This window comes from Myripristis murdjan, chromosome 5 (genome assembly GCF_902150065.1).
Source record: "Myripristis murdjan chromosome 5, fMyrMur1.1, whole genome shotgun sequence".
NCBI classification, from domain to species: Eukaryota; Metazoa; Chordata; class Actinopteri; order Holocentriformes; family Holocentridae; genus Myripristis; species Myripristis murdjan.
In genome coordinates this window covers 30,782,969-30,917,750 of record NC_043984.1, presented here as the reverse complement: position 1 = coordinate 30,917,750, position 134,782 = coordinate 30,782,969, and the positions used below count along the sequence as shown (strand labels likewise).

Below are 134,782 nucleotides of genomic sequence, written 5' to 3'. Positions count from 1 at the left end.
AAAAGGTACATGTGAGCTGCAGGAGGTGTTCTTGTATAAGCTTGGCCCCACCATTAGCCCCTCGTTGGCCGGCTACGGGGTCGCACATGATAAACAACCGGAGCTGACCGTCAGTTTTCAGAGGGAGGTAAACGTTCGTTTCACATTTCACATTTACTCTATAATTTCCGTCTTGTTAGGCATTGTCAGGTACCGTCAGTTTCACCGGTTTGGCCTGGTTCTGCACTGAGAGCCACCGCTTTTAATAAATGGGCTGTATTTAGTTGTTTGGTACACTGCATAATGTTCTTTAAGTCCTTTCTTTTTGTGTGTGTGTGTGTGCATAAATCAACCATGTGTTAAAGGGCAAAAGCACACTGTCTTCATTTGAAATTAAAAACACGGCAGGAGCCCCGTTATGAGGTATTTAAAATTTGAAAAATGCCATCTTCCTCTCCCAAAAAACTTCCACTTGACTTGTCAGCGAGTTTGAGGCAATGGTTTCAGTCAAACAATGACATTTTTAAGTATTACATAACAGGATGTGACCAGCCAGATGTTGGCAGGGCTGCCTGTTCTGCTCTACTCTCGAGATGAAGATGCAACAATCAGTTGCGTTTCACTTCCATGAAAATCCTCATATGCTCTGTTTTTTTTTTTTGTTTTTTTTTTGGTCTAGTTATGCACACACACACACACACACACACACACACACACACAGCCGCAATGTGGAGAGTGCTCCATCCAGCTGTTAGATGGAACCCAGCAATCCTTTCCGAATTTACAAAGGTGGAGGAGGGACTCTTTCCTGGAGAGAAAATAATGGACTTTCTGATGCCATACTGGGAAAAGCACTTTGGAAGAGAAAGGTCACGGTGAATATAGCCAATAGCTTAGATTTTTAAGTGGCTGCAGGAGCCTCAGCGAGAGCAGCACTCTGCCGCTAATCCATCAGTGCCATTCGCAGGTGGCACATTGCTATTACCAGAGCCGGGGTGGTGTCAGCCTTTAGTGAACCCCACAGGCTAGGCGAGCCGGGGCCGAGCTGGAGGTGGCCCCCGGACCACTGACAGGCCAGGGTCAGGACCCGGCCGGCCCAGATAGAGTGATCTGCACGCAGGGCCACAGTGGACATAAATGTTGGATGAGCTTCGGCTCATTGAAATGCATAAAAGATGGAGGATCCCAGGTGGTGGCCGTGTCCCCGACTGCCCAGCCCACTGTCCAGTCATTATTGACTGAGCCATGGGGTCACCACTGGAGCTGGAACCGGGCCAATTATATCACCCGACAGTGATTAAACAGCACTCACGATGCAGCAGCGCCTCTGGCTATAATAAGAGCCCACTTATTATGGTGACATTTATTCTTCGTTATGGCAGTTTAAATCCATTACAATTCCACCCGACCATGTATTGTGCGCAATAAAGTGAAATTATAGTTCTCTCCAACCGAAACATTATGGCTTACATCCACGATATTACAGACATAAAATGCGTGCCCCAACCTCCATATTAAAGGTGAGAGCGCCGCTTACATTATGGTACCTACACAATCAAGAAGCAAAGCATATTGTAACATATTGATATGAGCAAAGTGCCACCGTAAAGAAGAAGACACGGGCAAACGCGCGGCAAAAACCCTGTTCCACTGGGAGGAAGAAAAAGAACCCGAATCGAATTGCAGGTGGAAATAAGAAACTGCGACGCTGAAATATTCATGACGTCTAATTACAATCCTGGCACGGTGTCAGAGAACAAGTAATGCTAAAGCACTACCTCCAGCAGAGCCTATGGTATCATCTCTGTGTTCAGACTCTTCAAAGTGAGGGAAATTCAAAGAAAAGGTGGAGGAAGCAAAAAAAAGACACGCTGACAACTCTGAAGGTTATAGAGAGAGCAAGACAAGAACTTTTTCCCGAACGCTCTATCACCGAACCTGCTGTCGACATCACTCAAGAGACAAGCAGCAAAGGTAAATAAGCCTTTTTTTTTTCCTTTTTTTTTTTTACGTAACACAGAACAAGCATAATTAGGATGAAAAGAATTCCTTGCATACGACAGACAAAGCGTGGAATTGCTGGGGAATGTGCGTACGAGTTGGTGCAGCTGCAGCGCGGTGACACCGAATCAATTGAACACAGATGATGCAAAACTTCAGCGACTGGCATCCCGGCACGGGGCATGAGAGAGCACGGCAGTCGAGTTTCCCAGTGAGCGTGAGATGATTTGGAGTGCCTGGCCCGGCCAATAAAAGCTCTAATAATATCTCGGTGCTGTGGTGAAGTCTTTCCTTGCATAACCTCCCAGCCCCCCCCCTCTTCCACATTACACGCTGTTCCAGTCCAGCTGACCACCAGTGAATCAGACCCAAACTCTTACTCACCAACAGTGGAATGAGCCATCCGTCTAGCCCCGCCACCTCTTCTTCCCCCCCCTCTCGCCTTCTTTCTTCTCCTCTCTGCTGTTATGTTTGCCTCCTGCAAGAGATCACTGTTGTGCTGAAGAGCCCCCCTGTGCCTCAGGTGTGCTGCGGCAGAGCAGGCGAGCAGAAGGCTCCTCCTGAGATAATTCCTACCGCCCTTTACCCTGCTACAGACAAGAGGGAGGTGCTGTCAGAGAGCAGGCTCACGCAGCAGCTGACTGACTGCTCTGCTCTGTTTACAGCTCCAGCTCCAGCCCCGCTGTAGACGCCACACACACACACACACACACACACACACACACACCGGCCAGGCCCTTTAATTCAGCTCCCGACGGGCACAGTGAACAGAGATGACTTTACCTTTCAAAAATGGAGCCTTGTTCGAAGGCCAGGTCAGTCCCGCAGAGCCCGGCCCTGCCTCACAACATGGAAGGTATCACAGAGCCGATCTGGGTGTGACGCACCAGAGATCCGCGAACTAAACAGACACACCGCCGGCTCTGATCTGCTGTGTTTTGCTCGCTTGCCAGGAAGCCGTGCGTGTCTGGGATAGTCGTCAAGGGTCCGCGGCGGGACACCAGACAATTTGTTGCCGAGTTCAGCACAGATACTGTACTTCCTCTCGTCCTCTGGGGAACCGAAGAGGCAGCCGGCGGCACAGGATGCAGACGAGCGGACAAACAGACACGCAGGTCACCTCGGCCGGCGGTCCCAACTCCAGTCTGGCTATCGGAGTTAAATTAATAATACCCTGTGCTCCGTAAGCTCGCAGCTGAAATGGCCAGATCAGGTTCCCTGGCTTCTCCTGTTCCACTGGCAAACCTTTTTAAAGGGCCTGCATGCTTTAGATGGCAGCCTTTGAAAAGCAGAGTTTCCTAGTTCAAACTCAGGCGTGCCGGCCTCTGCTGAGAAGCCAGGCCCTTTAAAGGGAATTTATTACAAAACAGTTCCACTGAAAAGCAGGTTAAAAACTCCCGACAAAAAGGGGATTGGGTAGAGACACAAATGCTCTCTCTCTCTCTCTCTCTCACACACACACACACACACACACACACAGAGCCGGTATGCAGACAGACATTAGCTGAGAGAAAAACCAGAGAAGCCAGGTCAGAGGAGAACATGAGTAAAGGAGCGCTCCATGTGAAAAGACTTGAATTATGGAGGTATGACTCCTGTCCTCAGGAATGTCCTGCCCGCTGGAGTGTGCAGGCCGACTATGCTCCTCTCTCTCTCTCTCGCTCGCTCGGTGAAGAGCACTATCAAAGGGTCAATCTGTCACTCTCAACAAAAACACTGTAAAAGGGCCCGAGGTGTGTAAAGCAGACAGAGTACAGCAGCCTGGCGTCCTCTCCCCTGCTGTAGGAGCACTTCACAAATGAGAGGGCGCAAATAACCACAGTCTGCACGGGGCTGAATTACTGTTATGTGCTGTTACTGCAGCCCAGAGACACACAGCAAGTAAGCAGCGGGGGAAAAACGCTAACACTGCAAATACGCTCGAGCTTGACTAACATCATTTAAACTAGCCACAATTTAAATTTGTCTCACATTTTGCTGCAGACTCTTCAGCATTAACACGTAAGCCCCATGTACATATGAGAGTGATTGCACGGTAATGTTCAGCAGACCAGACAGAGGGGGACTCCAAGCCAAGAGGAAAAAACCATGTAACTGTGGCATTCATGAGAAATGAATAGAGACGGAAAATGTCTGATGGCCAAGTTACACAAGATGGTGTGCGTGCGTGGTACCAGACGGGGGATCAGAAACTCAATAAAATGACTCGACTCGGTGAGAGAGAGAGAGAGAGAGGAACATTGCTCTCTATTAAAACACAAACTTGAAGGCTGTGGCGGGCCAACCCAGAGAGGCTGGAATTACAGACCGTAGGAGTTTATGACTGGTGATTGGCTACTGCTGACTAAGGCTGCTCTAGCCACACCGGCCACTAATTTTAGCCTTGCCGGAGCGAAATCACCACGAGGAACCATTAATGCTTTAACCCCTCTCCTGCAGCATCTCTCGCGGCGCGTTTCAACGGGCAAACTAAACAACAACATAACAACAACTGACAACCATCGGAGGGTGTGCGTATCACATTAATAATTTTTTTACGAAGGTGCAGACAGAGCGCGCTGCCATCAATACCATGCTGGAATATCAAGTGTTCATCGTGAATAAATAAATCATCGTCTTCTCCTGTAACTTTTTTCTCCTCTATGAATGAGGATGCACTGTTTATCAGCGTTGGTTATAAAAAAAAAAAAAAAAAAAAAACTCTAGAAGCTTAACCCTATAAAGCCTGAATTATGAAAGAATTGGCAGAAAATTCCAATTTTTTGAAATTGAACCCTTCATTTAGTCCAATAACAATATATATATATATATATATATATATATATATATATATATATATATATAAAAATCAAAAAATATGTTATTACACGGCCTTTCTGGTGTATGATATATGATATGTACTTGAAGTGCCAATGGTAAGGTCCAGGGTGACCAGGGGAAGTGTTCAAAGGTATACAACAGTATTTTCATCAAGTATTGATTAAACAGAAAACGAAAAACAGAATTGAAAATGTGGATCATATATGATGCAAATGGCTTTATAGGGTTAAAACATTTTCCCACAGCAAGATCAGAATCAGTTTTGAGACCAGTAAATGAAAACATCATGTTGCAACCTAACAAGTTTGATCCATTTTTCATATGCTGCGCTCCAAATGATGTGCAGTGTGGCTGTCAAAACAGATTAAAGTGAATGACAAGGACTTTTAGGAAGTCCAAAAAAAAAATAATACACTGTTTTATTAAGAGAATTAACTGGAAGAAGAAAAAAAAAGTAATTGTGAGAGCAAAACAAAAAGCCTCTTGTTTCAGCCTAACTACTTCTGCAGGTTTTCCCCGTGATGCTGTGCTCCAGATGTAGATCTACGGTACAGGTGTTCAAATATATAAAAGAGTGAGTGAGCTTTCCCCCAGTGCAGGGACCAGTATAAGCCTGATGGCTTTCCCAGCCGCTCTGTAACAGGATCCCCCTACCTTATCGTCCGCACTGAAATGCAGTACTTCCACATTAGATTCCACATGGCCCTGACATCACCGGGCTGGAGACGGGAGACTTCAAATTGTAAAAGTTCTTTGGGGAGACACCGAGGGGTAAAAAGGACACCAGTGTTTTGATCAACTCGGGGCTGAGAGCAGTCCGCATGACAGACGAGCAGCAGTCCCCTCTACCAGCATCCACCCATGCCACTCCTTCTCTCTCTCTTCACTTTACCACAAAACATGGAGGCTACTACTCTTTTTTTTTTTTTTTTTGGCTCCAGAGGAAAAATGACTAATTCTCCCTGCTAGGGGTTGGCTTACTTCAGTCACTGCCCCTTGTGAGCTCCTTCACTCCCTCCAAGTCTCTTCCTCAGCCGCAGCAAACTGCTCCTGTCTGAGGAGAGCAGAGTCCAGCCTTATCCAGCATTACCAAGTAAGGCCAGCTGCTAAGTGGACTGCACAAGGAGAGAAATCTCTCCTCGCTTCACGCCTGTAATGCAAGCACATGGTCGCATTCCACCGACCCGCTGCAGCCCCTTTTCCTCAGCAGCCTATCGCTTACCGCGGCCGCACAATGCCTCCTAAATCATCTGTTTGGCTCTGTCTGAGCTGTCTGGGAGCTGAGGGCTCTTTGGTCTCACTGCCCCCGTTCTGTGCCGTAGTTCAAAGTGTCAGGTCTCATCTTGAAACAGGCTGTGGTGGTGGGTGGGGGGGTGGGGGCCGTGTAACATAATGGAATTTAAACAGTAAATAGTTTCAATCTCATGGTTAGGCCTTAGGAGCATAAAACACACCAAGTGGCTGCCGCTGTCAGATCCACGCAGTGAGATCATAACCAAGCCTGTGCGATGAGGGGCGCACGGCATAGCCTGCCACCAGAATGAAACATAAAAAGTAAAACAAGGATAACGCCAAACACCCTCGCAGAATCAAGCGCGAGAGAAAACAGAAAACTCAGCGAGAAGTGATGAGAAGTCAGTGAGATACTAAGTGACTTAGGGTTAAGTGAGACGAGGCAAAGCAGGGGAAGGAAAATACATAAAACATCGCCGTTGGCTTGAATATGATATTCTGCTGGGCAGCTGAAGCCTTGAACTTTCGGGCGAAAACTTCACACAGTATTATTGTACTACTCTACTGAGATCCTTTAATGTTTTCACCACATAGCTGTGCGCTGCAGAGAAACGCAGGGCCAGAGGGGAAATTCACAAATCCACAACCGAGCGATGTGGTGAGGAGAAGGAAAAAGGTGCGGTGGGAGTGGCTCATCAGCGGACACGCCCCGCTGCCTTTAAGGCATCGCTTATCAGCTGTTCCAAAACAAAGTCAGTCATAGGCAGCGAATTAAAACCATTTCACTGAGCTGGCACGGTGGAAAGAAAAGTTAAAGTTCAGCGCTGACTTTGGAGCCATGAAATATGTGATGTGTGCGCAAAAGATGCTCCGGCCGATAAAGCAGGCCGGGGCGAGGTGCTGGCTTTGAACAGCTGCACAGCCTGGAGATCCTCTGTCATAGCCCAGTGAGCACTGTGCCAAGGTAAAGCAGCTTAGCATGAAAGGAGCAACGGAGCTCCGCGCTGTGGTGAAGGAAGCACGATAGCCTGGAGGTTGTGGACGGTCAGCGTGGGAGTCTGTGGAGTGGATTAGAGCTTTGTTCCCCGTCTGATGGCAGCAGATCCCCGGCAGGCGCCACAGCTGTCCTCCGGGACGACAGGCTCAGCGGCCGCCCCCCCCCGGTCGTGGCCCACCAGCGCCGCACACATCACACAGCCACGTTCATCACGATGGCTAAAGGCCAAGGACTAGCGGTGATGTCCCTCTGTCTCCTGAAATAAATCACTGCTGTGCAGCCTACGATGCAGTGATGGAGGCAGTGAAGCTGCTCGTGCGGAACACTTGATATCTCCAGTAGCTGATTGGCAGAAAATGAATTAATTATAGTGTCACTGAACATAATCAACTGATCATTTTAGTAGTTTATCAAGTAGAAATAGCAAACATTTCCTTTGTGGAGCTTCACAAACGCTGAGATTTGCTTGTTTTTTCTCCTTTCATATCATTATAAAATGAATACCATTTCTTTTTTTGGCTGCTGGTCATACAAATTAAGTAACTTAAAACCTCACTTCCTCATTAAAACAGCTGGTATCACACTGAGTACTTGTGAGGGGTATGTGTCATTATTTTTGACATTTGATAGATGAGACGATTCATTGATCCATTGAGCTTAACCCTTTATAGGGCAAGTGACTATTTTTGGTAATTTCAGAAATTTTACATATCAGGCCCATCCCCTGTCTCAGTTAGTTCAATAATCATTTGGTCTTCACCCAGCCAATCAGCAAAGATCGCTCTACATCCCAGGTCACATGATTGTGGCATTTGACCAATCTCAATGGCTTTTATTTTCTATTACAAAATGAAAATTTTAGAAAAATTTTATAGAAGTAATAAAGTCCTGTCATGTTCTCTAATAACAGTCTAGGGTTGTTTTTTTTTTTTTAATTTCAAAGTATTTCAATGAGTGCCCTATAAAGGGTTAATTGGCAGTGAAAATAATTTGTTTGTTGGAGCCCTAGAAGCCAGCATGGCCGCCAGTCCGCCTCCGACTAAAGAATGAAAAGACGCCGTGTATCTCTAATATGTGGCAGAAAGTGTTTGCAGTGATCTGTATTCATACAACGGAGCACTTCCTTATGCTTTCATCACGGCGTCCATTATTTTTGTTCCATGCCCACAGGATGAATTACTTTATGCCTGTATCAATATTATTTGCCGTGCTGGGCAGATAAATGCTAACCATAATCAAGACTAGCTTTTTTTTTTTTTTTCCATCACAGATATCCTTTCATGGATGTAATTCCATTCAGTTTTTTAGACATATTTTGTGGTAGTTTCAGTTGCATGGAAAAAAAAAAAACTTTAAAAGTGCTCTCACAACTATAAGTAATCGTTGTTGTTGGACATGTTCAAAGCAAATGTTCATAACAAGCTTCGGCTTCATGCAAAAGATACCTACTGCTGACGTGTAGTAATGCAAATCCATACAGCGTTCATGTGAGACGTTCGCCTTTGTTATTTTAGACGTTTAAGAATAGCAAAGTATTTGCTCTCTCTGTTGGCCTCTGTGGTTTTCCTCTGAGCAGCTGCCAACAGAGCCCATGACCCCCTCCCCATCTCTCTCTCTCTCTCTCTCTCTCTGCAGTCAGGAAAGCCACAGTGGTTTATCTGGTATTATTAAAAAAAAAGTTCAATATTGAGGCTTCAAAAAATTGGACCTCCTCTTTCAGAAATGTTCCCCTCTCGTTCTTCCTACAATACTCCAATCACAGTGAGTGAACAAGATCTGATGGAATACAGCGGACATAATTAATACCAAACACAAACTGATCAATAAAGGGAGCACCACTCCATGTGTGTCTCCAAGTGCACAAAACACTGATTTACAGTGACGGCAGGCCTGGGTTGCAACGTCATGCTTGTACACACTCAAACAGCAGATCAATTTGACAGGGGCTTCAGACTTTGATGTTTCCATTTCACGCCGCGAAGAAAACCAGAGAGTGTGGCTGATATCAAACTGACCGCTACAAGGCATGTCTGCCACTCGGTGGTGGAGAGTGGGCTGGCAGACCGAGCACCCTGCAGCGCTTAGCATGAATGAGACTGCTGGCAAACTATGACAGAGCGCAGTGTCAGTGCATGCTTGGGAGACCAACAGATTCACAGGCCTGTGCTTGGTTTGGCCCATAAATGAATGCAATTAGCACCCTATTAAATATGCCACAGTCTTTTTAACACAACATTTCACACAAAACAATTTGCTACACTGAGCTACCGCTTTCTTCTGCGTCCCGTTATGAAGAGTGGCCTTCTCTGGTGATGAAAGACCAAATTAAGGCCATCCCCATTATTTGGGTGAGTGAGTCTGAATCCCGAAAGCCTCTCTGTGGGATTTATCTCAAATTCATCTGGACTTGTAAGGGGGTTGGAGCTAGCTCCGCTGGGACAGCTCTGAGGAATACCAAGGACCTACTTCATGCCTTCAGAAAGCCTATTGTTATCCTGCATTTTGTTCTCAGCAGAGACTGGATCCCCCGCTCCACAATAAGCGTGAAATATAAAGGGCAAAGACCCTGCCTGTTAACTTCTGATAGAAACACTTTAATCAAATGGGCCCTTGAGAGAAAAGGGGCATAGTCCCTTGCTGAGCCGGAGAATAGAAATGTATAAAGGAGCCAGTTTTATTTGCAATCACTCTGTCAGCGTTAACAATGGCACATGGTGCGGCTCGGGTCACATCTACATGGGAAAAGTAAATGGAGGAAGAAATGTGGAGCTGAATAGAGTGATTGGGTATGAATTCTTGAGGTCCAGAGACATGGAGATTGTAAGGGGGGGGGGTATTCTTCAGAGATGAAGAACTACTGTGTTTGGACAGCTTCATGTGAGTCAGTGACCCGGACTGGTACAAGGCCTGGTGCACCATCAATGAGCCTCTCATCGCGCTGCCTCAATGCCAGCGCTACACACAGTCGTAAGTTCTCTTCACGCTCCCTCAGACAACAGCCATTACTGTCATCTCCGGCTTTTAACACTCAGGTATATCCGTTAACAGACAAATGGTGCAATCTGACAGACTACAGATGGAGTCAGTGCCCTACAAATAGAGGGAGGAGGGGCGATGGAGGTGAAGCTAAAAGAAGCAATTAAAATGTCTGTGTAAAGAAGCAGGAAAAAAAAATTGTGACTTTGGGAAAGCAAGAGTTCAAGTGAACGAATGTGAACTCAGCAGAAAACGTCTAACATGATCATCAAATAGCATGAAAACACTTATGCACAAATAACCGTGACAGTAATTGCCATGATCTGAGCAATCACTTGAATTAAGGCGCACGGCCCCCGTCACTGACTCGCCTTTGTTCACAGCATTACACTGACATAACAAAGAACTGCAGCTGTTTTCGGTTCACTTTCTGGCTCCCAAAAACCACAGCCAATGAATTATTCACAGTTATGCAATACTCCAAAACAACACAAGAGGTTGGATCGCCCTCGGTTTCACGAGAAGGGCCTTCACCGTGCAATCACCGACTGGCGTTTAAATGGGAGCACACAGGCGTTTACACGTGGAGAGGAGAGGCGTTTTTTGTCTTCTCCCCCCCCCCAGAGAAATGGCTGCACGGCGTGGAAGGAGGGGATGGGTGGACTCATGAATAAATATGGCCTTGAGGTGTTTGACAATTCAGAGATGCTCCCTTGCCATCAGATATTCCAGTTTTTGATTACCATTCTCTGAACCAGACCAAGAGTTTTCTCACTTCAGCTGACCCCCGGGGCACCTTTCTCATTACACCGGGAAAATGGGACTGTACAGAGGCTCGGCAAAAACTGCTAATTTTAGCTCTCAAGTGGAGTGCATCGCTGGTTTTGGTGGCATTCATTTTAAAGCCCATTTGAATGACTGAGCAGAAAAATCTTGAGTCAGTGTAATAGAGGTCTTTCAGGTGATGCAACACAGCCTCTGATGGACATATTGGACGTCCTTAGCTCTTAAGCGATATTGACTGTTGCCCAAGGACTTTGGAAACATGCAATTTGGTTGTCTGAGCAGATGCGAGTAGACATGATTAAGTCCTGTGAAAACTGGGAATTTCACGACTACATTCAATCAATTTTAATTTAGATTGTTGTTAACTAGCAGCTAACCACTGTCTTGTTGTAAACACGCCGGATTTGCACACTTGCTATACGCATTAGAAGCAAAATGTCAGTGTTATTAGTGGCTTGTAATTGCACGATTAAAAATAACATTGTTCCCAAAGCCCTTTTCAAACTGGAAAACCCTCAACATAAAGGAATAATAATGTCCATACAACTGGTATTTTCACCAAAAAAAAAAAAAAAAAAAAACGAACAAAAAAACAAAACATAATCTGATAGTATGCGTTCATTAAATAGCATTAAATGGCACAAGTGTCTTTGATGAGGGGCCTGTGGAAGCAGCTTGTCCTTAAAAAAAAATAAAATAAAAGAAGAAGAATATTTACTGAACATTTTCTATCAGATGAAGCATTTTATTAAATATACCAGAGGTTTGGACATTATTGTTCTTGTTTTGTTAATGGACCATAGGATTGAAGGAAGCTTTTTCAATTAGGAAGAAAAAATACACTGATGGAATATAGGACCTTGGGAATATAGATACACTGGTGTTGTCAGATTATCACATCTGAGATTATTAGATTATTAACACAGCTGAGGATTCATTGTTAAGGTTGACTTAGCTGACTCTTCTGAAGCAACAACTTGAGTTGGAGTAGAGACTAAAGGGATAAAGACATGGTAGTTTACTGTGTCATAGTAGCCTACATTTGGAAACAAACTTATTTTAATTTTATTTAACTTTACTATACTGGAACCGACTTGCACCCACACCACAAAAACATCCAAAGTGTCTTTAGTTTTCTATTTAGGTTTTTTTATGTGGACAGGCATGATCGCTGAGATGTGCAAAGCCTCTATGAACACACAAAAACACAAGGCAGTCACACTATCAAATCACAAGAGCTGAGGATAGATAGTGGACGCCTAATAGACAGGACAACACTGATAGGGGTAGTGGACTATTGAGCACACGTGTCACCTCATGCTGCTGAGCTAATAGCTCTAAACTGGGACCACACACACAATAGAGCGAGTGGAGAATGCTGTGGTGGAGCTTGTCAGGGGCAAACCAAAACAATAGTGCTACCATTCAGACTAGTTGACCTGGCTGACACGTGGGCCTCGTGCACCATTTCAGCACCTCTTCACAACCAGGATTTAAAAAAAGGGGGCCAGTGTGGGTCTTGCTACAGGCCTGGGCTGGGATGTGGTGGCCATCTATTACCGACGTCCGGTGAAAACATGTCACTTTGAGACATGGGAGAGCAGAAGAAGTCTATTCACAGCGAGCACTGAATGCCTTTGTTTGTCAAACTCCCACAGAGATGCCACAAAGCAAGTCTTTGAGGTGACTGTAACAATGCATTACTCTAACAATGCATCAGTTTTGACAGGGTGGTCACTATGTGTATTTTCTGTAGGTTAGAAAAAAGAGGAAATAGTAAGACACAATAGAAAGTACCACAACCCATCACTAATAAACACACCATATAGACCTTACCTTTTATAGAAACCATGCAAAGGCTGCAGACAGAGGAACTGCCAGTAATCCAAACAAAAAGCTTTGAACTTCAGCATTTTGTCTGCCAGACGCAAAGGCTTAGAAAATGAAGAAAAATATCATTGCTTATGGTGTCCTTGGTAGAATAATGTTTGTTTAAAAAAGAGAATGCTTTGCATTTACGAGAACAAAGGCAAATCCAGCACCTTAGCAGCTCAGTTTAAGCTGCATGGCAGCATCACTGACACCCCACATGGTACAGTCCCATCTCAGCACCTGCCTGTCTGAATCTGGGCCACATGGAGGGGGCTGAACCCACATCCCTCTCCTCCTTTTGTTGTTGTTGAGCTGTCCTGTTTCCAGCCCTGCAGGCTCTACACAACTCCCAATCCAGTATGTCCAGGTGTCCTCTCTGTTACAAGGCATCAGATCCCGGCGCCTTGATGGAGATGTCAGGCACCGGACACCATGGCGTCTCCTGGAGTGAGTAGGTGAGAGAGAAAGGGTTGCAGGGACCTGATTTCGTCCCAACCCAACCCCCACAGATTTCGGCGTGCCGCTCTGCCTCTCCAAACTCACTCTATCACAGGTCTCAGTCAGTCAATAGAATAGGAGGACCCTGTCTCCATCATCACTGCTCCTCAGAGTTGAGTTACAGCTGCTCCTATTGTCTAATCGGCCACACTGACAAGGTCTGACTCTACTGCGCCTCGCTGGGCCAACAAAGCACACAAAGGCCTCCCTCGGTGGCCGTATCAATTAGGCTTTATCAGATGCTGCACAGCCTCTGCCAGCCTGGGCTGCACAGAGAGGAGCTAATCAGCAGCAGCACATGGTGCACAGAAGGGCAAAGCCGGCACCCGAGGGGGGTCGGCCTCACACATACACACACATATCGCCTGGGCTGGTTGCTATGGAAACCCTAAATGCAGCGGAAAAAAATAAATAAATGAGACAATTTCAAAAAAATCACTGATGGACCTTTGCTGTGACTCTTGTTGATTGGTTATGAGACACAGAGAGTCTGAATTTTTGCTGAATATTATTCAGCCTGAATGCAAACACTATCCTGCGACTCGATTCGATTGTCCTCCTCATATTTCCATCACTTGATGAAGTCAGATCCTGATGAGAATGGCTCAATGGAAAAGCACACACCCCAGCATCAACAATTTATCGCGCTACTCATAATGCAACATACAGTAGTACAGGCTTGTACAGATGTTATTAATGAATTAGTAATGATTAGAAGTGCGTAGGTCATCAATAGTTCATAGTACATACAAACGTTCCCCAAAATACAGCATAATCCAGTGGAAAAAAATAAATAAACATAGAACAATGATTCAGGGTTGGGCGTTTTTTTTTTTTTTTTTGGCTTGCTGTCAGCACTGTGTATCCCAAGAATGTCTGTGTGTGCAGAATAGTTAAAATCCCAGACCCTGACAAAGGCTCGCTGAGCTGAAATGCATCGGTCAGTTTTAATGCAAAATAAAGGCTTTCAACTTTTGCTTTCACCACAAAGCACCTCGGCCCTTTCTCTGCTTAGTATCAGCGCTGGATGGGCAGCGCGGTCCTCTCCCACGATCCGGCACAGACACATCCTGCCACTGTCAATAATATCCTGGGCCTCGCTGCCCATGTTGATCCAGAGGCTGGCTGTGGTACCAGCACGGCTGCAGCTTCCAGCACTGGCTCCATCAGCCCAACGTGCCGTGAAGCGGGGCGGGAAGGGCGGGGGCTGGGGACTGCATGAACCGATACAGCAGATATTCATCCTGACGTGCATCTTTGAAGTGAGAACAGACAGCATTTTGTAAAAGGCTGTGAGTCATGAAAACAGCCGAGTAAAGCGTACAGTATTGAAAAGCATGCTGTCGGGTGATGTTGTCGGCAAAAATACAGAGTCATTGCTCATGTGTTCCGTCTTATATGGCTGAGCCGGTTAATTGAAGGCTTGCGCTAATGAATTCAAAGCAATATAGTGTTAAAGTAATTAAAATTTCCCCTCAGTCAACTGCATATTTGACTTCAATTAAATAGGTGTCTACCTCTAGTGAATATGTGGCGCATAGCTTGAGTGCATGTTAGGAGCTCCTTTTTTAATACAGATTCACTCGTCTAGCGATTTAATGTTGTCAACACAGAATAGGGAATCATGCCCTCAACTTTGTTGCATTGTGCACTGTGAAGTGAAGTGTGCAGTGATGGTGCAGTAAAATCCTTTCAGTTTTATTTGTTTAGTGCCACATGAGGTGGGATTATGCACTAGGCCACACATGATCCTCTTGCCTTTTTAAGGACCCCTGTAAACACTTTCCTTTGTCTAGCTGACAATATGAGGGGGGCGTCCTATTCAGGGGGGGGGGCAGGCAGCAGACGGTGCAGCCAAATGGGAAACCATTCATCATGCAGCTCTCTGGAGTCCAAGGTCTGCCATCTTATTCCAGGCAGAATGAGACGTTGTCCCTGCCTGATCACCTATTTACCCAGGATACACCTCTATGGGATGCATAGATGAAAAGATGAATAGTCGGTAATGAATAGCGTTAGACAAAGAAGATCCTCATGTCAAGGTCTTTCATTAGTTGCTGAGGCGTGCTATTGTTTGAGCACAATTAAAAGGAACTTTTCATCATGAGAAATCATGGGTACGCTGGGAAATGTCCATTTTGCAGAGCTGACAGACAAGATGATGACAGATGATGATAATTTTTAAATTTTACACATATTATCTTACACCAGACAAATCATGACAAGCTATGCTGACGAGACAAGATGCCATTTTATAACTATTGGCTAACAGAGGATCAGTGGGGGAATTGCTGTGCTGGCTGCACCAGGTGCAGCTCTACATGTACCCAGCTGTGGGCTGCAGCTAAATGAGCTGGAGGGAAGCTTTATGGTAATAACTGCAGAATCCATTTGGCACCTGGGGAAGGACAAGCCCTTTACCCCGGCTGAGTTTTGTTTTAATTCGCAGGACTTTAACTGGCGGAGGCCCGGGGATCAAAACATCCCACTGTAACCTGCAGCAGGTCAGCGACTAACACTCAAGCTTAGGAAAGTACTACTTTTCCTGGAGAACATTAGGACTGCAGCTAGCCGTATAAATCTCGAGCTCTAATGACGTTACACAATATTAATACGTAATTCAGTGGGTGTAGCATCATGCTAAGACTGCCAGGGTTTTAATTCTGTTTGTAGTTCAGTGGTTTGATAACTGCCCCAGCTTTCAAGGGAAAAAAATAAATCATTTTCGGCGAGTCAACTGTCAAAACTCAGCAGTTAGACAGATATTCTTTTGGCTTCAATAAAATGATATAAAATATACTAACGGAAGCAGAATACGTTCACCTATTATCTTAAATTATGCATTTCCTTCTCATTTCCGTTCCTTCTCAAACACAAATGAGTGTAATTTTAAAGACGGAAGGAAGAGAACAGGCCTGTAGCTGTTAACAAATTGCCTAGATTTGAGTAAATTAAAGGGTAAAAACAAAGCACACTCAGATAAATTATATGACCACACTTTAAACTGAATGGGATACAGTCGCAAATATAGTAACTTTAACAAATAGATCTGATTATGGTTGGAAATGCAAAAGCATGTTAAAGCCGTACCTGACATATCCTATTATGGAGAGGATAATGTTTCAACCAATCAGAAATATTGTCATAGTGAACATACAGTAAATGAAGTCAAAGAAATTTTAATTGAATTTCAAACAGAACTTAAGCCAGTAAAGAGGCCTGTTTCCCACAACCATGTGATTAGTTTGAGTGCTGAACTAACACTGCAAAGGTTGAGGGTTCAATTCCCGATGCAATTCAATATGTAGAACAATGCACTACTGCGAGGAGTCACCATAATCCAAAAATATGCCCTCATGGTTCTGCAATATGCTTGGGATATACTTGTCCACAAAATGGCATGCATGTACTAAGTGGAAACTTGAGCCATGGTATTTCATTACAAGTTGCAGAACTGGGAAACATCCGACTCTGTATATATACTTATACGTGAGGCAAATTCCCCAGTCTTTACGTAAGTCGAGACAGGCAATGATGCGCAACCACACGAGGCCCAGAGAGAACCTAAACAATAAGGAGAAAATGGAATCAGTCAGCAATAGTTTAGTCAAACCTCAGCCGAGCCGCCGGCACGGTCGTTAGGGTGTACCTGATACGCAATTTGAGAGATTTCACCCAGAGACCACAATTGAAAAGATGTCAATATAAGACAGCAGCTCCTTTTAAGGGAGAGGCAAAGACTCACAGTGTGGCAAACTGCTAGAATTATAGAGGCGCTCCCTTTGCTTTGAAATTGATTAAACAATTTTCAGACTTTTTGCAGTGCATGTCTGTTGTTAGTCACAATGGATTTATTTCTTCTTTTATCAAGAGAAATAACCATCTGCCTCTAACTTTTAGGCAGTTATGAACGCAATCTGATCTAGGGAACAAAAAAGCTCAAATGTTAAGAGAGTGAAAATCAAACTTTGGGGGTCTATACATCTCTGACATGACACAGAAAGCCTGCACGAGGCTGTTCCTCTCATACACACTACCCGAGTGGGAATCAGCAGGTTTATGCAGGGCACACTGACTTCCATGTAAGGCCCTCTTGGAAAATATGTTTCATTACCATTACAGCCGGAAATTTTTATTTAAAAAAAAAAAAAAAAACGCTGGTTTGTTTTTCACAGGGAAAAACCAGCTGAGACAACAAACCTCGCCCAACAGCCACAACGTTGTGCTGATTCAGTTGGCAGAACAGATCCCATTACCTTGTTTATCCTCATGGTAATTTACAATTTCACCATGTGACCTACATTTCCTGAACAGATTAAGTCTTCGCCAGGCATCTGAAAACACTGAAGGAACTCTGACGGCTGGTGGTGATGACTGCGCCGGGGTTCACGGGGCACCAGAGATCGGCACGCTGCACGATTCAGACACAGGCTTGATGCCTTGCTCCCTCTGGATCGCAGACAAGGCTGTAGAGACCAACAGGCATCAATGAGAAACAGTGGGAGCGAGCGAGACACATTGCCACCATTATCTGAGGGCGCCACCTTGCCATGACCTGCTCTATCGCTCTCCTCCGGGTTCGCTAAAGCCCTCGCTCTCCCGCATCATATAGTGTTTCCCGTCAGATAGGCGTGTGCTCACCCCTCACCCGCTGTGCCCGGACACTGTGTTAATTCTCCGCGTTTAAAATAAGGCCCTCTGCCCACGGAGACGGCAGCGAGTGATAAACAGGCAGTGCTGGCGTTATCATCATCTCTTCAGTCCAAGCCCAGGAAACCAATAAAGATGTCCCGTAGCGTCCCTGCTCTGCGCTAACAGCCCCCACGAGCCTGCCGCCACCCGGGGGATCACCGTCCGTGTAATTGCAGCTATTGTGGGGCCACGAAGGGCCAGCTGAGGTCCAGGCTGGCGTGATGAGTGGAAAAGAGGAGGAGGCCCTGTACTGTACTGTATGTCCTGGCTCGGCTCACGTTGTTTGATGGCTATCTGACGCCTGAGCCTCAGCCAAGCTCAGGCTCCTCCAGAGTCGTCTTATTGCCCAGAACATCAAGTTCTCTTATCCAAAAAGCTCTCTGACTGAAGGGCGAAGCTCAGTCAGAAGCTCCAGGCTATACTTCTATTTTAATAGCTCTCTCTCTCTCTCTCTCTCTCAGCCTGTCTGGACACTCCAAGGCCACGGAGGAGCTGTCAGATACAGAAGGAGGAAACTGTCTCCGAGGTGCACGAAGCATGCCTTGACATCCAAGAGATGGAAAATTTTGTCATTAACCAAAAAAGAAAGCACATAAATTTTCGTCGTATGACACCGCGGCAAAATAAAAGAGACGATTTCAGCCAAGCATGACGGCTTTGGGAACTGTTTTGAAATGATACCATGGAGAGATTTAGATTCACATGAAAAAAAAAAAAAAAAAAATGCAAGGATGTCTTTGAGCTTTCATGTTGTGACTAATTTTACACGTTGGTGCAGGCGGAGAACATCTACTCAGGATCAAAATGTTTGCAGGAAGTAAAAAAAAAAAAAAAAAAAAGATCCACATGAAGGACAAGAGGCACTTGAGCTGCTAATGTCTGCCCATAATCGCCATGATGAATTAAACATGACCAGTTATGCTAATGAGGCCATGAATGAATCTAATTGATGTATTACTTTTCAAATATTTCTGTCAGGTGATATCATCATGAAGTCTATGTTTCAAAGCATTGAGGAGTTATTGCAGTCAAGATAAACATCTGTTTTCTTTATTAATATGAAAATAAATGTAAGTAACGTGCAGCAAAATCTAAAAAGATCATTTAGTCTATAGGTGGAAATTGTGGAATATGAACTTTTTAATCCTGTATTGCTCTTATTGTCTTTATTGTCCAAATTGGGACATAAAAATGCATTTTTCTTCCATATAGGAGAGGAGGATAAAGCAAATTAGATTATTTAAGCTGGTATAGAGATATAGGGATAAGAAAAGCAACTCACATTAAACACATATTCCACAAAGATGATCAACTGAGACGATATCTCTAAAACATCTGTTTTGCTCCAATAATCACGATTTGCCTCTTTTCCCATCCACCATCGCCGACAGTGGATTTTTATTTTATTTTATTCCATTTTATTTATTTATTTATTTTTGCCTTTGTTTGTTTTGTCGGAGCGAAATCGACTCTCTCCGTTAAACGCCTCTCCTCTTTAAGCTCCACCAAACTCCCATTTCTCTCACATCTTTAACATTGCTCACCTACAGACAGCTCCTCAGAGATCCATTTGAGCAAAACAAATTTTCCGCCGAGATGCTCTCACACCCGTCTATCTGTCTCCCAATGAAATAATATTTAGATATAGTTCAGTGAGCCCTGTGTTTATGGAGCTGAAATTTGTCAGACATCTTCAAAGCTCATGGTGAAGTTTCCATCCCAGACCACTCTGTCTGGCTTATTATTTTGCCACAAACAGAAACCATATACAGAATGCCGCACCATGAACTGCACTTATTAAGGAATGAAAGAGAAAGTGGCGCTTTGGTAATGATGGAGACTCAAATAAATTTCAGAGATTGTCTTATCATTTATTTTTCAAAAACCTGGTTCCAAATGAGAACCGGTTCTAAATTATGAAAACCAGAAGTATTGGCAAGGTCTGATGTTATCGCTTTTGTTATGAGTGCTAAAGAAATTGGAATTTATGTTATTATTATGACTTTTTAAAGAATTTAAAACAATGCTGAACAACACAGTCATGCTTCTCTGGTTCTCTTTCTCTCCCTCTGTCTCGCCAGCGCCGCCTATCTGTGTGCAAGGGGAGGGGCGCTGTTCCCTCTCTCACACACACACACATACACACACACACACTCTCACACTCTCACACACCCCCACATCAGCGCCTGCACTCAGCAGAGTTCATGCAGGCCATAGCTAACACATGAAAGCTGACCATTTAGATCATCACTCAGCTGATTATTGGCCAAAAGGGCAGATCAAATGCTTTCATTTGGATGTTTTTTTTTTGTTTGTTTTTGTTTTTTTTGTAGATGGACAGGCTGAGGCATTAGAGAAGTGCTAGGGCACATTTCTGCTCAGCAATTTGCTCATTCTGTTTAAAGTGCACTGTTTATTTAAATGTTTATTTTATTCATAATTTTACAGTTGTTGCTGCTGCTATTTCTCTCTCTCTCTCTCTCTCTTTCTCTCTCTGTACAGATAAATCTTTATTCTTATGTAGATATTAGATTATAAAAAATAAAAAAGAGTGTGACAGCAGGAAAAAGTTTTTCTTTTTATTGTGTTATTAATTTAGTTTTCATTTTTTCTTTTTTTCAAAAAAAAAAAAAAAGAACCAATAAGAGTATCAATAAAGTACTGAACCGATAAGCAGTATCAATAAGAGTAGCAGTGTCAATAATAATAATGCTACCCATCCCTGGATCCAGCTTTAATCTGCTCTGATGAGCACAGCAGCAAAGCCTTAGAGCTGTGCTCCCTCTAGTGGATTCCTGCCCTCAAGACGCACATGGACGAGTAAACACTTGGAGGGAGGCGCGGTCACACTCCTCAGCGTGCCTCACATGAGGTGAGACCGACGTGTGAAATACCAGCGATAACCACCGTCTCACAGCGTTTGGCAAGAATGCCCTTCGAGCCAGGGTGGAGCGACGAAACACATTTACTGCGTTTTAAATCTCATCCATCACAGAGTGCAGAGCACTTTTAATTGGAGGCAATTTGCTGTGAACTGGCAGTCAGCGAACAAGAGGAGAGTCATCTGGCTTCTCTTGCTCTTTTGCTACAATAACTCATTTTTAATCACCAACTTTTAACTGTTATAACCTTTAACAACCACGATAATCATCTTTAGTAATACAGAACATATAGTCCCAAAGTGTTTTAAAGAGCAGAATAAAATACATTTACAATGCACATAGAAGAGAATAAGATACTACTACTACCACCATTACTACTACTGCTACTAGTAGTACCAATAATAAAACAATAGCAACAACAACAACAACAACAATAATAATAATAATAATAATAAAGGATAAAACAGAATCAATGTCTAGAAGAGAGGGAAAAAAACAACATTAGGATAAGGCCTTGGCAAAAACAAAAGAAAACAAAGCTAAATAAATAAATAAATAAATAAAAGTTCTACTTCAGCAGATTTTCTTATGACAGTAATTCTAAGTAACCACACTTCCAGTTGAGCAAGATATTTTGGTTCCTTCTCTATCCCTGCCCATAATGTAATTTACAGATAAATATCATCATTTAATGGATCTGTTTTGGTTGCAGTGGAAATTCAAAGCTAACCAAACCCCAGACACAAGTCCATCTGCTCAGCTTGCCGTCATATTATCGCAGCGCAGGTTACGCCGTGGCTGCACTGTCAGCAACCAGGAGAGACCCAAGACAAACCAGTAAATGTCGTCTGCGGCTGAGGCAGCTAAAGAGTATATTTTCGCTGTGTTTTCATTCCCCTAGGCAGGTAGGACGGGAGCCTCTTGGTCTGATCTCCGCTTTGAAGTACTTTTGAGTGGCAAGTGAATCAGGCAACAGCACAAACAAGATGAAAGGTTGAGCAAAATGTCAGCGGAGCCACGCTGTTTGAGCTCTCATCTGTTGACTGCGACTGGACCCAAAGCAGCCTTTCAAGACACAGTGCTTCAAAACAAATAGAAAATATCATATCCTGTGTCAGGTCAGGCTGTGCGGCGCACAGAGGCAGACGACAGAGAAACGCACCGGGTGGAAAATAAGCTAAGCGGCGGAAAACAGGGCAGGGTTAATCACATTTAAGACCTAGGCTGGGAAAAGTGGCATACAGGTACACAGGGAAACCAAGGACCTTATTTATCTTCATCACATTGTTGCATTATCAATCATCTCTGAGTTGCTATCATCATAGAATCGAGGCCGGAGAAAAGTGCAGATGTAGGTAGCTGCATGTAGTGTACTTTCTGTGTGACGCCCTGAGTCATCCAGGCCATGTCCTGCAGGCATAAAGCACGGCCTGACACAGCTGAGACCTTCAAGCCCCACAGAGCAAAAAAAAAAAAAAAAACAGACCTTGTTTCATGCAATGGAGTGACCGTCACACCGCTTACAGATTAGTGCGCCTTACAAAAAAACAAAACAAAAAAAAAAACAACAAAAAAAGATGTCCTTCATTTGATCCAAATGTCCTTATATGTTATATTTGTCATGATATCACTATATTTTGTCATCATTTATTTACATCATCAGAAGATACACAGAAAATACAGCTAATTTCAATTTGTGTACATACATGTGTACATAGATTTCTGATTCCGTAATTGTTTATGTGTACATCTTCCTTCCCTGTTGTACAGTCAGAGGCGTGTGCAGTGTGGTTGTTCCACTGCATACACTGTTTTGTATGCAGTGCCAGTTTCTGGATCTGACCAGCAGAAAATTACCCTACAGCTACTCAGCAGCAGTAAGGCAGCACTTTTCTAGATTCCTCCACACAGCCAAGGATTTGAGGATTTGATAGCGAACCAAGTTCCTGTGCCAAAAACACGCGAGTGCAGAAGTGCGATTCTAATTTTTTTATGCTGACAAAAATCAATTTATTTTCCCAAGATTTTTGAGTGTGAAAATCTAATTTGGATCTGTGTGAATCTCGAGGGCATCCCGGTGGCTCCGCAGGCAGCCACACGCCGCGCTCCTGTAACGCTGGAAGTCATCTGCTGTTCCTTTAACTCCCCAATGCAAACCATCTAATCAACTGCAATCACTAACGACTGCAATCATGAATGAGTCTCCATAGACTGCATCACTCCTGAAGTCAAAGATACACAGTGTCATGCATTTAATGTGCCCAAAGTTTGCCACACACTTTAGAGAACCATGTCTACAAAGGGTATATAGTTCACGTTTATGTTCATCTTTTCCCAAAGGAGAAGTCACACCTTACAACTCTTTTTTCCTACATGTTATCCAGCCACTGGTCTCCATTGATTCCACCACGATATGAAAATGAACTTTCTTCACACCTGTTTTCCATCACCGTAATAAAGTCCTCCATGTTAGTTTTCCTAAAAGCAGCAGCACTGTTGTGTTGTGATGACTTGAAACCGGTGTGGAGTGAAACGGTTGCTCCGCAGGAAAAAAGTCCCTGGGGAAATGTTTGCTTTCCAATTGCCAATTATCAGTTCCCTGGTTTATGAATGGTGACTACTATTATAGCCGCATAAGCAAAACAGGGTGTTTCAAAGAAAATTTCAAATTCTAATCACGGTAAAAAAAAAAAAAAAAAAAAAAAAAGGAGAAATTATAGTAAAAAAAAAAACTGCCAAATAGCAGCAATTAAAGACCACAAAATCCAAACTAGTATATCACCGTAGTAGATACATTAATGGGAGTATTTTAAGTATTTTATTATTATTATTATTTTTTTTTTATTATTTATTTATTTATTTATTTATTATTTTTATTTTTATTTTTTTTTAACAACCAAACTTTCAAAATCACTGTTACAGCCACTGGATATGATATAAACCAGAGTATGAACGCACTGTGGAGTTAGGAACACAGTCCAAATTAAACCCATTTTTTTACATTAGGGTTAGTGTACCTTTGTGTACCTTTGCCTTGCTTGTTGTGATTTGATGTAATAACCAGTAGGTATCTGATCTCCACCAAACTGATCTCCAAAAAATGAGAAGCATCCAATGGTGGGGGCCAAGGTTTGCCTATTTGCCTATAATTTAGCTTCACTGGGCGAAGTAAATATAAGCAGCAAGGGGGCAGTCTGCGGCTATACCAGCAAAGATGTGCCCATGTATTTAAGGTAAATCATGCTACACAGGGATGGGGATCAGTGGCTTTTCATAGAAGTGCAGAGTGATGATGCTTTATCATGCCACCTGTCACAGAAACCAGAAACCAGGCGGCGTGCTCTGTGTATGACAGCCGACTGCAAAACACAAAAAAACGCCCACCCCATTATCCCCCTCATGCAAATAGAGCCAGCAAATGACAGTTTCAGCCGATTGCAGTGCCAGCCATGTCAGCAGTGATGGTGTTCATGAGATGTGTGCTGTACAGGTAATGCTAGTTGTTGTTTTTTTGGGGGGGGTAGTGCAGGGCTCGCTGCCTTAATTTGCCTCCATGCAGATTTAAGGGAAGCCGAGGCTGTTTTCCTGTGCCTTTGATCTCCGATACTGTCAGTTGCACTCCACAGTGCTGCCATGAAAGAGATTTTACAATTAGATCAATTCAACACAAACAGTGGTGGCAGGAGAGCGAACGACTTATACGAGGTTACTCTTAATTAGCTGGAGTGGCTGTAGTTTTATGTGCCATCTGACAATTTCCATCTGTGCTCACTAGTGCCTGTTAAAAACAGCCATGCCCCTGTGTGCAGCAGTGCTCCTATATCACCGTGGCCAGCGATGGCAGCTCTTTGGCGCGCTGAAAACACTGAGGATTTTTTTTTTTTTTTTTTTTTTTTTTTTTTTTGAGGCTAAAACTACGGAGGGCTGATTAGAGCTGCATTTAGCTCCACTAAAAGCTCAACACTGAAGATAAAACCAAGATAACATAAGCATTTTAGACTGGATCATCATTTTGTGCATGATCCCGTCATTTCCTAGAGAGAGTTGAAATTAATCCACAAAAGCTGGTTGCAGACACTCCCATCGTCACCTTTCAAAATGTAAAACACAATCACAGGTGATGTGCACCATCCAACCAAATGAGCAACACATTAAACTTTAACAATTAAGGCTCCTTAAATATTTTAGTGGTGCATTCATTACAGGTGAGCAGGCTTCACTGGATATATCTACTTTGGTGGTAATGTACAACAGTGGACTCCAGTCCATCAATTTACACAACACATTAGCGCACTTCCAGCTCAACTCCGTTTGTTCATTTGATATTGCCCTCATGAAGAATGAAATGTGTGCTCTTATTTGAATATCTGCACACACAGTTGAGACAGACAGTAAGATAAATGAGACTGCCTATATCAGCCGCAGCCCCACAATGCAACATCTGACAGCATAGCGTCTAAATAATTAACAGCCACTTGAATTAAATTGTTAAGCACTTCTCTGTAGAGTCCTTGCACATTCATTACTTAATCATTTACTTTGGAAACATGCTGTCATAATATCACTGTTTGCCTCCGATGGAGCCCAAGGAAAAATGTGGTCTGAGCTGAGCATGTGGAAAAAAAATTACGCCACACACACCACACAAATTTGCCCACCAAATATTTTGAATCACAACTTACAACTTAATTACAACGTGGCATCAGCAGTTAGATCAGCCATGCGCAACTGTGATTTATCATGACAGGCAGGTGAACCACATGAAATGAAAGCCGAGCATGAGTAAAGTGGGTGAGTAAAGGGGGACTGTGAACATGACTGCTTCCATGCAGTTTACACCGTGAGTCACACAGTCAACAAGTAACCAGAGGTCCATTCATTCCTCAAAGGGATGCACCAGACACTCAACAAGCTTCGCAGCCAAGAAAAGTTAACAACGACTGGACTTTTCACAGTCATCGATCATCACCAGCAGGGGCGAAAATCCCATTTCATTACTGGGGGGGACAATAAACAGCAAAATTTCAGAGAGTAATTGTTGGGGGGGACATGAAAAAATTGCTGTCTGGCACAACTGTACCTCCCTCTTTCTCTCTTACACTCCTTACGCTCCAGTGTTGAGCCCTCAGTATGTTCATATGTTTTAAATAATGGTATTAAAAGCAATAATTCTCTAACCAAATTTCTTTGCTCACTGTTCTATTTCCACGACAGTCCGTCAAAGTAGCTTTACAAGCACTAGAAACTCAAAATAAGCTCTAAAACTATAGAGGAAATACCTTGAATAATCCAACTACATCAAACTATTCTTCAAAAAAACATATTTATTGTAGTGTCAACAAAAAACAAAGCAAGATATGGCATCAAATAGTGACATACAGTATATGTTTGAGCTGTACACTGTCCCTTTGAGATCAAATAAGAAAATGACATACAACTATGCCACAAAATAATGCAACTTAAAATCCAAAAAAAAAAAAAAAAAATCTATCTAGAGACAAACTCAAAATGGGGTGGGGGGTCATAAATTTTTAACACTTAAAAACACACTATTTTACATTTATAATTAGCACCGCTTGCATTGTGCTTTCATTGAATATTACTATATTATTCAAAATTATTTATTAGTGTTAACAATGTTTTTTTCTGGGGGGGACAACTTTATGGATGATGGGGTCTTGTCCCTCCCGACCCCACCGGGATTTCCGTCCAGCAAACAATTTTTTCAGGCTTTCCTTATTACCCTATCAGTGCATTTTTTTTTTTTTTTCATGGACAATAGTTCCACCTGGCAAGCGCAAAACCGACAAGAAGTTAGCTATTCAGAGCTTGCTATCGCTGTAAAACTTTTACAGGAATAAACATCTCAAAAGTGATGCTTGGAGAGCGGCTGCGTTCATCATCAGGGGCAATGGCAAGCTCTGAGGCAATTATCCCAGTTTTTTCCCTCTTATTAATTTTATTGGCACAGCTGCTGGTAGTTTCCTCAATCTTTCTTCTTATTCCCAATTAATTTTATGTTTAAGGATTTGCTAACCAGCGATGTTAACTCATCAAAACGATACAACATTATGAAAGGCGATACCAAAGCAGCAAAATAATACATGATTTGCTGTTCGGCAGGCAGCAGGCAGATATAGTCAGAGCCTCGTCCACAACTGGTCAGAATGGAGCGATCCACTGACCAAGCTGCTCACAAATGTGAATTCATGGTAACACACGGCTACTGTATGCATTGACCTGGCTCTGACCTGCCATGTAACACCATGTCATCTTCTAAGTCTCTTGTAAGTAGATAGAGCTCGCAACCCCCCACCCACCCACACAACCACCCACCCTGACCCGAGCGGCACAGCTGTTTCTGTTCCCTCCCTGGAGGGCCAGTGCGTATTCCCTGCTGAACCACTTCATGGCCGAGTGCCACTGCACATTTCAATCACATCTGCTGGGTGCCCTCCCTCCTCTCCAAGCTTGCTTATTCATGACCGCATCCAACCAGACAGGAAAATACTACAAACAAACCAAACAAGCACTCATCGCGGCACTGGGTCATGTCGCCTCTGCTGCTCGGCGGACCACGTGACGGGTATGATTAGTCAGGGTGCTTTAGGAAATTCTACGTCCCCGAACACTCCCACCAGCGACCTTGAGCTTGGGTCACATGATCTGCCATTCCTGCCCATCCCAGGGCTCTAAACAAGCCCTGGCTTCCCTGCTGCACCGTGACCGGCGGGGGGGGAAGGGGGGTTGGTGGTATTATGAAAACCCTGCTTAACACAGGCAAGCCCTCTGCGAACAGATGGAGACTCTTTCTCTCTTATGCAACGCAGCACTACTGAGGCAGAAAATATGACTTTTATGTGACTCATTTGGTGTCAGATGAAATATAGAGCCTAATGACAATCCTCGGCCTGGTGGAGGGGATATGAAGACAGATGAGTAGTGGAAGTAAAATGAGAGGTCAACCTAGCCCCCTAACCCCTCCACAAAAAAAAAAAAAAAAAAAAGGAGGTAATATCTTTCTAGGGCCGTCTAGTCAAACAGCGGGTGAATGGCGGAGTAAGGAACACTGAATTGAGCAGCACAACACACTGACGGCAAATTATGTGGATCAGGCTTACACATCCCGCCTAAGCTGGGTGGTTAAAAACAGTTTGATGCATGAAACCCCATTAAAAATGAATTCTCATTTAATTAAGTTGCGTCCGTTTTGAATGTGTGAATTACGCCAGATTTGTTTAGCAGATTCCTCATTAAAATTGATCACCTCCATCAATATTTGCAGGCCCAGTGAAGAAAACTGCAGGAAATCCACGGTCAGATCAAGCAAAAGGTAGTTTACGACCGGGTGCGCTGAAGGTAATCCAGCGTTTTGCAACAATTTCATCAGAGATAAGATGATTTTACTTGAGCAAACAAGCGTGATGTAAAGTATGATTATCCCTGTATGTATTCTCTAAAAGAAAATTACGTGCTGTGAAATGTGCTGCCAAATTCATAGAGATTTTGCGTTTTTTTTTTTTTTTTTGTACTGCATATCCCCTTCCCTGGACCCTGTAATTACAGCTGCCAAGAATCAATTTGACTTGTGTTTGTGTGTGTTAAGGGGAGAACAGCGGGAAAGTGGCAATGTGTATGCAGCCAGCAATCCTCACTGCTGTGAGGGGCTAAAATTGGAGGCTCCAAATTGACCCAAGCAGCGAGATTAAACAGGCTGAGAGAAGAGGACACACCGTTGAAAGGCTGTGAATAATAATAACACTCTAGGAAGGAAAGGGGGAGAAAAAAAAAGCCAGCCTTCTTCAGACCCTTTCTAAAAATAGCTCTGCTGGTGTGACATCATCAGCACCACGCAAATGCCGTTCACCGTTACTTCAGTCGGTGTAGCAGAAAAGTCTATGTGGAGTCAGTTTCAGAATACAGCGGGTTGTTTAGGCTGCACCGACACGAACGGGAGCACAGGTGAACAAAAACTTCAAGAGATGGAGAATAATATCCACATTAATCAAGTGGGGAAAAAAAAAAATACTTCAAACAGCAATACATTTTCCACCTTTTCCCCGACTTTAAAATCATTATAATCTATGAAGAGAAATGAGAAATTAAAATAGATGGTGAAATATAAATTGCATGCATTGCATTCCACAAATAAGCAAAGCAACCCATTCCCTTCACCCATATTTTCTGCATCCACTGGCAGTGTTCTCCTCTCCTCTTACAGTAAGTTGTTACCAGCAAAGCATGAATTCCTCGACTGTTCCTCGACTGCCAGCCCAAGCCCGTCCCCCCAGAAGCCCATAGCATGCAATATTTACACAAGTACTCACAAGTGACGGTGGCATCTGTGAGTCATGGCAGAGCTGGGAATCTCTCTCTCTGGTCTGGGGAGCAGGAGAGCAGAAAGCTGAGGCACACTGACAAGCATGCAGTCAAGCTCCCTCGGTCACCCACCTACTCACACACACACACACACACACACAGACACACACACACACACACACACACACTCAGACTTGGCATGCTGCTCATTCAAGCTTGGTCACAGCAGTATAGTAGGGATGATGGCTCACGTACAGCAGTCTCCTGATGTAACCGGCGGCGCACATCTCATTAGCAGCAGCCAAAGCACACACTCCTGCACTCTCCAGGATTTAACCCACGTAATCTATAGCCATCTACATTGCCTGTATCCAGCCATTTATATTAAAGCTACTTGATTTTATCTATATGGCCTACATCAATGCTGGCGTAAACAAAAACAACCCTGTTATTTTAAAGGGTTAAAAGGTATGTGCAGTAAACTTTTGCTTGTTTGTTTCAATGATTTTTTTTTTCTTTTCTGAGTAGACCAATATAAATTAGAGCACATTTCGAAACTGGTCATTTAACATTTTTGAGTCAGTGGCAAAAGATTTAAACTCTTCGGTATGTTTTATGTATCAAATTCTTATTAAAAGTTTAGGTTTAGTGAAAAGATGCAATTATGCTCCTGTAGGAGGATGCTCTCAGTGCCTTTTACGGCTGCAAAAACAAATGAAAGTCATTTCAGTATTTGACTCTGACTCAGTGTTTTCATGGCATTTGTCATCATCTAGTTCAAACCAGTGGTGCATAGATATATAAATAAATAAACATTACAATTGAACTGAAACTTCATCCAAATAACATATAGAGTTTAAAATAATTTAGATGTTTCTGTTATGATAAAGTCCAAACAAATAGCCTTTCTTCACTGAGAAAAAAGACTGGTTGTATGTTTTACAACTCATACTGTATGTTATTTGTACAAAGAAGTTGTGTTTCTGCAATCAGGCAAGGTAAATGTAATCCACAGCGAGGTCTTTGTGTTGCTTAAACATTTCAGTAATCTGAAAATGATGCACAAAATCTGTTCGTGAATCTTTGACTTTGTTTTACAGTGTTCTCTGTCAAAGTGCCACGCCTGCCTTCAGCACCTCTGACTGTGTTTTCTGCCCACGCATGTTTGTGTACTTGCTTGGTGGCGAGGGTGCCGGCCGAGTGAGGATTATCTCTTCGCAACATAGTACGTGACTGCTCACTGTAGTACTGTCCTGAGGAGCAGAGAGGGGATTGGTCCGGTGGTCGCCATGGAAACCACAGGCTGTGTTGAGGGCAGGTCCACAGAGGTGAAGGCGACAGGGAATCAAATCATTTCTGTTCGTCTCATCCACAGCTGATGAACCCGCTGCAAACTAATGGACTACTGTACACATATAATGGGCAGGTAGTCAGCCTTAATTGCATTTGGAGAGCCATTTACGACGGCTGCATATGAGCCGTCCTGGCAAACACACCAATTGAGTTTTAGTGAGTGGAGGGAGAATGCATTGCCACATGAGGATACCATGTGTGTACATATGCAAGTGGGAAACTGTTTTTTTTTTTTTTTTTTTTTTTCAATTCAATTAATAATTTCATAACTGAAATGCAATTAAAATGCGGCAGCTACATATGGGAACAGTGATTTGAGCAAGAGTTGATTAAAAGAAATTTATATGGACAGCACACTGACTACAGAGATTCAGCTCAGCTCCTGCACAGTGACAACCAATCGTTTTATTTACTGATGTTTAACTGGGATCATTTACACAACAAATTCCATTAGTTGCCTACACAATACAGCAGCATTAACCTCAGCAAAAAAAAAGAAACTGGCCGGCAGCCCCATAAAGTATTTTTATAAAGTGGTTAATGTGACTCGGTGTCTATTAATGGACTTGTCTCAGGAGAAAGCTCTTGTCACTTGTAAAAGGGACTATCAAAGAGCAATTCAGTCGAACAACACTGCAGCACATGTCAGCAAGAGGGTCTATCATCTCCCAGGTTCACAGTGAGACGCCCATTTCTCTCTCAAGTTAGAGTGTTAAAGCCAAAGGATGCTCAAATGCAGAGGGCTAAAACTGTGTAGGCTGCAACAAGATTTATGTCCTCATCAGGAGGGAGAAGGGAGGGTGGAGCCAGCCATGCTTTTGTGTTATAACAGGGTGGGGTGGGGTTGCTAAACAACAAAATAAAGCCCCGCACCATCACTCAGCAGATAACATGACTGCTGAATATGCTTTGCATGTATCACAGCGCCAGCGCACTCGGCTGCACATTCCTCACAGGAATATCTACTGTGCAGAAATGTCAGAACCTCATTGACATGACAAGAGGCGAGGCGGAAGTGTTGGAACATCAATCACGGGCGGGACCTTTACGGCGGTCGCCATGACGATGTGATGGGCGAAAGCGAAGGTTCTCCGAGAGCCTCTTGACAATCAGCACGGGTCTGCTTAGATATGAACTCGCAATCCAGGAGAACATCACCTCTGAGCTGCAGCTTCATCCATTACACATCACATCTGGTCTTTGCACAGAGGTGGGAATAGTATTTAAAACCTTAGAAGTAGACATATCATGAAGGAAAAATACACAATTGAAAATATAAGAACTGCATTCGAGTATTACCAGTAAAATGTACTTAAGTATGAAAAGTAGTCATTGTGAAGAATGGTTTCCTTCACAGATTTAACACATGCAGAAAACTCACCCCTAGAGGGCAGCGCAGCAGAGGCTCTCTGCCTTACATGATTTAGTATTGAGTTACCCTTTAAAAAGTGCACTATGCAAAAGTGCAGAGGGTTGATTTAAAGGAAGACCGTCTAGACTCTGCTGACAAAAAACGTGGAATAAGCACATCATTTATCAACGAGCTGGGCCACTGATCAGAACCACGTAGACTCAACCACTGAATCACATGTTTACAATTTGTCAGTCTGAGTCTAAACATCCTCACTTCAGTCAATCCTCACCAATTTTGCATAGTGCACCTTTCAGTCATTGATGGATATGTAATGAATATGTAATATATGATTGATATGAAGTATGACTGATTAATATGTAAGAAGTATTTTAATTCTGTAGTTCTAAGCGGGGGATCTCATGGTGTTGCCGGGCCAGTCAGGGTTCCGGGTCCTGGGTCTGCAGGGGCATCTTAACTAGATGCCCGAACCACCTCAGCTGATTCCTTTCAATAAGCAGGGGCAGCAGCTCCACTCCACGCTCCTCGAAGATGTTTGAGCTCCTCACCCTTATTTCTGTATATAAAACCCTACTTTGCAAAGTAACTGTAACTGTCAAATACCCAAATGTACAATATTTCCATCTGAAATGTAGTGAAGTAAAACAGTAAAGTCTCACAGGACAGAGATACTCAAAATTGCAGTTAAGTACAGTACTTGAGTAAAGGTACTTAGTTACTTTTCACCTCTGTTTTTGCAAATGGAGTCGATCCAGAGAGTAGATGCCATTAGTAGCTGCTCACAGCCGGAGTCGGTGACGGAGAAAACGTACATGAGGCGAATTTGTCAGTTTGATGAATAGAGCTGGATCACGCTCTGCATGTACCCGTTGCATGCTGTACGTCTGATTTGCTAAACTCCTCCCTGAACAGCAGGAGATGAGTAAAATCCATGGGGGTCTCCAACTCCATCCTACAAGCCCCATGCACCTTTCCAAGCGCACAGACTGGAGCAACAGTAACGGCTAAGATGCGTCATTAGGAAACAGAGGGCCAGTCTCCGGGGAATTGGACTGGATTTAGAAGCTCCGGCCTGATGTGTAGGTTTCTACATCTTTCGGTCGTCTGCCACTGATAACACGAGCCTGGGGTCGACAGCGCTGAAGCGATCATCATCAATTTAGCCGGCGTGGCCTTGTTGGAAGGCCTGCAGCCCATTTTAACACAGCCTTGCCTCCCTAACAACAACTGCTAAGATCGAACTGAGAAGAAGAGTGCAGAGAGAGAGAGAGAGAGAGAGAGAGAGAGAGAGAGAGAGAGAAATCTGTGCTTCCTATGGAAATGCGCCTCAACCAACAGTACAAAACAAACCCAAGGATATTGCTGTGATCTTGAGCAAATATTTGTGGTGTGAAATAACAGAACTTTAATTCAAAGAGAGAGAACATTATCAGACAGCATACGTCTGGCGGCGAGAGTTGTCTCTCTCCCTCTGCCTCTCGCTGAGAGCTTTCCTCACCACTCCTAATCCTTGAGCAGAATGAGCCTAATGGTTCATTATATAACAGGCTTAAGGGGAAGAGGACTTTTATGATGAGCAGTGCTGGACATGTCTGCTGGGATAATGTTGATATGGTTTCCTTCCGGTCTGTTGGTAGAATAAATCACACAGCACTATGAGGTATTGACAGTAGGTATGGCCTACATCCATACATAATGACACTGTGTGCAGCTGAAAGATTGTGTTATCAGTTATGTCCTTACAGTGCCAGATTAAAAATAAAAACAAGAGCACAAAAAAAAAAAAAACAAAAAAACAAAAAAACGCTGGACATGCTCCTGAAAGCTGCCAAAAGAGGATCAGCTTGGTTATTTTCCTCTATTTCAGATCAGGTTAACCTCTTACAGCACATGGTATGTTTGAGCCCCGGGACATTAAGGCATGCTTCACTCTCCTCTGCCGCAGAAGAAAGGATAGAAGGTGGCGTTTGAGGGGTGTGTGCGGGGATTGCTATAGGTGGATGGAGGTTGTAGGGAGTCAGGGCAGCTGCAGCGTCAACTATCCACAAGCATTAGCACCCAGACATGCAGGCTTTTCCCTATCAGAGGGAACGCCTGGGGCTCAAAACAACAACAGTACATCACTCCAGTTGCCAAAGACATGAACTGGGATGCGGATATGAAGTAGCAGTTCAAAGACCGGGACGTACAGTACATGATACAGCAGGTAACTGAGTGTGCGTTATCTGCAACGCAAGTCATTTCGCAGATTGTCTCAAGTACTCAACGTGCTCTTTGATTTTGCTAATCACTTTTTTGCAGGAGCGACAGGAGTGAGCGAACAGCACTAATGTATGTGTGCATGTGTGTGTGTGCGTGTGTGTGTGTGTGTGTGTGAGAGAGAATAGAAGAAAAGTTGGACATAGCTCTGTGGTCATTGTCTCCCTCCTCCGGCTGTGCTGCCTCACATGTGCAGCAAAGCCTGAACAAACCGCCTCCAGCCACAGTCAGTTGGCATTAAAGCTGCACCACGCAGCTTAAAAACACTCCCATCTTATCTGCCTAAATCACAAAGAGGGCTACAGTAGAGTGGAGCACACCATCTGCACTAATTCACACACTGTGGGCATATTTGGGGGCATATTTGCCCAAGTGAAATGCCGGCGTCGAAAAAGCTTCTCTTGCAAATATGAAATTGTCTCCTCAATAGCAACTCTGCACAGGGAAAGGTCCCCAGCAATGCACTTGTTCACTAACGGCACCACATATAAAGAAGATGATTCGTTTACCGACATCATCTCACAGGATTTGCCCTCAAAATTAAGTTACAGTTACTGTACCTCTTGCTGCCATTTGAAGTCAGTGGCGTGCAAAATTGCCTAGTTCAGCTTTAAAAGAATAGCTCACTCAAATGCAAAACAGGTACTTTCTGTGTGATTTAGCGGGGTTTCCAATCAAACAATAGGCCTGGATGGGTATTGCAGTGTGAAGCTCAAGCCGTCACAAATTGACAGTGGCATAGATACCTGACAAAACTCTTTGCCCCCAAGAATTGTGGATTATGTTTGTTATCTGTGTTTCTGGACAGAGCTGTTACTGTTCAGTATTTCACAAGTAATTTTTTGACAGTTTGTACTCCATAAAACAAAAACCTGTCCATGTTGCTGGTATTAGGGTGCTGGGGTTGGAACCGTCTCGCCCAATCACATAGAAAGAATATGGATGAATGAAGTGCACTAGAGGAATCTATCTGCAGGAATCTATTTGTACTTTGGGTGAACTCTGGGTGAACTATTCCTTTAAAATTAATTGTATCACCACTGCTGTTCATGCAAAGTAGCACTTGTATCATTAGTTTCATGAAACCTCCCGGTCAGAACAGGATTTTGCTCTAAGCCTGTCATTACAGCAGCGGATCTATTTCCATGTCGATGTCCACATGAACCAAGTAGCGAGGCAAGACAGCGTTTAGTATCTTACCATTAATGAGAGGAGCACCAACTTCTCCTCTGATCTGTTAGTGAAAATGGCTACATGGTTTCAGTAATGCTATGACTAACCCTGCTTACTGTAAACCATGCAGTGACACTTTGAGACTTGTGTGTCACTGGGTTTGGACGGGGAGGGGTTCAGGTTTTAGAACCAGAACCAGAAAATCTCCGAGTTTTGACCAACAGAGGGCAGTGTGTTTTCATTGAACGAAGGTATGTCTCACATGTCCCACTGGAGCACCACTTCAGAGCAAAAGGGCAGTGTCAACACATTGTTAATCTAAAATGTACTTTCATCATGGTCCACATTAGGCCAAAGACACACCTGAATAATTCATATTCATTTACCATGCATGGAGACGGCTCTGGGTACAGTCGAGTACTGAAAACTGGCGTGCCCGCCTCCCAACTTGCCCTATATACGTCTTTAACTCGGTCTAAACCTCTGGTGCGTTTTCTCTCAGACGGCTGCTTGACCTTTGGGCCTTTTGTTCGACAGCTGGACTGTGTAGGAAGAGGGACTGGACATGGGACTACAGTTTTGTTGCCAAGAGCAGAGCAGTCTCAAGCTCATGAAATAATTCTTCTGTTCCTTCATCAACTGTAACACACTGGTCCAGTTATTGGGAAGAAAAAAAAAAAAATTCAATATCACATTGAAATATGCTACTTCATTTCCAGCCCATTGCTCTGTGCCATTCAGTTTGAAATATGCAGAAAGTCTTGGTACGGTGGAGCTCTATTTATTATTGCTGGAACTTCAAGCAATATCAATTTAGGTATAACCTGATCTTTTTTTTTTCATTATGTCGCGACAATCAAATTTAAACCTCAAAGAAAGACTTACGGCCATATGGGAAGCTTCACCATATATTTTAAATCAAATTATAGTATATTGCCTGAGAATGGGTATTTCTGAAACAAAAAACAAACATCTAAACTAAGGGTATGCACACAGTGGAGAGGCATTTATTTAAAAAATACCTGTTGGATATAGGAAAGTTATCCAGATAGGCGAGACACACTGCAAAAAAACATCATAAAAAGTAATTTAATCTCACAGTTGTTACAATTGTTTTTTTTTTTTTTTTTTAAATCAAGTTCAAAAATAATAAATAAAAAATCTGCCAGTGGCATGAGACAATCTCACTTGTTTCCAAAATTTTTCTTGATTTTCTTGATCCGGGTGGGTCTGCCTTATTCTGCTTTATTTATACTTGTTCACAGAAGAAAAAAAAAAAGTCCTGAAACAAGCGAAACGGCATCAGAAACAAGTGGGATTATCTCCTCCCACTGGCAGGGATTTTTTTTTTTTTCCACTTGCTTTAAGAGAAACAAGATCATAAGATTTTTCTGTAACAGTTTCATTGAGGAACAGAAACACACAACTGAAGCTGCTGGTTTCCATGTTGAACAAGGTCTCTGCTTGGAAAGAGGCTGCTTTATAGGCTACTCACATGGCGAATCTGGAAGGGGGGGTCAGTAGTGTTGGCTATTCCAAGCTGCTAATTACAAGAACGCAGCATAAATGCAAATTACTCCCCGAGACACACTCCAAAATGCAAGGCGATTAATGCCTTTGCCAGTTTATTAAATTATCAGTGCTAGTGGGGATGTAAATCTTCGGCGAGTAGGGGGGAGACTGCATCAACAAGAGCAGTAACACATGACAGGATGATGGGTTACACTTCCTAATAAGATTAAAAATAAAGGCTACCTGAAACCAAAACGCACCGTGCTAAACGTCTCACTTCTCATTAAGGTTACAACGTGGAAATTATTGTACAATGTAAAATGTGACGGGTGTATCTCTGGGATTTATCTAAGCCAATACATCTCTCTGTGCCCAGTTTCCTCCACATGAAAGGAAGTGGGGAGGGGTTTTTTGTGTGTGTGCTGCTGGGTTTTCCCCCCATTACACACGCGCTTACCCGGGGAAAATGACACACTGTCTTCTGCCACAGAGAGATCATCCCCTCTCTGACCTATTTATAGCTGGGATAGTAATATTTTACAGCTTGTGTCGTGCATTACAACAGAAGCCCTGGTGAGCACATGCATTCAACATTGCACACCAAGTGCAGGTTTCAGCCAGCAGGGGGGAGGACGTGCCAGATTTACTGCCTGACACAACAATGCAATCACATGGAGTCACTGTGCTGAAACCAGGGTTGATATGATCCAAAAGGCTGTGCACACACATGGTATACAGGCCTATATCTGCCTTGTATATTATTTTATCTGACGTATCAAGCAATCGTCTACATATGATCTTTAAATATTTTAATATGAGACAACATACAGCACAGGGGCACGATTTTATAGTTTTGAAAAATTAATGCAGGAGAGACTGTTAAAGAACTCATTTTGCCATGTGTTACTGTAAGCTAATAATAGAGGGTCTCACACAGTGTCTCATTACAAAGCCCAACACTCAACACGATCTGCACACAGCTGTGCGCACATCTTGTGAACATCAAGTGCTGTGAACGGTGCCAGAAGTCTCAAACTCAAAAGTGAGGCGCTCGCAAACCTCACCGCTCACTTTTTGACTGAATGATTTTCCACCCAACTCTCAATTTTTCATGCATTTCTTGGAGAAAAAAAAAAAAACGGTGCCAAGTCTGATGTTACTTCAATCGCAGTTAATCAAAAATGGCCTTTGATAGTTAGGAGCAGCGGCTGTGGCGTCTTTGTGACGCTCTCCTCCCCGTCTCCGTCAGAGCAGAGCAGGAAGCTGCTCCTCTCGGCCTGTCAAGCCACTGCCGTCACCCTCGCTATGTACACACCAGCCCCACATCCTATTAATGTCATGTCACAGCCAGACAACAATGTAATGATGATTAAAATGACCCTAATCGAAATAGCAAATGGCGGCCATTATCATTACAGTTAATTATCTCCCATTCCACCGCACACAAATTGTGACAGGGAGCTGTCGCAGGCAAATGAACAAAGAGAAGAGCAATAACCTGGGTCAAAAGAATGGCGGCTCTGAACCTGCAGGGGGGGAAATGTGAATATTTCCTTCTCATTTTGACAGCGGGGGTCGACAGCGATATAGTGCTGATCCCACTCCACATCAGCACCTCGGCGCTCCTTTGATGTCTTGACGCCTTGACATTTGCAGCCGCAATGAGATTTGATTATTAAAGATTCTGCACAATGAAAACAACCTTATCAGACATTCGGATTAAGGGGGGAACGATATTCTCGATGGAAGCCGGCTTTGCAGGAGAGAGAGACATCCATTACGGGTGTGACACAGCAGACAAGCAATGTGTGCGTACCCATGTTTAGAGGGATCGGCTGAGATGATTGTATGGCTTCAAATTGAATAACAATTGAACAATTCCCGAGGTCAACAGCAAGAACAACTTAATCTAGACGGGGCCTAATCCAATTTGGCCTTCACTCTCCCTCCTCCTCTGGCACATGCGGAGCATTGGTGAGGAATGGGAATCATCATCGCTCGGATGGTAAACCAGTCAAACCATCAATCTGGCGTCGGACGGCACTCCGGAAAACACAGAGGGCCGATGTGGGGGAACAAAGGCCCACATTGTCTTCTGCCTTGCTGTGATCCACTGATGGAGCTGACTTCACCCATGCACAAGCCTTACTCAGACAGACCCCTGAAGCATGGTAAACAAGATGTGACACTACAATATGCTAAAAATACCAGTATCACCGCTTGCACCACCGGCGATCCAGTCCACTTGCCACTGCAAGACACGAATCCACCTGCAAGGGTACATCACAACACGAGCACACACACCTGGAGGCTGTCACTGAGCCATTCATACTAACTCATGAGCCTTTAAAGTATATTATTATGTATTATGTATTAACATGTCAGTTATTTTAGCCTTTTAGTCTTTTGCTTTTTTTGTTTTTCTGTCTGTTGATGGACTTTGAATTGATATTTTCTTTGTTCAGCCATGGCAGCCATCCCTGCTCATGCTAACTACCCACTTCTCCTATTTATTCCAAGCAAACCGAAACGTTAAACACTTGCGTGCACCGGAGGATTTTCCCCATGAAAGACTTTGCTGACAATAGCAAATGTAAATGTAAACGAACTGGGTTGAATCACTATTTTGATATATCAATCTGCTATAAAGAGCAGTAAACAAATTTTTATTTATATGCTAATGTTATGGATTATTACATTAAATGGAAGTAAGCCTAAGGGGCATTACGTATAGTATTTACCATGCAACAATGATGTACCTTCATAAGTATGTATGCTACTCCCCATCTTTCTGCCTTCATTCCACAAACATGAGGTTAGAGATTTTTTCTGAAATGAATTTATGAACGTACAGTAAGCACTTTGCCTATAAATGAGATGAGTGAAACAGGAGAAAAAGCCTCAGTTTCTTTGTCGTCAACACTACCTGCAGCCAAAAACCACGAGTGCAAAACTCATGTCTTTAGTGCCTTTAAAACATCGCTGTGATCACAGCATGATCACGTAACACAGAGAGCTGAGGAGGGAGACAGGATGGATTTTTCTGATTAAAAAAGACAATCTGTATTTAAAAAAAAAAAAAAAAAAAAAAAAAAAAATCTTGTGGCTCATTCCACAGAGGATGAATCTTTACTCAAGCAAAAAGAGGTCACATGCATAACATTTTGGTTACTGTAGTTCAAAACAAGCGGTTCGGAAGTGGGCTAATGAATGCAGAACGTAGGGAGCGGTTTTTCTCTTCTCAGTCCAGAGCTTTACTACAGATGTCAGAGCGCTGCTTGGAGTGAACCAAACACAAAATCATTTTGGCTAAACCTTCTCCTGTTGACAGTTGCTCTGGCAAACAGAAATATTCCCATAGATTTATTTTAACTGCTGACTCACAATAAGAGAAATCCCCTGGCAAACAAGAACATAAACCGAAAAAAATACACAGCCTTCAATTCCTGCCTCAGCTGTGAATGTGAATCCCATTTTCCCACACTTAATTTCTGTTTTTGGTGCAAAACTATGCCCAATCATTAAGATGTTATTTTTTATTTTTCTATTTCTGCAGGTTTAATCAACAGCTGTGCAGCCAGGAGTCTTTCTCATCATGTATACCATGGATATTCGACCTGGACGATGATACCAACCTGACATTTGCCTGTTATTCCAAGCTTCCTATTCACTGTAATCACTAGCGCTGCTGAAAAGGTAATAACAAATACACTGAGATACATCTAACTGCAAATTTTTTTTCTGAGACATAACAGCAGATAGTTAATAACATAGCAATCAGCACCGTGTGTAACCCATTTTGACTGAGGGACTGACTAGAAAATATCTCTATTTTCTGGGTTAAATGGCTAAAAATCATAGAAAAGAAACTTTATATCTCAAGTTGAGCTGTTCATATCCATAAGAAATGACTGCACTGAGATGGTCAGAGGTGGAAAAAGTACCAAAAGTACCAAGTTCCTACTCAGGGGGAAGTATATCTACATGTTGAACTTTTATTTAAGTAGAGGACAAACTAGATTTTTTTTTTTAACTCCAAAAAAATAAAATAAATAAGTAATATGAAGACAAATTACACTTCTCCTCTTTGCTGACTGACCATTCACTGCAAATGGCTCCTGTATTTGGCCCATTTATGGACAGCCTATAAAGACCTGCACTTTCAAATGGATGTGATTTAAAATGTACCAAAGTACAATAATTCAGCCATAATGCAAAAAAGTACAAACAATGTTTACAAAAAAAATACTTAAAAAGCTACAATTGCACAAAAATATCACCAAGAGTAACTGTAATTTGTGACTTCCACCTCATGATATTGCCATATGTGTTGTATGGCAGCACCCGGCCTTAATATTCACGGCTGTGTGAGGCGGTGGGTGCAGCAGCCCAGTCTGTGCTAACAGGCTTTGGAGCACAGCGGCTTGTCACGGCGCTCAGATGTATTTTTACACAAGCCTCCCATAGGTCCAATACCTGCAAAAAGTTGAATGATGAAGATGGATCTTGTGCCTTTCTCTTATTTTTACACTTGCACATGCACACACTTGCATGCACAAACACACACTTTACCTTTCCCCGCAGCAGCTTGTAGGAGAGCCACTGACTGTGTGTGTGTGTGTGTGTGTGTGTGTTTTATGTCTAGAGGCCGAGATGTACAAGCCTTTTTTGACATTGTGCCAGGATGATGATAATACTGTCGCACACACACGCAGACACATACACACACACACATATATCTATCTATCTTTCTATATATATATATATATCTACAGAAAATACACACATACACCCTGACCTCCTCAGCCTCGCGGCCCTGGCATTTCTGTCCACTGGACGCTTTGTGCTTCTTTTGTCCATTTGAAGAGAAAGGTCGATCCCAGCCTGGCACATCACAAACCTCCCTTACAATTTACTATTGCCATGTCTGGCAAAATTTTAACACCGGCCTTCACCCTCTTAGACTTGAGGATAAGTGGAAATCCAAGACAGGATAACTCCTGTATTCGGCTTGGATGGATATTGAATTAGAGTGAAATAACAATCCAATTTTTAAGTACTGACAACAAATGGATCTGCTTTATGCACTCTCTGCACAAAGTGACACAATACACTATAAATCTACCGTGCAGGGAGCTCACTACATCCCCTCGTACAGTACATTAAAGCAGGGCACTTGGCAGCCAGCGTGGTGGTGGGGAAACAAAATAAGGCAGATATGCATAGCACGCCGCAGCACTTTCAGCAGCAGCAGCAGCAGCAGCAGCAGCAGCACAGCAGCAGGGCGGACCTGATAACTTCCCTCCTCAGTTTAAATAGATTGCCTTGTTTGTGAAGAGTTTAAGTGATAAGTGAACATGCAGCTCGGGCAAACCAGCGTTCAAGCCGCCGGCAAGACTTTCCTGACTGAACTGAACTCGATAACCTCACGAGTGACACCCCCCCACCAATTTCTAAATGTGGACCTACTTCAGCCTTGCACTGCATTTGTTGATAATACACTCGTCGCCTCATAAGAACGTAACTTCTCATTCACTGGACTTGGATTCAATTTGCATACAAAGTCAATAGGATGAGTACACATGGCTGGGCTGCGACTAAAGGGGAAAGAAGAATAGTACCTGAATGATGGTGGAGGAGATTTGTCAAAACAAGAGGAAGCAAAGGAGGAAATGATGTGAATACAAAGAGGAACAGCCTACAAAGAACTTCGGTTGTGGACAGAGTGCAAAACTTAATTTGACTATTATCTAGCTCCAGACATAAATGTGAAACGGTCATGAATATCCATTTTTTCTAAGTGGACAGCAGACAGAGGCTTACTGAAAGGCGCAGAGCCACCACAGCACCTCAGGCTCTAGGTTGACCTCCGGTTTTTATGGTGGTATGTAAGCAAGAAAGGGACAAATAAACAACGCTCTTTGGTTTTTACATGCTGTTTTGCTTGAAAGCCGCCGTCTCGGTTTTGCTTTTCATTTTCACTCAACCATGCAGGACTTTTTTTTCTTTCTTTCATTTTGTGCTGTTTTATTGAAGGACTTCAATCATTATCTTTGTGTTTTTGCCAGACTTTGTTTTGCAGCTCCATCCTTGAGCACTCAAACGCCCTTAAACAATTCTCCTCTGTAGCCATGGCTACAACTGATCAAATATCCCAAAAGGCCAGGTGATGGGGTTTTAAAATCACCCTAATCCTCACCTTGCTTGATGCATTCAATGCAATGTCTTGGCATAAAAATGGAAGTGAGAGAAGATCGGAGAAGAGCACTCTGAATGGGATGCACAACTTTCTGCTGTGAGGAACAATACCTTTTTAAAGAACAAAGGTTATTTAATGTCTTCCACTTTGTTTTTCCATTTGAGAAAGCGTGGAGAGAAGAGATACTGCAAAAATGAAAGTCATACTTCTGTGCATTTCCTTTCCTGGAAATAAAAAAAGCAAACTTACATCTTGTGCCATGATGCAAATTTAGGTCTGAGTATCCCCAAATAGAGGCAATTATTGAATAACAATCATTTTTAAAAAAAAAAAAAAAAACATGCATCTTCATATCTAATTCTTCTCTTCGCTGGGAAATATCACTTAGATTTGAACTGACACCATTATTATATCAAGGAGCAGAAGGAAAATCAGTTAAATAGAGGATGGAGGAAATTGAATCGGTTTAAAGAGACAGATGAAATGCGTGAGAAGTTTGTGCGGCAGAATAAAAACCACAAGAGAAACATTTATTACCCAATCTATTTATTGTGGCCTTGTTGTGCTCCACAGCCTCATTACCATGCTGCACTTCTGATGCCGAGTGTATACACACTGTGGGTGGAGGCACGAGTACGTGAGCTACACATTTCGCCGTTACAGTTGCTGTGCTGAAGCAGAACAATTCACAGCGCCGGCTCTTTGTGGAGAGGAAGTGGAGCTGCTCATTCTCATGGCTTGACATACGACACTGTGGCCCCCAGCTTCCAGTGTGACCTTTGATTCGGAGGAAGATGTTACCTTGACCTTTACTCAAGACCTGGTTGTTCACTCGCACATTTAAATAATAGATATGTATCGCTGCATTCTGATGGAAACGGTGAATTTTCAACACAGGAGTTTCTTTCAAATGGGAAACTATGGCCCTGGCTGGGCTAAGCCCCACTCACTGCCACACCCCACTGAAACTGACTGGCCTGAAAAGGCAATCACTTCTTCTTTCACCCATGACCAGCCCTACTGCCAAGTTTCATGCAACTCTGTCCAAGACTTCTTGAGTTATCCTGCTGACGTTTGCACGGACAGGGCAGATGGGACAGGGGGTGATCACATACCCCCTGCCAGAGATTTCACCTCCTTGGTGGGTGTAAATTTTGAGGTCTGATGCTGTCATGTGACAGTAGCATTGGTACTGTCTAATGATACACACAGTGATCAAAATAATCAAGGACTTCTCATACCCAGGTCATGAACTTTTTCACCTACTCCCCTCAGGAAGGAGATACAGACAGATCAAAACCCGCACATCCAGACTCAGAGACAGTTTCTTTCCCACAGCCATCAGAACACTTAATACTCACACATGAACTGCCTCTCCCATCATCATATGCACTTTACACTGCCAGTTTGCAATTTATACTGATGCACCTTTAACTGTCCCTGTTGTTGCTGTTGTTGTCATTGTGTTGTTTTGTATACTGTCTTTTTTTAACTATTTATTACTTTTTATACATTGTGCTGAAGTAGCAATCCTTATTTTCATTGTAACTTGTTGTGCAATGACAAATAAGCTCATTCATTCATTCATTCATTCATTCATTCACTTGTAATGACTCAGGAAATGGCAGCCACAATATCACAATTAAATGTTATTCTGCCTCTAGGATTATTTTACTCATTAAGGTTTTAGAGGTCCTACTATCTATATAACTCTATATTTGCACTCATGCAGCATTAAAGGCAGCTGGTATTATTTGTAAACAAGCATATCCGTGCCTGTCATTTTTCCAAAGGCTGCAGTATTTTTTTTTCTGTTCTGTCTGTCCATCACTCAGTCTATCTGTGCACTTTGGTGCTAAATTAACATGCTCTTAAAAACTCCAGGATGGGATGCACAGCACAGGGTGAGGCGTGTGGGAAGCGAGTATGAATTACGTATACAGTGGTGTTACATGTTGGTGGTCATTAGCTGATTACAGCCGCACTGGATAATCTGACTGATGGCATGCTAGGCCACAGCCCCCTTTGGCATCAACTAACCTCCAGAGTGACAGGAGGCCGGGATCAATAAGCACTTGCACACACACAATCACTCTGATTACAAGGAAATGCTCACATATAATGCATACCAATGTGAATCCATTTAATGGCACATTACGTGAGTAAATCCTGGTCAACAAATCTCAGCATTTATTGTGTACGTGCGTATGTGTGTGTGTGTGTGTGTGCGTGTGTGTCTGATTGTGTATGCTTATGAGTGGGTGCAGGGAGTGTTGTTTTCCCTGAGGCACCAGAGGGGTGAACCATCAATCTATCAATTACAGCTCGGCGCAGCCCGTTCTCTCCCCCCTGAGGGCACAGCGAGGCACATTTTAGTGAGATCAACACCCCTTTCCCAGAGATCTGAGGTGGAGGCACCACGCGGAGCCACTGCTGAACGCTCCTTAAAATGCCTCCTGTGAATGCAAGAGGATGAGTTGAGCGCCTACTGCTGCAGTGAAAACACATCAATATGTAAAGCCCAAGCAGCTGCTTAACACCAATTACAAAGATATTAGCCCTGCAGCCAAAACATAAAGCATACTTGTTCATTCTCTCCTCCCTCAGAAATACCCACACGTCTTTTGTTGGGGAACAAAGTGTCGTTTTAATAAGCTGATAGAATGCAGGGTTCAATGGCTCCACACAGAATCACGCAATTAAAATCATAAAGCCTCCTTAATCTTTTCCGTTATGCCCGGGCCGGTGCACTGGAACGTATAGGAGAGTATCAGAAAAGCTAATATCTGAAGAACGATAATTCTTGACACCATGGCGTTCTGGCCGTGTGTTCTCCCCCTGGCATCAGGCGATGGCGTCCTCTGTGCCAGGGCCTTTGCTTGAGGGGCCGTGGCCTGGCCCGCGGTTAGGCGTGGGGCTCCATGTGGCCGACGCCTGGCCGATGAGAGCTTCCTGAATGTGCTGGCTGCCTCCCAGTCAGGCTCCAGTTGTCTGCCGTCCTCCATCAGCCACTACCACACATGGCCACCGGAGATAGTCTGTTTGCTCCAAGATATGCTCCTTTACCCCTGCCTCTCCTACGCTGCGAACTGCCCACTGTGTTAAGGGTGTGAGAGGCTTCGTCTTGTGAGGGAGTGTGGGTCATGCGGCCAAAAAGTTGGGTGGCTGCACCGCGCATGGTGAGTGAGAGAAAGTGAGGAAGAGAAAGAGAGAGAGAGAGAGAGAGAGAGACGGATAACAAGTGGCATTCTTCCAGGTCCAGAAAGTTACATAACATGCAGAGAAATAGACTTGCTATTGTCCGACGTCACCAGTAAATCCCTGCTACCGCTAATCACTTTTGTTTTAATGAGGAAAAAAAGCGACCCGGGTTTACATTGGCAAGGGTTTTGCTTCCTTCATCATCTTGTGCACGGTCGCACCACGAACAAGAGAGCCATAAAGGTGTAAGCAGTAATTAGTGTCATGGCGCTGATGCCAAATATGCCTTTTTTACACCTCCGTTTTTTTATGCAGGGGCATGACATTAGGAAACACGGAGGGATCCAAGACGTTGAAACAGAAACGGCCTCACATCAGCGATTGCAAGCCAGCCAGAAAAAAAAAAAAAAAAGTGAGAGAGAGAGAGAAGGTAAGAGGGTAAGAGGGAGCAGTACAAAGGGTATTTGGCTTTGTATGAAGTGCTCCAATACCCAGAAGAGCCAAAATACGCCGAAAGACAGAGGTGGAGAAAGTCAGTCAACCTTGTGGAAAAGGTCATTTTGGAAGCGGCCCGGTCTAATGTCAGCTTTCATATTCACAACCGTGTTCAAAGGGAGGAAAAAAAAGAATCGGCTGCTTTACTTTAATTCACAAAGCGCCGCGATGTGTTAAATTGCTCCAGTGTCAGAAAATAACAGCCCTTCACACTGCAACACATGCCCTTGTCATTAGAGGAGGCTCACGCTGAACCCCACCACTTCCAGCAGCAGGAGGGGTGTGTGTGAGGGTGGGGTAGGGAGTCGCGCTGCTGTTTCTGGAACTATCACATCCGTCCCTCCCTCTGATAAACAATCCATCACTAATTACTTTTGACGCAGAACAGGCAAATCCAAATGCGATCAAGCCCGTGGCGGTGAACACCTGAGAGGGGAGCCGAGTCCGCCGTGGTTGCAGTCGCAGTCGAGCCGATCAGAGGGACTTCTATTGATGTGGCTTAACTACATCGCAGAGCTCCCGCCAGGTGTTACTGGTGCTGAACTAGCCTTGCAGAACCGCTTTAATAGGTGCAGGCTGACCTTCTGTCACAAAGGGCAGAAAGCACAGCACCATCAGCAACGCCATTAACCCAGGATCAGCTAATGAACATATCCCCACTGATTTACCTCGGCGCCTGTTGTTTCCTCTCTCGCTGCTCCCGGGGTTTCATTCACGCTTTTATTCGCACAAACAAACCCTGGCGCCTCACGCCAATTGCCACATCGGATGAGCCATGTTTGGACATTCAGCTGATAGAAATGTCACTGTCACTTCAATGGCCATGCTAAAGAGTTAGATAAATGTTTTTTTTAAAGAAACTTGGGGAAATCTATTCAGTGTTGCATCAGAACCATTCAGCCAGTATCCAGCACAGAAGGGACATATTTCTACTGTTTAGTTTTTATGTACTTATTTCTAATTCTTCATACCTTACTCATTTTAGCGCTGCTTTGCGTGTGTGTGTGTGTGTGTGTGTGTGTGTGTTTGGGGGGAGGGGTATTGTTCTATTGTTCTTTTCTATTGTTCTCAGTGAAAAGTAGATGGCATCACTTAGGGGGTAAGTAAAATAATATCAAATTTCTCAAAATAGGTAAACTATCCCTTTAATTAAATCTTGTGGAAGCTTGGGAGGATTTTCAAATCCAAAGCAGGAGATCAGGGGTCCTTCCCCAGAAAATTTACAGATGAATGCCTTTTTACATAGACTTTTTAAACACAGTAAATGAGCAGATTTTGAAGTTCAGCCCAAAATATCAGGAGAACTGGGAGCTTCCCTCGGAAAACTGGGCGGGTTGACAAAAAAAGTGCACAAAGTGCTAATGTTATGCTATGAAGAATCAAAAGAGCTTCAAAAAAAAAAAAAAAAAAAAAAAAAAAAAGTGTGTGAGACTCTTATCACTGTGTTCCAGTTTCAGACGAAGCTTTATCATCACGCCAGAAGTTGATCTGATACTAGACTACTGCCCATGTGACGTGGAAACCCAACACTGCTGGGAGGAGGGTTTACAGTTTCGCTTACAATGTGTAGGCCCAATAAACACAGCAATGCTCTGCCTTGAGCTGAATACAAAGATTAATGTATGGAGGAATCGCCAATCTCTAATCTAGATATTGAGAAACAATATATGAAGTGGGCAAATGATTTTAGGTGTGTTAAAGCGAGTATCACTACATTCAACAGTATCCTCGAGCATGCCTGTGCAAATCTGTAGGCAGCTTAATGACACAACAAAAAGATTCTGTGCATGGTGATAATGATAGTCATAGGTAGCATATTTTGACAAATTAAATTGCACAAACAGGGACGGAAGTTCAGTTATTTCTTGGCTGAGAATCGTAAGTCAAAAAATCCAAAACCATAACAAGAGGCAGCCGTTCCCTTCACAGCCCGCTGGTTTCATTTGACCCAGGCTCATGATTATAGAGAGGAAAAATACCTACTTTCTCAATCAAATGATGTGAATGCACTGTACAGACTCAAATGCCCCGTGGACTTTGTGATCAGATTGAGTATCTTTGAACAGATATTATTCCCTTGTTAGGAGCCAAACACACATACACACACACACGCATACACACAAAGATACTCTGAAATCACTTGAAAACACCATTAAGGCAATCAATATCTAGTTGCAGAGTTTTTGGGCTGTCCCCTGTGACAAATAAACAAAGCAAGGTCCCCAGAGCCTCGCAAAAAAAAAAAAAAAAAAAAAAAAAAACATGCAGAAAAAAGCATTTTATTCAAAGGACTGCTGATCCTCTCAGATACCATTAAAGGAGTAGATAATCCCTTCCTCCCTTCCTTTTCCAGCCAAGACCACCAACTTCAAACATGTATGTAAACTATCACAAACTGCAATTTGACCCATGCTGAGGGCTGTGGGCCCGTCGATATCGGCGTGCAGAACATCTGGAGCCCTGAACGCTGAACTCCAGCTCACCGTGGAGAGCTTTATAGTCAGACATTAACTATTTAAAGTGGACATCTTAGATCAGAACAGCGGCCACTGGCAGCTCCAGGACGGTGATGTCATCATCATAAAAGGTATCTACTTGTATTTGTATTTGCATTTGTTTTGGGGCCAAATAATTCGAATTCAGATTCAGGAGAAAAAGTTGCGGTAACTTTTTAATCGTTGGATTTCAACCACAAATACATACAAAATGACTGAAATTCCTGCTTATTAAAACTGTATAGGTGTAGGAAACCCACTCTGACGACTATGTATTCTGCAAATCAAAAGAAATATAACACTATTCACATTTTTTGTGTGACATGACTGTTTTTGTTTATACTTTTGGTCTATCTCCATCCACTACGCGGGATTAAATGTGGTTTCTGGGTTATCGCTACTTCAAATTAAAGGGCTGGATGTCAAAGACAGCCAAAGTAGTGTTATCCAGGTTATGCAGGTAAACACAGATTGTGAAAAAATTGTATGACTAAAGCCGAACCGAAAAATGTTCGGAAGGGTAATTTATTCGGCAGAAAGCCAGCCGCATTTGAAAGGTGCTGTTACGCCGTATATCAGCACCACTGTGATTTGGTCGCAGCAACAAAGATAATCACTGTCGTGCTGATATAAAGTGTAACAGTATACGACTTTAGTGTGATATTGCTTTTAGACAACAAGTCTACAAACAACGCTATTTATCAGGTAATACTAATAAACAACAACAGATTGAGATTTATTTATCTATTTATTTAGTCATTTATTCAGCTCTGCCAACACAAATATCTCCGCCAGGATTCAAGTGACTCAGGTGTTCCTAAACACCACATAATGTTTTTTGAATGAAAGCTAGTGTGCTGCTCTGTGTAGGTCTAGACATTACTGCAGGTTAGCCAGTGTGGCAGGTCTGCTGATGTAGTAACAACACACCCGTAGGTTCAACCAAAGCCTCAAGGTTTCTTCTGATGACCATCCATGAGTTAACTCAAATGTTATTTGGGGAAAATTGTCCATCTTTACCTTGTCACAGTGCTAAGTTCGCTACAATGTAGATCAGGCCATTAATGTAATTAAGAGTTATTACAGAGCACTGATACATAATAGTAAAATGTCCAAGAGCTATTATACTGTATATCAACGCTCATGGAATGCCTCTTGTTCAATCAAATCACTCGACCAGCACTAACAGTTGTTTAATTAGGAATATTTTTAAGCTTTCATTGCTCAGTGTGAGTCCCCGTGCACATGGTGTGTGGGAAGAATGTGACTTGACGTTAAACAAAATGCTTGATTCTCAAGACAAATGCATGATTCACACGGTTCACAAATGCTTCCGCCTGCCCATGTCTGTGTATCTCCATGCCTGAACATGACATACGAAGTGAAGGCAGATATCCCGTCACTTTCCCCCATCCGAGTCCATGCTGCAGTCACATAAAACGAGTCCTACTGGAAACCACTTTTCAAAGCCCAGCCAACGCCAGCGAGCTGCAGATAGCCGTGAACACCACATTCACAACCAACGATGTCTGTTTCACTAGTTTTGCTGGCATTGTGTCCATTGCATCACAGATTAGCTGTACAGTAGCATTGCAGTCTCGTGCCTCGACAGCTTTGTTTAATACTCGAATATTCACTTGCTGCAGACGCATTAGAAGTCTGTGGAAGAGAGAGGGTGGCTTGAGAGACTAACAATGTAGGAGCTGCAGTTGTTCTGGCGTGGGCTATTGGTCAAAAACCACAGTAGGTAACTTTAAAGGGAATAGGTTGCATTTTCCAAAATTGAGACCACATATTCTGTGAATCCGTTTTTTTTTTTTACTGTTGCAATAAAGTTGTGTATTATTTGAAAAGTAAAGAAAGTTAATGCTTTTTTTTTTTGGCTATAAATCAATTGAACAGACTTCCCACCACATGCAGAAGCCAATAGGTTCCCAGTCTTCTCAGAAACAATATTGTTTGTTTACAGCAATTGTACTAATGCTGCTAAATTAATGTGGTTATGATTTACTGGTTGTATAATGGTATACTTCACACCTTTAATGGAAATCTTATATTAATACTGGCCACTGTTGATGGCACCACGGCGCCTCTTCCCCGTTACGACTAGGAGCAGAATGGAAACGAGACAGTGACTTTCATGCTTCAGTTTTTTATTTTAAAAATAGGCACAGTTTTGCAAGTTTCAAGAGCTGCAGAAATATTCTAACTAGCTGACTAAATAGGGCAGAGGCTGCTGTATCACAGCCCAACATTCACATTCGCCTCTTTCACAGCTCGCCACCCTGCTGAGTTCAAGATCACTTGATCTCTAGCCAGCCCTTCCTGAGGGAGGAGCTGGCCAGGATGCAGCTAATGGCCGCTACAAAGGAAAACAGAACTTTTAATCAGCCCAACAATGTTGTTCGCAGGTTCAATGTCAGCACAACCAGATGCAGAAATTTAAAAACAGGGAGAGAGGAGAGATGAGAAGAGGTGTGCCCCTGTGTATCCGAATCAAGCTGGGATTTGGCTCATGGAAAATTGTTGGATATTTTAAATGTCTTTTACACGCTGTTTTGTGTGTGTGTGTCTGTGTGTGTATGTGTGTGTGTGTGTGTTGGGAGTGGCTCGCTGACATTCTCTGGCTGTCCTCAGCATCACAGAAAATAACATACCGTGCCTGGAGAAAAATCCAATATGTTGCTCTGTTCCAAAAAGCTGTGCTGAAACCGAGTAAGTGAATACTCTGGGATTACATTTCAACCTCCCCCTCCCTGCTGGCCCCTAATCTCAAATTACAAACTGTACCCAGGAAGACAGAGAAGTGAACATCCTGGACTTTGGAGATGCTGGGCAAAGTCAACTAAGACAAGTGTGGGGAACACCTGCCTTCAATAGCCAACGCCAAGAAAAACTCATTTAATGCACAAGACAAATTGCAAATATTGTCCATGAAAAACAGCAGCATTCTGCAAACAGATTTTTTCAGTCATTGAACTATGAGTCCGGTTATGCTTGTTAATAGAACGTAATGATAAATAACTTCTTTAGTTTTAACATCATAGCCTTAGATGACTGGATTCATATATCTGTTACCAAATGGATGAGAATAAATTGATGTTTCTGAGGCAGTGAAAATTGCTTTTACTAGTGCACTAATGCTTTTACTATTCAAAAACAAGGGTGAACGCTAATTATAAAAGTCATGCAGCTTGAAAGCATTTTACTCATGTTCAGGTTTTCATTTTGCCAGAAATTACTTAATCTGGACAACTGCAACAGCACCGGCGGTGAACATATTGTGTCAGTGACACCAGGCGAGCATTTGTTACAGGGCTGCAGCAAGCGACACATCTTGGTATTTGATTTCGCACGGCTCTTTTGATGTGGAGCGGTTTTATTTTGTGTCATCTGGCCGGTGCTAATGAAGGGAAGGCAGGGGGGGATCAATGTCACTGCCAGCCAGCAGTGCAGCTCTCTGCAGACATCCTCACATTTCTCAGCAGAGCCCAGCTTGGCCCGCAGAGTCCATTTCAACCCTGAGAATCCCCGAGAGGAGCGCAGAAAAACTATCCGGGGAAGCCAAATTCACAATCGATTCGCTTCTGTTCATCAGAGAGAGGGTGAGGAGGCCAGATGTGTCAGGCAGAAAGGAGCGCGCTGCTTGGTGGGGCTTAACTCAGAAAAGATGATTACAATGATTAAGTGAAAAGGACTGATGATTCACTGTGGTAGTTTTGCCCGGCGGGGAGAGCTCAGGTTTGTCATCTCCATACAGCACAAATCTGCCGGGACAGGAGGGTCATCTCAGGGAAATAACAAATACCAAAACTCAATAGGCTCATACCTGATATTTCCACTCACTCACGGCTCCATCGAGTGTGCTTGTTAAGTTAGAGCCGTGGCTATCAAAAAATAAGCTGTTCACTGTAGTGTGTTAAGCCCTGACCTACAAACAATATGTCTTTGATTAGGATTCATTGCAATACTACACAGCACAGTAAATTGGACAAATCTGCTGAAATGAATAGGAAGTAAAGCATGACAGGAGCAGGACTTAGCTTAACTACCATTTCCAGAAAAAACAGGGTAAGGCTTAGAACAGTTACTTTATAGTTTCAAGTAAGCCCCCAGCGTAATGTCCTGTTCATATAAGTATTTGTTATATGTTTAAAAAAAAAAAAAAGTCCAATATCTCGTGTGTTTTAGTTGGACCTATGGTTTAAAGGAGTGCAGCGTATAAAAATAGCACAACAAAGTCTGTCAAAGGAAAAAAAAAAAAGTTTTACCTAGTTAAACTTTTGATGCATTTACTTGAAAATGCAAGTAAACATTACCGACTTCATCAGGTAATGAAATGTGTGCAGATGTGGTCTCTGTCCGTGCGGGCCCTGCAGCGCCCCGCTGGGGGACAAAATTGGTGGAATAGATTATCGCCGTGGCCTGTGCTTCTGCAAAACCGCATAATCCAGTCCTTAAAATTTATAAAGATATTCATCAGAGAGCATTTGCACTGCAGGTGGTGAGCACTCAGGCTGGCCTTGCAGGTTTGATTTTAGTCTGCACTCCGATGGAGAGTGCCTCCAAAGGCTTTGAGGCAATGTCACAAGCCTAGGTGGTTTCAGTGCATACTTGTCTGTGAATCTGGCAGATGTCAAATGTCCCCTTGTGAGAACCACGGATGTTGAGTGTTGCATTTGATTTCGGTTCAAAATAGACTTACCAAATAAAGCGACTTGGCCTGTGAAAGTTTAAAGTAGAAAGTGGTCCGTGGAATATCTGTAAAGGCCTTGTAATGGCCGTATCTGTTCAAATAAATAAATAAATAAATAAATAAAAAAAACGAAACGGCGGCATGACTAGAGGAACTGAAGGCTGCAATTTAAAGACCAAGGCCTCAAAATCCAAGCGCTCCCAGAATGAGGACACACACTGCATATCCAGTCTGCTGATATTCACAGCTGAACACATCCAAATGCAATAAACAACAATGGGGTGCACAGAGCTGAAAATTCGATACAAAGTCCTGGGGATTTGGCTGGAGTGAAACAAAGAGGAATGCATTGCTTCCATTCTCTGCAAAAACTTAATATTTAGGGCTGTGAAAGTAGGCGCGGAGGGAAGCTCAAGGAACCATTATGTAAATAGTCTAGGCATTCATCTGTGTGGATCCCAGCTCCCAACTGACAGAGCAGCAATATGGCCTCCAGAAACTCCCCGCATGGTGCCTGCTGGTTAGCTCAGCTTCCCAGCAGGAACTGTGGATTGGACCTCACATATCCATGCTCTGGAGGCTGCATTCGGGGGCTGTTGGTGTAGCTCACACACATACTCATGCGTCCTCTCAGAGCCGATGGAAAGTTAATTAACTGCCTTTCGGAGGCGGCAGGCTTGTGATAGCCCAGCCACTGGCTCCGTCCTATTACCCTGCCTTTAACAGTGATGAATTAGTGCTCCTTTCCTACCGCCTTCCTCCCATCATTGGCGGCTTAGCCCAGGGGAAAGAGCGCTAGTCTGCTCAGTCCCCCGTACGTCGTACATCACCCGCCTCGGATACAGGCAGGAAGCTAAGGTATTGAGAGACAGGGAGGAAATTAACAGACAAGCAGCCAATAATTGAGATAATACAAACAAACTCATTAGCGGAAATCAAGAGCGCTAGTTCGTTTCTCTTACTTTAAGAGCACAAACAAAAGAAAACAGCCTTCTTTTTTTTTTTTTTTTTTTTTTTTCTCTTTAGTGAGAATGAGGGGAGATAATGATGATCCAGCTGCAGCACAACAATTATCCATTACCCATCTGCAATGTCTGTTTGCACATGACGTTAGTGTGATTTCCGGCGAAACTCAGTCGTAAATTAATCAATCAATCAACACAAAAAAGAGGGGCACTATGAGGGAATAGCTGTCCTGATCCAGCAAGTCTCCGTGATGTGGAGGGGGGGAGGCGTTAGTCAGCCCTGACACATTGCTTCAGTCCAGTGGGTGGCCTTGACCGGGGCAGCAGGGCCTTGACAGCCAGCCTAGCTCACTGTCAAGTTTTTGGCAGGAAAAGACGTGAATGCCAGGATCCACCCTGCACTACTATTATCTCCCTCGGCTGGAAAAAAAAAAAAAGGGTATCCTTTCATTAGTTGACACAGAATAGAGTTTAAATTGGAAAACACGGCGCTGAAACACTCACTGTCTGTTCATAGTTACAAAAAAAATCCCACTCACATGATTCAAGGGGGACTCATAGAATAAGGAGTGCTTTGTGAGGGGGAAAAGCTGTATTATAGGAGCATTATTTTGTATTTTGGGACTAATTATGCTGCATGCAATCACCAAACACCCACGTCATAACTTTCAAAATTTTCATTCTCAGACGCTCCCTTTGTCCGGTAAGCATCAGAAAACGGCGTTACAGCTGAAAATTCAAAAAGTACGGTATGGAGTAGGCCAAAAATACAGCGGGAAACAAAATACACAATAGGTAATTAGCATTTAACTGTGCTAAAGATGTACTCAGTGGAGGCCACCCACTCAAATGATAAGAGTGAATGTATTTCTGCCGACGTTTGCTTGTGTTCAAATGAATGTAACTGGGGCAGTGTATTCATGGAAATCTATAAATATTCCCTGAGCTCCAATGGCAGGCATTGTGGTTATTTATAAATCCAGTCCAACTGAATGTGCCGAATGCTGCGTCACCCTCCTAAACAATCACGCAGATGCGCAGAGAGATCCTCAACTTTTTCAGCTGTGGCGCTGTGCAGAAAATCGAACAGGATTTTTAATTACAAACACAACAATGGCTTCCTGCAAGAGGGAGAGGAGACAGCGGCCTCATAATGAGGCACCGTGGGTACACAGACGACTAAATCCCAAGTCTCACTTTCGTATCGTGGATTACTTCAATACAATCTCAGACCGAGCCGGTAATGACAAGTTGTTCTTTTTTTTTTTTTTAATACAGGAGCGACAACTGTTAGTGCGGCAGAGATAGAGAAGCGGGTACAGAATGGAAACATAAGCCACTGACAAGTTTAATGATGTAGGGCTGCGATTTGGGGGGATGGATACATCAGTAAGCTAGTCAACATCAAAGCGTGCCTAGATGAAGTGAAGGCACAGCTGACTGACTAGTGTGAGGCTAACTTTCCCCCCACACAGCCTGCATGCTGATCAGCTACGCTGCCACTCCCATCCCACTTCAGAGGCAAAGCAGCGCAGCCATTTGTCAAGGGTATTGCGGGTTCAGTAAACCAGCTACTCACCATACATCTCAGCATAAAATAACACCGACACGAGCCACGGGCAAATTAATATTTTGTTGCATCAGGCGGTCCGTGGACTGAATTAAGCATGGCAGGATTTCTCTTTCCTAAATGTGAAACGCACAGATACTTTTACACACAATTAGCACTTCCGTCCAATTAAGATTTTCTCTACACACGGCCTACTTCAGTGCAATCAGAGACATTGACTTCACGTTTCATGTAAGTCTGAAATTGTGTAGCAGCATGAGAGCCGCTCCGATTTCCGTGACTCTGAACTGCAGCTGACACATGTTGTGTGATGATGAGCCCCCGAAATCTGCCCAAAAAATATTGGTCTAGACAAATTCCACTTCAAAAAAAATGCTGACCTTAAGCAGTTTAGACTCAAATGTACTGCTAAAATCTTCTTTTCCTCTTAAATGTAGCGAAACAATCTGCCAATCCAGCTTGTTTCCACTCAGCGTGTCCCCAGACTTTCCTTTAATCAAGTGAAATTTTCTTGAAACTAGAGAGCAGACAGCCTATTCTGCCTTGTTTCAACATCGGAATAAAAAAAAATAAAAAAAATCCTGGAATAAGTGAAGCTGCATTGGGAAAAAAAAGTGGCATTGCAACACTGAACATGAGACTAAATGACTTGTTAAGGTGGCGATTCGGTGCAGCGTTCACTGTATTTGTGGCAAATTGCTGAAAAAGTGTGATTTACCTCAAATCAATGTGCTGTGTACTCCAAGCTTCTCAAGGCTGCCGCGTAATTACATTCATTATCCAATCAACCTATTGTAAAAACCAGCTTGACCCCGGGAGGCTCCCCAAACTCCATTCACACCTCAAATCCCTTGGCAGCTGGCATTGATGTGTGCTTGTTCTTCATGTACACATCAACGCCTGTTCTTGGGCAAATAATAATACACCGGGACAGCTCGAGACCCCGCTGTATTCACAGGAGTTTTCCAGTCGTTCCTTGTACTCTCATCATCTCCGGAGCTAATTAGAATCAATAAACATGCCTAACAATACAACTCATTAGGAGTTTAACAACCTCCAGCCTCCCCTGGCTAAAGCCTGGGGTGAGTTTTTGTATCCCTTCCCCACACAAACCTGCCTTCAGAGCTGCTCTCGAGCTTAGCGCTGGATACTCACCAGATACAGTGAGCGTAGCGTTAAGAATAAAAAGCCTTTGAAATTGCCATGAAGCTTTTGAAGCCTATGTCCCACTGCTCGGCGCTCTCAGGGTTTTCATCTTTCCACATCTCTCCTCATTTGCTGAGGAGCTCTCAGGGCCTTGCTGAGCAGCTGTAATGAACTCCAAGGAAAAAGGCAGCCACAGAGCAGGGAAGGGGGCACCGAGCGCCAGCCCGCGCACCGACGTACGCGCAAAGAAAGATGCTTTATGCAAACAAGTCGCTCTCTATAATCTGGAGTGTGGCAGCGCTGATGCATGCAGCGCCTCGCTTACAGTCTCCTCACTGTTTGTTATTCACCGCAATATTTTGGAGAGGAGATATCCTTCAACTATTTCACATTTCATCACGTAATTTCGAATGGTGCGGGGGATGGAAGAAAGAGTCGTGTCATCCCAGGGGTCTGTTCTGCCAGCTCTGTCCCAGAAAGTAGTCCACTCTCCTACTGTGCCACTCCTTCACGGCTGGGGTGGTAGCGGGTGTTGTTCATTTTCTATCTGAGCGGATTTGGAGGCTGAGGAGGCCACCTACCTGCCTCAACTCGGCAGGGGGTGAAGTCTTCACAAGCAAAGCGAGGGAAGAGAAAAAATGCTCAACAGCAGTATGGGAATGGCAAGGTCAAAAATGATGTATTTTATCAGACTGATAAACAGAGTGATACAGTGCAGCGAACAGACGGCTCGCTGTTGCAATGAAACAGACGTGTATGCCTTTTCATTATGGAGGAGATTTGGTGAAAATGGGCGGGTAAGTTGTGGGCTGATGATGAAAAGGTGACTCCAATAAAAAAAACCCTTCAATTTACCCAAAGGATGCCGACTTCCATTTGCGACAGGGGTAACTTCTTCTACATGGAGGGGCAAAAAGGTTTACAGGGCTCTCTGAGACTTCTACAGGCAACGAAACGTGCCGCCTGTAACATAAAAAAAAAAGAGAAAGGAACATTGAAGCAGTGCACAGTTCATTCGACGACAATTTGCTGCCAAGAAAGAGCTCAAGATGAACACAGAGATTTACATTTTTTTCAAATAAACTCAGGCACAAAGTGATGCATGGACAATGATGCATGTTTGTGTTGCGTTGCGGCGGGGAGGCGAAGCCCATCGGCGCGCTAACTCCCACTGAGCTGAATGTGGCATTCGGCAGAAAGAGAGATTACTTCCATCCGCCGCCCCTGGCATTTTAATGCCTTCGAATCAGGGCTGGGAAACTTTCATATATGCATTATCACAGGAGACTGAATCAGCACAGACAGTTCAGTGCCAGGTAGGGAGCAGAGGAGGAGAGGATGGAGGAGGGAGAGCAGAGACAAGATACGATCAAAATGTACAGGGCCGGGCTTGACTGTGAGAAGATGCAGCGGCTTTTGAGAACAGATATGGAGAGGAGGGAAGCACCATGTGAGACGAGACAGTGTTTCCCCTAAAACTTTTTTTTTTTTTTTTTTTTTTTTTTTTTTAGTGGTGGGTGGTACAGCATGGTTGACTGTGGAGGTATGAGGTTCATACCGAATTAAGACACTGACAGAATTCATTCCTCTACATTTTTGCAACCAGTGCTATTCATTATTTCAAGCTTCAGGGGGGTTTTCTACATTTTTACTATACATTTGGTTCTAGCAGGGAGATGATAATGATGATAATGAGCAGAGGAGAGATGAGACACCGCACCTCAGACTGTGGTGCTGGCCGGTCGATACTGGGTGCAGAGTGATAGAAAGCATAACATCGCCACTAATACAATACTGAAAGGAAATAGCACTGTCTAGAGATAATAGCACCTTTACACACTATACACCTAAATGCATCATTACATATGGCACAAACACAGACATACACACACACGCTGCACAGTCGGCCGTTGCTGAGAGAAAGAGAGAGAGAGAGAGAGAGTGAGAGGGAGAGAGAGAGTTGTGTTCATTAAATTGAACAGAACAACAACAGCAACAACATAAACCATAACCAGCCTCTGAAGCGAAGTGTGTGTCGCAGCTCAACAGTCCACACACACACACACACACACACACACGGAGGTACAGGCTAACTTTAGTATTCTTTTTTAACAATCTCTGACTTTGGCTGACTTTGAGAACCAAGCCGCACATAAAGATCGGCTGCTCGGTGTACGCTTTGAAATGTGCGCCATGACTCGACGGAACCGGCGCCGAAATCTCGTGTGAATGACGCCGCCTCATGAACGCGAATCTGGCGTCTGACGCTTACAGTCTATACACAGAGTGACCTGCCAATTATTAATTATTATTCAATGACATTCTGCACAAAATTTCTCAGGGGAAGAGTGGCTCTGCTGGCAGAAATAATCTCATTGGTTGAGGTGAACTTCAATGGGCAGACAGGTTTTGATAGGTTTTTTCTGGCTGAAGCAAATTTTATACTTAGATGAAAGTACTGTCTGTGCATATCAAGTGATGCTATCTGATACGCAGTCGGAGCTGAAATGGCTCTCCACAAAGGTGTGTTATACCTGCCTGAGAATCTCAACGTCATGTCAAGTCAATGTGAGGTCGTGCGTGTTGTGATGGGCATTCAACAAAACACACATCAAGATTTTTTTTTACATTACGTCTGCATTTTGATTATAAAATACTATTTTTGCTGGGAGTGTAAATCACAAGTTTCAATTCTTTGGACAATAAAACAATATTTGCCGATATCACAAAGTCAGACATAATACAATTTCAATTCGATTCAATACAGAGGAATGCAATCGAATTTGAGGCAATGTCATTATGCTCATTGAACACAATGAGGTACTTTCCAATGCTTCTGTTTTAGGTGCTTAGCCAGCTCTGACTCAGCTTTGACTTGTTTCCTGAGTGTTTTATCTCGTTCCGGCATTGTTTGCATAGGGCAAGTGATTTGTCAGTTGACCCTTCTTTTCTCTGAAATCCAAAATATTTCCACGCTGCTGATTTATTCCCAAGAGGGGAGCAGATATACTTATTGTCTTTTTCTTGGCTGCCGGCCGCGGCTACCATTATCTGCCTGGCACTAGAACTGTTTGGATGTTCAGGAAGGCGGTGTACTTGGATGGAAACGGTGACACAGACGTACCATGGGAATTTCAAAATAAAGGCGTATCTCTACAATGACGGAACGGGTCGATATTTTCACTTAGGAACTATGATATTGGATCGTTGATCGTCAGATTGGTATATCGACCCAGATTGATGCATTGTTACATCCCCAATTTTTGCCACTGAAGAATAAAACATCCAATAACCAAGTGTAATAGAGAAGGTGTTTAATATTATGAATATTATGAACAGTCTAACTATTTTAAATGAGATAGTTAGTCTCGATTAGCATACAGGTTCAAACTATTTTGAAGGTATCCGAGTAAGCTGGTTAGATTACGTAGACCATCCAAGATCATAAATGCAATGGACATAATGAATGAAAAAATAAGTAATTTTATTTATTTTTTGGCTAGCGTGGCTTCTGTGTCACTCGAGTGTGTCAGTCATACTCGATACGCCTGTTAGATGTGCACTTTGCGGGTGTCTCTGTCCAGTTTGGAGCCACAGTGGGTAAGCACATCAAGCAGGTGCACTTAGTGTTTCTTGAAAAAAAGCGAAGTTGTTTGGCTCCGCCCACCGAGGTTCAACTCAACACATTTGAAATTTTCTGAGTCACCTCTGCGGATTGATTATTTTCCTCAAATGGAAATCAACCGGCAAAGATGCAATTTGAAAAGACAATCATGTGGTGTAATGATCATGAAGCACTTTGTAGTGATGGAGTGATTATTCTGAAGGACTTTGTAAACTCAGTTTCTAACAAAAGCAACACAAATTAACTTAGTTTACAAAGCAGGATCCTGACAAAACCCCACAGGACAGTGAGAGCACACTTCACACACACACACATACACACACACACCAGGGTAATGGTAAGAGCAGGGAGCGGCGGAGAGGGTGAGTGGAGCGTTGGACATAAATAAACTGCCTATACATTTCCTCTTGGTGCCTAATTGCTGCAGCGAGCTGAGTAATGGAAGAAGCAGCCACTTGTCATTGAACTATTCCCCAGTGAGGACTGATGCCAACTGGTATGCTAGATAATGTGCTGCCTCCAGAGTACCTTGGACCGCTCTCTGCTACTGCCCTGAGTGGCTGGCTGACAACACCGAGGCCAGTCCTACATCTGCAACATCATGTCCTCTGATGTAAGCAGGCGCGTGCCAGGGATAGTTACACTAGAATCCTTGAAAAAAATAAACAAATAAATAAATAAATAGATAAAGAAAAATCTTGCAAAGCAACTTTAGGTGTGATGTGCAGGAAATAGAAAGTCCTTGCTGAGCCATTTTCTCTGTGAACTTTTATTTTTTCTGGCACGTCGTCCTCTTAGTAGCAGCTACAATAACGTCTGGCTCTGATGGGGACGCGAGCATCCAAACAAATAATCGCACAGACAGAGACGGAACATTCTCTACAATTATCAGAAGGACTCTGAGAGGAGCGATGCGAGAGCGAAACTGAAGACCAGATGTTCGCGTCTATCTAGGACTTTACCGTTTGTCACCTGGGGATTAAGGAGCACTTAACACAGTCTGGATGAACTCATAAAACGTCAAGGTGGACAGCTGTGGGGGTATTAACTTCAAGAGGGTTGGCAAAGCTGGATATAAAAACGAGATTTAAAAGAGATCATTCTGATTAGCTGGAGATAAGAGCATGACAAGATTGCATATGAGGAATAAAACCTACAGTTTAGTCTAGATTAGGGGATGATTTTTTTTTTCTTTTTTCTTTTTCTTTTATCTTTTTTTTTTCCCAAGAGGGTAAAACTGTGTGAAAGCTGTGGTCATAAGCTTTGGTCAAAAAGTCCCAGTAATTTTACCTTTATGTTGATTTATGGGGATAGTGTAGAATAATGCAGGATTAGCCTTTTCTCCTTTTCCTTTATTTTTTTTTTTTTTTGCTTTACTAACTACTTAAAATTCTATACAATTCATGACAGTGACATTTTTGGGGATTTTTTTTTTTTTTTTTTTTACCTATTTAAAAACGTGTTGCTACTATGTAATGTTAACTGATATATCCCAATTAGTGGTTCAGCCTACAGAATAACCAGCTCATTAATTATTTCATATTTTCAATTCTAAAAGCTCATTGTTTCCTGTGTTTCTGCACAAAGGAAGTGAGGACTTTATGAGCCACAACAGCATTTTCCCCCCATTTTTCCTCCCTGGAAAAAAATAGGAAAATAACAATGGTGGGAACAGATAAACCAAGCAAAACAAAAGGTGACAGTACTGGTCACACAACCAAAGACGGCACAAAAATAACAGCAATGGCCACTCAAACTCTAAGATGTTACCGCAATAAAAAAAAAAAAAAAAATAGCTATAAATTTGTTTTGTGAGGGGATTAATTAATTACATGTTGCTGATAGTTAAAAAATGGTCATGTCTTCATACATAAGTTTATTTATTTGTTAATGAGATATCTCACAAAGCTAGCAGATTTGGATGCAATTGGTGGACAGACAGTCTTTAAGCCCAAGGATCATAGGATTTGGGATTGAATAGAATAGAATAGAATAGAATAGAATAGAATAGAATAGAATAGAATAGAATAGAATAGAATAGATCTTTACTGTGCACCAGGGTGGAAATTTGTCTTGCAGTTCATGTCAGTGTCTGTGGCTTAAATGTCATCAGTCGCTTCGTAAAGCTAAGAATACTGATGGCACTTGGGTTAGAGGGCTTCTTCAATATATTTTTATTTGCCAGAGGAGCTCTATAGCGCCTCCCAGAGCTCAAAGGCTCAAACAGCCTGAAGAGAGGATGGGAGCTACCTGCCAGGATGCTCCTCACCAAAAAGTTGAGTCAAGGGCTTTTGGGGTTTGCCAACTATTTTGCTTGGCATTAGCACAATCCTGGGAAGTTTATTCTTGGATCTACGGTACTGTACCTGTCAGGAAAATGAAAAGATAAAATGAGTTTTGTACACCAATTCTATCAAGTTTCTTGTTTTGTTATTAATTATTTTGCATTAGCCGCACTGATTTCCAACAGGATAATGGGTTAGCACGTTTGAAGTGCCTTAGTGTGGGCCAGAAAGGCAGCTTCACCAAAAGGATCTGGCCACCTAAGGCCACGTAATCAACATACTTAAACAATATAATGTGCATAATGTTCGTCATTGGTCATAAATTCATTAGTAAAAAGGGTGAACAGCACAGGGGAAAGAGCACGGCCTTGTGGGAAGCCTGCGCTCAGAGTGAACACGTCTGACACGCTCCCCTCTGTGGCTGGCAGGGAGCCTCAACCATCACGCTGCATTCAAGTGCAGGTGGGAAAGTCCATCATCTTGGGGCTTCCACATTGGCTGCCAAATAGCATTGAATTCACCTGCTATGTGCTCAGAAAAATCAAAGCCGGAAGACAACATAAAACATTATGGAGTCTACAGCTTTACAAGTTGGAGAATTGTTGTGAGTTGGCAGAGTGCTAAGTATTGAGTGCCTACTGGTTTGATGAGTCATTGGCAGTCATCAACAATCCCATCCACCCCCACAAATAAATTACAATGATTTTGTGCTACGGGGCAGGAGAAACATTGCTTAATGTGCATGTAAAACACTATATAATTTATTACAGTGAAATGACTGTGGAGGTTTGAGTGCTGCATATTGAACAGCTCCTCTGTGCGCTGTTGTACTTTAACTACAAAACTACGACGTCACGTCACTGAGCGTGCATGAAAACATACAAACTCTAGATGTGTCATTTTAAAAGCAGACATATCATCAACATGGCTTTGACTTATTTTCTGACATTTGTACTTCAGTCACCTCACCGTTTAGTTTGAGCCGAAGTTAAAATGTTAAAGAACACATTTTCAAAGGAAGCAGATTCTGAAAGAAAGTAAACAGCTCTCCAGTTAAATTAAAACAGCCGCAGTGTGCCCGGGTTAATGACAACAGGGTGCATTTACACGCCTTTCGAGGCTTCGATACACCTCCAGGAACAAGCTTGGCACCGGATGAAAGTTAAACTTCTTGTTAAGCCTTCCTCTCCATCTCTGCGGGATGAGGAGAGAGGCCAAAGTTGTCCTCTACTTGCTAAAACACCAACAACAGTTTCCTCCCCATTCCCTGTTTGTCATTCCTTTACAGCATCCTCTCTGTGGCTGCCCTGCGAAATGTCAGAATGACCTAAAAACACGTTCATTTCTTCACTTTGGCTATACATCAGCCACTCGCGGATTTGGTCTATACTGTGGGAAATGAAAGAGGCTCGAAAGAAATTCACACGGGTCTCGGCTCAAATGAACTTTTGGCCGCGTTCACCACAACACTTAACACTTAATCATCTGCTGAAAAACCCCCGGTGAATACCACATTTCCCAAATTAAAGCACATTGCTGCAATCAATCAGTTTCAGAGTCGACCAAGTGCCAAACTGACAGGCAGTGAGATGCAAAAGGTGGCCGAGTTCAACATAAACTCACACCAGCAAGTTTCTGCAGCATCAGATCATGGCAGAGAAAACATTTATTTACTCATTTTATATGTTTGCCTTGGTTTCAACTACGGCACAGACCGTCATATCAGCATTTATTCAATGTCGACATGTTTGCTGGGTTATAAATTATTCTCTAATTCTAAATGACGAGTAGATAGAGGCAAATCGTGCAAAAAAAAAAAAAAAAAGAAAAAAAAAAATCAATAATTTCAAGTTACTGTCTCGTAAAATGAAAATGGAAATATTGAACCTTGTAGAGTAAAGCACTGCAATGTGATGGCCACATTTAACAGGCAAATCTAGCAGCAGTGGGCCTTATGGATAAATGTTCCTCAAGGACAAATGGGTTGTGCTCTGTCATGACCTGGAGCTGCCAGTAATAATCTCTCAAACCATGGGGGTTAAGTCCTATGGAGATTTCCCACTGCCTCCCATATAAGCTTCCTGTTATCACTGGAGTGCAGGTTCTCTACTTACATAATGGCAATCTCTAAACACCCTTGCTCCCAAACTTCAAAACTGTTAAAAAGGCTGCCAAAGTGGTTTCAAGGACTAATTGAGCTTAATATTGGCACCATGTGCTGGAGCACATGCTGCTCAGAGTCAACACACACACACACATGAATGCACATGCAAACACACACACACAACACACACATTTGCTATGAAGGAACTGCCAAAGTCAGCAGTCCGTAAAAAAACTTCACATCTTGAATAATAATAATGATGATGGTGATGACGAGACACACACACACACACATACGTACACACACACACACACACACACACACACACACACACACACATAATCAATAATCATGAGATTCAGTTATCTGAAAAATGTTACTGTCAGAATGGTAATAATAAAAGTCAATGTATTGCAATTTCAGGAATTTCAATAAGATAAACATGATGATCTGCAAGATTTTTGTTTTTTTTTTCAAAACGTTAACTGGCGTTTCTGCACTGCACTCCTCAGAGATCACCTGTCAGTCAAACAGAGTGGACTGGACGGTGACTTTTTCTTTTACTGTTCTGTCGGTGGACTTAGCAGTAGGAGGCTGTCGCGGCTCATGCTACCTACCCAGTTCTTTTTTTTTTTTTTTTTTTTTCCCCCAAACAAACCAGAAACATAAAACGCATCCCTTCCTGTGACAGCAGAGGATTTTTCCAAGGAAACACCCAGAGTTCAGAACAGGAAATGTGAAAGTGTAGGGCAAATCTAGGGTAAAACATCAATCAGCAATGAATAGTAGCAAAAATTTAAAGGAAAAATGTCACAGATTCAAATTTTACATCATAATAAAACCCCTGTAACATGCTTGTTTGTGATATTGGTGAACAAATGTGTGTCAGTGTCTGTTGCAATAAGATGTGTCGCCTAAATGTTACCACAGTGTTTTCCTGTTACAGCCCAGAAACACACATGTAGAAAATACACAACACCACCGCCGGCTCTAAAACGCGCCTGAGTCAGCAGCAGTGCAAAAAAAAAAAAGTGTCTCGCCTAAAACTTTGACAGAGAGTTATTTACTTTCAGGGCCATTTATCAGTCCTGCAGCACTCACTGTGCACAAAAAACAATCATCTGCCGTCGCTTTCCTGAGGGAGGGGCGCCAGGTTTCAGCGGGGAGGAGGACACAATACAGTACGCGCTCTCTGTTAATCAGCACAGTACAACAAGGTCAGCTCATCAGGCAACGCCCAGCCCTGCCCTGCCCTTGCACGCCAACGCCACCATCCATCAGGGCATCTGTGCAAACCAAATCCGCTTCCAGACGAGAAAGAGATAAACAAAAACAGGCCGAGCGTTCGTTTGGGCCTCGGTACAACACACAGCGGTACGCTAGAGATTGTGGGTCAACGTCTTTTCGACTGCACACGAATCTCACGCACACGACAGTCCGCCTTTTCACTTCCTACCGATGGATGAGTAGCGTGCGCTTCCTCCACTTACATCAAACAACGCCTGCTGCGTGCGCCACTTCTCAAAAGCAGGTTTAAAACGGTTTTGTTTTATATGAAGCGAAAATCTGAATCTTGCAGTTTCGCTTTGACAGGCTGCATTGTGTGTCCCGGACTCAGTGGGAAAGATTGCTCATGGTATTACTCATAACATTTACCCAAGGCTGCTCTCATAAAAACAAAAAACAAAGCAAACAAAAAGAACTTTGACATTTGATAGCTTAGGGTATTAATTTCCATGTTAATGCATGAATTACGTCTTGTTTTTCTTTTCCAGGAGGACATCTTTCCTTTTCTCTCTCTCTCTCTCTTTTTTTTTTTAATATAAACACTCTGCTGGATATCTGACAGAAAACAGCAAACCCGCGCTCTTGCAAGACCGGTCCGCAACAGCATCCTCGCGCGGCTGATAGCTTCATAAAGTTGTCGCGCTCCGACTCTGACAGCGGGCTGAATGATCATTTTCTCAAAAGAGGAAAATTAAACAACAGCATACAAGTGGTGATCGCAGAGAATTAAATATTGCCCAATGAGATCATGTTGACAGAATCCAATTAACCTTTGCTGCTTCGCTATGAGGCCTTTCGAAATCGGCTTTGCTGTAATGCTGACGCCATATACACACACGCGCGCGCGCGCGCACGCACGCCCCTCCCTCCCCTTGTTTTTCATTCTTTCCGTCTCATCTCTCCCATCAGCGGCACATCAGCGGAGTCTAGAGGGAAGGTTATTTATAAGCTTCAGTAGTAAATACAAAGACTTAATTATTGATGGTGCCCATTGCCCAGCTCACACTAAGTAATGAGGCCTGGTTGAAAAATGGTGCACCTAACGAATAATTATTGCAGTTTATCACGCCTGCGAGTGGTGGGCTGTGGGATGTGCATCATGGGCTGCCTAGTTGTCGGGACCAGGCGGGAGGAGCTAGACGGGCTTTGTCTTCAATTGGGCCATATCACTGCACCGTGCACTGCCGCCGCCACCACAGGCTTTGTTCTGAAAGGCTGAATGAACCACTTCACAGTGTGTTCGTGGCCTACATCTCCTTATCCCCCAGGAGCAGATCAAGGAATGGAAAAACAAACACAGGCCTTGTAACACATAGGCATATCAGGAATGTGGGCCTGTCCAGCTCTTTAATTCCTGCAGGATAGGCCTACATACTGGAGGGGGCCACTGAACAAAATAGTAAGCTGCAAAGCTTTAAATGTTAATTCATCTGCCTCCTCTATCAGGCGTTTTTTGGGTCAAAAAGCAGCGCATCTTTTGTTTCTGTCGGAGGTTGCGCAACACGACAGCGAGCGGTGCTGCTCAGTCCAGAGCCCCAAATAAAAACATGAGGCTGGTGAGCTGCCGCATGTCCCGGCATAATCACCATTATATATTAAACATAACCAGTTACGCTGATGAAGTCATTAACTACGCTAATTAGCGCATTAATTAGCAAATGTTTCATTTTGCAAATATTTCTATGGCAACATACTTGGTCTCACGTAACACATGGGGCGGTATTAACATGAACTCGGTGTCTTACAACATGAGGGAGGTACAGCAGTTTCAAGAAAATCATTTTTTTTCCTCCTTTTCTATGCAAATTTATGCCGCAGGTGCTCAACACTCTCGGCAGATTTTTTATTCAAAAGAGGGAACCGGTGGTATAAGTATTAAGTTTTTATTATCTTTTGATTTATTGTGTCCATGCATGTGTCAACACGTGGACAGACAGACACCATCCCAACAACATAATGTTCCACGCTGCATGTACTGTACCATGGTTGGAGAGACATAATAAAATCCATGATTCAAACTGAAAGGAAGCGGGGCATGTTAAAATGCGCCTTAACCCTGGTTTATTCTCTGATAGCCAGGGGAAATTTCCTTACACGGGTCTCTTGGTGCATAACATGTGAAGGCATACAGCCAGTGGCCACTGCAACCCACTTAACCTTGGCATGTCCCTTTTCACAGAATGCAGCGTCAGCACACAAAGCACTAGATTTATTCCAGTGGAGCGACATTACAGCTGGAATGATAGAAAAAAAAAAAAAAGAAAAAAGAAAAAGAAAAAAAAAAAAAAAAAAGCAGTGACTGCAACGCATCAATCCAGTGGGGGGTGATGGGTTAAAGCAGACAGCATGCCTGGTTCAGCTCTCACCCCCGAGACGAGGTGACAGTGAGCAGCCAAAAGACGAAGGAGAGGTTAAGGGTAAAGCCACTGACAGCCCCGCCGGCCTGGTGAATGAGACGCTTCAGACACCAAAGTTGTCCTGTGGGACTCGCGCTGAAGGGGAACACGACACACACGGATTCATGGGAGAAAACACTGACACACACCAGTGACGCGCGAACAACAAACACTCAGACACATGAGAATTGTGCCCTTGAGCAGAGTTAGACCGATATATGGCTTTTATTAATCATCAATATCAGCCGATCGATGGTCTTGGATCACGAGGGAGGTTCCTCCCTGGTCATATACAGTAAAAAGCCTGTGAAGCCTGATTTCTTTTTTTTTATTTTTACGACTTTTCTTTTTCTCATTTTTGGGTCCAATTCTGTTTGTCCAATTTTAGTGTACAAATCTTGTTTTGTTTCTTCATTAAAAGGTATAATGTAAGCCAGAGTTTCCCTTACTGTGGGGAGTAGGAGAGAACTGCTAACGCTGAACAATTTCACAGGTTTGGTGTCCCATGATGGCCAGAATACTATTTCAAAGGCTTTTCCACCTTGAGTTTAATTTAAACATGCTGAGTATCAGCACTAAATACTGGCACAAAATATCAGCTATTGGAGATTGGAGACGTTAAGTATCGGTATCTTGGCTTCAGCAAGGTTTTACCAGGATTTAGACACAGCTGATGCACCTCCTCTCTCAGGACGTGCAAGTCAAAGATGGAGGTCAAGAGTTAAAAGGCACAGCCACAAAAAAAAAAAAAAATTAGGTCCATCACACAATCCGGGTAGCTCGAATTTCACGGCTGTTATCGTCTGTTGTGGAGAAAAGGAAAACACTTTATGGACAGCGACTAAAGCAACTAGAAAGCAGCATGTTAAAGCAGGAACGCCGGCATATCTTATTGGTATTACAGAGAGCTTAGATAACTTTGAATGCGAAGCCATTCCTAAATGTCAGCATCTGAAATCATTGAAGGTTTCAGAATACAAAACCAACTCACTGCAGGTCATGTTCCCAGTTCACATCCATTATTGCATCGCCGCTATACCTTCTCAACAAAGCTGGTAAACAAAATTAGAATTTCTCACTTGAGGCGCTCATTAAATTGCCGTGAAAAGGCAGCGGGAGTTTTGGGGAGAGCCATACTGTACGCGAAAGCGACTAGAAAGTGAGCTCGATGTCAACAGCAAAATGAAGGAATAAGGAACTGCCTAATTTACATGAATTACAGAAATGATGTAAAACAATTTGTCTTCTTGAGTAATGTCACAACAAAGGCCTCCTGCACAGGCCAGGGGCTTCGCATGCAAAGGGAAACGCTCGCTCTGCTGCAGCGTAGTTTTAACTAAGTCTTACACCGTAAAAATCAGCAGCATTGCACAGATGTGCTGAATACCAGTATTTTATTCAAGCAGAAGCACTGCTACTTCATTTCAAAGAGGAACTGGGTCATCTATGACTTTTTATCAACTTCATTTGGAAACCAGAAATCAGAAATTGCAACATCGACAGGTCTCCTTTGGCATAAATACTAAAGTAACATTTTCACGATGGAGATTAGTAAGCTGGCTCGGGCAGTGATCCAACACAGCTAAAGCAGAGGAAATAGATCACCAGTGGGAGTGAACTGTAGTAACACTTGGCGGAGAAACTTTGTTCCAAAACAGGATGGAAAGTGAAATTGAAAGCCAGAATCTCAGCACTCGGTGAAACGTCAATGATTATTGTTCTACAATGCCATCAATCCACTGTAGACAGTTTATTATGATCATTTTGTGCCACGGGACAGTAAAAATCTGAACCTATTGCACCTTTAATTGTGTTCTAATCAGGTTGGATTTCCGTCTGTATTTTGGCATGAAAAGTTTGCAAAATCAATATCTCAGTTGCTAGGCACAAAGTCAGAAAGGTCCATTCAATATAGAGCTGGTTCTCACTGTCCTAACTACTCTTAACTCAAAAAGAAAACTAGTTTTTGCTTATGAAATTAGGCAAATCTAACTTTTCAGTCAACATATCCAGCACTGCTCACTTCGTATTTGCTGATTTGGCAAGAGGGTCAACACACACAGGGTATTATATTACCACCAGCCACATGCTGCTAAATATTTAGCTGTGGCTTATCAATTTGCCTACCCTCCAAGCTACTTTGGCAGCTCACCCACAGCACCATCATTTCCAGGTGTCATTCTATACTAAAGCCTATTTGGCAGGTAAACTAATGAAAGCAGCAGGTGAATTTCGTATTATACTAACTTCTGGGGCCAGTGGACAAAAAAAAAAAAAAAAAATCGTTTTCCTGTGAGCAGGGTTTCTGCTAAAGCACCATAACTTTCAAAAGGTGTCTTTTTCCTCCTTTACCGAGTGATCAGTATGCTGCCCGACAATTTCATCAAAACCCCGAGCACTCCTCTTCCCACGACAGAGATGGTGTTGGCCGGATGCTCGAAAGAAAGACTCGGCCGACACGAACCGAGTCGTAGTATCTTCCACAAAAGGGGTCAGCGTCAGACACGTCTGAAGTGGAATAGTAAATCAAACAGTCATCTCTCTGGAGCGGCGGGTGATTAGCATAAGCTCCTCTCCCCACAGTGTCCACCGGTAAAGAGGGGCTGTTGCCTCGAGTGGAGGTAATGCCATTTGAACAGCGCTATACAGTTATGTCTGTTACACAGCTTCTGTGCAGTTACACAGATTCAATATCCGTGCGAGGCGAAAGCTCACGAGAGTTTATCCTTGACCCGATAAGAGAGAGAGGCTTTACTCTGTCAACAATTCAAATCTTGTAATTCTTTCCCATTTTGTAGGCTGATGAAATCTTTCGCTCCGCTTTTGCAGTGCCTACGACTTCAAAGAATTATGCTTTCTGCCACGAGGCCCACAGTCTCTGCTGTGTGAATGTAATATCAAGACAAACAGTGGCAGACCTTTGCAACGAGGCAAGATGATGGCTACTGTCAGGCTTTCAAAACCTCATCTACTTCTACTTTGGCATCGAAACAGCGGCTGTTTAACACCATCACATTTTCCAATAACATATCATATTGTATATTAGTTAAACCATAATGGTACACTCAGTTTCAGTCCCTCCCTAGGAGCAATTATCAGATTAATCTGATTAAGTATAATCAAAATACAGTTAAAGATCCAGTGACCTACTCTTTATTTTCATCCCTGGAAAAAAAAAAAGAGAGCGATCAGTTTATTGCCTACAACAACATATGCTCTTATTCAGTATGCCGAGGTAATGTCAGGTATTATTGTCTTCTATTTTAAACAACACTTAGCGGTTAACATGTCAAAAAACATGTATTAGTGTTTCTGTCTGTTCTGTTTAGTGTTTATTTTTGCCTTCAGGGGGTTTTCTATATATGTGTCTTTATCTGTTGAGGGAGATACTGATTCCTTTTGAAGCTGTAATGAAAATATGTTTACAAAAGATAGGAAAAAAAAAAAAAACACTAAGAGTACTTAGATTATCCTTCCAGCAGTTCATGGCAAACACAAAACAAGTCAACTAAAAAAAAGTCCTATCAGAATTACAACGTAATTAAGTAAATAATGTACATTATGTCACCTTGCTGTTAATAAATAAAGATTTATTAGTCACTTGACTCCTACAGGATTCAATCAATGTCAGTGTTTCTTAAGGTCAACAGTGATTGAGTAAAGTTTTGTGCCGGTATTCAATCTCTTGTAATTTTACCATTCATGGCAAAATAATGACAACAATAAAAATATTCAGTGTGCCCCAAGATTTTATTCTAGTCAAAGTGAAAAAGCCTCTGAAACAGTGTCACATTAAATGAAATTATAACAATATAATTAATGAAAAATGTTGATGTATATATAAAATGTCACATTAGAATCTACTCTAACTGTACCATATGTGCTTACAAGTAAAAAGAACAAAATCCTCCCAAGATGTTGGCAAACTGATAGACCTGGTCCAACCCTTGCTTTTGGTTTATGAAGGTTATTTTTGTTTATCGGGCTCAGTGCTATCTGCTATTTGACCTGAGACCACATACTGCCACGGCCCTGTCCAGCTGGATCATCTATCACTATGATAAAGGCACTCCACTTTGTGATTGACTTGAAGAGAATGAGGTGTCCGCACGGTCTAAGTTCAGTGTCTTGAAGGGACGGGGCCCCCATTCATCTCCTCTCTGACATCTCACTTTGTCTCAGGGCACCTCACAACCTCCTGGTGACACAAGGTGGTCGAGGCACTCTGCGACAACACCACCACCAGTCAGTCAGCTAATAGCTTGCTACAGGGTCGGCCCTCCGAATCACCTTGGAGTTCAAGAAGGATATTTTTTTTTACACTTGTATAAATGTTCACATGGTTTTAAGCATTTTGGGGGGCGGTGAAAAAAACGCAACGACAGAGGAGATTCTGCTCTCGCTGATTATTAAGTTTTACCTTTACCTTGAGTTATACCTCAGTAACCTCCTTTCCATTTGGCAATGATTACAATCGGATCACTACTTGGGTGATCAGATTGTAATCGTAAAGAGCAGAGCCACATCAAACCCTGCTCTAAATGTAACCGAGATGCTCCGACCAAGATGTTTCTAAGATCTGATCATCGAATCTGGCCTCATTAACAACAAAGCATAAATGTAACACGTCTTCAAACTGGGCGTAGAGGCTACCTAAATAAGCTTTCCCACGTGGATCAAACCAGGAGGCCGGCACACACATATCAAACAGGCAACAGGCAGCTCAGATAGCAGCAAATCCAAAAATGGATTTTTTTTTTTTATGACTGAGCATGATGAGGTGTTTACCGTCAATTTTACGGGACATAAATATTGCGTGAGGAATTCGCAAGTATGTGACAATCTGCATTTTGACAAGGTAAAGAGGAATCGGATTTCAAGGTGCGTGGCATGGATGCATTTTAATGCCAGGAATAAATCCAGCTGCATCAGATCTAGACATCATCGGGATACCGGGCGCATGTTAATGCCAGGTGTAAGGGGCACCAATGTATCACTGATTTACATGCTTCCTGCAAGCCTACCTGTGCTCTCCGTTCACAGGGCGCAGGATTCCTTGTCATGCTGTGCATTTGACAGAAAACAGGGAGAGCGACGGAAGAAAAAGCTCCCTGCTCTTGTCGCAGAATCAGATATTGCCTCAATATTGAAGCCAGCTCTCAAAACCTATTCACTCAGCACAGACTGCAATCTATCTGAACTCTCAACTGCAGTTTACTACTCCCTTATTTCTCATGAGTCCTGCCCTAGTACTACCAACGCCGTCGCTTCTATAGGTGTCTGTACACAAGCTCTGACCCTGTTTCTCGAAGGTTGTGATGTGCATGTGCGTCTCCTTGTTTCTATCCAGCATTACACAGCCTTGCAGTGCGCCGGTTTTGAAGCCAAAGTTGACAAACACTTGTAGAAAGACTTATGAGAGGAATACAGTAGTAAAGCACAACTTAAAGCCTTTATGAGTATCCACACAGAACTGCCTAAGACTGAATTTTTCTCTCTGATCATAAAAAAGTACAGTGTATTTAAGGACATATATACCTATGACAGTGCAAAAAAAATTGGTGTATTTGGGCTGCAAAACAACATGCCACTACCTGGTTGACAGTCCTGGAGGAAAAATCTATCTAGGACAGTTTCAGACAAACTTAAGAAGCGGGAAGGAGACACTACAGAGAGCACAGTAAGCTCTGCTGCGTTTCCTGCTGCTTTCCTGCAGGCAAACAATAATTTCACCTGGGTGGGTCGGTCTTGACAGGTGAGGGTGCACGGCAACTAAACTCCAGATGGGATCCAGGAAAGCTGATGAGGTTTTGTTAGATGAGACGTGACTTGAGAGTGGCGTGGAGAAATGCGCAGTGAAAGGGGGTTGTGTTTACAGGTAGAGCAATGACAAAGGAAGAGAGAGGGGGGAAAAAAATAGGCAGCACATACCTGACACCTCTTGAGCCTTCACTCTCAGATCTGTGAATGACAGACAAAGACAGCTCGATCAGGGGAAACAGAGACTCGAAAATAAAAAGGAAAAAAATACAGAAAAATAGGCAAAGATTAGCTTTCATCCGCGTCTGCATGCCAAGCACATGTTTTGACTCCATGAGAGAAACGACAGTCTGGGTGAGTTAACATCGGAAAGCTAAAATCATGATGCGGCACTTCCGAGCGGGTCAAAGAGAGACATGAAACTGCATCGACAGCATGAAATTACGTTTGGCTAAATAACTGTTTGATACATAACTGAGGGCAGCTCGGTGCAAAGCTAAGCTGCCAATTAAACTAGTGAAACTGCTTTCTTTGCTTTTCCAAACCAGCAAGTCCAGGACAGTTAAATCCCAAAGGCCAGCAGACAGAGAAGCAGACCATCAGAAATCCTGCACATTTCTCACTGATGGGAAGCCGCAGCATCCATAGCTTTACTTTATAACTCTGGGCAACTCTCATATACAAGCAGTCTAAATTATGCACAAGGTTTACTTAAGCAGTACCTTGGCATTGTCAGAATATTCTTCACTTCGCTGCAGGGCTGCTTTAACCTACATCAAACCAGAGCTATGTGCGCAACCCATTTCCCACAGCTCAACATTTTTTTTTTTTTTTTTTGTAATCTTAATCTACTTGAGAGAATTTTTTTGATGTTTTATGAGCAGGAATTGGCAGATGCCTCTCTTTGCATTTTTTTTTCCCCCCTCCGCATGAAGCTGTTGTGCAGAAAACTGACGGCTCAAAAACACACAGGAAATTACAAGCTGAATTACGGAAAAAAATAACCTATTTGGTCCTTTAACCCTGGGCAGATGTGCGGTCAGGCGTGTGTATAATGACAGATGCCAGCATGGCTGCGGCTCACCACGGCTTCAAAAGAATGTCATGTCAAAGCAGTCATACAGCCGGACAGGTCCTTTCAAATCTCTGGGAAAAATAGAGGAGGAAAATTCCATCCTTAGCGGGGCACTGCAGAGGGCAAATTGTCCATGGTGTCCACATCAACTTCACTTAGAAAAGTGAAATGGACTCTTTTCAATTTAGCTGGTGCAGGCCTGACTGAGAGAGTGTAACCAGCCAGCCTTAATAGAACTGACGGACTCCTTTACACTGACCAAGTTGTCTTTCATAACCTGCCACATCCAGCTAATAGCCCTCTTGTCTATCCTCACTCTCCCCCTCAGTGGTGGGGTGTCAGCTATTTGGCACGCGGTGTTCAATACTGAACTAATGAGAGTGATCTATGAGCTGTATTAAATGCCACTCTGGAAAAGTGAGTGAAACAAAACCTGGCAGAGGCAGCAGTTTGACACCTTCATCCATGCTGTGTTTTTTTTTTTTTTTTTTTTTTTTTTTTTTTCCCCTCAGACAAACCTACCAGAGCATAGCCAATCCTTTACTAATGGCATAATGCTACCCTGCTTGAACAAAACCGTTTTGATGAGGCACTTCTGAACTTCACGTGTAGTATTTTGTCACCACTGTTTTCGGGGCGAGACGCACCGGTGCAAACACATGGGAAGGGGGAGGTGGCCACCACAAGGAACAAGGCAAGCTAGAATTGATTGAAAACAAGACGACATGCCCAAAGGAAATCATAAGCTGTCGGTGGGAGACCAGCAGAAAGATTAACCTGTCCTTAGTCGAAAGCAAAATCAATGGTCAACCGTAAACAACGGGACTGCAGTGGAGCAGTGCAAGAGCGGAGAGCACTGATGGGAAGTCTGTGGCCTTGTCAGAGCGAGAGGATGGGGCACACGAGGCTCCCGTGCATTTAAACTCACTGACAACCGGCAAAGATGAGATAGTCACAGGCACAAACAGAGTAATTGCAGAAATTGAGATCGCTGGGCTGATAAAACCCAGTTAATGATATCATCTGAGGATGTGGGATAGCCAAGCTTTCCCCATAGGTTGGCTGCAGTCACCGCACAGGCCACTTTACAGCTGACTGCTGAGCCAGAGGGGGTTATGGATTCTCTGGGCACTGGTGGCAGAGTAATGCCAGATCCACAGTGCTCCGAGTGGGTGCAGAGTACGGTGCATAACTTATTTACATAGAGAATACTCTCGCCTCTGGAGAGTGGCTGTATAATTATCAATTTATCCACATAAGTAGGGGGCTTGGCTCACATTTTCCTCTATAATGTTGACTGTATTGTAGCTATTAGGATTACTGTCTGCACTGCGATTAAATGGGGTGGGGGTGAAGGTCTTGTATATAAGCATATATGCTGCTATACCAGGGAAATGTTGTCATATGCGGTACATATACATATGAACCAAACAATTATACCCAAACATGCACACAATAGGTAATACACGTATGTGTAGCCCATATATGTTGGCGGCTGGCGGTGCATGTATTTGTAAAATATGATAGACCCAGTATATATCCGTACATGATATGCATATGTTTCATATCTGAATATTTAATATGGACATGCAGTATATGCCATGTATATAAATCCCCTTGATGTGCATATATTACATTTCAGTGCCCAAAGGGTGCATGCAACATTCATGTGAGTAATAAGTATACTAGAACTTGTAGACCTCTATATTACATATTTACATTTTAGGCCTTTAGCTGACCACCATAGAGACTTCATTAAGTGCAACAGTAAAGAATAAGGCTCAGTTCTTTTACCCACAACACTGACAAGCAAACAAAACTAATGAAAGGGCAAAGGTCAAGGCCTTAGGCAAAATTATTAACTAATCCCTGTGGCAATTCGCCTGCTGAAAGCACACTGGGCCTTGGTGGCCATAGCTGCTCTGCAGGGTTTGTGACTAAACAGGAAAGAAGCCCTGCAGGCCCACCTCTTCTGAGCCGACATCAACACTGTGTCACCACCAGTGACATTCCTGCTGTCTCCTCCTCCCTGATGGATGGGCACTCGTCACATGACTCTCTTTGTTCAACTGAGAGAGAGCATGAAAAAGGGCATCTGTAAACAACCATGAAAGTACAGGATGTGACAGCCGTCACCCACAACGCCAGACTAATTGAAGAGAAAACAAGGAGGGATCAAGAAGTGTCGCAACTGCATATGTTATTGAATGGAAACAAATTAAAGGGATGAGTGGACTTGTCTGATATGGGATATTAATGATTGGATATGATAGCCGCTATCAATTCAAGTGTTTCTAGGTGCCTTTGAATTCAGCCATGTGCTCAGCTATGTGGCTGAGCAGTAGGAGAATACTAATGCCGCTAATCAGTAAACAAAAGGCTGATGGTCGACTCAGGTGTTAAGACTTCAGGAATAAACATCAAATTTTCTGTGTCAGGTTCTCTAGCTTGTCAAATGTGATCCTTGTTCCATGTGGAGGACTTCTTCTGCATAAAACACAAAGAAATGCGGGATGCATGGCAACCACAGGTTTTTTACTCCAATTACCTTGAGAGTATCCAAGCAGATAGAGGCTAAACTGTGCGGAGGGGGAGCTTCTTCCACAATGACAAAAATATCACTGTGTGCTTTGTTGAATTCATTTCCGCCTTCTACTTCAGCACACAAATCAATACATCCAGGCCTAATGAAGGGAAAAAAAGCTGATGAGGGATGAAATGTCTGCTTGTAGAAAAGCTGCAGTACCAGTATTATGGCAAATGGACTTCTCTGACAATCAAATGGGCTCCAGCAGCTGTCAGTCCAATCGTGGGAAGGATTAGTGTAATTAACATTTTCCAGGCCCGCAGAGTTTTTCAATCAAGTATAAAGTTTTAATAATCACAGACGAATGGGACTGCAGGGAATTACTCATGGACTTGTTCAAGCGCTCCACCACAGCAGGGTTACCCTCCCATCTGCACTTCATCTGGGTGAAAATTTTCCTCATCCCATTTCCACTCGCCTCTGTCGATACCAGTCTTTGCGAAATCTGATTCACGTCCAAACAGAGCATGCAAGCTTGAAATGCAATATTGCATCGACTTGATTCTGGGCCAAGCAAACAAACTTGCACGCCTAAAGCAATTGTAGAGCATTCCCAGTTGCTCCAAAAGAGAACTGCTGCCCACACTGGCATCCAGAAATCCTGGATGGCAGTGTGGCTTAACTCAGTCCAGAGTGGAGGCATGCTGTAATGAATTGGCAGGGGGCTGCAGCCAAGCCAATTAAATGATATGAGCCTGACAATAAGTGGTTTTCATTACATGACCCCAAGAAACCCACAGCAACCAAATTTAATCATCTCACAATACACTGGTTGTAAGAAACTGTCACACCCAGACACTTTCTAAATAACAGATTACAATTCCCATTATGAATTTCAGCCGGCATTTTCAAAGATTTTGTATAAGGACTAAGGTGTTAGGACTAAAGTGCTTTTATAAGTGTGAATGCATATCAGAATCTGTTATGTGCTTAAAACTGTGACTAGATGGGCGCTGCTCGGCTTCAGAAAGTGGAAAAAAAAGTTGATAAATGTGATTTCTCACATTTTCCACTGCTGTTAAAATTCTGTTTCCCTCTCTCATGTAAAATCCCTTTGGATGAAGAGAGGCTTTAGCCGGCTGTGGCTTCTGTGTTTGCAGCGGGTCATCCAGTGCTGAGTTTCCGTTTGCTTTTCTCTTCCCTTGTCAATTAAATCTGCAGTTGTTTAATCCAGCAGGGTAATGAAATTAACCTTTTCGCATTCTGGGCAATATATCAGAGCTAAAGAAGACAACCACCGTGGACAGGGTGGTGGTGGCCAGCACTCTGTAGCATCCTAGTCAACCCTGCAGTGTTAAAGGACATGGCAAGACTCCAGGTTACATATTATGCATTCCCAGGGCAATTTTAGGCCACACGAGATTTGGATATCCCCCGTTCTTCAGATTCAGCAGAGTAAAATCACCTTATCCAGCTGGGAATGACTCTACTTGACTTTAAAAGTTGGCAAAATCTCCACAAAATTGACTATCAGTCAGCGGGGAAACTGGACATCAGAATCTCCGATGAGAGTGTATTTTCACATTTAGTGGTGGGTTGGTGCTGATTTAGTGAATTTCAGTATCTATGCTTTTCATGTTGTTGGACATGATCCATTCCACAGCTTAAAATTAAATGTATTGAAGCCACCTGTCATAAATTTGAGAAATATAATAGACAAATCTAAGGATAGAAAAAACAAAAGCGACTACTTTTAACATGCAATAGGTTACATTTTTACTCTCCTGTGGCGCACATCTGTGGGATGTTGATAGCAAAGTCGATCAATACCAGTGAGTCAAAAACTGTGCCCTCCAGTACGACAGCCTGCTCAACAGACACACGGAGAGGAGCTCCGAGTCTAGTTTATCCAAAAAAAAAAAAAAAAAAAAAAAAAAAAACATTTGTTTTACTAGCAGCGGAACATCTGTTGTAATTAAAGGATTCAGTTTGTAGACTGAAGATCACACACGTCTGGAATGAGCAAAAGGCAACAGCCAGGGAATTCAGGTGAGGCTAGCCGCCCTACACAAGACATAATGGCAACAGCTGTACAACCTACCGACGACAACACATCAACTATCCTGTCACGTCAGAGAGCAAGCTGAACTGGAAAACGCCCATGTTGCTCTCCCAGCAGAACTGAAAACAACACTCGACAAACCTCAGTTAAAGGAAACAGAGATGACCCTGCTGGCCCATGGTGACATCATCAGCGCCTGACCGATATACGTATTGTCTGTCCGATATTATCTACCACTATTAGCTCAGAGTCGACATCAGCATGTTTGCCAGCAAAAAACAATAACATAAAATGGAATGAAACAGTACATACTGCACTAAAAAAAAAAAAAAAAAAACAACTTGAAATTATTTAATTATATAGTTTCTCCAGCAGACATTGATTACAACACTTTGTTTGTGTATACTGATTGGGAATTCAAGAATTCCTTCCTACAAATGTGTTTTTACGTATTTAAGAAAATATCAGGGATTATATCATTGTTGGAAGTTTTTTTTGTTTTTTGTTTTTTTTTTAATTTTTACTTTTTACTCCCAAATATCACTACTGGTGTCAGCCTCCCATAATCAAGAGTCGGTCAGGCCCTGGACAGCAGGATCTGGCTTGAAATCACTGTGCAAAGACATCAGGTGGACAATGAGTTTCTAAAACATGAGGTGGAGGACACTGAGAATCTGTCCTGTAATAATATGTGACTGGTAGGAATACCAGAGAGAGCTGTGGGTCAGAGATTTTATGGCTAAGTTGCTTGTTAGATGCACTGGGATATGGCATTTTTACTGGACCGAGTGCATCGCCCTGGTCCTGGCCTATAGTGTAAATAAATCATCATCATCATCATCATACAGTCTGAGACCAGCCATGGAGAAGAGACCACGGCCCACAGCTGCTCTGCTCTCTGTGGTACCAGGAAAAGGAGCGAGTGCTGGAGATAGCAAGGAAACAAGGTCCACTTACACACCAAGGGAAGAGAATCCTTTGTATTCCAGACCCGAGTAAAGCAGCTCGCAAAGAAACTTGAACAGATGCTGAGATTTCTGGCTTTCAAAACTCACTCTCTGGCCTAAACTTTCTGGCAAGCCGTCAGTGTCAGAACCCATTTCAGCTACGCAGACTAAAAAAGTTTCATTCTCAAGCCAAAAAACCAAACGACAAAGCAGCATTATAAATATATATATATATATATATAAACAAACATAAAACAGGAAGACAGAAGCACTTGGCTCGCCCTCCCCTCCCTGCCTCTGCAGCTGATTGACAGCCTCAATTGTTCAGATGTACGAGCCTCTAACTTTCCCTTGAAAGCAAACAGCAGAGCAACATTGCCGATATTCTTACATATTAATTTACTCATTCATGTTCATCCAACAGGGGGATTATTCTTGCTGAATTCAAATGAAAAGTCAACTTATATAATCCATGCGCAGCAGCATTAACTAAATATATGGCCACTAACCACTGCAATGAGTTAGATTGCTCAGCCTGTTACCCTAACAGAGCTTTTCTTGAGAAATGTCTTGGAGTTAATCTTGTGAAAAGCCCCAGGGCCCTGCTCAAGAATAACAATGCATACTTTTTAATGGGCCATGTATTATGAATGTAACCTCCATGGGATTTTGTATTTGGAAATGCAAAATTTAACAACAAATAGGAGACACTTGATTTTGCTTTTCCAAACTTTTGTTTCAGTGCTGTTCCTGATGTCTCCTCACAGGGGTATATATATATACAGCATATATATATTCATGTATACATATGTGGAGTCACAACACAGGCAACAGAGCCGAACTGCAATTTTATTTCATACTTCGCTCTTCATTCTTCTTCTGTGAATCCAACAATGCCTTACATAATTACAATTTCAAAAGAAAGCACCATTCATAACACTTGCTGGAAATGCACCAAATTCTAAAATGATTACTTTCTTTGGAGTGTTTTCCAACAGGGCTAATGAAATTAATCTAAAATTAGATTACTTGCGAATGACAGCTGTGCCACGTTCACGTAGATAGTGCATTTAATGTCAGCTAATGTACGACATTAACCCCACATAGGCCTCTACTAGCCGTTTGCATGATGGAATAAAAATTAATCCTCAGTCTTATTGAAAGATACTATCACCTCCCCAGTGACTGGACTACAAAACAGGAGCGTGGGCAAACTGCCAGCAGGTAGTATATAAGTGTGTCAGTGTCAGTGTGTGTGTGTGTGTGTGTGTGTGTGTGTGTGTGTGTGTGTTGGGTGGGTAGCAGAGTGCAAGCTGGAGACATGGGGAAAGTAACGTGGGAAGGCTGCACTCCAGCTGAACTCTCTAGGTCAGTCTGGGCCAGACAAATATGTTCAGGCTCCATCAAAGAGTGGGTGGCTTAAGCTCTCCGGTCTTTCAGTATGAAATAGTGACCACTTTAGGTAACAGCTCTGAAAGAGGAGCAAAACCAAAAAAAAAAAAAAAAAAAAAAGCAATTTTTCAATCCAGGTGGCCCATATCAACACAAACTGACAGCCCAGATTAAGATACCGCCCATCTGGGTGTTTGCAGCGTGAAGCCAATCAGCTAGCAGGGCTGCTAGTCTGGCTTTATTTTACTTGATATTCTTTTTCTTTGCAAAAATCTGTTGCATATTCTAACAGTGACACACACTGACACATGGGAGCTGCCCAGTGCTTCCACAGCCCTCTGCTGTTGGTAACCGAGCATTTTCATTGGAGCAGCTGGGGTTAAGCTGCTTGCTCGAGGGCATATTCACAGTAGTTGATTAGAAACGCGAGCGTGTTTCTCAGTGGTTTCTCAAGGTGCATGCTTTATAATGCAGGGTTGAATACCTGTTTGTAGATGATTACCCATGTTCAGTATTGTCTATCCTGGAAATGGGCAGAACAGTGGCTGCGTTTACATGGACTGCAATATTCCAGTGACCCAATTAAAGACTCCCTCAGATGAAAAAAAAAAAGTTTTTAACCTTGTTAGCATGTCAGTGTGGTGTTGTTCATATGCTACAAGACGTATCAGGAGCGAAATAATAATAATATTTTTTCCACTTTGAAACTGCAGTGTAGTGAGTCCTGTCAGTCACTTGAATGTTTCATTTTCAAAAAAAAATCAACAGGACCAACTCGAAATGGCTGTTACACATGAACAATATTTCTTTTTTTTTTCTTTTTCTTTTTTTTTTTTTTTTTTAGATTATCAAATATGATACAAGTTACAAGCCAGTGAGCAAGCAGATGGAGGGAGGGACCTACTTGGGGGTCTTTAAGACAATACTCTGAATTTAAAAAAATAAGTCCACATAAACAGCATTTTCTAATTACCTTAACCTGAATAAGGCCAGTGTCAGAGGTAAGCAATACTTGGCTTATGACATGTGGAGTATTTTGATTTTAGTCAGGTCATTGAAGGGACACATACAGTTTATCCAGCTGCCTTATGATCCATGCTCTTGGTGAATCTACTTCCGTGTATTGCCATCAAAATAACACCTTGAAGCCCAATGATTTGCCGGATCCTTTGCAACAGCTAGCAGGGTATTCCACAGTAGCAACCTAACAGAAAGCAGGTTGAACACTGGAGGGAAACTGTAACGCGTGATGCACCATAGGACATCATGAGAGGAGTCTTACATAGTGCCTGGTACAGTGAGGCTGAATCCACTCTGCTCTGCAGCATGAAAAAATGAATATAGATAGAATACTTCTCCAGGCAACCCCTGTCAAAAGCTTAATTGGAATATTGTTTTATATAGAGTAAGGTCAACATGTGGATCCAAAATCTGGAATGAGCTCAGAACAGGTAAAGCTGCAGGTCCAGGCAGAATCCACCCTGAGGTACTTAAGGCCTGCGCCAGTCTGCTTTGGCATGGCCTGAGCCTTTTCAACTTGTCCTCGTTCCAACAAAAAGATACCAGTCCTGTGGAAAAGTTCTGCGCCCAGGAAGGCACACCCTGCGGCCGAAAATTATTTTAAACCTGCAGCTCTTGTATTATATAATGAAGGAATATGACAGGATTGTCCTTTGCCCCTTTTCCACCACAAACTTCCACGGCCAAAGTCGCTCTTGCTCTTGGAGGGGGGGGGGGGTTTCCGGGAGCAAAGTGAGCACTGTAAGCTGATGTTTGTTTGCATTACCACTGCACCCCGAGAGCAGCAGAACAGTAAACACGGAAAATGTCGAAACCTTCATTATGTTCTTGATTATTTGCTACCGTGGCGCAGCGATGTTGCATTTAGTTTTGGAGAAAAGCTGCGCAGAGTGACAGCAGAAAAAAATCCAGAGTGCTGCTGTCCAGTGGCAAATATCGCTGTAACCACCGTCAAATTAATATTTTGGCTATTTCTGCATTACCGCCATGCATCGTGGCTGCCGTTTTCTCATGCAGCAGCTCAAGTCACAGTTGCAGAGCAGTTCATTGGGGTAATACAGTAGCTGCCATCAGTTACATATCCTCCCTTGCGGCTTAGCACTGACAGTGTGACTGCTATCCCTGGTGCTTCAAGTGTTCCCTGAGCCCCATGGAGAAGTGCTGGAGCAGTGGAGTAAAACAGTAGTTATTTGTGGTTGCAGAAGTATAGATGAGGTGGTATGCGGTTGAGAGAGAGTGTCTGTCTCACAGACTCTCACATGTGATATAAACTGCAAAGTGTGTGTGAGAGAAAGGAAGGGAATAAAGGGAGGGGGTGGCGCTTTCATCTAAAACAAAATGTGCGCCCATGTATTTAAGCAGCAATGGGTCTGAGTGTGTCAGAAATTTCACTTAAAAGTGTCAGCGTGAGGCATTTTTGATGTCCCTCCAATGCAAGCTACACACTGTGGGATCAAATGGACCCCTGCTGGCGTCTTTTGAGTGGTACGATGAAGATGTGGCCGTGCAAACATTTGATTGGCTTTTTCCCCGTCACATCAAATGAGCCAGCAGAGGATATTTTGTTAGTTTAAAAAAAAAAAAAAAAAAAAAAAAAAAAAAAAAAACTGTCATTTTTTTTTCTTGTAATTTGTCACACTGATTCCTCAGAAATTCAACAGATCCATTTTGAACATACTGCTGCGATATTAATGAAGGCAGCATTTTCATTTTCTATGATATAATAAGCGCCCCTGGTATAATTTCTACAGCATATTGTGACCGTGATTTGAGGTGTGAACACTAATGCCTTCGTGCCCTGAGGAGAGTGTTTAATATATGCCAGCATACTGCACAGATATTATTCCTCATTACATTTGTGACCACGGGGAAGTCAGAACCACATGAAAGAAGATGTGCACCGCTAACGGCTGCTGCATTAAAGAACATGGATTAAAAAAAAAAAAAAAAAAAAAAAAAAAAGGACAGCCGATCTAAATCTATCAGCGCCGTAGCCGAGAGATGACAGCATCAAACACATCAACAGCAGTCTGTCGGGGTAATGGCATCAGCTTCACAGAGAGGAATGAGCACGAGACATCAATTGTCTTGTGGGTCTATTTTGAGGTGCTTTGTAAAAGAGGCCAATGACGTCGCCAGAGAGTGATGATGTAAAAAAAAAAAAAAAAAGAGAAGAGCCAAGAGTTTGCAGTCATTGAATATTGCTATTGTTGACATTTCGCCGTGCGTCATGTGTGTGTGAGTCTCAGCTCTCTCTCTCCTGCTGCATTTGCCAGTGGAAATTCACTACAGAAATGTTCATCTGTGAGCTTTTTCTACAGTGTCTCCTCTGTTATTACAGCACAGAAGAGACACTATTATACCCACATGCCTCACTGGAGAATGATCCATGGGAATGGATAGTGGCCATTATACACATGCCATCATGGATTCCTGGGATCTTTTTACTGACCGTTAGGATGGGCCTCACATAGATAGTGCTTCAAATGAGATGAGCGTCTCCTCTAATTATGTATAGGCAATGAGGACTCATCCGAGCAGACACACCGAGATGAAAGTCGATAAACAATTTCTAGCTTCCAGGAAGATCCCATCAACTAATGGCAGGATAGTACATTTGCATCATTTTTCTAATCAATGTTCTTAAAAGCATCCGAAACGTTTTATAAAAAAAAGGTGCCATAGGTAAGATTTGACCATCAATAAATCATATGCACATTAGTGTACTTGTCATACACATTGGCAACCTCGGCTGGCCTCTACGTTGCGTGCCACTGGATCGGCTTAGCTGGGACGTCTGCTGGATTGCTTTATGGCACAAAAAAAAAAAAAGAAGAAGAAGAAGAAGAAGAGGGCACTGTTCTTCCAGCACAAACAGAGCTAAATCTTTCCATCTGGCAATGGCAGATGGAAGAAAGATTGAAAGGCTGATGCAAAAAAAAAAAAAAAAAAAAAAAAAAAAATCAACTGCCAACATGTTTATCCTCTTCAGTAAAGCCAACGAGAAAACAAACACACCTGGAGCAAACAAGTAGAGACATCCTCTGTGACAGCAAGCAATGGGGTTTATAGGAAATGTGGTTTTAATTTTGCAAAACACCAGCATTAGCAATTCCACCGGGGTGAGATAGGGGCTGACATGTCAACCATCTTGTTTACTTTAATAAAAGAAAAAAACAACATTTATGGTTAAAAAATGCCACATGCAGCACCTTGAAAGAATATTGCAAGCGCATTCAAATGCAGGCAAACACACAAATGTTTGGCTACGTGTGCTCACACTCACACAGATGCACTCCTGTGTCAACATGCGAGATGTATACAGGCAAATTTTCTGAATTAAGCCAAGTGTTGATCATCGGCCTATGAAAACACTACTTGGCATTAGCAGAGTGGCGAAAACCCCAGTGAGAGTGTATTTTGGCACCGAGGTGTCATTCACCGTCACTTCCCATTTCCACAGTCATAATCTCTATAAACAGATTCTAAATATACATAATCTGAAGGCAAGGGGACAAGATTTTAGGAGTGTTGGAAGCATTCTGGTGTCCGTTTGTAGTCCGAGTAGTTTTATGCAAGTAAACAAACTGTGAGCGGAGCGAAAGAGGCGGAAATCATCGACTGAAATGCTGTCTGGACCTAAAACAAGTAGGACAGGATCGATGTCTGTGCTCTATGTGGAGAAACGTTCAACTCATGTCTTAAAAGAAACTAAACCGAAAATGGAAGGGAGCAGGCAGCAGCTAAACCAGAGGCCCCGCCGGTGTTCTGTCGATTTCTGCTGCTTGTCGAGAAATGCTGCCTTGCGTTTCTACGCATGCGCAAAGCCGATGCATAGAGTAGCGGTAGCATTATTTGAAAGGCTGTTACTGTACTATCGAAATATGCTACCCCTGAAATATTGATTAGAAATACTAAAATAGTATGTCTAAATATGCTGCCATTCATCCTACAGTGCTAGTGAGGTGATCAGTAGTCTTCTATGAATGCATAGAGTAGCGGTAGCCAGTGGTGTAGTCTATGTGATACGCAGGTATGCTGTATATACCCACTAGAAAAGGTCCCGCATTTCCGTATAACCACTTAAAAATGCGCAAAGATACATATCAGTATGTTTTTTTGACATAACGCTCCCTTTCCCGTTCATAAAGTCGCCTTCTCTGTGTTACGAAGCGGGCTCTTTTTGACCATATTTCGGGGGACACTACAGCTGGAGCTAACGTTAACGTTTCAGAAAGGGAGCCAGTGTGTGTGTGTGTGTGTGTGTGTGTGTGTGTGTGTGTTTGTACCTAGACACACGAGAGAAAATAACTTTGAATGAATGAAGGCTTTATTTCGAACATGTGCAAGTTGTCCAAAAAGAAAAGAAAACAGCAAAACAACAAAAGAACAACTGAAAACAATATTAACTTAACATGTTCGAAAAGGAGTAGGAAGAAGCACAATGCTTATTGAATCCTACCCCCTCTCCACTTAGTAATTAATCAGTTTACCTCCTGTGTATCCTGTTTTTTTTTTTTTTTTTTCTGATCACATACTCACAATCATAAATAACTCAACATATTTACCGGTGCCAACAAAAAAATAAATAAAATAAATAACAAGTAAATAAACAATATGTGAGAACCCTAGTGTTCGTCACACCCTTCCTCTTCCCTATAACTTTGCCCACTTAATGCCAATATCAATAGATTAACCTGTCGGTTTATGCGGTGGTAGCAAATTTCGACAAAGCAGCAAAAATCGACAGAACACCAGAACCACCCCGATGGAGAGAGTTCAGGAACCTTTACAGGGGCTAAAAAACGGCCCTGCCTCGGGGTAGGGACTCTGAGCGGCCCCGAAAAAACTCCTGGGTTTACTCACGGCGCGATGTGGTGTCAACAGAAAGCAGGCGTCCCTAGCAACACGGCCAACACTACCAAGCTAATGCTAACGTGCTAGCTAACGTTAAAAACACACTTTTTAGCCGGCATTTTTAGGAGCGCTAACGTTAGTTTTAGCGGGGGGAAAAAAAAATGTTAGCTTAAGTAGGGGACGTTAGCTAACGTTAACAACAGGCTTTTTTAACAACACGCATTTTGATGCCCCGGCCATGGTCGCACAACCGCCCGGTAACTTTACAGGAACCTTCCTCCTACTCGGCCCTCTCAGTGGAGACACAGCAGGTGAGAGGGCCGAGCGAGAGGACGTTCCTGTTGTAGCTTCTGCCCCCCAAATACTACCAGGAACATTTTGGTGGAAACGGGCCTACTCACCGTTTGCCCCCCAAGGCTTGATCATCATCAGAATAGAGCCGATGGGTCATGAGATCTCCACAGTCGCAACGCATCAAGAGAAACGCTCAACTGATCCAGAGTTCATTTCTTGGCATTTGGCAGCTAATGTGACAACAGAGAAACTTTGATATGTGACAGCACTTGATGAAACCGACTTATTTTCAGCAGCATCCTGTGCACTCATCTTCATAAGAATGTAATTATAGGACATCAGGGACATCATAAAAACGGGATATGTACCTCAGGACACCAATATATGGTTCAGAGCTGTGATACGTGAACAGTTCTCTAGATATATCCCCCATCATGCACACACATACACGCACACACACACACACACACTCAAATGCAGCACCGAGTTCACTTCCCACCTCTGGCTTTATCTCTATTGAGATCCATCTCTGTAGTTCCCCCTGCCTTCCTTGTACAAATAAAAATATTTAGCAAAAGTCATAAAGTCAGAGGACTGCCGCACTGAATATGACGTCAGAAATGTAATAACAAGCGAATGGGGAAGCTGTGTGTTTCAGCACTTCAGTGTTTTTACCATGTACCTAGGATGTTATGGTTTCTAGTCAAGCCCATGACCGAGTGCTGCCTGTCAGCCAGAGGGGATTTTCTATTATAACTCTCCTGTCACCCTCTACTACCCTATCTAATAAAAACAGAAATGCCCATAATAATCAAAGCACAAGAATCAATCATGAGAACATTTTGAATGGTGGAAAAACTGTATTTCGAACAGTCCGCAAACATTTATGTTCGACCGGACTAATTGTTTTCTCTGTTGTGAATTTCTCTGTTATCTGTCGTGCAGCCTGCCGCTGTGAGAGACCTCCAGTAAATACAGCCGTGTTATTAGAAACCAGAAGACTGTTTAATAATTTATGAAGGGTCCGAATGTCATTCCAAGACCCTCGCCTGTCTCCCTCTCCCCCCCCCCGCCCGCGCTCCCTCTCTGTCCGAGCGACAGAAGCCAAGAGAGCTGAGGCAGGATTTTCAAAGCAGGCTCTTCCTGTTGCCTTATCTCCATCTCCTCTCTGTTCCTGTCATTCAGACCCCTTCCAGAGCTGCGCCGTGGCTCTGACCTCACTTCCTCAGCCACTTCCTGCCCTCCGCCGACTGTCAGCCGGCCCAGGTGATGTGCTTTTACTAAATCACTGCAGAAGAACCGGCACGGCTCAGCAGATTTTTTTTTTTTTTTTTTTTTTTTTTTTCCCTCATTGTGAGGTCAAGTTTGCATGTGACTGCAATTGGGACAATAAAGATGACTAGTGTTTTCTTTTAACCACTGGCAAATATTTTCAGTGGCTTTGTCCATCACTGAAACAACAGGCTTAACGCTTGATTGTGTGTGGTAGAGGTTATCAAATGTTTTCATGTCACAGACTCCCAAATAGAGACAAATAAGAGCCACAGACACCGATTCGATAACATTTTACTCCAGGGGTCCCCAGATTATTTTGTTGTTGATGTAAAAATGAATGGAATACATGTTTGTGCTAAATTTGGTGCCTGGTTGGCCTGTTTTATTCATGCAGATTGACGCTGGAGCCGTAAACCACTGAAATAAGTATAAACTGTCACTTTATAAATCATGCTATTGGGTTCCATGTAAAAGCCATAATGGCACAATCACATGAACAGTACTGAACCCACCATACTCTAAATAAATAAGCATTTTTCTCCATAAAACCTTCTTCAACATTGGTAAGGCACATTGCATTTTAGGTAATACTTTCTCCTAATCTCGCCGCTTTCCAAGTGTCTAAGCAGCACACGATTGCTATGCCCCACACCCCACCTGTGCGTTTGACGTACAAATATTGAGCAGGCACTGTCTACACAGTGAGCGGGAGTCGCCCGACAAACATTTCTGACACTGAAGAGACGATCTGCGCCGCCTGCATCGATTCTGCCAAAATGTTATAAATCTTGGCCATAATCCACGATTGATAGCTCGGGAAGCCATGTCTGCTGTAGTTTGCCTCGTAGCTGACAACATTAACTCTTGGAGAAGAAATGCATGAGAATATTTTAAAGACACACCCCGGGTATGCGTACAGCAACACCCCGGATTCGTCTCAGAAAGAAATGGCGTCAGGTTCTGTTTTTCTGTTTTCCATCGCACCGCATCACTGTCCAGACAATCTGAGGATGCCCAGACTTGGAAATGGTAAAAGCAAGCAATCAAACACAGTGCTACTTATTGACCATTACCTTCCAAATGACAAATAGGTGGCGAAAAGGCATACAACGGCAGTGTTCCTTTAAAAAAAAAAAAAAAAAAGCATGCATAGAACCAGAATCCAAGATGTTTTGTGAAACTGTTTCATGAGCTTTTTTGTGCCATAATATCACTTTGTGACTATTTTCTGCCGGTTTGTGTTGACACTGAACTTCATGTCGCTGTCTATCAAACACAGGGTAGCACTGCAGCGCTGAGAGCGAAACAAATTATTAGTAATTGCTGATCTAGCCCTCATTTTTTGGATGTTGAGGGGGCGCGTTGGAGCCGACTCAAGGAGCCCTGGATTGAGCGTGACACCCAGTGCTGGATGGACCTTCGCGGATATGTCCTGTTTTTGTATGAGGGGTGATGCGAGTGTGTCCAAGTGATTGTGTGTGTCTGTGTGTGTTTTTATGCTGCCTCTCCAAGCCAAGGTTGTGCTCGCTGGCACTCTGACTGTACTGTATGGCTGCCCGGCGTTGGGGGGAAGGGGAGTATGCACAGTCATTAGCAGGTATTCCAAGCGGACAGACAGTCCCAGCTTGAAGCTTTCTCTGGAAGCCTCAGATGAAATGGCACAAATAATGAGGCACATTATCAATCACAGGCAGGGGGCAGCTGGCTCAGTGTATGTGCCACACGCATTCTCTCCCCTCTGTCTCTGACACGTACACACACACACACACACACACGCAGAGAGAGAGAGCCTGCGGCGAGGAGAGTGGAGGAGAGGAAAGGCACACTACCCTCAGAGAGGACCCAAAGATCATTACCCGAACAGCAGTTTTATTCAGCCCATGGCCACCCTAACAGATTGAAATACTGCAGCCACACACTGGTCACCCAGGACTAGATAGCGGCTGGGAGAATAGGCCGGGAGAGTCAATCTCACAGGAATAAATACAGGTGTATCTACCACCGGAGCTATGAAACAAAGCAGGATCAACTTGCAATGCGATAAAGAAGTTGCATGAATGGAAATAAAAAACAAAACAAAAAAAAAAACGGTTATGTTTCACCACTGTCAGATGAGACATGAGATGTAGTAACTCCAGTTGAGCGGATTTTCACATTTGATGAACTTTAGTTACAGGATTTCATGCTCCACTATGGGATGAAAAAAAAAAAAAAAACATCCTATGACCCCTAGGTTTGCAAAACCTTTTTAAGCCTGACTAGAACTCCGAAACACAAGGCCATGCTAAAAATAGTGCCACTTTATTAGTTCCTAAACAGCTGACATTTTGCAGATTTTGGAGGTTAACCATGAAGCCTTTTCTCTGCCAGAGTGGGTGTGTAGTGCCTACCATAGGTTTGCTACATTGTGAGATATAAACAAAGCTATCAGATGCAGAAGTCCAGAAATGTTTTTTTTTTTTTTTTTAACTTTTTTAATACAGATATGAACTGCATGTCACAGTGGGGCTATGTTATGTCCTCAGTTTTAGCTTTTATGTTTATTGAATGGGCTTTGTGTGTTGTGTTGCACTGCAAGTGACAGAAGAGAAACGACATTTCATGCTCCTGATGTATGCAGGTACATGGGGAAAATGACAATAAAGTGATTCTGATCCTGATTATTATTATTATTAGTTATTGTTTGCAGAGCGACAACATCAAATCCACTGTGTTACATTGGACTAACTGTTAGATTTGTATCATATCAAGCAAAGGAAGTGAAATCCACTGAGTCAATACTGAGGCCATGAATATTTTTTTTAAGGCTTGACTTTGGGGCTTGACTGGTAAATTGAGGTTATCTGATGCTTATCTGGGGTTGAAAGTTGCCCAAGTGTAGGTGTTACATAACTACTCAAGAATCCCACTCTATAAAAGGAGTAAAAGCATAAGTGTAAAAGCTGCTTGATTCTTTACATTTGCATTTTACATCACCGTAACACCGCCTCCGTCTGGGACTGTCCGTCAATACAGTATTACATAAATGTGGCAATAGGTGCTGCCATAATAATCCCCTCCCTCGGAGAACAAGTCCCTAAATCTAGAGCATTGGACGGGATTTACAAGTTCATCGCAGTTCAGAGAGGCCAAAGCGGCCTGCCTGTTGTGCTCTGTGGGAACCTGCGGGATTAAAGCCACAGAGCTCACACCGGCTACAATGGCTGGGCTGCACATCTGTGACTGAACCTCAGCAGCAAGCCTGGGGATTGAACACACTAAATACGCTTCACCGTCCTGATGTTCAGATATGACGCGGGATCATAGGAAATGCCTTTGTGTTCTTTCATTTCCTTTGTAGAATCAAGCACACAGATATCCTTCCTCAGTCCGGCTGTGGCAATGATACAGAGATATGTGGGCCTCTGAGCGGCGACTCAAGCAATGATTTGGTGGGCTTAAAAAGAAAATACCGGTGTTTTGTCACATTGTGGCTTATTTAATAGTTAATTTCATTTGACTTGCAATGCCAGCCTGCGCCAGTTAGATGAAGGCGGAGAAGAAATCAAAGCAATGGTTGAAAAACCCAACATCTCTGCTATTTTCCCAACAACAATGATATAATTTCCTGAACAATAACCAATAATAAGTGTCTTCAGCATTATCGTAAGCTCCTGGTCTCCTGTCATAATACTCTTTCAATTTATCAGTGAAAGACTGAACATTTAATTGTGGTGAAAATAATTTTATACATTTTGAAAAATGCTAATTAATTAGGCCTATATAATATCATCACCACAAATGCACCACTGAACTGGGCAGCATCTGTAGCCTACTTGCCTTTGAAACAAATAGTTTTGAGTATGCCCCTGGTGATACCGCTATCCCAGATCAGCAGATCTCCCTCTAAAGACCAAGTGAGCAGTCCAAACTATCCGTGGAGCGCTACATCATTCTGACCCGTTACATAAATCTAAATTATCCTCATTAATCGAGGGCTAATTACACAAGCGTGTAAACAGCGGTGCTGGTAAACAGTGAGGATGTTGCGGGGCCAGCTTTTAACAGATTTCCACTGGTGCTGGGCTCCGGCGCATGTTTGGGCGGTCTCCGGGGACAAGCTTTGACCTCGTGGTTCCTTTACCTTCGGCTTACAGAGGCTGCTACCGCTGCAGCTTGGAAATTAGCCAGCCAAGATGGGAATTTGAGAAGAAGGGCCTTCCTGCAGGCCTAATGACACAATAAGGACAAAAGGCAAAGCAAGAGTGCAGTCGCATGTACAGTTCAGTCACTTTGGCCTGAGCCAAGTGGGAAAGTTTACTTTGTTGGATTTGGGCAGACTGGGAAACAGAGGGGGGTCGATTCACCGAATTGAAATTCATACGCTGATTCAACTCTGGAAATTGCGAGTCAGGTACAGCCCCAGGTTCGTTTAGATTCAATCTGCCTCATTACAAGCAAACCATAGCTTGTAAACAGAAGTCACATGATGGACTCGCGAGTTGCTTGTTTATTTGACAGGGTTTTGCTCCTCTGTCGTCCTGCCAGCTTAGAGATTTGGGCAGCGCGAGTTAAATCTGATTGCAGTCCTTGTGGCATCATCAAGTATGCATGACGGATTTGTCTCTGCTTTTTTGTCATAATTTCTAGTTGTTACAAATCACCGCATATGAGCATCAGTCCACATTTCAACACCTGTCTCCCAAAAAACTAGAGATGGACCAAAATATCAGCAAACTATCAGTATCAGTCAACATCAGATTTAAAAAGTAATATCATATATCAGTCTGAAATTACTTTTACTAATATTTGGCTGTGAAACAGTGAAATGAACACTGCTTTGACCTTATTTTTTAAGAACGTGTCACTTAATACAACTGTAAAATTAGCAGCGAAGGAAAACTAACAGTCTTGCTCTGCTTTTGCACAGTATTATGATTCTTATAAACTACATATTGGTTATGTATGAGAAGTTGTTGGATATCCATATTTGCCTTAAAAAAAAAAAAAAAAAAAAACAACCCTGCATGAACCCTTGCATTCTGGAGTCACTTTCTGTAGCTGGTTCAGATTGCATTATCACTCCTAAAAAAAAAAAAAAAAACTGCACCACAGTTTTTGTGGAAAAAGACTGATCCATATTTTTAGGCATCCTGATGCAGTTATTTGGTGACGCCAGAGTTCAAACGGTAATGTTCTCACCTCACCAAACAAACGACTAAATGAAGAAAAACACTACAGTGCCAGCAAACCACTCCAAACATGTTGGGTGTGCCTGTCTGCCACCTTAAAAAAATGACCTTCATGGATGGAGTGGTTTTACAAGATGAAAAAGTATATTAACAATATCAATACACATGTTGCCTCCTGTATAAAAAAAAAAAAAAAAACAAAAAAAAAAAACACTCAAGGCACTCAAAGTTAGAGTTGCATCGTTGCTACAAGATTCATCATCACTTCAGGAACAATGGATTAAAATGAATCAGCCGCTCAGCTTCTCACTTTCACATCCACGCCCATAAACAGTAAAACTAGTGAGACCCATGCTGAAAGGAGGTAAAACTCCACAGCGGCTATGCGCCACTTCCATGTTAGTGTGCAGCATTAGAAAGTAAAGTGCACCTATTACAGATACAGGTATTAAAGGCAGCTTTTCATCACTGACAGATCTAATTGGGAGCGAGGCGGGCAAATGGCGTCGAGGAGATGAGATGAGTCACACTGATCTGGCACCCGGTGAATGAACCAATGGGGTTCGTCACTCAAAGAAAACCTTGAGGAGCTTCTCGCCAAATACATGACATTCATTATCTCGAGAACACATTCAAGCCCCCTTCATCTGAAAAGATCTTCAACTAAAAATCTGGGGCCATGATACTCAGGCGGGCAAGGATGCAGCTGGCATCAGTCGTGACCCAGGCAAAGAGTAAATAGGTATAGTTTAAGCTGCAGATGTTTGCCATAATAAAGTCTTAGTCACCGGCTGCTTTGGAAGATGTCGATTATAACTCATCTTAGAAGATGAAAACAAGTGCTCTACCGACACTTCCTATTTAGCATTTGACTGAAGAATTTTTGGAAACTCTCTATAAATGCCTCCCCACATGGCCCGTCTTTGTTAAAAATATATATATACCGTCTTATCTCTTTCAGATCATTCTTAGGCAAGGCTCCTTTTAAGAGACAACTTGGACAGTCTTGAGAGAGAAAAAAGACAATTCAGGGATCTTCAATCAATAAGAGAGTCCTTGGGCTTGTGAAGAGTGTTTAAAATCTGCAGGCTGCCTGCCTGAATGTTTCAGTGGCTTCAGCGGTTATCGCCTTTGTGCAGGACAAGAACAGGGTCAGGTTTCTTCCTAATTAGCTTGTAGAGAAGCTTTTTTCCCACAGCCGAACAACCAAATGCTGCATCATGACAGCTAACAAAGACTCATAATGGAAACGGTCCCACACGTCCTGAGACAAACATAATGCCTGACTGACGCACATACATAGTCATACAAAGGCAAGTACATGCAATACTGTATAAAGAGCTATTCTGCGAATGATGTAAGAGGCCCAAGCTGCATACAAATGAAAAAAAGCTTATTACCCAACACATATCCATGTGACGTTTTTGGTTTAAAGAGGCAACACAGGGTAAGTAATAATAAGATATCTAACTGTTTTTTTCATCAGAATTGAGTTAGCTGCATATTTCTAGTCTTTGAATGCTTCTTTATAATTATGCGGCATAATAAAAAGGTTAAATGTTTTCAAATGCTTTCATTGCACGGTATCCAGACATTGGCGAGCTGGCCTCCGTCACGTTCAAGGACAAGTATGCACTGACTGTTTAGGAATATCTCAAAAGATGTTAAAGATGTTAGTTTACATTTCACTTGTTGATACATACCCTTTGTGGATGGCCTTAACTTGCTCTCTGGCAAACTTTCAGCTAGGTTCAACTTGTTGTCAAACTGGGCTGCTATTTTTTATTTATTTATTGGCTGATTTTCACACACTGGACTCCGTTTTCCATCAAGGCACAGGTCTCATTGAAATACATGGCATATTGTCCATTATACCACATATTACAAATGCTCATGGATATTCTGCCTTCCACTGCCAAGCTTGAAATAAACACAACTTTTCATGAAATTACAATAATATACCTCTGCAGGTGGTTGATAGGGTTGTTGATCTATACATATTACTCAACAATTATCTCCCCGAAAACACACACACAGCTTACATTTCCAGCTTCTTAATGATGGGAGGACAGTGCCACGGGTGAGCAACCAGTGTAGCCAGACTTTTCAGCAACCGAGGCTAAAATGCCTCACACTCAAGCCAAAAAAGCAATTGAAAAATGAGTAGCGTTATTATTACCGTAGCTGATTTTGTATTGTGGTATACTGCCTTTTCTTTTTTTGCTCTTCGTTTTGCTTTCTGTTGGATCTCTGTTCTAATTAAGAAGTTTGCTCGTTTATCACTTGTTTCAAGTTCAGACTCTGACGATGTTGTTGCAATTTCCCTTGGCTTTATGGAGGTCACAAATTAGTTAAAACCCCTTTAAATGTGCCAAAACCTTTCAAGCACATCAAAGTGAAACTGTCATTTCTCATGCAGAGAACAGAACAAACCGGTGGGAGGGCAGAGCATGGAAACACACCTCTCAGTGGCCTGTCAGAGAGGAAGACAGTGGCGCTGAGATCTCAGTACGGTTCACCCTGTGGACACGTCTGCCTCTCCTCCGCTTGGCCAGCAGTCAGAAACCCCGAGGGGTTTTGTTTACTGACCCACTACAGGCCTGGCAGGCAGCACCTGCAGAGCCCGTCTGCAGCACAGCAGAGCCATGCCGAACCCCCGCCTGAGGGCATTTCAGACACGATTACTACAAGGGTATAATCAAAATGGCAATGTGGCAAAGATTCAAATGATATAGCTAGTTTCAACTCTTTTTGCCGGACTGCATTGTGACATTTTCACACGCTGGGCTCCATCAACCATCAGCGCATGTGTGTAGTTTCAATATTTTTTTTTGCCAGATTGAAGCACTGCTGCTCAAATGAACAATCAAAATGGTCATGTGGCAAAGATTCAAACAAAAGCAATGACAACCTACAATTGAGATTACACACCATTATCATCAGCGGTCACTTGGGGGTCGAGTATGACTGTTGCCCCCTCAGTGTGGGCGGTGATTGGTGGTGCTCCTGGGTCTGGGTTGGGCCTTTTTGGTGACGGCTCTCTCCTTTCTTTGACAGCGTTTGTGTCCTGCAGCGTGGCAGAGGTCATTATTGTACAGTGTGGTCCCTTCACAGACAAGTGTTTTGTAGGTCGCCCTGTGGGCTGCTGCGTCCTCCCATGCATCGAGGTCAATGTAGCACTTTTTGAGGTTTGCCTTGATGTTGTCTATCCACCTCCACTTTTGACCCCCTGGGGCATGCTGTCCTTCAATTGGGAACAGAGGATCTGCATATGTAGGCAAAAGACATGGTAGACATGGTATTGGTGCAATGACGGCAGTGATGGTCGGGATGTTGGCCTCCTCCAGGACGCTGGTATTAGTGCATTGATCCCTTTAGGCAATGTTGAGGATTTTCCTGAGACACCTTTTTTGGTGTGCCTCTAGAGGCTTCAGGTGTCTGCTGTATGTGGTCCATGTTTCTGAGCCATACCGCAGAGAGGCCATCACTGCTGCTTTGTACACCGGGATTTTAGTCCTGGCCTGAGGGTTGTCATTTTCGGGGACCCTTTTTCCTCAGTCTTGCATAATCCTTGCTGGCACAACTGAGGTGGCGGTTTATTTCCTGACCGATATCAGCTTTGGAAGACAGAAGGATGCCTCGGTGTGGAAAGAGGTCCAAATTTTCCAGTCTGGTGTTGTTGACAGAAATAGTTGGTGGAGGAGTATTTCTGCTAGATGGTGGCTGGTAGAGGACGCGTCTTTCTTAAGTTGAGGGCAGGGCCGAGCTGCTTGTATGCCTTTGCAAAAGCATTAAGCATGCACTGTAAGTCATCCTCTGAGAGGGCCAAGAGCACACTGGTGTCCATATGCTGCAGGTCCATAATAGATGTGGTGGTGGTTCTGCTTTTGGCCCTGAATCGGTTGACGTTCAACAGTTGACTGTCTCACACACATACACACAGACACACACACAACATTTGGCATTTTTACAGCATATAATATCAAATAATACGATCTATGCAATATTAAAGTAAGATAAGCTCCTTACTGTATGATCCAAAATGTGAAGTACCATCCAAAGATCCTATTGTGGCCAGATCAGAGAAATGACAACTACAGACTAAGACCAGACAATGTGATGTGTATGAAACACTATCTATAATGGACACCAAAGGAAAAAAAAAAAAAAAAAACACCCTGCCTTCTTTTTTCCTGATGCTCTGATGCTTACAACTGAATATTGTAGTGAAAATTGAGCGCTTGCCCACCAAGCAGCAGATTTGAAAACTGAACCCACCCAGCTACATTTCAGACTCACAAGAATTGGTGTGTTTAGCATGTTGGATGTATTATTATGAGAGCAGATTTCAGTGTTTTGACAGGTTGGACAGTGTTCATGTCAGCAGTCAATATTCTGCAGACCTGCTCGCTAAACAAACACACACTCTCGTACACGTTGAGAAAACCCACAGGATCCTGACCATGAGATGAATGGAAAATCTTTGCTGCTAGAGCAGCTCTGGCTCTAGCTCTGTCTGCTGGATGAAGTGAAATTAAATGGACCTGACTTCTCTGTGCTGTCAATATATCCATATTGGCTTCATGGCCTCAAGGATGGATTTGGCCCTACGCACAAACTGTGTGCAGATATCACAAATATTTGGAACATTCTTGCTATGAGCAATATTGGCAAAGCTTTTACTTCTTCATGAGCAGGTAACGGGATACTTTAAAAAAAAATATATGGCAAGGCCACAGAGTCAACATTCTCCTTTGAAAAGAAAAAAGCATGATAATGCTTGTAGGTTTTTCAATTCGCTGCAAATCCCGCCATGTGGCTTCACAAGATAACAGTTCTCCTGGGTGATCCAGTTCTATAATGATTATGGAATTTATGCATGATCACAATACTGAACTGACAAACTCAACAAATTCTCACAATGAGAACGTATGTTTGGGATATAAATTTGTGATAACAAGAAATGAACTGCACTTTGCTGCTGAAAAATGCTTAGAAAAATTCTGTAGAGAGCAGAACCACTCAAGATGGCAGAGAGTGACAGCTTACAAATAAATAGCTTATCATCTTGCCCTCTCCATGCCCTCACAATCATCAATTTACAGACTTGGGGACAGACATTTAATTTCATAATGAGATCATTTGCGGGACTCATAGACCTTGATGTAAGGTCCCTTCTTCAAGTGAGTAAGTGACCAAAGGCAAATTATTTACCATGAGGCTAAATCTCAGATACACAGTGACTGAATCTCAATCTCCAAGAAAAATTCAGCCACACACCACTCTGTGTACACCGGCTAATATGGATTAGTACTGACAGAATTTTGAGTCGTACCTGACCTTTGGATAATCTGCACTGTGGGATGGATCACACAGTTTGTGTAAAATTTCCTGAAATTAGCACAAATTCTCAAACACAGATATGTGCCGTAGACATAAATAATATGAAAACGATGCTCTTTAAATGCACTAAGGAGCTGTTTTCTGCAAGGGAAACAATATTTCTTTCTCTTTCTCCACACATTAAGTACATTTTTGGACATTTAAAAGACATTATGCTCCTTTAATGATATCTAGAGAGGCTGGCATGGAGAAAGTGTCAGATGATTCCCTGGTCTGGACAACAACATTCAGACATTTAATTTTCTCCAACAACAAAAAAGGACGAGACGCCCAGGGGCTACTGGGAAAGAACGATTTTAAGACCAAGCGGGCACTCTGATCCTGTGAATTGAATTGTTAATGGTTGTGGCGCAACCTCACATTTTACAGACCTTGTGTCAAACCAGGACAAATTCACATTGTCCACAGGGTGTCTGTGTCAAGTGTGCGGAAAAGGCTTTTTTTCTGAAAAAGTGAGCAGTGAGTTCTGCAGGTTTGTAAGCCACAGATGGTCCTGAATTGAATAGTTTAAAAATGGCTCCATTTTTGCAGCTCCCTTTGCTGCCCGTCTCCACAGAGTCCTGTCGCATAAAACCGCTATAACTAAGGATGTGCCAATAACACTTTTTCACTACTAGGTACAAAACTTCAACTATCGATCAATACTGAGTACCAACGAAATCGATTTAATTTCAATGACCAAAGTAAGCTTGGGGTCACTGGACAAAGTAACTGCTATGAAATCATTCTTTTTCCCACGCAGTTTGCTTCTATATATCTGTGTTATTCAGGGCTTTTGGTATCAGATATTAATCTTGAGTAAACTCTATGATATCTATAATCCAATTTAGCCCAGTGCCAGTGCATCTGGGTTTTAAAGTCCAATTGGCATCAGCTGAAAAACATTGATCAGATCTACTAAAGCCGTACACTTCCTAAAAATAGTACTACAACACTGCAAATCTCTCTCTTACTATGTTTAAGTGCACAGATATACAAAAAAAACAAAAAAAAAAAAAACACAGGTTATAGGATTTTTCACAGCAGCAACCAGTATTAAATTGGTACCGGCTCCTAAATGGTCAGTACTGAAAAACTAATAACCTCCAAGACAAAGTGTGTGCTGCAATCCGTATTTGTGTAATGTTAATTAATTCTAATATAGCTTGCATTTCCAAATTCCTAACGTCTCCTAATGATGACAAAGCTGCAGGCACCAGGTGATTATGTCTGATGGTGCATTTTAAAACTCCTTCTACCTCCCCGCTTTGGACAAGAGCGGCGGAGATGTCCTAGAAAAAAACTAAGAAGAAAACACGAAGCACATGCCTGATAGTGACGCTGGATATTGAATTTTGTTTTTTGTTGCTACCTGAAATGTAAATCAGCCTTACTGGCTTTATTTAAGTCTGAAAAGTTAGTTGATAAAAATGCACTTTTGTTTAGAATGGTTGGTTGACATATTGCTTATGTGGCTGAGATTTCACGGCATTTCGAGTGGCTTTGGTGAAGCCAACGTTTCTCTCTTCCTTGTATTTTCATGTCGACATCATGCATAATGATCGAAGAGTGAGGGAATCACAGAAATCACTCAGTGTTACGATGCTGAGTATGACTGAGTATAACGCTCTTCTCCTATTTTAATTGAAATGAATTCACATATCCGAGTATTTTACTCTTTTAATTGGTGACCCGATAAAAACAGGTCTGTGACCCCATTTTGGATCATGACCCAAAGTTTAGGAAAAGTTCTTCTACACCATGGGTAACATTCAGGAATACAGAAAGCATTGTGCTCCACTTTAATTTTAGCTCCCCTGTTCAATTTGTATGCCAATTTAAAAACACATAATAAAACCCCATCAGCACATTCAAAACCACACTCATTCCAGCGGCCTCGCTGTGCGCATACATTTACCCTGATAACCGCTACAGCCGCACATGAAATAACAATTCCAGCTTGCTCCACAGTGAACTTTAGGCTCACTACTTGAAATAATGGATGAGCGGCGGTCAGGCCAGTCTAGCAGATACCGTTGGTCCCGTGGCTGGCAGAGAGATGGCCTCTGCAGAGTGATAGATGGCCTCCATTTACACACCTAATAAATTCCCAGGGAAAAATGTTATCATCCGTTCTCGAATGGAAGGCGCCAGGGGGAGCAAATTTTTTTGTCATCTGTTCTGCTATAAACCTACAAAGCACACACAAAAGGAGAATTCTACTACTTTCCAAAAAGACTTGATGGTGATGATGCCTTAAAAATGGAAACGCTCCCTTGAGTTGTTTTAGCTTCAAGTTAAAATAGGTCAACTGTTTTAATCGCCTTTTGGGCTCCACTGTTAAGAGTCTGTTTGCCCCCTGGGTGTGTTTTATATACGTAAGCTAAGTAAGCTCTACAGTGAAGTGACTGAAAGAGGTTTGAGCACAGCCAAGAAAATAAGAAATTTGAAAATAACTAGAATTATCCTGGTAAGGTTAACCCTCTACCCAGTGTATGATGGGATACCCTCCAGCCCACTGTGACCCTGAGTGGAAGCAGGTAAGCACGATGAATGGATTAATGATTGAATAAATGAATACTAATTGTCAAATTCAGTGTTGTGAGCCCACGATGCTGAGAGTAGCAAACCTTCCACCGGCTCGATGTTGGAATAGCACACTGGCAATCACTGCAACACTAAACCTGTGTCTCTGAGATCAAATATCTCTTGGCAACAGGTAAAAAAAGCTGAAGTTTAATTTGTGGTGTTCTGCTCCGGTAAATAATATCCCATACTCCCACACTGCCATAAGATGATCAATAAGCACAACCAACTCAGAAGAGATCTAATGGCCTATTTTCAAAGTTTCTCCATTTACAATATCTAATGACAGAACATATTCTAACCAATATACTCTCCAACAATACAATTCTCTGACAGCATTTTTTTTTTTTTTTTTTTTTTTTTTGGTATACACATTATGGCCGAGTTTTTTTTTTTTTAAAGTTTATAAACCATTGTAATTTAATACATCAGGCTGTTTCCACTTATTTAATCGACCAAAAAACGACTGACTCATAAAAACAAGATTTTGAATACGTGCTTTACAACATTATAAAAGGCAGCCGATCACTCTGCCAAACAAGCCACACAATTCACTCGTCCACACAGAACGTGCATGCCCAGAAACGCATGTGCTAATCATCAGTCACATGATCATGCCCACTGATTCCCATAAATTCCCATTAGTAGCTGTAATTAGTGAAAATGTGAAAAATATAGGTTAAAATTGTAAAGCTAGAAAGAAAAATCAAGATTGTATTTTTTGCCCATGTCACCCAGCTCTAATGCAAACTATTTATTCACAATTTATTATGACCCAAGCAGTTTCTGCAAAGTCTTGCACTACTCATAAAATTCAGACTTTGCACACTATGACCTTTTTTTGACCTCAGGAGGATGTATGAAATCCAATTTAACTATTTCCTCCATGCCTTCTCATATTAATAAGTGTGAACTTCTCATCAGCCAACATGCTGGACCCACTACTACTGGTCATTCACTGTGATCACTACACCGACACACTGCACCACACCTCTTAAAAATACTGGGCTGAGCGCAATATTGATATTAAAATTATATTCATGACACAAGACGATTAATTCGGTTTTGGTTATTGCAGCATCATGATATGGAATAAGGGTTGTCTTTTCCTTGCTACACAGGCTGCATATATTCTGAACTTTTGACTTTTCTAGCTGTATTGTATTCTGTGCCTGTCCACATTGCAAGTGACTATTTATCATAATCTTGTGTGTAAATATCTATATAAATACAAAAGTGTAATTTGTACCTATAACATTGTCACAATATTGATACTGTAGAGGTATTCAGTCAAAGATATAGTGATATTTGATTTTGTCCATATCGCTCAGTCCCAATACACACCCACAGATTACTGCTGACTGTTTATAGAGTAATGTGTATAGTCAAATATCCATTGCATTCTTATCTTTCACAAATGATGAATATTAATGTTGACTATTAGGGAAGAAGTCGAGTTATTGTATCAAAACATTGCATGAAGCAGCTTGGTCATTGTCATTATACAAGAAAATAAGTTTTTAATTGGAAATCCTATCTGATTAGCGTTAAAACAGACACAATTAAGTGATAAAGAGGGGAAAAGTGATTTTCCTGTTAATTTGAAGACTAATTATCTTTTAAATTACCGTAAATCATGATGTCCCACCAGGGAACAAATTCAAAGCCATTCGAGTGAAAGGGTTCAATAAATGTAGGGGAGAAAAAATGCTTAAAGTTAGAAGGGGATGCAAACACAAAGCGGAGTTGCTCAGGGCTCATTTAATGCAGCCATGGATTTTTTGTTTTCACAGAAAAGAAAATAAATCTTCACTCCAGGCCTGGCAATACATCAGCTTTCCACTAGCATCCGCCTTCCGACGCTTGTCCAGATTGTGAGTTAATTCGGCAGCTTCCGCACGCCGTGAAAGTGATGATATGAAGTTTTTTCTAAGCCACTTGTTTACTCCCAGATCAACTACAGGTAACAGGCAACGCATACAGTATATTACACGTTGAGAATAAACATTGGCAGGAATCATATAACACAGCAGATCTGTTTTACATCCTGCAGCATCCATTAATATTTCATGACCAAGTATATTCTCCTTTTTAAAGTTTATTTATTCTTCTCATCTTCTGTGCTCCAATGGCAGGCTGTCAAGACCACCCTCGGGGTTCAAAATCTACAGTGTTCTCTGTGTGAAATGTATTTCTGCTTTTTACACAAACAGTGCATATTTCACCGATAGCCCACAGCAACGGTGGCATATGTGCTTACTCATAAAGTCAAAACTTTGTTATGTTCCCGACCAATTTTCATGTCTCCTACGGCAGCGTTCGCCATTTTATTATTTTTTTTAAGCTATGATTTGTTTCACACTCTGCGCGGCTGACCAGTGTGCAGTTGTTTCCTGATGCAGCTGTACCACACACACTGCTGCATGACAATGCTCCTGTATCAATGATGAACCACTAAGTGACACAAAAATGAGTGCTTAATAATCACGCAGCACAGGGTGTTGAGTTGAAAAGTCAGCTATAGACTGAGTGTATTCAACATTTGCAAAACCATAAAACGCCAATAATAAGTAAATATACAGATAAATAAACATATAAGTCTTACAATACTGACCTAAAACAATGTCAGCTGTACCCTGAAAGGGTAACTGCGAATGATCACATCCATACACGCACTTGCATACTGATAGGTTAAAGCTTGCAATCCTCTGGGTGCACCTGTAGTCTGATCCATCAATCAGCAGGACATCCCAATATCAAAGATAAAAATATCATGGCCACATAACCATTCAAATATCTAACCATCAGCATTAAAATCAAGTGTCACTAATTTAAAACTTAAGCGGGTAACTTGTTTTTCCTTCACAATTTTGACAAATCACCATTTTACACAGAGGATCTGAACCAAAGGAAATGCACAGAGAAAAATATCCGGTCTTGCGCTATGCTCCTTAGGCTGTAATCTCATCTCTTAAAATCCGTTTGGAGTGAATCAAGCCTCGTCGTGATGCGTGGCTGCCTCAGTGCCAATCATGTCTTATGTGCATGCACCACGCACTGCTGCCTGCTTCCCCTGCCCAAAGAAACTTCACTTGGTATTTTAGTGTAACTTACTGTATAGCTACAAGAATGGAGCCAGCTCATGAATTCCTATTCTTCCATTGCACTGGCATCGGGGCTACATTCACAGGTGTGCATGAGGATGGGTGTGACTTGCAGGAGGTACTGAATCTCAGGTGGGCACTGATTTAGCTGTTTGAGTTGAAATTGTCAACAAAATCCCAGCCATTCAGCAGAGTTACCTGCACAAGCTGTAGCAGTTCCCATTCACTAAAACCAAACTGAAATTAAAATGGCTTTCCAAAATCATGGAATGCCTCACCAAGCTCTGCCAATAAGTGTGTGTGTGTGTGTGTACATCTCAGCATGCAGCTCAATGGAGTGGCACTCATAGATCCCTGTTAGACTCTGCACCACAAGTGAAAAGACAAAAGCACAAAGACAGTAACGTCTATGTTGCAGAGAAACCGCGCGTGGACATCCAGCATTACTTTTGGACTCACTACTACAATCATGTGGCTTCAGAACACCTGTATTAAGCTATTTGCAGTAATTTTATGGTCATTTTCCCAATTTTTAGAGGACTCTACAAGAACCGGTCTCCATTCATTATTTTGAAGAAGGCTACTATGGAGATGAGCTAGTTTACCTACTGATAGTAGCAACAATCATAACCATTTTGAGTCAACAACCAGTCTAAAAAGAGTGAAATTCTCATAAACAGTCCTTTTTACATGGGTAATGGATACGGGGGCTACTAGGGGTGGGAATCTCTAGGTAACGCATGATACAATACTATCACAATACTATATCCACAATAACAATGATATCATGATACAGGCGATTCTACAATACATGACGTATTGTAATGAAATCAGCTGTGATGCATCATGATATCTGTAACCGAAGATGAAAAAATACCCTGGAAAAGGCAAATTCATTTTTAAATAAGGAGGAATCTGTCATGCTTTTCAGTGTTTTAATATGCACACGGGCTGCAGCATGTACATGGTCCAGAACAGGTCCAGTTACAATACATAAAGGCAGGGAGCAAGTACAGCTCATGGTAACTCCCATGTGCTATGTGGGGGCAGCATGGATGAGAGGGTAGAGCGGTCATCTGGTAATCAGGAGGGTCCTGGTTCAAATCCTGGGCCCTCCAGAGAGCGTGCTGAAGTGTCCTTGAGCAAGACACTGAACCCCTAACTGCTTCTGATATGCAGCTTGGCACCTTGCATGGTAGCCTCTGCCATCAGTGTGTGAATGGGTGAATGCGAAGCAAAACATTGTGAAGCACTTAGAGCCAGTCAGTAGACTAGAAAAGCACTATAGAAAAAGTACATTTACCATTTATCTGTGCCAATTAAGCTGAAAACTCCAACATCAATACTTGGTACAAGTGTATTGATAACGTATCACAAGAAGAAGGATTGTGATATATTGCAATATCAATTCATTGTTCCACTCCTAATGGCTACAGGAACTAACAAGGTATCAGAACAAAGTGCATGACAGGGGGGGTGTGCTGAAAAACCTTCCTCTGTATAAATCAAAACTTAGAAACACAAGTACACAAACTGAACATTTACTGTAAGGGCCATAGAAACATTCACTTCCACCTGGTAGCTGTCCAGCACAGCCACACTGTTTTCAGTTCATCACTGAGAGATCCACTGGAGCGGCTTGGGATTAAAGGAGCATTTTGGTCGTATTTTGACCTCTCATGATCAGTCATGATTACATCAGTCCATCACACATACCGTTTGCATAACTGTGTACAGAATGTGCATAGCACCGTCTAGACTATGTTACCTCAGTTCACTTCCACTCATGTTCAATAATGTGAAAAACTGTTTGGCGAAACTTCAGTTGCACGATGCTATGTGCATGTAATTCTATGTTGCCACTACTTGGCATGTACCTCTGCTAAAATTACGGTGAATTCATTAAAATGTGCATAGTTGAAAAGGATTGGGTACATTCAAATTAAAATTAAAATTTAAAAATAGCTCTCTTCAGCTTTGTATAAACCGGACATCAAAGACTGAATGAGTTGCACTGCGATACATTGAATCACATTCTAACATGTCAACTAAAAATGGAAAAACATATATGCGTACATCTATCCACCTATCTATCTATCCATCAATCTATATATCCATCTATCTATCTATCCATTGATCTATATATCCATCTATCTATCTATCTATCTATCTATCTAATATGTGGGCCCAAAGACCTCTTCAGGCTTTCAAAATGGAGAACTTAGTCTGGACTTCTGACTACATTCTGTACACACTTATGCAACTAATATTTGTGACGGACAGATATAATCACAACTGTTGACAAGAGGTCAAAATAGGACTTGCACTGTCCTCTTAAGTGCCTTGCTCAAGGGCATCTTAACAGCAAATTCTGAGGGAAAGGCAAGTATGTTTCATTCTCAGATGTCCTCAGCCAGCCAGCCAGCCAGCCAGAGGATTTCACCCAACAACCTTTGGGTCACAAGTTCTCTTCTCTAACTGTTAAGCTGCTGCCTACACAACATGCTGTGACTTAATTTCACAGGTCCCGGTCTTGTTAACATGTTGGCTTTTCAGCCTTACGACATACAATGAATGCTAATGATGCAAACATTCACAGACCAAACTGGCAGAGGAGTGCGCTATAGAATATTACACAAGGCATATTTAACAACATAAACAAAACATGACCTTGATATCGGTTGTGTGAGATTGTACAAGACTGTGTGAGCTGTGTGCTTGAAGGATCTAATGAATCACAGACTACAAACAAGGCCAAATGCTGCTCTGTAGGCAGGCCAAGAGATTACCTCTTAAAGTGGATTGTGCAGAGAACACAGTATGGTCCAACTCCCTCAAAAAAGCAGCGGTATTTCCAAATCAACTCGATGTGTGAGCAGCCTTGTCTCAGTCACTTCGTTGATTTGCTAGAGTAGCAGGGTGTTATGGTTTGTTGTTTGGTGATAGAGTATAACATCATGTTTTGCGTGTGTGTGTGTGTGTGTGTGTGTGTGTGTGTGTTGGTGCTCAAGGCCATGTGAGTAACAGAGCTCTCCTATTGGCCCTCCAGTCAAGGCCTGCCAGCTGACTATGGTCAGCACAAAGAGAACAGCTGACGTGGCCCAACTGTTGACAGAACACAAGGGACCTGACTCCCTCTCAGCTGTGTTTGTGTGTGTGTGTGTGTGTGTGTGTGTGTGTGTGTGTGTGTGTGTGTGTGTGTGCGTGTGTGTGTGTGTATGGACAAATACTCCAAATATTCCAAACACTTGTGTGTGCTTGATGTTACGGTGGACATGAGGCGTCACACAACTCTTTTGCCCTGCTCTGTTTGTGTTTTGCCGTTCAGGTGCTGCAAGGCTGCACTTCCTGGGAACCCAGCAAGCCACAATGTTCTGCTCTGCACTGCTGACTATTTATAGCATTGGACAAGTGATGAATAAGCAAATATGATAATGATGTCATAGGTTAAAAGGGCATTACAGTGTTGTGTTGCTCTTGTTTACTCACTTGGCAGAAATAAAGAGAAATAGGTTACTGCTGTCGAAGCAGCTTTGCGGAGCAAAAATAAATTTTGCGATGACAGTATTTTCAGTAGCAGTGAAACCAATGGTGTCTGAACTCGTGCCTGGATCCTCTTACCATCTGCTACATATCTGCAAATCATTCACCACCAAAATGCTGAAATTCCATACTCATTAATGGCCAGACTGTATGCGAACCCAGGGGTGTGAAAGAAAGTGAAGGAAAGTGCATCATGGCATGTTGGCACCAAAATAACAAGAGAGCCAGAAAAATCATGTGTGTTTCTTTGAACTGCTCCAGGTGGCTCTGTCACAAAAGGCACAGGCAAAAATATGTTTAGTGTGGCCAATGGTAAGCTGGATGCATGGTAATAAGAATGAGTAAGAATGTGTAATGTTCCTTTAAAGGAATCTGTCACTATGACTATAAATGGGGCTCTCTAATACAATTAGAGAAGTCTGCTCCTGTGAATAAAACGTGAGATAATGTCAGCATGAGTAATACAGATGCTTCAAAAGCTTACAAACGCCCTGCACTGTTTGTATTTAAGCCATATTTCCACTTGGAGTAAAACCCTGCACTGAACCTGCTAAAATGCATCGGTGAGAGGATGAAAACAAATGTCCAGAACTACAACCTCCATGAAAGATTATGTTTACTTAACAATACAACGCTGACTGTTCTGGCAGCCCTGATGTATTCACGCAATTTATCTGAATCATTTGTGATGGTGGCAGTGCTGCTGAACCGGGCACGTCTCCAAATCAACTCGTGTCGTTTCAAATTAAAGGCTTCTACAGTTGTGTGAGGGAAATAAGTCAAGCCTGCTGCTTGCGTGTAAACAGACATTTACACTTGACGTCGTGGATTATGATGTTCGGGAAATATTTGCAGCAAACAGATCATGGTGTGAGAGATGAGCTCTCCATCCGAGCACACGACCAAATCAGATGCGTAAACTTGGTTTCTGACAACGCCACAACACAGAGCTCGTGTTTCCTCTACCATAATAATAAAGGCAAAAAATCACACACGCTGATCCGGACTTTTAACACGGTTTACTGATGTAGTTTATGCTTTGCACAGTATTTTTTTTAGGCGTTATCTAACACACGGAGCGCGCCTCACAGGATTCATTCACATATTACGCAATACCTGTGTAAACCGTGCGTACATGGGTGACTGAGAGAATCCAAGACAGTTTAAAACTACATGGGCAATCTTTCAAAAAAAACAAAAAAAGGACTGATCCCTGACAAAGTGGCAACCGGGCAGGCATTCTAATTTATTGCGTGGTTACACCTGACGAGAAGCAGCTGATAAACACCGACAGAAACCGCCCATTGGAGAGGTTTCTCCAGCCAGCGGAGCAAAACAATTCCTGCAAGCTGAAAGGACGGGGGAAATTAAAAAGAGAAAACTTTGACAGCGTCCTATTCAGCCGATACACGTGGCCCAAATTGACAGCCAACTTACTTTTCCTGCATGACATTCTCCTTGATGGCTCCTAAGCTGGAGTGGTTGCCCTGCTGGAGTCTGCAGGTGGCCAGGTGCCGCTGGTGCTGATCTTTCAGGCAGACGTTTTCCTTGCAAAGATCCGTCACTTGGAGCTCCAGCTCTTCAATCCGGACCCTCTGCTTCTCCAGCAGCTTTTGCTGGGTCTCGATTATTTTATTGAGCTCCTTGAGATATTCCGCCGCCTTGCTGGGGTTTTCGGTCGGGTTCTCCATCTCGTAAAAGCCCCGTTGCCCGTCCATGGGGGCGAAATCCACACAACCAAAAAGCACCCTTCTCCCTCTCACACTCGCTCAGTGGTAGTGAGAAAGAGCGCTGCCGAATGACAATCCAGGGATCCTCCTTCGCTCCGGCATAGTTGCTGTTTTTTTCTGTGGTGTAGTGACTGCTTTGGAGTCAAGTTGGCCGGATTGGTGCGCTGCTGTGCGCCGCCGCGTCCACAAGCTCTGCACCGCAACAGCCGAACTAACCTCCAGCCCGCCGCTCCGTACATGGGAAAACCATTTAACTCTTTCAGGGGTGGAGGTACAGCGCGCTGACACGCAGGCGGCGTTTGGTCGGCTCTCACTCCATCAGCAAATGAAAAGAGTGGGTCAGATTATACCGTGCGGATGTAGATCCGCTCAACAGGTAGGCCCAGGCATGGGGTTTCTGTTGCGCCATTGGTTGGAAAGCAGAGGTACACACTCAGCTCACCTCAAAATTTAATTTGCGCCATAAGGCAGATATGATAATACTCTGACTTCCCGCCATGCACACAGCAGGCCAGTGGCAATATGACAGATAACACCCTATTAACGTAGAAGATAACGCTGGCTATAGGCTACGCTTTCTTGTATGACAGAAATTGTTCTCATTGCTTGTACCATAGCAGCACCCATTTTGATGCTGTAAATTCTCATTTTCGCAAGGTTCTCTATACTCCAGAGGTTGTAGGGCCTGCATGATAAAAACCCTCTTAGGAAGGGTTGAAAAATTCTACATTAGAGGTCTTACTTTGAAAGAGTAGCCTAAATTTGTTGTTGTTGCTGTTTTTACTGTGATTGGAATTAGTTTTATTTTGACAATTCAGAGGGCTCCTTCAGTCACTACTTTGAACCAGATGACCCCTTCACTGCTAAATTAAACTTTATTAAAGTTTAACCTGCATTCTAGTCTGGATTTGGCATTATGTAAGGGTATTCCTACCTTTTTCAGTTCTTCCAAAGGGAGTAAGTGCATTAGACAGATGGCGCACAATAAAAGAAAATTGGAATATATAACATTATGAAGTTCTAATGATTGTGTGTCATCGTCCGTTTCCATCTGTGAGCCGGAGGATGTGTGTGGGGGAGGTGTTTAAAAAAAAAGATGACATATTGGTGGCTCAGGTGCATACCACATGCTCATGATAGTTGTGGCACTGAAATTAAAACCCATGACCTTTGATACATATAAAACCCTGCCTCTTCCCAGAGTCTCATCGATCCCAGCTGCCTGCAATGCATCATGTGCATATGCAGTAGTAGGCAGCTTCTTCATCTTTTTTTTTTTTTTTTTCATTCATGTCCCTTGGTGCAAATACCCGTCATACCTGACCTTTAGTTTGTAAATAGGTAGTCTGAATGCTGGAGCGTACTCTGCACCAAAGTGGTCCACTCAGAGCAATGCCAGAGTCCCTGTTGGTTCAGAGCGTTACCCTTTTAAGAGCATCAAAAGAGCACTCATTTAATGGTAAACTTGCTCAGCTTGACTGGAAGCTGCCGCTGCTCCACACAATGGAAATAGCTCAGGCCGGAACTCACTGTGGCTTTTCCATTTGGATAGCGTCCTAAATGTGATTAATAAGCGAGTCTGACATTCTCCCTTTATCATCATCTGCCACCTGAACATAAATCCCTTGAATATTTTTTTTTTGTAAATCTTTAATCATTTTTGCACTATTCCAGTGGAACCAGAGGGCTTTCCTTCCTCCAAACAAAACATCAGGTTAGATTTACAGATGCGCCCAGCTAAACTCAGCCAAAAATGCTGTGAGGTGCGGCCTGCTCGAGCTTAATGACATGGTTTATGCTGATGTTTTTGTGGGTGTTTGGCTTTTCATCTAACGGCACAATCGCTGCCAAAGTGCTGTCAAGCAAGGGAGTTAACCCTAGCTGCCTGTGCTGTGGCTCCATCCCATCGTGGGTGCAGAATTGCAGCTGCATGCCCTGTCCTCTCCTCTGAGTCGATGCATTTCTGCAGAGGCATGTCAAGGGAAACGGAGGGAACACTGCAGGCGCGACTCTTTCTATGTGACAGAGAGACAAGTAGCTGTTTGGTGGCTCTGCTTCACTGCCACCCTGGTCAGCATTCTGGCATCACTGAGCATTGATTAGGCATTGGATTGCTTCAGTCTTAATGTTAATGCAGAGTAGGCGGTCCTGAATTGACTATGCTGTGAAGGAAATGATTTGTTTGCTTCTAATGTAATCTCGCCTGTGGCTTAGGTGATACTTCATAATGATGGCTCAGTCGATACCACAGAGCTGCCATCAGGAGTTTTCTGTTTTATTCAGAGACGTGGAGCTAAATTTCGGGCCGCTCATTGTGTTTGAGTAATCACAAGAATGCTCCTGTCAATACCTCCCTTTATGCAGTTAATGAGTTCACAGTCAAGTTAAATCCCGGTTTCTGTGTTTTCTTTTTTCTTTTTTTCTTCCCATATTGGGATCTAAGTACATATAATCAAAGAAGTGGAATGGGAGACAACACAAGAAGTGTGTCATTATCTCTGATGTGTTGTAGATGTTGAATGATTCTGTCAGTCTTCACACAGTGATTGCCCTCTAGTGGTCAGCTGTGATCAAAACACATGCAGTTGAGCAAGGTTGGGGTCGGTGAGGTTTCACAACTTTTAATCAAATTTTCCAGTTGACCAGCTGAGCAGTAACGGGTATCAGGTAAATGATATGCCACGATGTGGACTGCATTAAGCCATGAAGAGTTAATCAAGGCCTTCTTGACAAGCGCAGGACACCAACACCTTCAGGGTGGACCACGTCTGCGAGCATTTGCTTTCCCAGCCTGCTGACTGACACAATTCAGCAGATTAATCCTCACTCAGTCTTCACCTGCCAAGCACTGTGATGCACTGCACCATATCTCTAATGAGGATGAGGGGAAAGATAATGTGCATAATTCACTGCAAAGCTTCTCCATCACATGTAGAAATCTTCAAAGTCAAAATAAAATAACAGAGACAATGTGTATCACAGAGAAAGGAGCTTTCCCCCCCCCTTTATCAAAGGTTATATTTAGATTAGATACAATGGCTATTCTATTTCCTTATTTTGATGTTTATTGAGAATGAGATAACAGCTCAGTCATTCAGGATAAAGAGATATACATGGATAATGCCTTGTTTTGGGTAATGATGCCCCTAATGGATTCTTTTGTGAAAACATAGACAGTGTGCAGTTATATTACAGTGCACGTGCTATTTCCGCTGTGTCAATCATCACAGCACGTGGACAGCAAACAATCGAGGGAGTGCAGTTTTCCAGCACTTTCGCTCAGGTTGAATCTTAGGTGGTCATGTGAAAATGTTTTGTTTCATCTCATAATAGGCCACTGTATGAAAGGTTCCTACAGTAACAGTGAAAGTAGCAGCTGTAATGTCAGATCCGGCACTGTCTCCGAGATTAGAGAGACACAGGCTGAAGTGGCTGAAGTGTTCACCTCATCCTGCAGAAGCCGATAAAGCAAAACCGGGCCAAAGAATTGGTGAGTTGGAAAACACACACGGGAGCGTCTGTTATTCTTGCCAGCTCACAGCTTGTGATTCAATTTGATTGTTGTGAGATGCTATCTTTCTTCATGGTTAAAGATGCAGGGGGGACCTTTTTACAAAACCTTGATGGACAGTTTTCTTCCCTCACTGCAACATCAAAGTTGCTGATGGAAAGGATACTGTTTTATGTACTCACTGGCTCAGCTCAGGGCTTCGTAAAGCCTCCGGTGAATTTTTGACCCCCTCATGTGGCTAGTTACAACTCGAGATCCAGCCCGAACAATTGTTTTAGGCACTGTCTCTTTGGAAACAGTATGAATTGAAATCTATGAACGTGTGGCTCATTATGCCTCCAGAGATTTAGATTCAGGGGCTTTCAGAGTTATTTATAGTGTTGTCAATGTTGCTGCTGTTGCATTTGTGTCAAGCCTCGCCCTGGAAATTGCTTCCAGAGTAAATTGAGTGTGGAAATGCTCTTGTATGAAGTTATGGGGGGGGGGGGGTCAAGATTGCCATTTGCTCTCATGTTGTGTGTGAAAAGTAGATGCTAATAAACGTTGCATTCTGAATGGTGTATTACAAAGCATTAGAAACCCATCGTAATCAGCTGTGATTTACAGTAAAGAAAGCCTTCACGCAGACAGGTTATTCATGGAGGTAAAAACTTGAAACTGTTCACTGTGAATTCAAATGCTTTTCAAACTTTTCCTGAGTCAGTGAGAGGTGCAAGGTGACCACAACCAGTGGAGGCACATTGACTTACAAATGGGCTTAAAGCTGCACAAGGACAGTTTTGTGTTGGCAGCACCAAATGCAGCACCAAATGGCACTTAGGGGTTACTGGTTAATAACTTAAAAACCCGGATATCCTGTAAAACGAGGACAATAAACTCTTGTTTACCTTTCAGCCGGTTTGTGATGCTTTTTACTGAAGGATAATGAGACTCAAAAGATCTCACATTTAAAAGTCCAGCTTTCTCTGGACAGATGGCTCTACAACTGCCATTTAGGAGACAGTTTGTAATTCACTCTCAGATTTAGATTTGTCACCTATTGTCACCAGAATTTCATTTGGAAAAATAGGTTGAATCTGGTGCATTTCTCCACGGCTGCAGCACCAGTGTTGGATTTAAATTGATGAGACGGGTAAACTTTTACAGAAAAATATTGCCTACTGTATAGGATAGGGCAATGTAATGAGACAGATGAATATGTTGGTATGAAGTGATGCTTCAAAGGACCGCATCAGTCCTGTTTAGATTTATCCTCAACAGTCATGATCTTATCTGTCCGTCATGAATATTGGTTGCATAAGTGTGTGCAGAATATCTTTTGGTAGCTTAGAAATCGAGACTAATTTACCTAATCCACTTCCATTCATGTGCAGAAAATATGAAAAACTGCTCGGTGAAACTTAACAGTTACTATGGGAAGTCTCATCTTGTGAATACTTAGCTTGTGTATACAGTTGCTAAAATGACTGTTTTACTGTATTACACTTAACACCAATAGTATGTAAAAGCTGGGAGAGGTTTTTAGCTTCACTTCTTGTTAACCTCAACTGCTCTGGAGAGCGATAAGTGGCCATACCTGGAGATGCTTAGTTTCGGTGTATTCTGAGATGAGGAACAAGAGCTATGTTTAAGGATCGTTTCTCCTTGTTGGATAGTGCAGCTTTCAGCCCGTCATTGACCTCCATTACACTTGAAGGCTATCAATCACAAGCACTCACAACAAAGCTGGAGAGAGCCATTGAGCTGAATTTGAACATGACTGGAAATAAAAAAAAGAAAAAAAAAAAAGTTCCTGTCAAGTGTGCAGATTCTAATGGATTTACGGCAATTTTAGCAAATGTACACGAGTTAGAATTATCAATGTGTAGCGTAAAAGTTTCACAGAGCAGATTTTTTTTTTCACATTTTTGAACACAAATGAGGGTGTACCTTGTCTTCAAAGCTACCAAAAGCATATTCTGCAGAGTTGCATGCAACTTGTAGTTGTGATGGACAGATACGATATTAAAAGTAGAGTAAAAATCAGACTGGTTCTTTAATGGAGAGCCATCAACATCAATTTTGCCTGACATGGTAGCTACTGCAGGGCTGAAAGATATCTCTCTCCTCATGCCTTTTTCGTGGTGCTCTGATTCGGAGCGGTGGACAGCTGTTGTAGCACAGAGCAACATCACGTCTCATCGCCCTTATTCGCTCTTTCTCGTGTGTTTCTGTCATGTGTGTCTCGCTGAATTGAGTTGAGTGAGGCTGACTTTGCGGTAACACCATGTCCTCTTCTGAATGATTGGGCCTTGAATCCGGAGAGGCCCGGCAGCATGCTAGCTTTGTCCTTGGGAAATTTCTAAACATAACGTTTTTCCTCTGATTACATGCAGGGGAGAGCGGGGGCATTTATAAAGTCCATTTTTAGCTTGGAACAGAAAGTTAAAAAGCTGTTTTTCAGTGTTATGCTGTACCCTAACTGGACTATTATCAAAAAATCTTCCATATGCTGTTCTCAATGCTATTTAGGACATTTTAATGAAAGAAGAATGAATTATTCAAGCGCCTGCAGCAAAACCTTTTCATTTTTGCTATTTTGAAACACTTATCCACTGCATAGCAATGTGATTGCTGTAATCAGGGAGAAGAATCCACAATGGTACAGTATGTCAGGTTAGAGTATTGATTGTTCAATAAATATTGGCCATCTCCAGATACACAATGGATAAGAGGTTTGGACATCACAATACATATTGATAGAAAATCAGCAAAAGAAAATACATGCATTGTCCGCATCTTTGTCTGGCTGACAAAGCGTTTTGGAAAAGCTCCGTATCCTCAAATGAATGCATTGAATTTAGACGGTCGCATCCTGCCCGGCTGCTGAATACCGAGACACATCGATGTGCTCTGAGCAGCAGTTTTTTTTATTTTCCCATGTCCAGTGTGATATCTCCTCTCCTCATCGTCTCACCCCCGGCTGACAGAGGGGCAGTGAATAGAAGCCAACAGCTTTGGCACCGACATATCTGACATCAGACATCTGTGGTGGGTTTGTCAACACATGATGAAGACGGGAGCTGAGGAGTCCTGAGGGTCCTGTGTGGTCTGCTCCTTAGTCAAACAATACAGGAAAGGCTGCTTTTGCTGCCGTGTGTATGCAGTGTGCGTGCATATCTTTTTCAGATTAGTGTTTTGCATCAGATATCGCCTCTGAATCCTAATTTCACCATCATGTCCACAAATGGACATATTTGGATGTTTTCGATGGTAACACCTGATAACAGCAGGAAGGGCAGAGCTGTGGTGTTTTAGCAGCACATACCAAAGTTGTTGGCTTGATTTTTTTTTTTTTTTTTTAAACAAATTAAAACAAACTTTTTTTTTTTTTTTTTTTTTAAAAACATGATTAACTCTTGCAATCACATTTTTTTTGTCAATATATTGCAGCTTTGTTTTGTAAAGATGCAGAGAGCCCACATGTAATTTACTGTATGTATTGATTATAGTTGCCAATTGTTTCTGCTTCCTGGGGGATTTTAAAAAAAATCACTATGGTGGATTGTATACAGGCTAGCATCATTACAGCAGTCAGGTAGTAGTGTGTTCACATTTTGTATTGGCAAACTAACAGAGACTGTGTGTGTGTGTGTGTGTGTGTGTTTGTACACAGCTGCCAGAGTCAGTGTTTAACCCACTAAGATCAGAAACTGTATCGTGTTCCATCAGGATCTCATCCTTGTCAAAGCAAGATGACAAAACTGCGGCTGCAGGTGATGAAGAGGGTTGACTGGGATGAAACATGCACGTCTGTAACGTGATCCTGGAGGCTCAGGTGTTTAATGTCGCCACTCGGTGTCATTTCTGCCATTTCTGCTTCCAAAATGTGCACACAGCGTCCCCACATCATCCTGTAAACTCTGAGGGCGTCTACTGGTGATGTACACCGCATTTTGGGATCCATTTTGAATGAGGGAATGAATGAAGGAATGAAAATTGAAATGATGAATGAAAAATAACAGTTTTAAAACATGTGGAAAACATTGTTGGTCTTTATTTATTTATTTTTTTTCTTTGTCCTGTAGGAATCAATGAATTAACCAGCAAATAACCCAGTCCCTAACTGTAAAGCATGTGATTGATTAAATTGTTGTTCCAAGTACGCTGGAAAGAACTGCATGTCTACAAATGTGCTGTGCTGTTTCTTAAATAGTTTAATGTCCTTTTACTGTGTTAAGTGTCATTATTCATGGAAATGAATGTATTATCCTTAATGAAGACGATAAGATCGTTAAAATTCATGCCCAGACTGTCACAGAATGATGACCCAGACTCACCATTCTAAACCACAACCACAAATAAAAGATGAAGTGATTTTGTTAAACACATTGATTTATTTTGAAAAACTGTAAGCACCCTGGAGAATAGACTAGAGCAAAACTTCTGTATGGCTTGTCATAAAATATTGACAAACGATAAAGTTACTTGGGCTCAGATGTTTGTTGGACCGCTGCTAATGTTTTTGCCAATGATAAAATTTATATATTTTTGAAAATGTTTTGGAAACTGCAGAGAGAGAGAGAGAGTCGCAATTATTCACTCATTTTTCAGGTCCCAACTGTCAGACGCACATGGGAGCAAAACAGTTGGAATCAAATCCAATATTTTTCAGGAAAATAGCATCGTGTAGCACTTTGCCGCAAATAGCAGCTTTGTAAACATCCCGGTGTGGTAGAATATTAAAAATGGATCCACCTAAGTGAGTGTTTTATTAGAAAATGGCTCTGACAGTGAAATAGGTGATAAATATGGATGTGAAAAAGGCACTATCAGACATTTAATACATATTGAATCAGCAGAAATGGAGTGTTCCTATAGTATTCCAGTCACAGAGCTAAAAGGGGAGGATAGATCCTGCAAACACTTTCATCTTGTAATGCAAAAGATTTAACCATAGCCCACTCAAAGTTGCTTCAGATTTGATTCACTGTCGACATTTTGGCCGTTTAATACTTTCATTACCCAGGGGAGGTTTATTGTGTGAATATAAAGGTGCTGTGCTTTCACCTGAGCCATCAGCCTCGGGAATCTGATTTGCGAAAACACAATGATTGAGCACCGTTCATCTGACGCTCATGCATTCTCATTATTAGGATGACTTCTGGCAAGGTCTGCGCTCTATAAAAGCTTATAAAAGCAGCACCACCCTGAAACCATTTCTGTGCTGAGTGAGAGAGCTTGCTTCTCTTCCTCCCCTCATCCTCACTGTCAGTATCGGTGTGTTAGCTATCTCTCACAGCAGAGGAAATATGCACTCTGCCCATGCGTGCTATAAATCAGCTCTGTCCCTGAGCTGACAGTCGGCGGAGGAGTGATCGGACCAACAGCGGTGGTACAAAATGCCCAAGGAAGCAGAGGTTGGCCCAGCTTGCAGTCAATAACCCAAACGGGGTGAAAGCATTGGGATAAAGGGGTGACTGGAGGAATATAGACTCATGCTGTGTCCATTTTTACATTCACTCCCCACAACAGACTGTAAGCCATTTCTGATGACCACAGGGAAGAATATTTTACTGAATAATATTCCTCTCCCTTGTGAATCGGTTCAAGCTTTGCATCAGGATTAGGCCATTCTCTGTTGTTATGAATAAGTCACTGTCAAAGTAAGAGGCAAGAAAATTACATTTACGGTACTTACAATGGCCAAGGGTCGTCTCCGCACCCTTGGCCATTTCCTGCCACACAAAACAATTTGATACGGTCTCCAGTCTTTTAAGTGCAAATTTTGAGGTGAGTGACGAGAAAGTGCTGTATTGGCCATAAATGACCCAGGTAGTGATCTTTTGTGTGTGGTTTCTCTTTTGTGAGCAAGTGAGTAATTTTAATGTAACTTTATGGTGAGCTGAGTATGTCTAGTGAGCCAAAGTACATTTGAAATTGAACCCATTGCAGAGTACAAATTTAGATTATAGGGTCTCCAGTGATGTTGCAGGTGAGACTAACCAGTCATAACTAGATGATATGGTGAGCAATGACATCTTTTATGTTTGGGGTCAATAACAAAATTATTATAATTTAAATTGTTACCAAAGTTTATGTGTCAGGTGCTTTAAGTTTCTTTGTTGACTACATAAATAGCCCTTTAAATAAAACATAAATCGCCCCCACCCCCACTTATACATCCAACATTCATATTACACGACTATGGAAAAATATGCAAATCACCATAAAATCTCACTGATTGACCTAAAATTGGAAAGAAATATCTTTTTGGTATTTTAATGGTGTTATATTATTTCTAAGTACAGATTTTTGTTATTTATAACCGATGCATACAAAATGTGTACAGGACATTGAAAACATATCATAATATGAAATTCATGTTTACCCAGTAGCACCCATTAAATTAGGAAAAGTCATTAAATATGAAGCAAAAAAAAATTATGTTAATCATTTATTCAGAGACGTTAAACATTGGCTGGGGTCAAATTTACCCCAAACATAATAGGAGGGTTAATCTGAAGCTGTAGTTACAGTAATGCTGCTCATTTGTTTTAAATGCTGCAGGACTGAGTAGCATCTCTATGTGGCTATTTGTTTTCTTATCTATATCATACAACAAAAAGTGCACTGACACTGTCATCCTCCTGTTTTTATTGAGGCCCCTCATTTGTGTCGTAAATCAGCCGGCGTTCATGTGCCGTCAGATTTATCAGATATGCCAGTTTCCCCAAATGTGACAACTAGGTCGTCCGTATCATTGCATTTACGTGCTCATGGTCATAAAATTGGATGTTACATTATTAATCAACCTAGTCATAACATAGCTAGCAAACATCCTCAGTTTTTTCTGGGGAATATTCTCATTAATACCACAGGAAACTGAATCGCACTATAGTAATCAAGGAATCTGGTACGTGTGCAGTGAGAGACCAGAGGTGTGTGTGTGTGTGTGTGTGTGTGGGCTAGAGGTGTGGGGGTTGAAGCGAAAAGTAATGTGAATACAAGAAAATAGTTTGTGTGAGTCAACACTAAAATAAGGTGGAGAATGAACTAGTACTTGGTGAAATAAGAAGCTACTAGAAACAGGGTGATCTTTCAAATATTTCACAGGCAAATCCAGTTACACAGCAATTCTATGGCCAACTCTGCCGTGGTACATTTTTTAGCTCCATTGTATGAAATTTATGTGTATTTGCTCTGTTTAGCCATGCTGGAAAGGGCAGCTAGGTCACAAGTCAGGCAATTCATTCTGCATCCAGAGTTTCTCTGCGGGCGAGGAGAGCGTTCAGGTTGCTGCCTCACACACCTCATAAATCTGACACCATATGAATGCATGGTCAGTCCTGCACATTTCCGCCAAATCGTACCCAAGGGATGCAGGGAGTAAACAAAGAAAGCAACACAGAATAAAACTATTTTCATCACAATGGGGTCATTTTTCTGCAGCCATTATGCTATGCTATCAAAATTCATGTGAGGATGATATATTGTTGCTCCATATTCTACACGTAGGAGCTTTCAGTAACTTTCAGAAATGACACCGCTTCCACTTGAGGAGGGTATTTTGGTCCTTTTTCCCCACACCTGGCCACTGTGAAACATAGAGCGTCTGACTACAGGTGACAAAATGTTTTTCTAGTTGACTAATGACTCCTTTTGTTCGGGGAAATTATCCGACCAAGCATTTCAGATTGGCTGTTTTATACACCTCACAGAAAACAGAAAATTCACTCATTTAGACACTCGTGGTAATACTTCAGCCTCTATAATGGCTTGCTTTGTTTACTCTGCGATAAACATCATTAAATGAATGACTCCACTGTAATGGGAGTCATTCAGCTGAGTTGTGTAAAGCCTGTAATCGGGGGAGGGTAACATGTTACAAGTTATGCAAATGAGTACACGAGTACAATTTTGAAGGAACAGCCGCTCTTCTTGTCATTTTCTGTGTGCTGTCCTAGTAACTCTTACACAAGTCATTCTTTTTAAACCGGTAATCCACTCTTTTCCTCGTTGAATTTGACCAAACAGGTTGCGTCACAGCTGATTCTCCCTACGTGATGGTTTAAGAGAAAGCTGCTGATTTTCATATGGCGAGATGATAGTGATTACAGAAAGCACCGCTGCAGTCGGCAACAGTTTCAGTAGTTTTATGGCACTATTAATACAATGTACCTCTCCTTGTCAGCTACTTTTTCCATCAAGTGGCGGTGTAGCACGGCCGAACGCCACATGTGTCAGAGCCTGAGGACAATGGAATCTGACAAGGAAGACACAACTCGCCAGCATTTTTTTTTTTTTTTTTTTTTTTTTTTTTTTATGCACAGACAGGTGCATGGAGGCAGCACTTTATTGCTTTCAGCAGCCTTCCTGGTCAATGTTTCCCAGCCGTGGTTAAGATAGCTAAGGGAGTAGTAGACAAAGTTGCAGTTTTCCTCATGCAGAAATGAGACCGGAGATGACTTCATGCTTGCTCATGTTTATTGCAGTGAGTGAGCAAACACACTTTTATGCTTATTGCTGTTAACTACCGTGCTTTTGCACCACACACCCTGCTGTTGACACACACCTTATCTGTCCTAGTTACCAGACATGGGGACTTGAGTCATTGCGACTTGGGCTTGAGTCGACTCAAGTTGCTGTTTTAATGACTTGTGACTTGACTTGACAAAAAATAAAAAACTTGAGACTCGACTTGGACTTGGAAGTTTAAGACTTGGGACTTGACTCGACTTGAGACACGATGACTTGAATGACTTGATTGTTGTTCATTTCATGTTTTCAGTTTGAATATAAATTATAAAATAAATATCTCTAGCCTGTAATATTACCCGGTATACGAGCGCACGCTGGGAATGGTGTTGTAATGATTGGATAACAACCCTGTCAATCAGTCATGCCCTCTCTACTACCTACCTTACGTTTTGGAGAAACACGCCCCTCATATCAGATGGTCATCATCATGTCGGCGGTCCGTCATTTGAGAGCCAATATAATATCTTATATTTTCTCTTTATTAAGACCGGATTCTGCAGGTAAGATTGTAATAATGTGACTTGACTTGGACTTGACTTGATCTATTACAGGACTTGACTTGACTTGACATAACCTGTGACTTGACTTGGCTTGACTTGACTTGACTTGACTTACCCAAGAAAAAATTACTTGGGACTTACTTGAGACTTGAAGGTTAAGACTTAAGACTTACTTGAGACTTGAAGGTTAAGACTTGAGACTTACTTGAGACTTGCACATGGGTGACTTGATCCCATCTCTGCTAGATACCCATGCCCCTCTCAAAACGGTACCTGTAGCTACCCTCACTAAAATGCTATTAAAATCCGCTTTCCCACGGCATGGCACTCAACTCTACTCGCCGTTTTTGGTTTGTAAAAGTTGTGGATCATACCTGGTACATTTTTTGGTATCACCTCCATCACGGGCCAAGTGAGCTGAGCTAATGCTAAAAGGTGACACTGCAGACCACTGATTGGTCAGAGAGAATCGTCACTGCATCATCAGTGTGCATTTGAGCTCTGATTTCCCAAACTCTCTGCTTTTTCAGCTGACTTTTGCCTTGCTGCCTTCGGCCTCCTCTGACATAAAACGTGGCTCGTGCTGTGAGCCACGTACCGAGAATCAAGAACACCGTCCCTTCGATATCCTCCATTGTTCTTGTGTGTGTCAAGTTGAAGATAATGTCATAGCAATTTCACGCGCCATCACCATAACTACCAGTTACACTGAGGGGATACTACCTGCAGTGGCAAAATGAAATCCAGAGAAGCACCTGGTACCAAAAGCGAGTCAAATGGAGCCGTACCGTACGGCAAAAAAAGCAGAATAAGCGACAACGTATTCCTGTTTAGAACTCAAACATGCAGCATCTATGCAAACGTGCAATATTACAAATTACATGCTTGTTTTTATAAAACTATATGCACCGAACATGTTACTGCAACTGACCCATTCATGTTGTGTTAAATTGCTTCTTTTGAATCACAGCTCTTTAATTTTATCACACAGCATGAAAATAGACCAATCTTAAAATGTAACTAATACTCACTAATCAAGGTGTTTTTTTGTTTTAGTTTTTTTTTTTCCTCAGCGTAACAATTACTAATACTCAAGCAATTTTGGGTATTTTTGGAAGTTAAATTAGTCTGTTCTCTACCCGCCACTGCCTGTAATTCACAGCAATCAAGGTATAATCTCTGCTCCTGTGCCAACAGATGGGGAAGTGTTTATTAAAGCTTACCTCTGCAGCCACATGTAGTTGCACACCCCTGCTGACCTACTGTAGGATCAAATCCCACCAGAGCCTTTTTTTCCCTGTGTCGACCCCTCACTGCCTTCATATTGCCTCAATAAAATAGAAATACCAAAGCCGAGGACTCACTAGAGGATTACCAGGCCAATTTAAACCAGATTTGCCCATCCTAACAGCCATGAGGAAACCCCAATAGAAGGCTTAGTTGGGAATAGCGGTTGGCACAGTTTGCCTGGTAGCAGGGTTTCACAGATTCAATCTTAACCGCGCTGATCGACTCGCAGATTGATCTGAGTCGCAATGATAATGTCACACGTGTTTGATATTTATGACTTGACAACCGCAGAGTGCTGTGGCGTGTGGGGAGTGCTGGCTGCCAGCAACCGATGGCAGTCCAGGTTACATTGAGGTGAGGCACAGGTGTGTTTCTGGAAAAAAAAAAAAAATTGTGTTGTATTGATCATAATGACCTCCCGTTACTTTTACCTCCTGGAAAACAGTGTATCTTTAATGGTGGCATCATGAGTCTTGTGTGTCTCGACCTAACTGATATTAGTTTTACAGTTCTGTCACAAATTCTGTTACACCCCAATTTCCTGTCATATTACGAAATACTTTAAATCAAGGAAGTAAGATGCCATTTCATGGGATCTTGAGGGTCACTGAATATGATTTATGAGCCTAGCTAAGATTTAATTTTTCCTGACAAATACTACTCACTTCCACCTCTACCTGTGGAGTTTACCACATTAACTGTATGTCCTCTGTAGCTTTACCTAAATTCACTTTATGCTTTGTTTATGTGACACACATTTGTTCAGATGAGTTGCTTTGACATGACAGATCCCTTCGTCAGTGAATTTCCTGCGGGATGAATAAAGTATCTATCTATCTATCTATCTATTTCAGGAGCCAGCAGGACATCTGTAGTTCTCCCATCCTTGTCAAATCATCTCATCCGATCATATTTACAATTGAGACACAATAAATCCGGAAACTACATTATTATGCATGCAATGCGTTGTGTTCTCAAAGTCAGTCAGGATTCTGGTGTCTCCAGCCGAAAGGGGACCTAATGTCTCTAAGCCAAAAGGTAGTCGTCGCAGAGTGTTTGCTCAAAGGACAGCAGGAAGAACAAATTCATTTTCTTCTTGGCAGAGGTGTACACCAGTCAGTCCCCACACAGACAAAATCTGTAGTCGAGCGGCAAGTGACATGCCAAACAGAGAAATGACACTTTTCTCCCGTGAGTCATACTCTCGGCTTCTGTTATGGAGCTTCCCGACAGGCTGATCAGCAGAACACATTAGCCGAACACAGTCCCATTAGCACCGTGTAGTAAAAACACACGGGAGCTAATGACCGGCCCCCAGAGTGTGTGTGTGTGTGTGTACCCAGCATGTTTTCCAGAGTGCCGCTCCAATGGTCCCGCTCTGTGTGTGTGTGTGTGTGTGTGTGTGTGTGTGTGTTTGCAGCCAGATGAGTGTCTGACAGGGTATGACTGAGCTACAGCCTCAGGAAGGCAATTACCAATCTCTAGGATGATTCCAGCCAATCTCCTGATCCCTGGGTTGTCCAGTGTGGAGGCTGCTATTACATCGTCATCCCAAACCACTGAAACACATCCACCACAGACGGTTAGGCTTCCTCACACTCAACACGGAGAAGATAAAAGAAAACAAGAAACCACAACTGACAAATCATGTATGTACACTAACTAATCACAGCGTGCATTTAATTTCATTAGATTTCCACATGTAAAAAAAATATACGACTGATAAACCTCCCCTTTGGTTATGTACAGGTGCATTTTTGGCTGTTACATAACCATATTAATATTTGCGGTAGATTAACAAGCACACAAGAGTCCAAATAAGACAAAGACAAATATACAGACATGAAAGGGACTCGGCGAGAAAAACAAGACAGTGTACCTTGTTAAGAGGCAAACATTTTTTTTTTTATAAGGGCCAAACAATTTAGTTCAAACACTGTTAGGTGAGGCTTGCTCGAAAGAAGTGCAATTTTATGAAACAGGAGACATAAATAGTAACAGGTAGAGCAACTCCCGTTGACAATTTTGCAGGTATACTCGAAATGAAGGAGTAACATGCACATCAGAGTAAGTGAGGAAAAATAACTTGTACATTAAAGGATCATTCACTTGTTTTTTTTGATATTCAGGTGCTTGTTTGGTGAGGGAAAGCAACTTATGGTGATCTCTTGATGAATAGCCACGCACAAACCAACACTTGGGATTTATAAGGTATGGAGAGACGAGACATGGGGCATCACTAGCTCCAAATAAAAGCCTCAGGTACACCGTACAAATTGTCTTCATTACGGTGAGTGCAGGTCACTCATCTGCTAAGTCTGTTGCCCTCACCGACCTGTGGTGCTGTCAGCCGAGCCGTCTGCGCTACTCCAGAGCTGACAACAATGATCGGGTCACCTGAGAGTCGGGCTGAACAGAAGGTGTCCTGGCAGACCCTCGCGACCCCCCCTCATCATTGTTGTCTTGAGTTGTCTGTTGCTACGGGACTTTGAAAACAACAAAGTTTGAGGTGGTTACTGCAAATATCCCACTCATTTCAAGCCAAGTCTCCTCTCTGGGTGACATTTGCTTCAGTCCAGCACATTGGTGGCACAAGCACAACAGCTGTCCTGTGGATAGGAAAAATAAAACTGTAATGGGGTGTTTTTTTGGGGGGAAAGAGTAATGTAATATGCTTTATTTGGTCTTCCCAGCGCAAAAGTGAAAATTGTACCATTAGTGGTTTTACCAAGGTTGTATTTAGGGGGAAAAAAAATGTCGCTGACAGGCTTCAAGGATGACATGCTTGTGGAAAAACTACTCAGATCCTTTAGTTAAGTAAAAGTAGAACTGACACACCATTCAGCTCTAACTGTTCCATACACAGTTGACTAGTTTACACACTAACAGTGCATCATATTTGATGTTCTGCATGTTCATAAGTTCATGTAGGTACAACATTTCCTATGAAATGTAGTGCAGCAGAAGTATAAACTCTCACGACATGGAAATACTCAAGTGAAGTGCCAGCACCTCAAAGTTGTATTTAACTGCATTACTTCAGTAAGTGTACTTAGTTACTTTCCACCTCTGGTTGTCAGCTTGAGAGCTACTAACTGGGGTTTATCAATCATCTTGCTTTTGGAGAAAGAGGAGTGGGTGAACCGTCTGGTGTTGCCAGCCAATCAGAACAGCAATTTCATCCGGCTGCAAGAAATGCCCCGAAAACAGCCTGTAGCTCTTCATGTGGGAGAGCGGCACTGGAGAAATCACTTGAACTAAAAAAAAATTAAATTAAAAAAAAAAAAAAAAAAAATCAACTTCACTGGTGTGTTTCATGCATGCAAAATTATAGTAATGATGGAACCCCACCACCACCACTTTAACACACACACACACACATACAAACACACACACAAAACATACAAAAACACTTCTAAAAGCCTCAATCTGACAGCCCACAATGTATCAACACCATTCGATGCACAGGAGAACCTGCAGGCAGACTGCCATGATTTCAGGTGAATGAAGCCGGCTCAATAATGAACTGCTGCCCCTAAGCAGAGCCTGGTTCTGCTCAGGGGCGGCCTGCCTAACACAAGTTGAGCACGGATAAAACCTCCCCTTGAAAGATCCTGCTTACAACATCTGACATCACCCGTTCATTTAGGATTTGCTGCAGTTACATTTTAGACAAATGTGATTCAAAGTGTGAACGCAAGGCATCCATGCACATTTGTTGTTGCTCTTTGTCTGCATGTAGCTACCGTTTGCATGGCTATAACCAAAGAATCAAACTTTGCTTTTCACTTGTTACCGGTGCTTAGATTAGTTTCGGTCCGCAGAACCATTTCAATATCACAAGAAGAAATGCTCTGCTGAGAAGGAAACTTAAATGTCATGTAGCTCTTCCTGCCATCTGAAGGCAGCTTGCCAAGCCTCGGGCCACACCAGGGTCAACACACAGATCCTGAGGTAATTTGCTGTATGTGTATTGGTCCGGTTATGATAGCTAACATTATTAAAGAGCTCCTACCAAAACACTGATGCAGTGACCCAGCGGTCAGTGCTGTGTACCGGTATGAGAGTAGAGGGAGTGCTGGATGCTGGTTATCTGAAAGTATAGCAGAAAGGTGGGTGTGATGATACATTAGCTGCTCCTCTCATCATCCTGGCCCCCAAAAACAGGGTCAGTATGCACTTAATGAATAAAAACAACAAGAAAAAAAAAACATAGGGACTCTAGAGCAGTAAAAGCCTGTTAATTTTTCACATGGTGCTTTCTGCTCATTTGAGGCCCTCATATGACAAAAACAGAAACAAAAAAAAGAAAAAAAAGAAAAACTTGAAAGTGGGAAAGAGATTTCAGGATCTCCTCCTCAGTTTGTTTACTAGAGAAAAGGGAGATGAGTCATATAATATTTCCTGTGCAGTCAACTCTCAGCCACTACCTTAGGTAAATCACCGATGAAGACAAATTATGATAATACCTCCAATGACTCTCCATGTCTCCAAGCACAGCAGGAATTTGAACTAGTGGCAATTTTTGTGCAGCAAAAAAGAAAAAAAATGCTACTGGCTACAAATACTCTCAATTCAAATGCCTCTCCCGTGGGAGGATATTAACTGATAAAGGTGATAAACCCACTGAATGCTTTAACCTGTGCATGTCAGAGGACGAGGAACTTAATTAAATACAAGCGCAGGGTCTATAGCATGTACTGGAAGCAGAGGCGTCCCTGAGATGTGCTGGAGGCCGTAGCTTCATTGAAATCATAGAGTCAGGGATGCTGTGAAGCTTAAACTCAGGTTACCCACGCTTTTATTTGCAGAATAATTTACCTACCTTTTAAATACATAATAAAATGTACCAACCTTTTTAGACTGAGATCCATTTTTATTGTATAAAATCACAGCACATATGCCATTCAAACTGATACCAACTTTAAAATGGGGTTATATGAAGAAAAAAAAAGAAGAAGAAATTGATTTTGATTTATAGTGGATGTCCAACCTTATGATGATCACAGAGGATGTACAGGAATAGCATCTCATATCCATCTAATTCTATATTACTGCATTGAGCTTGTCTTAAGGCGGATCACACAGCAGCCTCTCAAGTAGTTTAAGGTGGTAAGAGTCTTGTGACATGCCAAATTAAAGCAGGCATCACACAGGAATACTTAACCCCAAAACTATATACACTATAACATTTGCTCGCCGCTAGGTATCTTGAATGTGTGACGAAAAAGTTGTTTAATCGCATGCTTCATGAAGAATGATGGCTCCAGAAACTGCATCCAGTCATATGGACTTGATCGGCCACTTTGGCGAACAGCAGCAGAAAGGACAGGCAAACGTCCATGTCAGATTCTCAAACTCAGCATAATCTAAGTCTTGACTCTCCATCTGCATGCGTAGTACATCCCAAATCATATACTTTTGCAAAAAAAAAAAAAAAAAAGCTAAATAAACCATTTCCAGAAAAATGCTCCTTCATGCACGAGCACCTGCGCATGAGCACCTGTTCATCAGACAGCCAAGACAACTCAGGGTCAGTTAATTATACAATAAATATAATTTTTGGGTGAAGTATTCCTTTAATGTGTTGACTCGAATGCATTACTCTCCAGTGGAAGGTAATCTCTGCAGCATTACGGACACATCATCACATTGCAGGTGCAATTTGTGGCGATGAGGCGGCTGTTTTCTCTCATTTGCATTGATAATGTCACGCATGCACTAAAACCAAAGTTTTCCCCTAATTTCTGAGGTTTTCTTCAACACTTTGCTTATGAATTGTCTCGCTTGTAATGCCACAACTGATAACCAGTTTCATCTGAACGACAGCCGCGGCAGCCTTACTCTGCAGTTTCAAGCATGGGTTTAGTGTGATCCCATCATCACACTCCATTATTCAACACAGAAACCCCAAAAAGCATGCATGCAGATCCCAAAATCAATTCATATTTAGATTGAATTCTTCCCTTTCAGCATAGAGGACACGCAGCAAAATAGACTCATATAGCATTATTAAGCCTTCCGAGGAGGCTGCATGGAGGTTCTGAAATCAAGGCTAATTAATCCCATTGTCAGTGCTGTCAGGCTGCACTAAGGGGCACTATCTTAGATAAGCTTATGATAGGAGTACATCACACAATATTGTGCAGAAATCCTCACGGGATTCAGAGCTACACCGACTCTCACTCTCAGCCAGTGAGAGAAAGAGAGAGAAAGGAAAAGAAAAAGAGGTGTGAGGGGGGAACAACAGATAGAGATGCTATATCTGCTGTATGTCACTTCGTTTTTGCTATCATACATCTCAGTGGAATACCAGTTAAATTGCTGAACTGGAGTAATCTTCCGTAAGTTTTTTTTTTTCTCTGTAATACTTTGTTCATGGAAGGCCCCTATTTCCTCAAGTGGAAGGATTCTGTGAGGCAACGTGTGATAAAAAATTCATGAGGCGTCTGATTTAGGATCTAAAACAACAGACTACCTAAACGTGGAGGAATCACAGCCCCAGGGTGGAAAAAACATAGAGACAACACCATATGGAGCCATCAGGCAGCACAGCTTGTTGAATGCATCTTTTGGATAGCTTAAACTAAATAATCAAATGACAAAGAACAATTTCCTACAAGTGCTTCCTCTTTGTTTATAGAACATAAAAAAAAAAAAAAACACCTTTTAGAGTAACTGTTCATTCAAGCCCTGTTCATACAAAGGAATAGAACAAGGAAAAATGTCACCTTTAGGAGTCTAAATCTCAACTCAAGTCCCATATAAAAGGGTCAAGTGTTTAGTAAGATCTCAGATTCCAATGAGAGCAGGGAATATTAAGTTGAAAATGGCAAATCGAGTATGCCACTTCAGCTGCTTGATTCTGGGCACTAAAATACATATTTAAAAACAAGCAAACCCATGGTTCCCCCACTTTATCTTTTGTAATAATCTGTTCATTTAATGGAAATACAATATAGTCAGCTTTTCACATTAAAAATGCATAGGCCTACTGTATGTCTCAGACAGAGAGACAAAAGAACGGATCCTCTGTTGAGGGTAACTAAACATCATTACAATGCAGCAATGAAGCATTTACAAATTAAAAAAAAAGACATAAAAAACAATATCAAATATGATCTACAGCAGTGGTTCACAGCTTTTTTGGTGTCAAGGACCCCCAGACTGATACACATTAGGCTGCAGACCATTTTTGATAAGATATGATAACTGTATATTCTGTAGATTGGCAGATGAACAGTGAAGAGTGTAAAACAAACAGAATCATCCTTGTACATTCTCTAATTTCCCGTCAATGAAATAATAGTGAAACAAAAATATTTCCCATTTTTCTGGGGACTCCCTCAAGGACCTCTGGGGGTTCCTGAACCCCAAATTGAGAACTGCTGATCTACAGTATGTACTCACTGAAATATTATTTTCAAGTACTCATGACAGCAATTTTGCAATTATTTTCCAAGTTTCCCAAGTCCCTTTCCTCTCCGAGTAAAAGTGTAAAGTCATCAGATTTGTTACTGGCGCTAGACTTGCCTCGCAGTCTGTAAACTCCCACATGTAATCTTATATTTATTTATTTTCTTTACCCAGAAGTGGTCTCCTGGGTGTGCATGTTTTATCAGCGATGCCCTGATTCTCACACTTAAAATCAGTTATACCTGGGAGCTGCCCAGCACAACATAAACCACGGTCTCCAGGAGCAACTGCAGATTAAGTTCTTGGTGATGGTTGCTAAGGAAGGGGATTGCGCTTCTTGTTCTTTGACTCCGCATAGATTAAGTGTAAAAAAGATATTATGCGTTAGTGAGGGGCAATTAGTATTCTAAGAGACACATTAGAGGACACTATCGGAGTGGGTGTAATCCAATAAAGGTGGCAAGTCAACAGTGGGCTTCCAGGGGAGTACAGAAATGAGAGTGGTTCTTACTTGCCATTACCTCCCGAGCTGATAGGATACACACACACATACACACACACACCCTCATTTAATTCATTACTGGAGTCTCACCATAGAGCAGGGCCTCACACTGCATTTGCAAATAGGGTGGCCTTGTTTAATGGTGTTGAACTGAGCCATGGTACAATCTGCAAACACCTAATAGCTAAAGCAGCATGTAGCCCTCTAAAGTTTGATCACATAAGAGATTAAATTTCCACCCTTGCTCCGTTGTGACTGCACAATGCTCTTTCCCAGACAGACCCATGATGACAGTGTATGTACATGCTCTCCTGCAGCACTTACGGTTAATCAGAAACAGGTGTTATGGTCAAAATTTTCACTCGGCTGCAGCACCGTGCCCTCTGAAGTCTTAGCGTTCGTCCACAGAGGAAAAAAAACTACACGAACAGAATGCAGCGGAATTAAGGTACGTTTACATAACACGGATTGTGGGTGAAAATACAGTTATTACATACAGAGGCCGCCTTTCATCATGAAAGCTCCAGTATGGTGTGAAGACGCTGTCATCTCTCAGCTTGCAGCCCAGTGTACTGTTGCTGACCTGCTGGTGTCCTGCAGAGCTTCCTCGCTGCAGCCTGACCTCCCGCCGGCTGCCTCTCCCCGCACACGTCCATACAGCACATTAGCCGTCTGATGAGCTGTGAGCCACCAGAAAACAAAGCAATACAATCAATTAAGAGTGGGGATGCATGGCAGGCACCCTGGATTGAGCTCTTGCCAGCACTTTCAGGTTTGCATTCCCATTTCACTATCTGGCCTATCGATTTTTCTATCCAGAGTAGACATTCCTTCCCACGATGTCGAGGAGCATGGAGAAAGAATGATAGTGTGAATTTACCTGTCTGCCTAACCCACTTATGCCAGGTTAGTGTAAGACCCACACAATTCGGTCATAAAACAAAAACAAGAAATTACTTCAGTAAATACTAAGCTGTCATGACTAACAATTTGCTACTCCCCCATTTAGTAACACCAATCCCAGTGCGCCCGCCTTGTAATATTATCTTGTTTTCCCTCTGGCTGACAGGCACAGCTCTAGACCTGGGAAGCACCTTTGCACAGGAGGTCTGTGTGCAGAGGGGAGCAGT

The 134,782-nt window shown here is 42.5% G+C and overlaps 1 protein-coding gene across 1 annotated transcript; it reads right to left on the bottom strand.

The window, feature by feature from the left end:
- Window positions 1-14,129: 14,129 nt before the first annotated feature.
- LOC115359824 (uncharacterized) lies at window positions 14,130-112,099 on the bottom strand. Its single transcript, XM_030052467.1, has 4 exons — window positions 111,621-112,099; window positions 75,120-75,149; window positions 58,347-58,454; window positions 14,130-14,376 (listed from the first exon to the last, which is right to left on the bottom strand). Exons 1-4 carry the CDS (start codon window positions 111,899-111,901, stop codon window positions 14,130-14,132), a joined length of 666 nt encoding a protein of 221 aa, XP_029908327.1. The 5' UTR covers window positions 111,902-112,099.
- Between the last annotated feature and the right edge of the window lie 22,683 nt (window positions 112,100-134,782).

Excerpts from the sequence above, each read along its gene's own strand:
- LOC115359824 (XM_030052467.1), bottom strand. The coding sequence starts at position 111,901 with ATGGACGGGCAACGGGGCTTTTACGAGATGGAGAACCCGACCGAAAAC. Across the intron at positions 58,455-75,119 it reads GAAGGCTCAAGAGGTGTCAG|GCGGCACGTTTCGTTGCCTG; the intron begins GTATGTGCTGCC and ends TTTATGTTACAG. Across the intron at positions 14,377-58,346 it reads TGGAAGTCGGCATCCTTTGG|TCCCCAGCCCCCGCCCTTCC; the intron begins GTAAATTGAAGG and ends CGGTTCATGCAG.